Here is a 121,595-nt window from a genome sequence, read left to right as displayed (position 1 = left end):
GTAACAAGTGTGGCAGTGTGAGACACTTCAGGACATTGATGATTAATGCCAGCGCATCGCTTACCCTTTTCTACTCATATGTTACCATCCAAGCACCATGATTGAAAGTCCTCGCGCCCTCATACAATAAAGTATGTGCAATCTTATTGGGAAGTCCCTGTAGTCGCATTAGCTTGATGTAAACCACATGTTGCGCAATCAAATTTAGTGTATTTCATGCCATCAGTTTTTTGATTAAATCGAGATGAAATGGGAAGAGTTCAATCTCAACAGTGGATTGGTTAATAAGAGAAAAATTAGAGAAGAGGCTTCTCTGGTTACTATTCAGGGTATTATCCAACTTATAGATGAGTTGATTATGTATGCGAAAACCATATCTAATATATAGTTGAAATGATCTTTGAACAAGTTAATATGGCAATTAAGATCTTCTCTAATTATTTGACTGAGTTTGATGCTCATAGACACAACATGAAATGCTCCTGTGGAATCCACATTACCATAAAATATTATACGAACAAAATTAAATGTTGCAAGACATATATGATGTCTTTTTTTCTTTTCTGGGTAAGCTAATAATTTTATTAAAACTAAAAGGAAATACAAACTATAGGCGAGGGAATCCCCAACAAATAACCCAAACAAGTTAACATGGAGCAAGAAATAATAACAACCAAATAAAAATGAGTAGGAAGTCCTATAAAAACACTCTGTTACAGTCAACACATCGCATATATCACATATGAATGAGAGCAAAAGAAGACAATAGGGCCAAAACATTAGTCCGTACTCGTGTTCCTTGAATCCTTGGTTAGGTCGAGGAAATGATTGCCAAAAGATGGTTTTATCACGAAGGGATTGTAATACTGTGGTTGAAACTAGAATGGATAATGGAGCACATTAGCTAACTGTTTCAAAATGTCTGTCCTACAGATTTTCGGGCTAGGAAGTAAAAACCGGTATCTAGGGACATCAAACATTCAAGAACAAATCCCTGATATATTGATAGGACTGAATCAGTCCTGACACGAGAAGAATAACAAAAAACTTTCATCCATAGACAGGATTTCACCCACTCTTTTACCTCAATTATTGCACGAGAAAAGTAATAACCAGTGTCCAAAACAAAATGCCTAGATTTAGAAAAAAAATTTAACTGTGAGTCGTACTTTTCTAATCAGCTTCCGTTCATTCCATGACAACCTTGGCCCCAAGAGCTTTCATCTTCTCAATTATTTGTTCACCTTCTTCCTTTGATACTCCTCTTTTGAAAACTGAAGGGGTCTTCTCCACCAAGTCTTTGGCTTCCTTGAGACCCAAATCGGTGAAACTCCTAACCTCCTTGATTACCTTGATCTTTGCAGCAGCTTCATAGGACTCCAGTTTCAATTCAAAAACAGTCTTTTCTGGTTGCTTCTCCTCCTTGGCTGCGGTTGGTGCCTTCCCTGTAATTCCAGCCAACCCAGCAGCTCCGGGTTTCATGACCCCCACTGTTGGTGGTTCCTTCATTCCCATTTTTCTCATAATTATGGCTCCCAGCTGGCAAGCTTCAGCCAATGTGAGTCCTGAAACTTCATCTACAAGCCTAAAAACACGTTCAGTTGGAGGACTACGATGCTCTGTAGGATCGAAAGTAGCTGGGTCATAATCAGTAGGGAGCCTTCTCTGATCAATCTCCACTTCTTCCTCACTTTCCTCTTCAATTGCAGGTTGACTAAAGCTTCGGGTGAACCCATTGAAGTTAATGGTATTTAGTCCTACCACAGCTTTTCTGGACAACCCATTAGGCAGACTATGCCTTCTTAAAATGAAGCTCATTTTCAGGTTTATAATCTATTGATGGAAAATCAACCTTTTGGCTCTGAAATTTAACTAGACAACAATATGGTCTGGAATCCACAAAATGAACAGAAAGGATCAGAAGATTGTTAAATTATACATTCTCTTCAATCGAGTTTCATATAACAGGAAATATTTAAATATAAACTGGAAATGAAATTAAGCTTCAAAAGAAAAATAACAGGAAAAATATATTATAGATCTAAACCTGTAAGAGAAGATACAAAAACTTCAAAAAAAAGTATGGAAAAGCAGGGAGAAGAGTAACATGATAACAAGGATCCTTGAATTTTACAGAATTAAATATTTCAATGCATCAAAAGAAACATGATGATTAGGTTGGATATATTGTTTCATCTAAAGCTCAACAGAAATAGTTTCAACTCCTTTTCCTATGAAAAGCAATCCTCAATCCTGAAGCAATTGAAATTCAAAAGAGTGGCAAAGTCTACGAAGAAGGAAATGGGCATATTGCCTAAAGCACTAAACAGATAGTACAGAAGAATACAAGAAACAAGATTTTAGCTCCAGAGAAGACCCTTAATCCATTAAATGCATGATTATTTCTCCCGGTCCAGATCATACCTATAATGCAAAGTGGAAATATATTCCAGGAGGGACTACTGTCTTCCAAACCAACCTTTCCAACAACAAACTACAGCAGCCACCTTTGTGGATTTTTTTTTTTTCCCTCCCAAAACACCTTTTAATAATATCACTCAAAAGGATCACTTGATACTTCAAACAAAGCAGAATATTTTATATTGATCCTCATCTACCCACTGCCCATCAACGTTCCTAAAGCAAGTTAAGATGCATATAGTCACGTTCTACCACACAATGGCTAAAATTTATGGACCGATGAGTTGTGCCCGTCGCATAAATCTAATATAATAATGGTATAGGGCTAATATGTTCTCTCATTGCAGGTGTGTAACTTAACATTGAAAAGAAAGAATGGTGGCATATATCTTATCTATCCACAAATTACCAAACTATGGCAACTAGTATTTCCTAATGCAAATTTTCCCAACATATTCAAGTTCCCAAAACAAGCAGTTAGCTAGTACATCTGAGCTTCTCAGAACAAACACAACAATAAAAAACAAACTAGTAAAATCGAGCTGTCAACTTGGAAATTGATTTTCAAAAGAATTCCCACGTACTTATTAAGTCACACAACTTTTTCTGTCAACTTATTTAAAAAAGAGGAAAAAAAATCGTTTGCTTATATGAGACGAATGGAGGAAATGGGATTAAAAATTCATTTGCAACCTAAACGACTACAACTTTCAGCCACTTGAACCTCTTTTAATTACTTTTATCACATTTCTCGGCAGCCAAACAGACAAAGCACAAAGGAAAGCAATGAAAAATATAGCTTTTCAAGTTTCTGAAGGAGCCATTTTAGCATATGTGAATTAATCAAGAATAAGGGAAATTAGGGAAAAAAACACCGATTTCACATCATAGTTCAAAATGAGCGAAAGAGGAAGATAACCTTTGAGAGAAGAAGCCAAGCTCTAACAACCTAAACTGGCTAAAAGAACCAATGTTAAAAACTAAATCCGCGCAAACATGGTAAAGAGAATACCAAACACGTACAAATAATCTTACGCAGAAACTATAGAAATGCTAAAGAGAATACTTACCCGAAGGGAGCTGAATCCCTGACCCGGAATTACGAGAGAAGTAGAAAAAAACAGCTTGGCTTTTTTGGACAGATGGTTCGCCGGAGGGCTTTTTTGGCTGATCGGCGATAGTCCAACTTGAATGTGTGTGTGTGTCAGCGTGCGAGCAGATTGCCGAGCTCCAGTTAGGGGGGACTTTGATTCTTTTGTATTTCATAAACGACGTCGTCCTTCGGGCATGGCAACCAATACTCTCAAATTCTCAATGGAACCCGTTTATGTGCCCGACCCGAGTCAATGAATAGCGCGTGTATTGCTGGCGTCGCAGTTTCACAGTGAGAGCGAGAGAGAATGAAGAGCGATGGAAACGTGGTGGTGGAGAAGGTAGGAGGGAGATCGACAGTGACGAGGTGCTTCTCAAAGTATCCCCTTAAATTCATCATTCCCAATAAGGTTCAGTATTTCTCCTTCTATCTACCATACGTGGGCAATCGGTTTTCATCACGGACAATCTGAACTGAGGGTGTTCGCATGCTCCTCCTTTTGCTTTTCCCTTAGGTGGGTCCCTCCAAAACCGATGCTGTTTGGATTTACAGCCTCACCTATGGTGGTGGCATTGTCTCCGTATGTTGCATTTCTTCTTCTCTCTCTCTGTATTACAAATAATCGTTCTATTTGCTTGTGGATTGTAATACTCTAGAATGTTTCTATGTTATTGGGTTTAGGGTGATTCTATCTCGTGTGAATTAACCATTGGAGAAGGTTGCACCACTGTCCTAACAACCCAAGCTTCAACAAAGGTAGATTTCTTCAACCTCTGGCGATTTGATTTTCGATTGGTCAATATAAATTAATTTTCTGTGTCTTCTTTAATTTTCTTTTGGGTTAACGGGCTTTGAATTGTATGTAATTCTGGATTACACGTGCTTTTAATAATTTTGTACTCGGACCTCTGTGTACTTCTTTCGATTCTTGTTATATATGCACCTCTCGTCATGGTTTCGCTTTATGCTCCAATAGGTATACAAGAGTATGGGATCCAAGTGCTCTGAACAAGCGTTGGAGGTAAAAACCTTGCCTGAACAAAATTACATATAAAATTTTTATTGTCGCCGGCTACTACTTAATTAACTTACAAATATTATGTTAAAATACGAACTAGTATGTCCTTGAGGATGTTAATTGTATTTGGTCCCGTGGTTATAAGTTGACAACTTTTTGGAGTTCAAGGGATCTGAGGAATAAATGGTTGATCTTCTTCTTCTTCTTCTTCTTCTTCTTCTTCTTCTTTTCAATGTTCCTCTTTATTTATTTATTTATTTTTTTGTATATGTTTATTTTTTTGATAGAGAGCATAACTTTATTGATAACCTCTATAAAAGAGAATGAATACAAAGAGGAATTTCCGCCAAATTTATGAGAACATCAGTAATACCTAGAGGACCTGAGACCACCTAGAATCTTTGCCTTTACCATTTGATCCCAGCTCACCCAATGGATCCTAGTTTCTTGTGCTTGTTGACCCCAACAATAGTTCTTCACAATTTTATTGAGTTCTTAGGAAGTTTGAAGGTTTCCATGCAATAAGTAGGTATTGCTTGAATCACAGATTTTAGCAATACTTCCTTACCTGCTTGAGAGAGGAATTTTGTCTTCCAGTTACTCAACTTTGTCCTCAGTTTGTATATGTTTATGGTTTCATTAATCCATTTGCAAGGAGTTAGGTTATAGGAGATTTTCCTGTTGAAATCATGGGATGACTTCACTTAATGATACAAAGACTTGATGAAGATTTCCTTTTGATTATTTGTATGACAAATGATTTCAAAGTGATAATGGTGAATTAATGGCATGAAATAGGCAAGAATCGGGAGCGATGCTATTTTGGCCGTTGTTCCAGACCCAGTAACTTGTTTTTCCACGGCAAGATACTCTCAGAAACAGGTCTTTAGGGTGGTTTCAGACTCGAATTTGGTTATTGTTGATTGGATTACCAGTGGACGCCATGAAAGTGGAGAAAGATGGGATTTTGATCTTTATAAGAGCACCAACCGCATACTCTTAGAAGGTGATCTGCCTTTGTTTCTAGATACGGTAATGCTCAACTTTGTTTTATTATTAGTTGTTGCATTAATGTGCTGCTGCTTATTGAATGTACTGTTAGAAAGGAATTTATCTTTAATAAAGGGGTATTCTGGAAAGCTCTTGATTAATTTTTTGTTTTTCGGTTCTCTGTTCTGATGGCAGTGTTATGAAGAAGCCATGTCCTGTTTTAGGGATAGTAATGCAACCTAATCAACTTAGTTCTGCTATATTCATCACCATACACTATTTGTGATATTTTCCCTACAGCTTTTTGTACTGACTCTCCACAACTTTGCAGATTTATATTCGCTCATAAAAAAATGTCTTCCCAGTATTTCCTCCTCCTTTGAGTCTCCAACTTGCTCCAATATGTTACAAGCTGGTGCCATGTTTATGTCCTCTATTTTCATTTTTGCGCAACCCGAATTTTGATTCAAAACTTTGGTGATTTCATTTTATTCTTATTTCAGAAGAACTGAAAATTCATAGTTAATTTGTCGTCTTGTTATTCTTTTTAAGTCTTTTTTTATCAGTAAACTTTTTGCATAGCCCAAGTACTGTTATGTTTTTTAAGTCTTAGGACGTGATTTTTTGCATGATGCACCTGGAGGTTCTAGTTTCTTTTCCTATGACTTCATCTGACATGTTTGAGTGTTCTGGAACAGGTGCTTCTAGAGCGAGGAAGCATTGCCTCAATTGCAGAACGCATGCAGGACTACCAAGTCATTGCAATGGTTGTTCTCTTTGGGTGAGTACTTTGTGATTTATAGCTCATTTGCAGGTTAGTTATCCTATATATTATGGTATAATTCCGGTAATGATTTTCTAAACTTTAGTTATGGTTGTGTTTGAATAGTGAGGTGATATCAGATATTCTGTGAATAGTAAGAAAAAGTAGTGAAAAAGTAATGATAAAATAATGAATAGTAATGAAGGGTTCTCAGAACACTCAACTATCCAAATGGGGCCTTAAAAAGGAGGTGAAAGAAATTTGAATAAATAAATCAATGTTAGAACTTAGACCTTGCAATTGCTTCCTTGTAGGCCAAAGATGAAGCACATTCAGAACCAAGTTCAAGAAGATGTGAAGAAGATAATGTCTGAGCAGTTACGTGTTCCTTCCTCTTCCTTGGGCCACCAAATAATGAATAAATCTAAGCATTACTTGATGAAACCAAGCTTTATTGCTTCTGCCAGTGTCTTTGGTCCGAAGGTAATTTTATCAGTTGGTGCTACCAAGGCTGCCAATAATAAGTTTTTATGCTACACCTGCACATCCCATGTTTTCCTCAACCTTGAATGAGAACTTACAGCTTGCTTACAGAGCTAAGTAGTATGAAGTAATTATTTTCATAACCTAACTATACGAAACTTATATGCTTACTAGCCACTCAATAATCTTTAGAATTACATTCACTCTGTTTGCTACAGTTTGGGCCAACTTCAAAATTCTTGAAGTCAGACTAGTGTCTTAGTGACTTCTTGATTTATCTCAAAATTACATTAATTAATATATTAATCTTATTATATGCAAGTCAAATTTAGTGTATAAGATTCATTTTGTGAATGCTTCATGCATTTTTATGGAATTTTTCAGGTGAATGCAAATTTTCATGTGATGGATTTATGAAATTATTAACCACAACACAACATGTATAAAAATACAATTAGTATTTTCAGGAACCAAGTTAGTCAAGCTCTTCTCTTCATCCCACGACAAGGTTTCCTATTTTTACTTTAGTTTTTGTCACAATGATGCATAGATTGTTGTACTACTAGCCTGCATCAGTTGTGGGGGGTTGATATGACCTCTTGATATAAAAACAATTGCGCTTTCTGCAATGTATGAATCACAAAACAGGAGTCTTTTTGTTATGTAGCTCATTAATCAGGGTGAAACTATATGTTAACTAATATCTCTCTCTCTCTCTCTCTCTCTATAATTTGTAACACACACATCAAGGGATCTTGAACCCATGACTTCATCTTCCCCTCTATTTTTTGAAGGGGATGAGGTGCCATATGAGCTAGAGCTCAATAACTACATTAATCCAGCTCTCAAAGTATCACTTTACTCCCTTCATCCCTTCAAACTTTGGGTTATGCTTTTTTTTTTTTGATAGGTTGGCTATTTATTTGAAGATCCAATTTAGAGTTTACTTACATTTTCAGACATTCAACAGAAATATTATATAAGCTTCATATTGCTTGGCTATCTGAGTTCAATGCTAACCAGTGGTTGTGTGTATGAGAGTGTGCAGGGAATAGGTGTCGTTGTCCGTATAGCTGCAATGACAACTGAATCTGTTTATAAATTTCTACAACAACAATTGGCTAGCATGGAGCCATTGATTGGGGTGTCACCATATAGATAAACATGCAGGAGAATGTGTTTTGTAACAGAGGTAGTTGTCAGTGACTCAGTGGTGCTTAAGCTTTGCCTCTATTGCAAGTAAACCATATATTTCCATTCTTCTATGGATGTTTACTTTTTGCCAATTTTTTTGGTGGCTACAGTATGTATGATATCATAGATCCTGTTTCCCTATTCTTTCCTTCACAAATTGTAGATGTTTACGGCTCTGGTATGTGGAGAAAACAATGCAGGCCACCATCGTAAAGAGGCCGCGCTGAAAATGGGATAGACAATTAGATTAAGGCTCCTTTATTAAATTGCTAGGATGGTGGGTTACTACTGGAATAAATGAGAGACTTTTAATTACAATCTTTACAAATGTGCCATGCAAAAAGATGCTTCTTTCATTGGACTGTCGCCTCTCTTTCCAAGTCCCCCATTTTTCAGTTCAACTACTAGTTTCATGAAACACAATACCGATAACATAAATACAAACAACATGAAACTCCAAGAGTAAATTCTATAAAGAGTTTCTGTGTGTTTATTTAATTATCCATACCCTTGGAGAGAAGAAATAATTCATAAGTGCATAGGTGCATGACTTTTACAGACGTGAATGCTAATTCATCTTCCATTTCCATACGCCTGGTTTGTTTGTTTGTCTCTTTTTTCTTTTCTTTTTTTTTAAAAAAATTGTATTCAAAGTGATCCAACTACCATGAATAATATGTAACCGTTTAGTAATTTCAGCGTCTTATAGTCTGCGGGGAAAGAAAGAAAGAAAAGATAAACTATCTTGCTAAAGACATCTTGCCATTTTAGTCCCCTATTGAATTTGTTTTTTCCCTAAGATGAGCTTCAGGTTCAGAAAATGATAACTCGTTAATTACCTCATCATCACGTCGAACACAATCAATTGCCATGCCCAAACATTTACAAGCGCCTTGCTCATTCAACAAACATGATCTACGGACCGCCTAATATATACATCATCCACAGTTCAAATGCTCAAGCTTCTGAAATATCGAGTATACTCATTTCATGCAACAATTCACCATAAAAATGAAGCCCCAAAGACCATCATAACAATTTGAGATCAAAATTGAGCCTTGAATTCCCATTCAGGTTCAAAAAGGTTTTCAGTTGCAGATAAACAACCATAATGGTGAAAATAATTGAATATCAAGGGGCATCACAACTCAAGGACAAAATGCACAACATATATTTGACATAATCGAATCACTCCTGACATACTTCAGATATCCCAAAACCTGTAATCCATACAAACATTTCAACCACTCTTCTGTCTGAGACATGTATGAGATAGATTACCCTCATTCTAATTTCAGTTGAAGCAGAGCCGCAGAGATTGAGAACTCAAAACTAAAATGAAATCTCACAAGGCGCATGAAATGTTCTTCCGCGGCATATAGCTTCTAGGTTTTCTCCAGCATAAGAACATAGTGGTGATACCTCCACACCTGCGAACAACATAGTCCAACATAAAAATATGTGGTATGGCTACTACCTACCCCCCTCCTTTTTTTTTTCTTTTCCTTCTCTCTTAAGGAGTCAGAACTATGGCACCATCCTCTCTCTTTTACTTGTATATTCTCTTTGTTTTAGCATTTAATAACACTTGATATGATTCAATTGAACTACAGAAATGCCTACACAACAAAGCTTGAGATTACCAGTTGCATATAAGGGCACTGAATGTGTTAAGAAGCCACCCGCAGCAACTACCCAACGACTATGGAGCCGGAGAACAAGAAGCCTAGCACTATCCGGGGTGTCAAAATTTGACCCGTTGGCATTTTTTACAGGTGCAAACTCCTCTTCCCGTATTACCTGGATATTGGGCCAAACATTTTTCTAATTTTTAATAGGCAGAAGAAATATTAGTGCTGGGATTAACTTAACTGAAAAAACAAAAGTAACCTCAAAAAGTGCAGTTGAAGGAGCATAAGGAAATGCATCAAAAATAAACTGCTCTAGTTTTAATCCCATCGTATGCCCGTGGATAGAAGGAATTTTCTTCTCAGCAAGATGGTAACTGCCGTCACAAAGCATGTGAACATTAACATCATGTAACAGTTAGGAACTATAGATGGAGAGCTACAGATGTCAGAGGCTAATGACGTATTACAACATAAAACAAATTTCAGACTGAGAACTAGCATTCTGCTTTGTGGTGTCACAATATGAGTTAACAGTAATGTGGCATGCAACTATATTCTATTCAATTTTTTTTCCCGTGCTGACATATCCAACTTCTGGATAGATTCAAAATAGATGTTCCAAGACACAGAAGCTAGCTCATGTTCTTCCTCAACTTGTACGGCTTAAAGGCATCCAAGGACCCTCAGCCTTATATTATAAAACCAATAAATTTAATGTCAATCACTCTTCTTTATGCCAGGGATATGAAGAAGAGCACCGCACTGCATTACAGGGATGAGAGAGTAAAGGGTAATCTATATATAATGAATGGTTCAATCAGCATTGCTTGAAAGTTAAACACAGCTTATGTAAATATAGACCAAAACTCTGTTCTAATAGAAAAATAAGCATTTTATATTAGTAACAAGATAAATGCATTGCTAGATTAATGTTATAAACTACTCAGAGTCCCTGACACTAACTGATAATTTGATGGCTAGGCATCATGAAAATAAACTTTTGTAACTGTTTTGCATTGTCAGATTATGGAAATAAAAATTAATTCAGCCAACCTAGATTAAAATGAGAGAGAGAGAGAGAGAGAGAGAGAGAGAGAGAGAGAGAGAGAGAGAGAGAGAGAGAGAGAGAGAGAGAGAGAGAGAGAGAGAGAGAGAGCATTACTAACATGCTGTCTTTCTCAAGGCCATTTGCCACTTGGTTTAGAAAATCCAAGCTAAACATGTGTAAGCACACCTGAGAAGTGTAGAGTGATAACCATGAATGACAAAAACTATACAAGAACACAACAATTAACAATGCAACCTGTTTTTTTTTAAAAGTACAATTAACAATGCAACTATATCCATTAAAGCAAAAGGCAAGTCAAAACGCCCAGCAAACTATGGTGCTCCAAGGTACCAATAATAATTTTTATTAAAAACATTGAGAAGGAAGCCAAGCACGCTGGTATTAAACATAAATCAGCTTTTTTATGAGGAAAATTAACAAAACAGCTTACAAAATTCACAGGTTATAAGTATACTATTTGACCTTTTATATTCTTCTTTTTTTCTTTTTTGGGTTTGTAAGGTTGGATGGGAGGGAGGCAGATCTGAGAGTCTACCATATAGGGATGAGATTGTGTCAACCAAATATAGGGGCAATAAGTATTTCTGACATGGGAAAGAGAAGTTTTCAGAATATAAGAGGGCTAGCACGTGCCAACGGCCAATGGAAATGAAGGGGAGCATGGCATTGCCATAGTTGCATGAATCACGATTTTCATGAGAAATTCTAAGAGTTGAGGATTTCAAAGGTGTCATCTGCATGGAGTTGGGACTTGAGATATTAAAAAAAATGAAATTCCACATGCAAAATGTCGTGTTATAACCAAGCAATACTAGATCAGACAAGGTGGAAACAGGCTTACATTACTCCAACAAAATCGAAGACGTCCAGTCTGCTGATTGATTGCAGAAGCCAGTGATGAGTCTAACTCACTATATTCAACTACGGTAAGAGGACCGCCTTTACCACGCCTTACAAACACACCAACCTTTTCTTGGGGATATGCCTGTAACCGAATAACTCCAGGAATCAATATGTAATACTGCATCTAGAAGTTTATGGGGATAAAAAGAATGATTACGTACAAAAATCAGCAATTGCAGAGAAGTAGCATTGTTCAAGTAAATGATTTAATGCAGCCTAATCTATGCCTTATCAATTGATTGCTTCTTCCCATCATCAAAACTAGGATTAACATGACATATTAATCTACATTTTATCCTTTTCCATACTTTATGCGTATGTGACTTGAGCTCCTCTGCACTTTTAAAATTCTTTTGCATTGGTAATCAAAATGAGAAGTAGAGCTAAGGCAGATCCATTCCCACTTATGATCTGTTAAAAGTATGAACCTCCATGTATGACCACTTCTAAATTAATACTATCTTTTTTATAAGTAAGAAATTTGATTGATCCTCATAATTAGGCATAGCCCAAGTACACAGGTGGCATACAAGAGATAAATACCTAATTACAGCATCTAAATTATTACTATTTAGTGTTAATACGGTAATGTTAATATACAATTTATAATAAATAACACCGGCACAAACCAATTTGAATGCCCACTAAAAAATTTGGATTTTTGGATAAGAAGATAGTTAGAGCATGAACCCTCATATACATCTTTTATAAAAACAGTTACCTTACGAACAACTTTTGCAGCAGCAGCTACACCTTTATCAATGAAATAGCCCAAGAAAGTAGGATCAGCTACACGGACCTGCTTTCAAAAGTCTAATTATTATGTGATTCAATAATTTTAAAAAAAAAAAAAAAAAAAAAAAGGAAAAAAGAGAGAGAGAGGAAAGTTAAAGAAAATGAAATTGACCAGTGCATTGTCAACTCCATAGCAATCCAAGTATTTAATCCCTCTCGTGGCCATATCTTCTAACAATCTTGAAGATTTTAGAGCTGATCGACAATTTAGGTGTCCAATTGAACCAACAAGTGTTGTCCAAGCAATAGGGAGACAGAGAAGTCAAAATCAGTAGTTGAATAGCGTGTTAAGTATAGATTTTAAGAAAAGATACCTGAATATACTCCTCCATTCCCATCTGGAGCCTTAGACACCTGGCTTAAAAAATAAAACTCATGTAACAACCGCATAGGCAGAATGGATGAGTAACTTATTAAAATTACAAAAAATGGAAATAATTCTAATAACTGTCTACATATATTAAATAATTCAACAGATCACACTTATTTTTATCCAAAATTTAAAGGTGAAATTCTCTTCAGCTTTTTGGGGGCTCTTTTGGTTGTTAGACTCAACTAAGCTCAGTTCAGTCTAATTTTAAACTGAGTATAACATCCAAACACCACACTTTCAAATTATTGAACTCAACTCAAAACTTTTTTACACGTTGGACCCACAACCTTTTCCAACTCAACAGCTATTTATACGTGAGACCCATAACCTTTTTCAACTTCCCATAAATATCTCTAAACTCATCTTAACATCCAAACACATCTAAATTCATTTTAGATGGGCCCCACATAACTCACTCCACCAACTTAACTCACTACTATTTATAAAGAACTCAATTTAGCTTAATTCAGCTTAACATTCAAACGCAACCAATGAATTGTTGGATAGAGCAATTGGGTATGGTTCAATTCCATTCAATATCTAAGTTTGTGTTATTGCACTATAATAGACCGTCATGCAACATTATATAGCATCCTTAAAATCACGACACATTGTTGCAATGATTCTATCCTAATTCTATAATAAGTTGGAGATATAGCAATCAGTCTGCATATTAGAGTAATCTGTCAGACTGGTGGATCTACAAATCAAAGCCTGGACGACCTTTTCCCTCTGTCTATTTTTGACTGTTTCTTTTCTAATTGAACCTGTTGCATTCTGAATTACTAAGTTGTGCTGCAGTTATCAAGTTTAGAAAGACTGCCTATATTAGACCAGCTGTAACACATCTAAATCATGGAATGACATAACTTCATCCACAACCAAGTAAATTTAGCTTTACTGCATTCTTTTTCTTTTTAATAAGTAAAATTAGTTATTGCATTCTTCAGCTCTCTAAATTTGGTTTTTTTTTTTATGATAATGATGAAGAAGTCGTACTTTATATGGAGTCTCCATAATAAATCTACCATCTTTTGAAACACAAGGTATGGTGCCTTGCTGAAAGAAGGTGACCTGCATCAAAAGGTGTAGATTCAAGTTAAGCAGAGAAACCTACAACCCCTCCCACCTTGTCCAAGAAAAAAATAAAAATAATAGAAAAACAACCAAGTCTTACTTGGTCAGCTTCTAGACCAAAGAATTTATGACTTTCAAAAAATTTGCGTGTGGCATCATCGGTAAATGGACTGGTCATTATATACCAATGTATTTGCACTGATCCAGCAGAAGCTGCAAGTATTATCATGATAGAATGTCAATTGATGTGTTAACAGAACAGAAAATAGATAAATGAACATCGAACATACCCAGAAAGGCTATAGGGTGTTCTGTTGTTTAACTAAATCTTCAGGAGAGAGAGAGAGAGAGAGAGAGAGAGAGAGAGAGAGAGAGAGAGAGAGAGAGAGAGAGAGAGAGAGCCTTACCCTCACTTGTAGCTTGGGCAGCGAGTCTTTGAACACATAAAATCCGCTCAGCTTGAAGCTGAAACAGTGATTTGCCAGATGGAAGCCCAATGTCTAAAATCAAAGTAAAGGTAAAAGTAAAAAGTAAAAGGTTAAAAAATAAATTAACAGAACCATCTACCGTAAAACTAATTAAACCATCATATGGAAGTATCAAGATCTGGGAAAAAATATTGAGAATCACAAAATTCAGAAAAGATAAGAACTGCCCTAAAGCTCCTTACAGAAAACGACTATAAGGTTCACATACATCATGTTAAGAGAAGGAATATTATTTTAAAAGATATTAACATATATCATAATACAATTAAGGGAAAATAGAAAAGTTGAAAAGAATCATACAGATCGCATAAAAAATACTGACCACCCAAAATTCTTTATTAAACAACCATAAGGCTTATTCATCCTATATTGTGTTTCCACATCCATGATTCCTCATCATAAAAATAAAAATATATATATAAACACATAGGATGAACAAGCCTTACGGTTTAAAAAGCACAAAATGCTAGACAGTTAAGATATCGACCCGCCATAACAACTGTACTGAACCTAAAATTTTAGCCGGTAAGATTGAAGCTCAAAGTTATCTGACAATCAATTGTTGGGAAGTTAGAGGAATGCTTGGTCGATCAAGAAGTCATTTATTTCACATGAAAGCACTACGAGGATAAACTGAAGGTTAAAGACATAATTCAAGCCATCGACTAACGCAAAGGGCATATTAGGAAATTCAAACAATTTATTTTATCAACCATTCAAACTGTACAGCATTAGGAGAGATAACAGAACAGAATACAAGGCAAATCATATGTTATGGAGGGCGTATTACTTCCCTAATAGTTTGATCAACAAGAAGACCTTATATGTTAGCATGCACATCTAGCATACTCTAACCATTTTCAGTTTAACAACTCTTCAGGTTGGTAGCAGAGGACATGGAGATACGGGGTTGAACACCCCCATATTTCTTCTGTTTAAAGTTCCACACCACCCCTTTAGATCATACATGACAGCAAAAGAAACTTGCGTGACAGAAAATTGTCTACTCACTGAAACACCCTTTTGGATCTGAACTTCCAAGCCTAGTTCCCTGCATGTATATTTAAATCACAAGAAACCATGCGTATAATTAGACAGAGAGAAAGAGAGAGAGAGAGAGAGAGAGAGAGCAGAAGATATGGCACAAGTAAAACTATGGATGACACTAAATAATCTGCAGAGCAAACCACACCATGGAGGTAGTGTAACATGCATCGTGATAATGTCTAAAGGATTAAATACATCCATTTTCCAAAACTAAATTATATTGATGGACCAATCAACCCATCTGTGTAATCTTGAGCCAGCAACATGCTAACACGTGCCCATTATCAAGGAAAAAATATGAGGGAGGGTGACTACAAGATTTTAAGATCTTTTTCTTTTACAAGTAATCAAAGATTTAATTAAAAACCACAGAAGGAGAAAATACTTTAAGATATCTGCACTGACATACACTTAAACCTACCATTAAGGCCATTGTGATACATTCAATACCCATAAACCATCTTGCATGCAGTGTTTACTCACAAGCAATCAAAGTAACTTCTTATGGCAGTTCAAGAACACCATACACTGTAAGTCCTCAATAAGTCCTTCTAGTTCTTATGTAACACAGTTTCAATCAACCATTAAGAGGGGTAGAACTACAAGGACTCAATCCAGTTCCACGGCCCCTTTCATCAGGAAATTGGGTGGAGTTTCCTCAGTGTGTTTGCAATTTATTTTTATGGGCAACTATGTTTGCAATGATTTAATCCACATGTTCCTATTGTTTCAAGAAAAATTAATTTTGCAAAAATATTTATTGATAAAGCTAATTGAGGGTACATCATTAACCCTAACCAAAAAAATGAAAGGAAAAAAAGGTCTATGATCAGTTTTATGTTAAATAATCTGTGATTCTGTATGAACCCAGAAAGCCAAAAGGAAAATTAGTATTAGTATACAAATCAAAATGAGAAAGCCACTGTCCAATATTACTTGATGACTGAGGAAGGAGGAGATGATGGGGCACAAATGTGATCTTTCTATGTCTTAGAGATTAAAATCTTAAAGTCCCATAAAAACAAATTACATTCAATCATTTTTCTTTCCAGCTATATTTGTCTAAATAGTTATCTTATCTTGTAGTTTTAGTTATTGAAAATGGATAAAATACAAAAATAAATAAAACCTCCCAAACATTTGTTCGTAAACAAAGGCATGGAAAAACGATATAACATTCTCCAAAGTGTTCTATTATAATGTTGGGGCCTAAGTGCTTTTAGTATCAAATTTGATGATCTTGAAGAGGATACCCCTGAATTAATTTCCATTTTCCATAGTAGCTTCCAACTAAGAAGATTGTGGAATCCTATAAAGCAACTTTGTCACAAATAATGATTATTCACGAAAAAGCTACAATCACTGCTTACTAATGAGAAAGTTCATAAGCAGACGTTCGGAAAAGAATGTAATACTAGCCATAACGTGAGGAGAGAGAGAGAGAGAGAGAGAGACAGATTATCCACGGAAAGGTCGACACTTTTACATTATTAGTAAACATAGATGTCATTAAATTGTTTTGAGTGGATAAATTCCAAAAAGCAACATCATAAAAGAATTATGGTTAGAGAGAGACTCAGAGATTTCTCCACTTAAGCATAATTATTAAATAATCAATTCCTTTCACTATAAAGTTTGCACATGAACTTAAAGGCGATCTACAGTAAAATACGGCGCATCAAGTATGTCATGCGGTTTGACAAATTAAAACAGAGAGAGAGAGAGAGCGAGTAAAAACAGGAACACCTGGCCACCAGATAAAAGCAAGACGGCCAATTTTCCGTCCGAGATGGCCTTCAAACCCATCTTCCACCATCGCTCTCTCTGTTCAAGTGTTCGTTCCTCCACCGTCGAGACACTGCTCTCCGGCACGGGCTCTATCGCCGCTGCTGGTAGCCCTAAAACCTCAGATAAAAGCATGTAATTCACATATCAAAGGTATCAGAACAGCACTATAAGTGCATACCCACGCATGCATTTATATACGTATTACAACTATATCTAAAGAGAGATGAGAGACATTCTAACCTTGAGATTGAACCGAGCATCTAATGATCCGATCGATCCTTGGAAGATCCAAATTCTGAAGAAAGCATAATCAATTATAACAAATTCATATCTCAAAGGCACTGTTAAAAAAACTATTTTTTAATCACAAAATAAATTAACTCGTGACAAAAAATCAGCGATTCAGTTAATTCGCGGTGGATGACATCGATTTGATCACAAATCAATAGAATTCACCAAAAACTCATCACTAAGCCCCTGTTTGCCAATTCAGAAAATATAGACAAACAAAAATAAACGAAGAGTTCCGAATTACGAATGTCCCGTTGTTTGACGCCAGAGAAGCAAACTCTCAAAGCCGCCGTTAAGCTCGATCGTTTCAAGCCGTTAATATTCTTTACGTTGGTTCGTCATCCTTGTCATGAACCAAACATGAAAGGGCAGCAGAACAGAGAAGATAGCACAAACAAAACAACGAAGAGAGAGAGAGAGATCCAGAGGAGGAGGATGAAATGACCTCGATTTCCTTGACGAGAAGGTCGCGTTCCTCGGGGGAGAGCTCGTCCCAGAGGGCAAAAGCGTCCTCCTGGCCATAATCCTTGAGCCTCTCCAGCAGGGCCTGCGGTGGCGACGTTGCGTAGTTGTTGCTCTCAATCCCCACCGCACCCTGTGGTTCCCTCATTCTGTGTCTCTCGGTGAAGCCTACAGATCTCTCTCTCTCTCTCTCTCTTCACTCTGAGTCTGACACTTTTGCTTTGATAGCTTGCTTCGATTTGAATTGCTGTGGACGGTGGTTGAGTGAGAGAGCTTATAGAGAGCGGAAAGCCAGAGAGGAACTGTGGCGAGGAAGACAAGAATCAATCAGTCGGTGCGTTAACCGCCTACAGTCGGTGAGCCACGCTTCAAATCACGAAAATGGCCTCAGTCTGGTTTTTTAATTACTAGATCTTGCCACTTCGTACTTCCTTCCTTGTTCCGATTTCCGAAACCTTTCCCTGTTGAGTGTTGGCTGTTTCTACAACTTTCATTCGGCGCTGTAGCATCTTTACATTCACTATTCAGCGCATAAGACAAAAATGTAGCATGTACACCGTTTTTTCTTTTAAAAAAAAAAAGAAAAATAGTATTTGTAATCGTGATTGTGTAAACAGCGTGTAGTCATTTTAAAAAAATAAATTAATATAAAACTTACGTAAAAAAATTAACTTTTTAATCGTAGACTCTATTTTTTTTCAAAACGATTACGCGACTTTTGTAATTTCACGACTGTATATAACATTGCTCTTCAAAAAATTCTACCAGCTCTGCATCACATAACATATTTATTGAAAAATAAAATCTTTCTACTTGGTAGGTACGTGGTATAAAGCTATTAAATAAAATAACTTTTTTTAAATCTTAATCAAATATAATAATTATAAATAATAATAAAAATAATAAATATCGTAGAACTTTTTTTATGCATTTATTTTTGGTGAATTATCAAGAAAAAATATAATTACAAGCACAATTACGTATTAATATATATATATTAATCTAATATGATTGATCACAAAAAATAAATTTAATTAAAAATAATGTTAATTTAAATTTTAAATAAAAAAAATTCGTATTATACTTGAGGTCTGGTTTTGGTCTTATTTTATATTTGTATCCCTAGATCTCTTGTTGTAATTATGGTTTTTCTCTATTATAAATAAGGGTTTATTAATAAAATTAGGATGGATAATAATTAGACAAAAAAAAAAAAAAAGGCACGATCATGAGAACGGTTTCATCATGGCCGGTGCAGCTTTTACATTAGAGCAATGCTACATATAGTCACTTTTGCGTACTCCCTGTGCACTCCACTGATATGATTGGCTGGATTAATTTTTTTTTAATATCCAACTAATCATATCACTGGAATGCACAAAAGAGTGCACAAAAATGACTGCACATAGAATTTTTGATTATCAATGTCACTTCTTTTTATTTGATACGTTATATCGTGTTTGTGGATATATATATATAGAAATGATATTTACAGTCGTGGTTGTATAAGTGGCGTGCAGTCACTTTGAAAAAAATGAATTAATATGAGATCCACATGAAAAAAAACTAACTTTTTAATTGTGTACCCCACTCTTTTTCAAAGTGATTACGCGACGTTAGCAATTCCACGATTGTATGTAATATTGCCGATATATATATAATTACTATATGATTTGTCTACAGTACTTATAATTTGAATATACACATATAACTAAGGAAATAAATTAATAGTTATAGAGAAACAAATAAAAACACGTGCAGCTAGCGTACTGTATAGAGATTTAATGATACAATTTATATAAACCCAATATTAATGATCAGGGAAATGCATACTAATGGAGTAATGGGCCAAGTGCAAGTCTAAAGATGGTTTTATCATATATATTGTGGATAATAGATAAAGCTTTCGATTGATTAGAAATATAATTACTCAAATTAATACAAAAAATTTCTAAATAAATTTTAGAGGTTGATCGTCATTACCATTACCACACTTCTATAAATAACACCTAAAGGTAACACATCTAATATATTCATTCATATACTTGTATTGAGATGACTTCTTTAATTTAGGTATTAGAGTTTCACCCGGCATCCTATATTGTTTTCTCTTTTTATTACAGGTATCCGCGCAGTTAGTGGTGTAAATGTACTTAATAATATATGTATATATATATATATATATATTCAGAAATCATGCAAAAATATTATATAAAGATATGAATGTACTTAATTATTCCTTGGATTCGATATATAGATGCATGGCCTGGAAATAGCTAGGCTTATAATTAAATAAAACGTACACTTTATTCTTTTTTGGCATGTTCTTTTCTTTTGATGCAAGTAGGCTTTTCGATTAAGGATCCCTTTCATTCTTTAAATTCTTTCGATCCCTTTCTTAAGCATCGATCGCTATAAATCAGTACTTCATCTCATGGACGTTGAAATGTAGTTATCAGACCGCACGAACGAAGTCATTAATGGCCATCCTTTTTTCCAGCTTCCAATATTATTAATTATTAATATTGTTGCCTTATGGGAAAGTTAAAGTTCGGTAGTCATAATTAGAAGTAGTACTCGATACGACATGACATTGGCCAAGTAATTAATAATTGGGGTTGGACCTGAGTTGTCTTTTATCTTTTGGCAACTTGCACGGTCATGGCCGGAGAACTACTAATTTGTTGTGTGGGGATCGATGTAGCTAGCGAGCATACCATCGAATAAATACACAAGTTCCTTTATAAAATGAATAGTGAATTCATTGAATAAATTAAATCATGTACAGCTCGTTCGTCGGATAAGGCCGGTCCATAATGCATGCCTCCAACCTAGCAAATTTTGTATTCATGAGATGTAGATCCAAATTAATGCCTAGAGGATCTCAATCGATGGGCCCTATATATATATATATATATGAGTATTACTATATTCACAAATAAAATATATAAAATAATTCTATAAATTGATATGATTTCATATAATATATTAGATTAACTTTATAATAAAAGTAATTGTATCATCCGATAAATTACATCAAATCACGTTAATTTATAGGATTATTTTTGTATAATCTTTTGTAGATAGAGTATTTCTCTATATGTAACATCTATCAATAGTGCCTACTAATCAATTAGCAGGATCAAGTAGTAGTACTCATATATATAATATATATATATATATATATATATGATTCTATTCATGATCACCTAATCATAGTTAATTAATTAATAAGCATTCATGCATGTTAGTTTAACTGGCCTGATTAAGCAGCTGCATTAAGTTGTAACCACCATAACTACTATGGTACTCATTATATATTAATATATATATATATATATATCATGATCAGCAACGGCTAATTAATTAGCTAGCTAGGGTCCCATGCAGATCATTTCAAGTATTAGTTACTAGTACTGTGTGTGACATTATATTTTGAAACTTTGTAAATTAATGATAATATTGGTGATCACCACGGAAAATTATTTGGGGGATAATGGCATGCAGATTGTTACATGAAGGTCAATAGCTATTTATAATAACGTATGACCATATATATATATATATATATATATATATATATTCTTTCTGTATATTCTGATGATCATAAGCTTATTATAATGAACTTTTGCAAGATATGTACAATATCCGCATGCAAGTACTCATGCACGACTAGCAGCGCTAGCTAATTCTCGCGAAGAAATTTACCAAAAAAGAAAAGAAAAAACAGCTATATATATAGCTAGCTAGCTGGCATCTCGATCGTACGCTGCATGCATAGAGAATGGATATTAATCGTAATGTATATGTACGTACGGAATATTATGGCAATGGCAATATTGGCATATTTTGTTTTAAACAGCTAGCTTCATCATTTTACCTTTTCATTCCCGTACGTGTATGTGTATATTATACATGCTTGTGTTTGGAGTAAAGGTGAGATCGATAGAGAGAGTGCGTGGTCATATATTCTTTCCCCTGCGTGCAACTGAAGCAGCTTACATGTGAAGGCAATATGACAAACGACCTAAAAGAGAGAGAATCAGATCATTCTGAAGGCCATTAAAATGCAGCTTTCAAGTCCAGTACGTAGGTCCATATATCCATACGTAAGTCCAGTATACTGGGGTTTAAAGCACTCATACGTTGGTCCATCCACCATATAATATATATATACATTCTCCTAAAAAGAAGTAAGTTCGAAAGTCATTAAATAAAGGAAAATATTCTAGCCACAAAAAGATTATTACAATCTTAGAGAAGAAACTTCGAGAATCTAAAAAACTAAAAAAATTAATCTTATTCATTGAGAAAAAAGATTACATGCAATCTTATTTATGTAGACCAGTACCAAAGCAAAATGACTAAATGACTCATTGGCTAAAAACTAACTAACTAATGCCAACTAGGTAGTTGATCAGCTATATAATGAATATAAAATGTAATAGTACCCCTCAAGATGGAGTATAGATGTTCAAAATATCCATCTGGATAACAAAGCATAAAAAAAAGGAAAACTTAAAGGTTTAGTCAATAAATCTGCCACTTGATGATCCGATGAGACATGCAATGTGTGAATTGAACTAGCTTCTATCTTATCTTGAATCAAATGACAATTAAGATCAATGTGCTTAGTGCATTCGTGAAAAACAGGGTTGACAACAATGTGGAGGGTGGAGGGTTGCTTGGCTATCACAAAACAATAGTGCTGCTTGATCATGCTTCACTTGCAGATCCTGAAATAAGTATCCAATCCATGTGAGCTCGTAAACATCAAAGCCATAGACCTATATTCGGCTTCAGTAGAAGACCAAGAGATAGTTTGTTGTTTTTTGGACTTTCATGAGATCAAAGAATCACTAATGAAAACATAATAACCAGTAACTGATATCTTTGTATCAGGGCAACTTGCCCAATCAGAATCAACAAATGTCTTTAAATGTAAAGAAGATGAAGTTGGGAAAAATAAACCTCGTCTGGGTGTGCCTTTAAGATAACAATTAGATACAACAACTTACCAATCAACCTTCTATAAGAAGTAGGGTCAAATAAAAGAGTACCATTAGACTTGTTCAGCTTCAAATGAGAATCGATTGGAGTTGAAATAGGTTTGAAACCAAGAAAACCTATGTCAGATAATATTTCCAGTGCATACTTGCGTTGACTAATGGAAATACCCTGCTTAGAATAAGCTACTTCTATGCCCAAAAAATATTTCAATTGGCCTAAATCCTTAAGTTTGAACTAATGATGCAACTAAGCTTTCAATAGAGTAACAGATTCCAGATTATTACTAGCTATCGAATTATCATCCCATAAACTAGTAATGCAATCAAGGAGGTGCCTTGCATTCTAGTAAATAGAAAATAATCAAATTTTGACTGAGTAAAACCATGAGTGAGCAGAGTAGTCGTAAATTTATGACTCCACTGCTGAGAGGCTTGTTTCAACTCATATAGGGATTTCTACAACTTTCAAACATGAGTGTCCCCCTTTCTACCATAATCAAGAGGCAACTTCATATATATTTCTTTATTTAAATCTCCATGAAGAGAAATATTATTAACATCCAAGTGAACCAAATGCCTCTTAAACATGGCTGCCAAAGCAATAACACATCTCACAGTCACCATCTTTGCTACTGGAGAAAAAGTTTCAAAGTAATCTAACCCTTCATACTGTTTATACCTCTTAGCTACTAAACGTGCTTTATATCGTTCAATAGAGCCATTAGCGTTGTACTTGATCTTATATATCCACTTGCATCCCATGGCTGTTTTATTAGAAAGAAAATCAGTAAGAACCTAGGTGTTATTAGCTTCTAATGTAGCTAATTCATCAGCCATAGCATCTCGCAAATGAGAATGCTTAACAACTTGATGATAGAATTCTGGTTCAATATTTGAAGAAATAACCAAGCTAAAAGCATGATGAGTAGAAGACAAATTGGTATATGAAAGGAAAATAGAAATGTTGTATTGTTTACCTGATGTATAAATTTTAGAACTATTAGAACATGTAGAAGATGGTGAAACAACAAAAGAAAAAAGGAAACAATGGTATTTTTGAAAGTAGCCAGGAACCTTGTGACTTTTGTTGAATCTTCTAAGAGGAGGAAGTTGACTTGAATCATGTAAATCACGAATATTGGAAACAAAATTTGTATTTGAAGATGAAGCAGATGAACTAAGAGGAATAGAAATATCACTGACATATTTGGGCAGGACTAAAGTTATAGAATTTGAACAAAAAAATGGAATAGACTCTATACGAGAAGAATCAAAATGAAAAGGAAAAATAGACTCATAGAAGATAACACGTCTAGACACAAACAATGAATTTGTGACTAAATCAAACACTTTGTAACCTTTGGTACCGTAAGGGTAACCTAAGAAGTTACATTTACAAGCTTGAGAAGCAAATTTTGATCTATTATGAGTGCAGGTAAAAGCATAACATAAGCATCCAAAAACTCTACGATGAGTGTATGTGGGTGGACTATGATATAGAAGCTCACGAGGAGATTTATTGGACAATTGAGGTGAAAGAATTCTGTTTATGAGATAAGCAACTGTTAAGATGCAATCTCCCAAAAAATGAAGTGGAAGATTGGATTGAAATCTAAGAGCTTTCGCCACATTCAAAAGATACTGATGTTTTCTCTCAACAATAGAGTTTTTGTTGTGGTGTTTTGCACAAATAGTTTGATGTAGAATATCTTTAGAAGAAAGAAAGTCTGTCAAGACATATTTAGGACCATTATCTGATCTAATGTATTGAATTTTGGTATGAAATTGAGTTTCAACAGGAAAATAGACCATTATCTGATCTGATGGACTAAATTTTGGTATGAAATTTAGTTTCAACAAGATGATAGAAAGAGATTAGAAATTGTTTGACATCAGTAGATTTCATCAAATAAGCTCATGTACATCGTGTATAGTCATCAACAATTGTTAAGAAATATCAAGGATCATTTGTGGTAGTTATTGAGAAAGGACCCAAAATCTCACAATGAATCAAACTAAAAAGAGTATTAGAAATATGAGAACTATGTGGAAAAGGCAAATGCCTTTGTTTGGGTAATGGGCAAACTGCACAATGAGGAACTTCATTGGATTGAAGAGAAACATTAGGAATAGTATGTGCTACAAGCTATAAAATGGAATGACTGGGATGTCCCAAACGATTATGCCAAAGATTAAAGTTAGAATCAATTACAAAATTGACTCTAAACTTGTTATTTAAAGGCATAGAAACTACATACAAATTAGGAACTGTCTTCTGCAAAATGTAAAGTCCCTCAATTCTTCAACCCATTCAATCTTCCATATTGTTAAGTCTTGAATAAAACAAGATTCAGGTAGAAAAAAACAAAACAACAATGTACGGAAGTTGCGAGTTTAGTAATTGAGAGAAGATTAAATTGAAATGAGGGAGCACAAAGAACATTTGTCAAGGTTAAAGAATCAGAAATCTTGATAGTACCAACATGTGAGACAGATACAAAAGCACCATTTGGAAGTGTAATTGAAGTATTAAGAATAGATGTAATTGTGGTGAAATAATTAACAAAATGAATAATGTGATCAGTAGCACACATATATATGATCCAAGAATCTTTAGAAATTGAATAATGGGCAGATGCGTTAGATGAACACACAAAATGATTATGACATACATCAGAAACATCAGAAGAAAAAAGATTACTTGAAAAATCAATTAATGAAGATGATTGAGTAAGAATCATAGCAACATGATGAGAAGAACTATCATCAGAGGCAGAGGGCTTAATATTGAGCAATGCTAATAACTTCTGACATTGTTCTTGAACAATAGGCAATTGTATATTCATATATGAGGGAGTACTAGTGAGAAGTGTCAAAAAAGACACTTGATTAGCAAAATGCTTTTTTCCTCTCATCTTGTTCCTAGGTGGAACCATGAAGCTTATAACACTTATCCTCTGTATGATTTGCAAGTCTACAACATGTACAAATAGGCCTATTTTTGCGAAAAGGCTGTTTGTTCAAGTTAGAGTCGTCAACTTTCTTAGCAAGAAAAGTAGTAGTGTCAATGGTTAAAGAACGATCATATCCAATCTCAAATTGTTTTTCTTCTTGTAAAACAGAAGAAAAAACCTTATTGACCGATGGAATAGGATCCAGGAGTAGAATTTGTCCACGTACATGTAAAAAACCTTCATTTAACCCCATAAGAAAATGTATAACATGTTGGCGTTGCTGATATTCAAGTAAAACTCGTAAAGCACCACATGAACAGGAAGGAACAAGATTATATAGTGCATGAGCTCATCCCAAAGACCTTTAAATCGTGTATAATATGCAATACTAACTTAATGATTTTCTTGCGAAACAAATGAAAGATCCTTTTGAAGCTGATAAATTCGTGGTCTATTGCTCTGTGAAAAATGCTCATGAAGCTTATTCCACATCTCCTGCGTTGTAGTGGCATAACTGATACTAGATGCAATTTCTTTAGACACAGAGTTGAGGATTCAAGATAGAACCATGGTAGTGCAACAAAGCCAAGCATGGTAACGACGATTAGAAGTGTCTAGAGGTTGCGAAATCAAACTATTCACAAAACCAATATTGTTCTTGAGAATGAGTGCCATTTCCATAGAGTGAGGCCAGGTATGGTAATTATCTCCTAGCAATGGTTGCGTAATCAGATAAGATCTAGGAGAATCACCATTTTGGAGATGATATGGACTTGTAGAATCCTCTTCCATTTTGGAAGAATGAGAAACATAGGAAGACATTAAGAAAACCCTAAAATTCAACTGATACCATCTTACAATCTTAGAGAAGAAACTTTCAAAATCTGGAAAACTGAAAAAATTGATCTTATCTGGTTTGAGAAATAAAATTACACACAACCTTATTTATATAGACCAACAAAGCAAAATAACTAAATGACTCGTTGACTAAAAACTAAATAACTATTGCCAACTAGGTAGTTGAGCAATACAATGAATATAAAATGTAACAGAAATTATATAAAAGTAATTTTATAAATTGACGTAATTTCATATCATATATTAGATTGTAAAATTATTTTTATTGTAAAATAAATTTAACGGATTATATGAAAGCTGCCTATAATGAGTTAGCAAGATTATAACACTCCTCTTAATAAATGATCAGTTTGGAGTAGCTAGCGCGCAGCTAGCTAGGATATTGGGATTTGACCAATATTTCATTAGTATTGGTCAGCTGATCTAATTTCTTTCATTGAAATGTACTATATATATATATATAGATATTAATTATATATATGGCTGCTAATTATATGTTATTGAACTAATTAACGAACTTGTAATTCCCACAATAATCACATGATCAGTGAAAGATCGAAAGGAAATTTTATTCAATAAGTAACACGCGCGTACATATACATGCAACCCTATACAAAGGAGAGGTGATCATGGGTCACTATATATTGAGAATCATAAATTTAATCTTAAAATAATTTAACCTTATTTATAACATATATATATATATATATATATATATATATATTTGGTTAATTAAAAAGAATATTCTAAGCACTAAAGAATGGGTAAATCTCATATCTAATATTACAGCTTCCACCAATAACCCTCCCTCCCTCTTTGCCATCGCAGCAAGTAGGAAGTTCACCGATCGCATTCTCAAGACACTTGAAACAATTCATGCTCGAAAGGTCTCTTGTGCACTGCGCATATCCGTAGACTTTCGTCCATTCTCCGAGCTCAACCTCTCCAACTGCATACATTTTGGGAACCACAGACGCCTCCTTGGCTAGTTGGCTCAACAAATCCCTGGTTTTCTGGTTGAATACTTCAGGCTCACTAGCATTTCTCACATTAAACAAGAAGAACCTGACTTCATTATCGATTTGGCCGAAGAAATCTTTGTTCGAGTACTTCAAAAGACAATTATCGTACCAGATAATTGCACCTTCATTATACGGGCAGCGCTTGCGGATTTCATTGCTGGCCTCGTTCACACAAGTTTTGCATTCCGTGGAATTAGCATCACCGCGACAGAGAGCAAGACCGTGAGTTTGGAATTGAACAAACTTTCCAACTGAACCAAGGCCAAAACCCTGGGGAGGGGTTTTGTAGTGCAGATAACTCAAGAGCTTTTTGAGGTTTGATTCATAAGGGCCATTGCTTGTGAAATTCTGAGAGCTGGAACAGGCATGGTAGAGAGGGCTGGCTCCTAATATGGTTTGGAGGAGAAGAGCAAAAGTGAACAGGTAGATAGAGGAGGTGAACTGTGAGGAAGACATTTTTATCTTTTGGAAGGAAATTAAGCACAGAGCTAGCTAGGTAAGTCGATCGATCGATGATATGGGTTTTAAGTTTGGTCATATATTTATAGCAATCTCAGCATGAATATCTCCTCTGTGGAAAAGTTAATTAAAAGGGGAGCTGACTTTCCTCTTCCGAAGAAGTGTTCCAGTTCATCACAAGAATATGTCAAAAGTACTGGGCTGCGTCTTGGGAAGTCTCAGTCAAAAATGGGTATTCTGAAGCAGCACTCCTTCAACCTGCATGCCTAGCATTGGATTCTAATATAATATATATGCAAGATTAAGAATCGCTAGAAAGATTAAACGAGAGTTCTATAACATGCATGTACGTATTATATATTATTTCTTGAACGAGTAAATAATAGTCGTCGAAGAGAGAAGAGTAGTAATTTTGATCATTTCAAGGCAGAACTGCACGGTCCATGTTGTAGGCCGAGTACCGTGAGAAGTTCAAGAAAATCAAGTTAATGTTTTGCGGAAAAAGAAAATCGATATATATATATATATAAAGTACTATATAAAGCAAAGAGTTATTCTATACAACTACCTACTGTACACCCAGCCTCCACACTCCGCTACATGGATTTATTTTATTTTATTTTATTTTTTAAAGTGAAGACGTGCATTTTGGTACAAGAAGGTTGATTTCAAAATTTTCAATTCCCCTCCTGCGTTCTTCTTCACTTCTTCGTTCCCCTGCATTCTCTCTTCCACTCCCCCCGCACCGTGTGGTCCATCACTCCATAACCGTGTGGCTCTATCACTCCGACACCGTGTAAGAAAAGTTTTCCTCTGGGTTCACCATTTCCGTATGGCTTCTCTAGCTTCACCATTTCCGCACGACTTCAGCCCTCCGCTGGTATTGTAGCTGCCGAAACCCACCGTCTGTTGTCTTACAAGGGTAAGAAATTGTAGCATGCTTTTCTGTTGTGGTCGTCGTCTCTTCTTCAGTTACTGTTGCGGAGTTAATTTTAGAGTACTCGTTGGGGTTGTTTTGGATTCGAATCGTGTGTTGATTCTTTGTTGTTTTTTTTTATTTTGATTTTGCATCGTTCAGTTTGATCTCCCAGTTGTGTTCGTCAGCTCATGCATTTTCCAATCGGTTATTTGGGTATGTGGTATAGTTCTCTTTCTCTTTTGCTTCTCTGTTTTGGATCCGTGTATTGCAAAGTTTGCCTTGGATTTCTCTTTCGTTTGTTCCTCTATTTTCTAGGTTGTGTTTGGGTCTAGAGAAATTTGTAAATATTAGGGTTTTAAAACTCAAGATTTTTTCTTTATTCTTATCTCTCTGCAGCTGCCGTTCAGTGAGTCAATATTATTGCTATGCTTTCGACGAGGAAACTAATTGCTTAGTGGTGAGTTCCACACCCGCACATGCAAATTTTTAGTCTCGTTTGCAATAGGATTTAGTGTTTGGATTTTTGAATTGTGTCCATCTGTTGGTGCTTCTTCTGGATGGTTATTTTGGGTGTGGTACATTTCTCTTGCTCTTTGTTTCTCTAATTTGGGTTTGTGTATTGCAATGTTTGGCTTCAATAACTCTCTGTTTTGCTCCTCTATTTTGTCAATTGTGCTTATGTCTTAAGAAACTTGTAGATATTAGGATTTTAGGAGAATCATCTTTTTAGAAGTAAGAGTTTGAGGAGAAAATTTTAAAAACAAAAACTGCTTTTGCTGGATTAGTGTGTTAATGTGTTTTTTGGTTCAGCCGAGAATCCTAACATTGAACCGCTTTCTTGGGACATACGACTCAAAATAGCTATTGGAGCAGCTCGCGGCCTGGCTTTCCTACACACTTCAGAAAAGAAAGTCATATACGGAGATTTTAAGGCCTCAAATATACTGCTTGATGGGGTTTGTATTTCTATGATTCATGTCTTCTTTTCGAACTGTAGTGTTAGTATCCAATACTCTAATTGTTGCAAATAATATCAGAATTCTAAACCAGATAGGAAGGTAGCTGCTATTCTGAAATGAATGATAGCATCTTGTTATTCCAAAATTCATTTTTGTTTCCTTTTGATTGATTTGGCTACAAAATGTAGCATCCTCCTTTTTGATTGATGATTATGCAGAGTTGCTGAAGAAGATACATGAACATGTCATTTTAGTGGTAGTTTGTGGTTGGAGTATAATTGAAATTGCTGTTTACTCCATGAAACTTTTGAAGATCAAATGGAGCAATAGGTTTACTAAACCTGATACCTTTTTGCAATAGTTTGTTGTTGTAATATAATTGTCAATGCGTTTTAATCCATGAGACTTTTGAAGAATAAAATAGAGCACTACGATTACTAAACCTAAAAACTCGTTGAAGGTTATCACTTGAATATCACCCATGCGCACAATATGATCCAATCATGCCTGTTGCAAAATATTGGTGTGTTCCTATGTATTATAATGGTGGCTAGTGGTGTATGTTGCTTCCACCAAGTCAGTGGTTTGATAAAGAAATTTACACATCGCCTATATTAAATGGATTTTTTAAAATCATCAGATATAGGACAGTTATAATACATATTTATCTATATGTGTTTTTATATACATTTTTACTCTTACAGAACTACAATGCAAAAATCTCAGATTTTGGCTTGGCAAAACTGGGGCCTTCTGGTGGTGACTCCCATGTGACAACTAGGATTATGGGCACATATGGTTATGCTGCTCCAGAATATATAGCAACAGGTAATGATATCTCTAACAAATCTTGAAAATTTATGGAAACGGAGAATTATATAACCAAGTCTTGTAAATTCAATACACAAATGAATTTCCAATGTCCATTTAACTCGACAATTAAGCCATAATTTGAACATCAAGTGCAATCTTTTATTTTTTGGTCAAGGAAACATGCTAATACGCCTGCCATTGCCTATTATTCAACAGGTTATTTGTACGTGAAGAGTGATGTGTATGGCTTCAGTGTGGTGCTGCTTGAAATTCTAACAGGTTTACGGGCACTTGATACGAAAAGGCCTGGCGGGCAGCAAAATCTGGTTAAATGGCTTAAGCCATCTCTTTCTAATGAAAGAAAGTTGAAAACCATTATGGACATAGGGATGGAGGGCCAATATTCATCAAAGGCAGTGTTACAGGCAGCATAACCCACTCTAAAATGCGTAGCATCGGATCCAAAAGGCCGCCCTTCCATGAAAGAAGTGGCGGCAGCTTTGGAATGTATTGAAGCAATCAAGGGAAAGCCAAAGAAGTACAAAATCAACTCTAATGCTGCAGCTCAAGGCCAACACCACAGTCATCGTCATTCTCCCTTTCATGAGATGTATATATAATTATTGAGACTAGGGAGTGTATTAGCAACATGCTTGGAAAGATTAACATGAAAGAATCGTAAAAACTAGGTGTCGGCTATGCATGTATTTTCTTAGAGTTGTTGACTTGTATCCCCATACACAATGTCACAATGAATATCAGACTCGAACAAGTTGTGTGGAAGTAGTTTCAAACCATAATTACTTTCAATGTTACAAATTTCTTCAGACAATATAAACTTCTGACAAGGACTTCTAATAGAATTGATACTGACGTTCAAGAAAATTGCAAGCTCAGCAACTGAAATTTTTACAGCTGTGTAACATCGTTAGATTCACTTCTTCCTTAGCATGCAAATTTATTTACAACTGAAATATATCTTCTCCACTTCATATACAAATTTATTTGCAAACTTCTCAACTGGATTGTATCTATGGTAACTTCAAAATTCATCAAGTGGTTATACAAATTTCTTTACAAACAATCAAAATTCATCAAGTGCTTATACATTCCTCTCAACTTCTAATATATAACAATCTGGGTAATGACCAGTTCACAAAAGGCTAATGCCCACTTTGTATGCTCTACCATAACCTCCAACATCCACATCCAAAACTTAGACACATTCCAGATGGTTGATCAGGATCAAAACGCACCCATTGCCTCTGAAAAATAATTAAGAAGATAGTAAATGCAAACATAAACACGTCCAAATTCCTACACATAATAAAATTTCACAAATATAGAAAGCACAGTGGATGCAATGCAAGATTCTAAATCCTAAGAATAAAAGATCTATTTATAAATCCCAAACTTCCCCTCCGCGTGTACTCATACACAAGTAGTAGCTCTTTTTCCTCCCAACAGTATCGCAGTAGCTTGACCAGGTTGGGATGAGATAGTCTTCCTAAAAAATTTAATTTTGACTGCACAATCAGATCGAAACAGAATAAAAAAAAAAAAAAAAAGGTATTAGTGGTAGCAAAAATATTTATATTAGAAAGTCCTAAAAATATAGGGAACTGGTCAAACTAACCAGAGGCCCAAACTCTACCACTAATTTTGGGTAGTAAACCATATTCAGTAGGTCATTTCATATAGCATATTAAGTATAAAATATGTAACCATATAACCAACTGGTCAAACCACTCTTGGAAACCTTGCATACTTTCTGAGCTCAATTTCTTGATAGCAACCACCATGCCGGTGCCAACCTTACAGGGTGTGAGTGCCTTCTCATCCATCCAACCCTTGAAAACTTTCCCAAAGCCTCCCTCTCCCAACAAAGAATCTGTCTTGAAATTCATGGTCGGGGTCTTTAAATCCTTAAGGCTGAATTCTTTCAAGTTGGGCATTTCCAGGATTTTCCCATTAGGATATAAGTCGTCAATGCTTTTACGAAAACAAAATGTAATTTAGAAGGGATGTAACCTAATTTCTAAAGGGTTTTTTCTTTGGAGTATAAAAAGTATTAGGGATTGAGAAGGGCTTGCAGTTACCAGTTAACCTAATTTCTCTCTTTGTATACTAATTTCTCTTTAAACTAAATTCTTTGCACTTACCAGTAACTTTGTGGACTTTCCAGAATTTAATGTCAAGTAAACACGTGCGATTGAGAAGTGATAAAGTGTGGCTCCAAAAAAAAAAAACAGAAACTCTGAGAGATAGAGACATGAAATTGAAACGTAGACATTTAAAACGAACTGAAAAAAAAAAAAAAAAACATACCTTTGACGAATCGGTCCAATGGCTCGGGGCTGAAGCAGAGAAGGGGTGAGAGAGAAGAGAAGGAGTGAGAGATCCGGTTCGAGTTAGAGGTTCAAGAGGGACAAGAGGGAGAGTGCTGCGTCGAGACTAAAGGGGCTGAGTTTTTCTAGGGTTCGGGACTTAAAAAAAGCGTACCTTTGAGGACAAATCTTGCAGCGGCTCGGGGCTGAAGGAGAGAAGGGGTGAGAGAGCAAAAAAAATGCAGAAACTCCAAGATACACAGAATTGAAAAAAAAAAAAAAAAAAAAAACCTACCTTTGAGGACGAATCGGTCCAGTGGCTCGGTTAGACTTCAAGTTAGAGGTTTGAGGGAGAAGAGTGTCGAGATTGAAGGGGCTGATTTCTAGGGTTCAAGGCAGAATGGCGTTTTGGTGTCGGGGTGAGAAAGAAGCTCCGAGTGAGAGGGAGGAGGAGTTGAAATAATGAGAGGCATGGGAGAGAAGAATGAGAATGAAGGTACCCAGTCGAGAGTCTTCGAGTGAGAGGTATGAAGAGGGAGAGGTATGAAGAGGGAGGGAGACTGAAGCGGGAGAATGAAGCTCGGGTTTCAATTTCTCAATTTCAATAAACCGTGACGTGTGCCCCGAACCGGTTGGCCACGTCAGGAGTGTGGCGTGCGGAAAAGAAAACCGGAGGCTGGATAGACTTTTTCTAAAGGAAAACCGATCGTCGGCCGGGTAAATGTTTCTGGAAATCATTTAAGACCTTTCTTTAGGTTACTAGTACTGTGGGCTTGAAGGAACTTTCCTGTCATTCACCGTATTTCGTGGGCTTATTTTCCGGACCTTATGGATCACTGTTTTACCTCCCTTTTCATTTCTTTTTTATTTTCCTAGTCTCCGATTTTTATTAATAACTTTATATTTTATCGAAGAATACTTTTTACAAGTAAAAGAAGTGACTTAATTCTACTTTAATGGGTTTAATTTTGTAGGCCTTTCATCACCGGACATGCACCTTGCTATATAAATAATACGTACATTAGTAGTAGTTAGTACGTAACACACTAACTCTACCATTGGGACCTTAATATGGGTTGGTTTGGACACTTAGTAGTATCTCATAATTATGTAAATAAGAGTGAAATGGTCGATTTTGTGAATAGTATTAAAATTGTCTATTTATAAATGGTTTCGGTTAAAATATTTTATTGAGTTTTGGCAAATATGAGAGAAAAAATTAAATAAAAATATTATAAAATTAAAAAATTATTTGAATATAATATTTGAATATTATTTTTGTTTTAGAGTTTGAAAAAAATGTATTAATTTTTGTGTTTTTTTTTAAAGTTTATAAAAGTTGTAATGGTTAGATAAAGATAAGATGAAAAAATTAAAAATTAAAAATTAAAAAAATATAATTTTATGTTTTAGTGACGTTTAAAAATAAAATTGTAAAATTTTAATAAAAATATATTATCCGATCGATCAAGCTCGTTACGAAAACTCACTCAACCCAACATTTGTGGGCCTCTTACGAATATGTTAAAAATCTCTCTTATGCCCAAGAGTTATACGTTCGTCATGGTACTAAGATATAGTACTACTACTTCTGATATATGTAGAACGGAAGCTTTCTTTTTTAAGTCCCAGGCCACTAATTAAGCAAGACAAACTCAATTTCAAGAGAACAGTGCTACTTGTTTTCACATGATCTCATTGCTAGCTGTTAACAGCTTTTAACGGGAGAAATTATGATAACACGTACGTAGTACAATATAATTTTCCCTAAATAATGGTAGGAAATCTAATGGCAGCAATAATTAGTTGTCTTAATGCCTTAATTTATACTATACATGTTGATAAAATGATTGTGAACGTAACCCCGGCCAGTACTTACGTACACATTTACAATCACATTAATGAACGACAGAACTAAATTTTATTGATCTATGAATTAGACAGGCAAAACATGATGATAATATATATATATATATATATTTATATAACTTGTTTTATTTCACACTCTAGATCGAGATAGAGCATGCATTACAAAATGATCTAATGATTAAGCGCTATTAATTAATTAATGAACGAATGGGTAAATCTCGTATCTAACATTACAGCTTCCCCCAACTACCCTCCCTCCTTCTTTCCCATCACAACACCGAGGAAGTCCATCAATTGCACCCTCAAGACACTTGAAACAATTAGTTCTCGAAAGGTCCCTTGTGCATTGTGCCAAACCGTAGAGTTTGATCTTCTTCGATTGATCTCCCATGATCTCTACTTCTCCAACTGCATACATTTTTGGGTTGCCAGACGCTTCCTTGGAAAGTCGGCTCAACAAATCCCTGGTTTGTTGGTTAAATACTTGGGGATTAATATTACTTACATTTTTCACGTTCAACATGTAGAACTTGTTTTCGTTATCGATCTGGCCGAAGAAATATTTGTTCATGTACTTCAAAAGACAATTATCGTACCAGATAATTGCACCTTCATTATATGGGCAGCGTTTGTGAATTTCATTGCTGGCCTCGTTGACACAAGTCTTGCATTCGCTGGCATTAACATCACCTCGACAGAGAGCAAGACCGTGAGTTTGGTATTGATACTTACCCAAAGAACCAAGAGCAAAACCCTGAGGAGGAGTTTTGTAGTTCAGAACACTCAAGAGCTTTCTTAGGTTTGATTCGTATGGGTCACTGCTTGTAAAGTTCCGAGAGTTTGAGCAGAAATGGTAGAGAGGGCTGGCTCCAAAGACGGTTTGGAGAAGGAGAGCGAAAGTCATGAGGATCAGGTGGATGGAGGAGGTGAACTCAATATGTGAGGAAGACATGATGATTTTTGTAAGGTTCGTAATTATCAGATCTAGAAAGGATATTATATAATTTGTTGAAGTTCAACTCTGATCATAACGTTTATTTATAGGGTGATCATTTGAACATATCCTCAGGGGAAAAGAGAAAAGTTAAAAGGGCTGACTTCTCTTGATCCGCTTAGATAACTGTACAAGTTGACAAGAAAATGTCAAAACTAGCTGCAATATTGTTGGCAATAGTAAAATTGCATGGGCATGCTAAAACTTCGCTTCGTCAACCTCATATATAATATATAAATATATTATATATATGGACTGTAATAAAGTATAGAAGATGAAAAATCGGTTGACCATTTAAGATAGAAAGTTCTTGTTGAAGAGTTGATCAGTTCCCGCATGAGGGACGCTTGCTATTCTGACTATTATTCATAATGCATCACCACCTTACATTTTGGAGTAATGGTAAATTTTGTAAAACTATGGATCCAAACCTATCAATTAAGTTGTTTTTGGATTACTGGTAAACGTTCCTAGAAATCAATGAATATCAGTACTTAATAATTGTTTAATGTTAATTGAACTATATATGTATATATTACCACGTACGCGAGACTTTTAGGCTTCATGTGAGTCATTTAATTGGACCTTGCTTCTACCCATGACTTTTGTGGGCGTACGTCGAATATCTACGCCGCATTTGGTTCTAGTGATTGATCTGATATATATATATATATATATATATATATATGGGGAGATAAATACGTAGGAATACGAATTTGTCTGTCACTGAAAGTCTATGATGTTGGTGTGCGCGCCGTCATGTACTTGAAAATAGATATTCAACTAATAGAGAGAGGTGGTTTGGATTTTGAAAAGAGATGAGATAATTTTAGATAAAAGTTGAATAAAATATTATTTATTAATATTGTTATTATTTTAGAATTTGAAAAAATTGAATTATTTATTATATTTTAGGTAGAAATTTAAAAATGTTATAACGATGAAATGAGATAAAATGTTTTCTAATCCAAATGGGTCTAATGTCAACTGAGCAGTAGCTGCAGTTTCCAAATTGTATTAATTAATTGCAATGGATTATTATGCTTAAATATATATTAGCGATCGATCGGATAACTAGTTAGGCATATGTATTTAATCATATGATCATCGATCGATTCAAGTCAATGAAAGGTCGTCAAAAAAAGTTTGAGGCGAGCGCTAATTAGCCCTTTTGTTCATGATGATCAGTAGCTAGAAGAGTTGAAAAAAAAGTTGGTTTTTTTTCATTATCGACCCTTTGCGGCTAAGTTGACCAGCTTCAAGCTTCTAGATTAGAGTTGAAAAAAAAAAAAATTGCTTTCGATCGATCGAGCGTGTGATAATTGATCACGTGTCGGCGGTGAATATTGCTGCTAGCTGTACGTACGTCTAGAAGTGGAGACATGTCTACATAAAGCTTCTAGGCAGTCTTGACATGATTTTTATATACATAGCTGGGATCGATCACCATCCACCTTATTTAGTCACTTTAATTTCCATTTCATCATTCGTCTTCGATCCATGCATATAAATATATATATATATATATATATATATATATATATCTGTATACACCATGATCAGAATTAATTTATAAATGTTTGTTGGCTAGCTAGCCCTGATCTATATATATCTATCATCTTCCATGATCATGTCTGCAACTTTTTTTTTTGGGGGGGGGGGGGGGAGAAGGGGGGTGGCGCAGTTCGTCGGCCTCAAACATGTTTCATATATACATGTCAGCCTCTGCGTCATGATGATGTGCAATATAGTTGGGCATGCATGCGCACGCACAGATCATTGGCGGTGTAATTAAAAAATGTTGAACACAGCAACTAGTACTTTAAACAAATCATTGTGGAATTACTTTCGCATGAAACTGGGCCACTGGTTGAGTCAAAGCTAGCTAGCCAGCTAGCTAGGTGAGGTATTTTGAATGTCATCCCTAGGTTTAAAGTACCGATCGATCATTATGCTTTTGAAGCCTCAAGTGCCACTTGAAATCATAGTCAAAAGTTGAAAGCCTGTGATTTTTCATGCGTACCACTCCATTTTTTTCATAAGTATAATATTTAATGCCATAAATTTTTTCATCTTGATCTTATTTCAGTCAAAGATACGATATTCTATATATATATATATATATATAAATTGAAGAAAAACTTCAAAATATCTATACAAAAATTCTAACGTATAGCTAATTTTACATATTCTTTTACATATTTTACTGATGTGATTGGTTAAATATTAAAAAAATTGATGTAACTAATCACATCAGTGAAATATTTAAAGAGTATATAAAAATGACTGTATGTAACATTACTCATATCTATAATATGCTTGCATGCATGGTAATTTTCTTGTTGCATCCTCAAGAAGAATTTTTTGTAACCCAATAACAAAGTCTTTTTAGTGGGAGTAATTAAGATCTCAAAAATAGTATTTCAAACACGCTTCAAAGTAAAAATTATTTTTTCATATTAAGTTGTCTTCTCATTAATTTCCTGATCATAGGATCGAGAATTTGCAACCCGGCCCGTCCAAGACATGTCCAACCTGACCCTGCCTGACAACCAAACAGTAAGGAACTAGATCGACCGGACCCGTCACATTCGGGGTCAAATGGTCGGGATTTTCCATCTCTTCTGGAAGTCTTTTATGTAAAGAGTAATATTACATATAGTCGTGGTGTGTATAAATACCACGTAATTACTTTAAAAATGAATGAAATTTACGATTAAAAAAATTAGTTTTTATTTATGTGAGTTCCGTATTAATTTATTTTTTTAAAAAAAGCTACACGGTGCTTGCACAATCACGAGTGCAAATATCATTTCTCTTGTACAAAATGCGGATAGCAACAAAAAAATCAGCTATGAGCCTATGGGCGTAATCAGTTTCTGCTCGAAAGCCGTCTTACTCTCCTTGTGCTGATTGTGTTGGAACTTCTTTGTCGCCTGCTCCAGCTCATTTAACACCTCCCTTTCAGTGTACAGGTTCGCCGTAGCATTCACAAGCCTCTCCATCCTCCTTACCAGCCCCTCCATATCCTTTGCCAAAAACCCCAATTCCCTCACATCAATAACCCCACTCACGACGTCCCCATACACGTACCTAAAACCTTGCTAGGCTGGCTCGGTGCATTTCTTTCCCAGCCTAGACACCACGCTGGAGACGCAGTTCAAGTCGTCGAGCTTCTTTAACAAAGCGAGCTCCAGAAGGTGGACCTCGTCCGAGGACCCCAGGTTCAACACTCCTTCAAATTTTAAGACCTCGGTCTTGGGCTTGGAGATCTAAGAATCAGTCAGGAATTTGTAGAGAAGAACAATCTTTGACATAATGGTGGCTACCTTGAAGGAAAGGATGGCTATGCATGGTTTGCTTTGGGAGATGGTTGAATTCTTGGGGCTCTTCCTCTTTGAAGGTTCAAGAAGGAGCTTGTTTATGCGATTGGAACTTATATTACCTGACTACCTATAGTTCGGTCGGTTTAACACCCGACATATATACAATATAGCCTGATTCCCGGAAGCATCTTTTATTATATATAGGATAGGAATTAATTGGTAGGCTAAAAATGAATAATTAATTGCTAATTGTGTTAATTATATATTAGAAGCTGGAACTTGTAAGTAGTACATGCATTAGCTAAACTCTATTAATGATCAATGTACGTATTGTGTAACATGAGCAAATCATATATATGTAAGAAACGGAAATTCTATTCAACCATATTTTTGGACAGTTGAATTTACACACAAACGTACAGTAGAAGTGATACTCCATATATATATATCCTACTAGAGGGAGAGTATCGTAAACTTATTCATATATAGTACTGCAGGCACACTTTATTTTGCTCAAGAACCTGTAGAAGATTCAGAAACCCTAGACACACACACACGCACACACACACATATATATATAACCCTTATGATGGTTTATATATATCTTCTATGTGCTAACGAAGGGATAAATCTCGTATCGGAAGTTGCAACTCCCACTGACAACTCTTCCTCCTTCTTTCCCATCACAACAACGAGGAAGTTCATCGATAATACCATCAAGACACTTGAAACAGTCAGTATTAGAGAGATCCCTGGTGCATTGGGCCAAGCCATAGAGCTTCTTCGATTCACCAAGCTCTTGCTCGCCAACTGCATACAGTTTTGGGGTCCCGGAGGCTTCTTTTGCTAGTAGGCTCAACAGCCCCCGCGTCATTTGGTTAAACTTGGTGGGATTGCTAACATTTCTCAAGTTCCACATGTAGAACTTGTTTTGATTATCGATTTGGCCAAAGAAGTCCTGGTTTAGGTACTTCAAAAGACAATTATCGTACCAGATAATTGCACCTTTGTTATATGGGCAGCGTTTGTGGATTTCGTTGCTCGCCTCATTAACACAAGTCTTGCAGTCTGATGCTCCAACATCACCGCGACAAAGAGCAAGCCCATAAGTTTGGTATGGATGCTTACCCGCTGTACCAAAACCAAAGCCCTGGGGTGGGGTTTGGTAGTTAAGATTACCCAAGAGCTTTTTTAGGTTTGATTCGTAAGGGTCATTGGTGGTGAAGTTTTCAGAGCTTGAACAGAAATGGAAGAGAGGGCTGGCTCCAAAAATGGTTTGGAGAAGGAGAGCAAATGTTAGCAGGTAGACAGAGGAGGTGAACTCATGTGAGGAAGACATTTTTGGAAAGGAAATGATTGATGAAGATTGTGTGTTTAAGGTATGGACCATGCAGCACGTATTTATAGTAAATCTGACCAGCTAGCCCTAGGGCCGGAAGATGTAATTAATAGCCGCAGTGCCGCACTAATGGAATCGGTTCGATCTTTTCTCCATGTAACTTTTCGATCAAGTTGAATGAAATTGTCAAAATGGGCTGCGTTCATTGTTTGAACTTTGCAAAAGTCAAAATATGAGTAAGTTAAAACCACACTCATGAATATTCCATGATCAACAACTTATCCCACAAAATATATTTTTTTAAAAAAGGGAGGAATTGCACTTCGACTGTCATATGGAAGAATTACGAAGAGATCGATCGATCGGCTGCATATTAAAAGTGAAAGTTCCTCAAGATTATGGTGGTATTGATACAAATATAATACATAATTAAGAAATAACATTTGTAGTCTTAGGTTATACAAGCCTCGAGTAATACTTATTTTTAAAATAGTGGAGTTCACTTTTAAAAAATGAATGACTTATATATATATATATATATATAAATATATTATAACATTACTGATCATAATATATAATAAAAAATGAAATGAAGAAGAGAGGAGGGAGATCAAACACTTTGAGAGCTACATTTTTATTATTCTCAAGTGTTATTGAATACAATGTATACATCTCTATTCATATGAAAATTACATTGAGCTAAAATGAGGTAAGTATCTCATTATGAAAATTAGATCAAGATGATATCAAATCACTATTGTGAAAATCAAATCAAATTCTAGATTTAATATTAATATCTCCAACAAATATAAATAAGTGCGTACGTACCTATCTTATAGTGTATTAAGTATCATTTTATGACTTAGCCTACGGAAGAATTCTTGAGATTTCAATATTATATGTATGTAGAAGATATATATTAATGGATGCCGAGGGAAGCTTAATATATTTTTGGCGGATTACCCGGTCAATTAAAAATTAAGCACAAAAATTAGAAAACTATTCTTGACCGAGTTGGCATACATCCAATAAAAAATCGATATTGGATATCATGCATGTGTCCTGTATATATATTAAAAAGATTATCGAGTAAGATCCACCTAGTTATTTATAATTAGTATCGATCTCTTCATTCACTATATACATGCATGATCATCTAATTATAGTTGTAATATTCCAAACAGCTCCAAAGTCTTCATATTGACCAGCCAACCTCTTTGAAAGACACACATATCGTATTCGGCACGTTATTATTATTATATATATATATATATATATATATATCATGGTGCATATATTTTTGTATATGAGAGAGCGAGAGAGAGACGTTCTACAGTCACAGATCGACCGTATGTCCAATATCGATCCTCGCACGTAAGGTTGAAAAATATTATCATGTGCATATGTATATAGCTCTTAGGTGCATTGGATTTGTGTTAAAATTCACAAAAGACCAGGTTTCCATATATATGAAAGCAATCCATAATTTGGTCGTCAATAACCTTTGAATATCTCCACATAGAAATGGAACTCACGATCGAGCATGATCTGCATGTGAAACTATATATATATATATATATATTATATTAGATCCGACATATAAAAATGAAGTCATGAAATGGTCGAATGAGGTTCTAACATGTCACGTACGTATTTTAATTTATTGTGATATAGACATATATATATATATATACACAATTGTGTCTATCTTTTGCTCCTAGCTGGCTAGCTTTTCACTACAAGATCATCCATCTGAATATATATCTAGTACTTTATTTGTATATAATTAATTAGTTCATGATGGTTCAATTGAAGAGAGTAATCATTCTTTTGGTCCCATTTTGATTAGTACTTTTGGTCACGTCCATGCCGAATATTATATTGGATTGATTGTTGGGCAATGTCAAAATATACAAGCTTGTACATTTCGTTTATTTTTCTTAATGATCAAATTATATATAATCTTAATTTTAAAAAAATGGTGACTAAAAGTTCTCGTGGGCGAAACACGTACAATTGAAGAAATAGACCATTGAATATTTGATTAAGTACTTACTATTACAACAAACATGATATTCGATTATCAGTGGCTGGCCAATGGGTTTGTTGACATGGTTTATATTATATGGTCAATGTCCAAAAATTAATATCTTGACAAGGAAAATAATATCTCAAAGATACTCATGAAGCAGGTAAAAAAAAGAGATGGACACGTAAAAAAAATCCTAAGTGGCCGTTTGCATTGAAAAATCAATCATCTCATCTTATTATTATAATTTTTTTAAATTTTTATACAAAATATAATAAACAATTCAACATCTTAAATCTCAATTTAACTTTTTCAAATTCTAAAATAATAATAATATTAAAAAATAATATTCTAATAATATTTTTTTCAACTTTTAACTTTCTTCTAAAACTATCTCATCTCGTATCACTATCAAAATAAGTCCCAAGACTTTAATGCTACCTGAAAATTTCAAGCCCGCAGACATTAGCATTAAAATGGTAATTTAAGCTCCAGTACTCCTTCTTGTCATGTCCGTCAATCTCGCTTCATGAAATATTTAGATTTGAATAAAAATTAAGGTCTTTGTATTGAGTTAACTTCATTTTAATATATGTAATTAAATTGGTGATTAGTTATGAATAAGAAAAATGGTAAAGATTTAAACACATCAACTATTGCACAATCAAATAATAAAATATAACATTATAAAACTTTTATACTATTATTTTAATTTTGGTATGTTTGAATTTTAAGAAAAAAAATATATATATTATTAATTGTGTCCATACCGAGATAAGAGTATTCGTTTAAAAAATAAGATAAGATGATAATTCTATAAATAATAGTATATTGATTTGAGTTAAGATATTTTATTGAATTTTAAAAAATAATAGAAAAATATTAAATAAAAATATTATTAAGTTAGAATATAATTTTTTAACATAATTTTTATTTCGAAATTTGAAAAAATAGTATTTTTTTTAAATATTTTGTTAAGAAGTTTAAAAAAATTATAATGATTAAATAAAAAATAAAAATTTTAAAATTAAAAAATATTTATATTTAAATGATGTTTAAAAAAAAATTATAAAATATTTTAAGATAAAATGAAATCTTCCTACTTCCCGAACAAACAGTTGTTACGAATGCATGTGGTCTTGACAAAATAACCGTCAATGCATTGACTTGGTGGCGGGCCATAACTTCTAGATAAATCATTTTATTGGGTGGGGTTTTCGTCAACTTGTGTCACGATCTGCCTAAAAAGCAAGATAATAACATCATCATCACATGCATGTCAAGGTTTGACCACAAAAATATATTAAAAAAAGGCACAGTTGTTAATCAGTTTGAAGCATATTCATTAATTATTAAATCACTAGTATTTTACATTTTATTTAAGAAATAAAAAGGGAAAGATCACAGCCTTAATTTTTGCTTTGAAAAATTATGTATGCAGTCCCCGAACGAGAACTGCCCACGCCCGATTAAAACACATCGTTTTAGTAATTGTGAAATGAAAAATATGAATTCAAAACCCTCCACCTCCATTGTATATTAAAAAAAAAAACTGACATTTCATATTGAATTAGGAAAACTCATAGATGAAATGAAGCCCTTCGAGCTTGAGACCATAATCACTAAGATATTGTTTAGCTATCAAGATTTCTTATCTCGAACATAAAATTTTTATTTTATTATTATAATTTTTTCAAATTCTCATACAAAATATAATAAACAATTCAACTTTTTTTAATTTTTTTAAATCTTAAAATAATAATAATATTAAAATTTAATATTTTAAAATTTAATCTTAAAACTCAAAATTCTCATTTAAGAAATCTCACTGACCAAACAGAATCTAAATAGAGCGTTCCCTTCAAACTCGAGACCGCCAAAGCACTCTCCAGGGTACTACATAGTGCCCTCAGCAAAAGGGACCCCCACCTTTTCCATCACTAGACCCATTCTCATCTTCTCACCTATTTCTTATTTTTTTTTCTTTGATTTCTAAGCAGGAAGGGCTCCAACATTTTCATAATTTTATTTTAGTTTCTTATGTAACTCAAATTGCTTTTAAAAGAAACACACAAGGGAAGAAAAACACATCGTGTCCAACAAATTTCCTAAAATGATGTACCTGCAAAGGAATCGTTAGGGGACAATGAACGTATTGTTCCAACCTATCATGCCATTTCCATGTTCTGTTAGCTCTAGCTAGATGAAATCAACACTTCAGAGAAATTGGTAGGTAGAGTAAAAATGTGGATAGAGATGGAAGAATGGACAAAGATAGAGTGGAGAGAGAGAAAAGTTTGAAACTGAATCAAAAATGGACTCCGGGCCTAAACTGGAACATGACTTCAGATCAGCATTTATATAATTTAACCAAATTTTTAGAAGAAATCATCGAAAACTTCATTTCGTGCATTTGCAATGGGGATTGTACATAGACAAACTTGTCTATTGTCTAGCTGCATGAAAGGAAAATAGAAACAGGTTGAGGATTCTAAGGCAAGCATGCAGCGCGTGTCCTGTGCATTTTAGGGTTCGTTTGGTTGTTATTCAATCTAATTTTAAGTTGCATTTAACATTCGAACACTCAACTCTCAAATTAAAAACTCATCTCAACTCAAAACTTCTTTACATGTGAAATCTACAATCTTTTTCAACTCAACACTTCTTTATACACGGGACTCACAACTTTTTTCAACTTCCTATAAATAGTACTAAACTCAATTTAGGTAGATCCCACATAACTCACTCCATAAACTTAACTCACTACTATTCATAAAGAACTCAGTTCAACTCAGCATCCAAACTCAGCCTTAGAAGCTTTAATTTACTGCATGATCTAATTTCTTAATTAAGGCGCAAGAGTTTTTCAAAATATTTTTTTTCATGAAAACAACTTCAATTCAAATATGGGAGCTATTTTCTTTTAACCAATTAATTGTCTAAATTTACATAAAAGAATATACAAATTAAAACAGATAGGCAATAATGACTTGATCTGCTCATGTCCCTTAAGTTTAGAATTAGTTGCGTGTGCGAGGGATGCATATATGTGAGATAGGGGCACATGAATTTTTAAAAGAGTAATGTTTCATTTAGTTATTTTTGCATATTTTTTAATTATTTTACTGATATAATTGATTGGATCAATTTTTTTAATATATAATTAATTATATTAATAAAATATATAAAAAAATACGTAATGTAAATTTTAATTTTTTTATTGGGACATAAGTGGTGCGTCGCTCGATTACCATCGACTTCTTCCATTGCGATTATTTTTGCGAACATGTAGCCAGCGGAATTGATAATCAGGTTTTGGTTGGCGGAATTTGTCGGCCAAATTTGGTAACTTCGATCATGAGTACGTATTGGTACTTAGCTTGTGTGGTGGTGAGTGATTTCAAGTAGTACTGTACGTAATAAGTGGAGTTTATACACCACTACAACAAATTGAGGTTTTTCCCACGAGGGAATTTGGTGGAAATATGTGGGGGCTATGTGGGAAAAATTCTTTCCCCACCAATTCCGTTCGTGAGTCGTTGGTGGCATAAAATTCATGAGCAATAACCTTTTCGCATGATAGAACTAACTCGTGGGAAAAAACCATCTTTTGTTATGACAGGAATGAGTGGAAAAAACTGTTTCAGTCCGTGGCAAATTGACTTGCAACCTATCCTTTGTGGTGAGAATAACCTCAGTTGCCACCAGAGCTATAGTCCCAAAAAGTGATTTTGCCATGACTTCAACAGTCACTTGTTTAGTGGTGTAAAGGTTTTAGCCACTCCCTTGATCGTGAGTGAAGAGGTTTTGGGAGGAGATGATCTCGTGATAAATTTTTTTTAGTTACCAGCATACTTGTCAAAAAAACCCAGTGTTTACCACCACTGCCATTGCAAATATGTATTCCCCGTGAGAACAGTTCATTGCTAATAAGTATTTCCCTACAAGTATGACAGTGGCTAAAGTTCTACAAGCCATGCATCGCTGTCGTGACAAAAAGTACTAGCTAAGGTGGCTTACCTTTTTATTTCCATGAGGAACATAAGTTGGAAAAAGTGACACCCAGGTGGGAACAAACATTTTTCCACCAAAAATTTCGGTGACATGCTAGTGGCATATAATTCATGAGCAAAATTAGTTTACCACAAAACGTGCATTTGGTGGGTAAAATGTATGTTTTTGCCATGAAATGTTCTTGCGGGAATACATATTTAATATCCATATATTACTCCGTTTAGCACCATCTGGTTGCGGTGACAATAGACTCTATGGTCATATAATTTTGTGGTGGCTATTAGTGAATCCGATATACATTGTCTCGTGGATAAAATTCCTTTTGCCAGGAGTTGTTTGGTGGGAAAAAAGCAATATCCATTTGTCCAATAATTAAACTTTTGCCATGAACCCCTTCGCACATCCATTTGGTTGGTCTAATTTTTTCCCCACCATTCCATTTTGTGGGCAATACATTTTGTTCCACGACATCTAAAAATTATATACCTATTTTTTACAACAGCTGCATCCTTTATAGAATGTCACCTTACTTCACATTGTATAAACCAATTATCATTGGTTTATACAATATTTCACCCCATGACAAGTAGTTTATATTTATACCTGTTAAATCAGTAATAGATTCCAACTTTTAGTGCATCCAAATATCTGCTGAAATCCATAACCTCAAAAAAAAACCCCACCTAGATTTGATACCAATGCTCCATAATAACCTTTGTAGCAAAACAAATAACCATACCATCTGTTACATAAATCTACCAACATCCATTGAAATAGCATTTATACACCAACCATCAATAGTTATATATTAAACTGCTAGTTACATGCCCCTTAACGTTTTGAAGTGTACAACTCAATAGCAAGTACATATAGCAGGTTTGACTCTCTTTCCCTCTCGAAGGTGCATCTATGAGAACATGCATAACTTCCATATAGACAGCTTACTAAATGTTGGGCACACATGTTGCTGACAGCCCCCTCCAGACCAATCTGATTTCCTGATTAACACAAAGCAAGATGCTAAATGTTAACTTAACCTTAGCATCTGACAAACATTTAAAATAAGATTATACTTCACATATATATGACATGACATGGGGTGGGCATGTACACAACTAATCATTAAGAATACACTTGGTAAATTTTTAATTAGTCATACTCTAGCCCCTATTGCAGTTAGAGATTAATGCGGGAAATATTGGACCTAAGCTCAGCTTGTGTATGGAAAAAGCCTTTATTCATATACTGGCACACAATTTCCCCTCATTGAATTAATTGTATACACCTACCATTAGAACTTAGCTATTGTGTTCCTGCAGTTGCATTTACATCAAGATTTCATAGCTATAGCCTCAGCCTTTCAGGTTCAATAATTAATACATGCCATATATATCCCATGTACTGAACAGCTCAATTGCTATATGCATCTATCATCTGTTGGCAAAAATACAGTTTTCCAATATTTATACTAATAACACCATTTTCCATTCTACCAATGAAGATATGAGATTATAATGAAAAAAGATATACTCTCCTATCTTGTACAGAAAATCACATCATGACCCACAATCTGGATAACAAATTAATTAAACAAATCTTTTGAGGATTATCTCCCTTTGCTGAATATAGAACCAAATCTACTATATGCACCTCCGTCTCTTGACATACAAAAATCACAGACAGAAATGATTTTAAAATTTCAAACCAATATACTTATGCACTAATTTCAATAACATATTGACCAAACAGATTTTATATATAATATCCACTTTTTAAAACTGACCAAGTTTATTATGATAGTCCATTGAAGTGGGTATGCTTATAGCTCCAAATTAGTTGAAAAAGCCAGGGTTTCCTTATCTTCTAACTACTTAGGGCTAATATATATATAGAGCATATAAACTAACCCAATTCGTGTCTGAAAATAATCAGAGCTAATATGCTTTTAGGTTATTTGAACATCAATGTGTGAATCAGTAGCAATGCTTGTCATTTTATATAAATTTGGGCACATAGACAAATTACAGCTTTGAACTAATTACCTATTATACTGAAAATGTCGGATTTAATGGTCTGACCCCTGCATCTACTTTCTGTTAATCCATATGGCTGAAAGCTGGACAGTATTCTCCTAACCTGCAATTTTGAAAACAGTTAAATCAGCCTCTGCTTTTGGATTTTTCCTGCCAACTATTGAAACCAAATCTACATATCCCAATTAAAAATCACTTCATGTATCTGATGAAGTTACTTACCCTTTCAAAACAACAACATAACTGAATCTCAAAAAGTTAACCCTTCCACATTACTTTTCCAGCACTGGTTACTATATATGCACCCTAACTAAAATACTAAAGTACCAAAAAACTATGATAGGGACATTGGTAGTTAAACCATTGGGTTGTTACATATGTTATAAACATTCCACAAAAAATGTGGGCCACAAAATTGTCCCACCACAAAAAATTTATATCACTTCAAGTGAGATGCCTAAGCATCTCGCTAAGTCTCTCCATGAGACTCACTACCGTTGATATTCCCATCAGTGCTCCTATAGCTCATTAAGAGCTTCTCATGTTCTGAAAAATTCCTCCTCAACTCCGCAATGTCACCCATCATAGCGTGTAGCTTGTTTTTGTACATTTCTGCATCACTTTTGTGACGTTGATTCTCTTCCGCTAGTCGGATAAATGCCCTGCTGTTCTTCATTGAAGGAGTGGGTTCTGGAATCACCATGTGCCCCAGCCCGACTGAGTACCCAGATCTGTACCCCAAGACTTCTTTGAAGATTGTTTCAGCAGCTTCTTCGACATCATCCTCCGTATCCTTTTCAGCTAACCTCTCCATCATTACATTCTGAAAATGTTTGACAAAGGAAAAGCATGCTGTGGATAAACACCTTTTCAGCTTGTAAAAACATATAAAATTTAATTTAGGAACACTTACGTAATTGTGTTCGGTTGCTGCATTGATGAATTTACCCTTCCGTGTTGAAAAATGTGTTTCCTTATAAAATTCTACCATATTTTGCGCGCTCTCCCGCTGAAACAGACAATTAACAGTTAATTTATTCCCACCCTATACTCATAATCTGAATTATATTATACCATATGGTTATCACAAACCTTCTCTTCTAGTATCCGTATAAACGATTTTCTCCCACCGGTATGTTTCACTTTCAGTTTTTGCCTATTTGAACTATTCCTTCTTGACTTCTCCTGCATGAGTTTCCAATTTATTAATGCCCCGTAATAAATTATAAGTACAATGTATTATTTAAACTTATGCAATAACAAATAAAATATGAAACCTACTTTGATGGGAGGTGCCTAATACTTGCAAACAGTTATAATACTATACCATGGATTGCTTACATGGTTTATGTGGTAAATAAAAAATCTGAAACAATCATTTGGGCAAGGAAATACCTTGAATGTTGCACTTGCCCACCGTTCACATAGCTTTTCCCATACAGCTTTCTCCACCTTGTCCGTCCCACCACGTAGAGCCTCTTCATGTGAAGCATATTTTAAATACACCTTGTGTAATGCATAATGATATGCATTATACTTGTCGGCCAAATGTGTCTCAACCATCTCCCGATGGTTGTCTCTACTCCAATCGAGAACAAAATCTGCCTGCAATATAAAAATCCCACTTTGTTACATGAAGAAATGCCAAACATGTGCGCATATATAAGTTGGAGTAGTAAGCATTCGATGTATAATGTGCAACTAAATCCAGAGTCCTACCCTAACACGGTCAATCAGTTCTTGCTTTTCAGCCTCGGGTACAAAACTCCAACTAGCATGCCTCATGTCGGCATGTACTTTAATCATCTCCGTTAGTCGGCCAGTGAATATTGCAGCATTCTCGCAAGATGGCCCTCGATGCCCATCTTGTATAACCAGTGGTATTTTCCCCACTTTTCTCATTCTTTCAAATAGCGTGCCCTTCGCTGGCCCTCGACCTCTTTTCTTACTATGTGGATCTACATCAATACATGGTTTGATATATGTAAATTCATGTGGGAAATAAAATGAACCAAGATTATATTCTGCCTATGACCATTGTACATCAATTGAGTAGAACTCAGTAACTGTTACAGCTTTGAATTGTCAAATGACATACCTGTTGTGGATGGCTCCTCTCCAACCTGGTTACCACCCAAAACCTCTTGTGGGACCAAGGCTCCTACATCCTGAGTTGAATCATTTGACTCAGGCTCATCCCGCAACACGGTTCGTGGAGGCAACGCTGCTTGTACTGGACTGCTGTTCAACGCAACCCTACCATGTCTAACTCGACCCCCCCGAAACTTGATACTTCTCACCATCCTTGGCTTTGCTATTAGGATGAAATAGCAACTGTTTTTTCTGCATGCAACCAGGACATGATGTAAGTGCATAAACAATATAAGATGATCCAAAACATATATCGACATGTCGTAAATGATAAGGAAGCGTCAAACTGTTATCAAATAGGGTATTATATATTACTATTTCGCTTCATACTAACAGGATATTAAGTAGCGATTAAATATTTTGGCAGTTTATGCCTATACTTCAACCCCATTAGACAAATAATGACCTCTATTTTTTTGGTAAAAATAGAACAGAGCAGCTGGTACTGCTTTCAGTTAATATCTAAGGCTCTTCTAAGTGAGTGGGGTGGCAGACTTAGTACTATCAAGTGTTTATTTAATTTGTGCAGGGAATCATAACTCTTGGATTGTCATGTATGGGCTGTATATACTAACTATCCATGGGCTCAATATTTTCCCCAGCTGCTGGAATATATTTATGAGGAGCAAGATGTAAATACACTACAGAAATATTTTCAGTATTATACAATTTATAGCTAAAGTCAGGTACTGAAATACATTTGAGTTGTATTTCTGTAGTTATGCAATTGAGTTGCTTAAATCAATGCTGCATGGAGATTCTGTAAGAATAACATAGATTTTTCTGAGCTACTGCATGCCTTGGTTAGTCTTTACTTTCATCGTCAAAATAACGACGACATATAGTAATATTTATGTATAACAACGACAGTCAAGACCGGCATGACTCTACTTGTTAACATAGTAATATATATTCTTAAATATTACTAGGGAGCAGATTTGCATGCTTATTTTGGCTGGATGTATTCCACAAAAAGACCCCTCAAAGCTGGTCATTAAATAGACTATAAATCAGAGTATATATCATTTCCCACAAAAGATAGAGAGTGCATAACTTACAGAATAGTACGTAGAAGGAGGATAATATCACTTCTAACCCCTGGTTTGTCCAACCACTACAACATTATCTTAAAAAACACCCATTGTGTACTATTTCATCTTTTGTATGTGAAAAAAATAACATGCTTGAACGAGGACTTCAATAATGCTGGTGATGTATAGTGCTTGCATATTTTTTCCCTTAGCTTACCTTAATGTAATCATTATTTATGTACATAAATGTTACCTCCAACATTCTGCCTAAGCCTAAGAAGAAGAAAAAACCATGCTTTACAAGAATCCAGTGGGAAGAAAGTGATTTGCACAGCTAAACAAAGAACAAGTGCTCGATAACTCCCTAAAACTCTTCGGAAGGAGAACCACAAAAATAATTACTTTCTTTTTATTGTGTACCTGGTTTAAGGTTCTGGCTTGCCTGGCAGATGTAAAGATGATAGATAAGCAGCTTGTTGTGAAGCAATATAGAGGAAATGGCCAACAGCTAGACAGTAAGTTCAGGTGAACCCGTAGATGCAGGAAGTGCTCGATAAGCTCTCAACTTTTTTCCAACTGGAAAGATGCATGTTTAGAACTAAGGCCCGTAAGAGAGGTTTAATCTAATTCAAATTTCTCCAGCTTGTGATTCACTGCCACCAACTTCCCAGCTGTCAATCCCTTATCATTCCTACTTGCAGTTCAGCCTTGCTGTGGACCCCATCACTGGTGCCATTTCCCACCTAAAATCCATCACAAATTTCCTATCCCGCCCTTTAGTCTGTGATCTCCCGCTCAGTACTCTGTGTTAATTTATCTATGTCCACCAGTACTATCTTTGCAATTTGTTTTTTTAACTTATTAATCTGTGTGGATCCCACCATGGATCTGGTGGCACATTAATTTACGTGCAGTAGCATATATAGACTTTAATTAATTATACATGCAAGTATGATGGTTAATAGACTCACTGAATATGCGCTGAATTCATTGAAATGTCAAACACGTGATACTAGATTTTCCAATCTAGTTGTCCAGGTAGCTAGGTGATAAATTATTATGCTTTCAAAGACCCCAATTCTTTGTTATATTTAATTCTTTACTAGTTAAACCTAAGGATACTGCATGTCTGATTTTTTGTAGCAATCATGGGGGTTATTAATGCCATGCAAAAAACCCTCTCTGACTATGGAGTGTAACAAATGGAAATACACACTCTTGACGTCCTTGCATATATATGCTGACATTGTTATACAAATAACAATATAGGTATATACTTAATTCTTACGAATTCACCTAATTTCCCTCCTCACTAAATATACTTTAAATTAACATGTATATATATAGCTAGGTGATCAAAAATTACTCACTGATTACACCTATGCACTGTTATCATTATTTGTACTGGGGCACTTTGGTATTAAATAATATCCCCAGCTCTTGAGCTATGCTTTCAATGGGTATATCATATATGTCACTATTGATTTCTACTTGTATGCCATCAAAGTACTGGGGTACTTTGATTTCATCTTATATTACCAAATGTAGGTTGTGCATGCAATTTTACCATACTCAATCCACGTAGAAGTACAAACCTGAACTACAATAGCAATCCTATATCTTTCAGTTACACAAATTGACTTAATTGTTCAAAATGTTCTGAATTCTATATCAACTTCATTAAATAGACTTTTCTAAGTCAACTTTAGCCATTGTCGTGCAAATTGTTACATCCTGATTATCCCGTAGCCACTTTCACGGCAACAAACGCTTTCCATCGACATTTGATGTAGGTGGGCCAACCACAACATATCCTTGAAAGTGCATATGCTGAAATCTGCACAAAATATGGAACTCCCATCTATGAGTAACTCTTAACTTATATTTCTAAGTTAACAAATTAACCTATAATATTCATTAACCATAATTTGCCATAAGATGGTTAACCAATCTTCATACCCATGGAATTCGTATCATTCTATAGGCACATAGGTTAATTTGCCTATTAACCAAATGGTACTTAGTTTGGAAACAGTTTCCAAACTTGTGTTTACTAGGTACGACAACTATCCACAATGGAACTCATTGTGTGGCATCAAAGTACAAAACTTTAACACTTTGCATTATAATATCCATACCTACCCTTGGTCATTATACTAAGCTGAAAATACTATCACACCATGCCCATCCCATAATTATAATGACCATGCATTTGGACCTTCAACCTCAAGATATAGTTGTAATTTCCAAACAGCAACCTTTCACTTACTCCCTAAAGTTAATTATGGGAGTTAATGGCCATTGGAAACCAATGAGCAAGGGATAGTTCAATTACTCAATGTAATTGAACTAAGGCCATTGGAACATAGTTAGCAAACAACATTTTTAGGCTGTTTTCCAAAAACCATGTATCCCAACAAGTTTGGAAACCCAATTAGTAATTAACTATGTAAATGCATAGTGACGATCTAAATGGAAAATGTAGGGAGCACATGACATCCAAGAACATACCATATGCAATCGGATGCTTGATTCCCATTGATCTTCTATACTCCCATCGTCGATAAACATCATGCATTGTCTGCGCATAACACACATACATGTAGTCAGCTAGTATATTACCTTAACTACTCTACCTGTAGTTTGTTTACTACAGGTGAGCATGTGTTGTTTATGTTGCATATAGGTTCACTGCCACCAACTACTTGACATGCAATTACATGCTATATTAGGTTGTTACTCTCGGTAAACATACTCAACATGCAATATTAGACTTACGAGAAATTTGGTACTTGGCAACATCAATGAATAAACTCACTACAATCAAATCTTACTGCAATCATCATCATCCTCCCTAGTCAGAGGATGGTCAAACTCGTTCTCCGAGTTGTCAGTGGAACTTATGTCCTCCATCCCCATTTCATCGTCAAGTGGGTCAGCCTCATTAAAGACATCATCGTCAACTGCTTGGGACGGGTCTTGACGTTGTACCATTGTTGCATCAACTTGCAAATGCTGTTGATCGAGTCGGTTCAATGGATCGGGCATGGATTCATCCACATTCAGAATAGGGGGAACGTTGTCCAGATTATTGCGATCTTCATCTTCTGAGTCACCCCAATTTGACTCACCATCATCATACGCATCCCCAACAACATCCACTGCGCGAAGGTTGTAAACATTTCTACTTGTTACCTTATGGACGACCTGCCAACTTCCACCCAAAATTGGATCGGCCAAATAAAATACTTGACTTGCTTGGCACGCAAGGGCAAAAGGCTCATCTTTATACCATTGCCTAGCAGTATTGACCAAGGTTAGGTGGTCCCTAACCCATATCCCCTTTCTCGGGTCCCCAACGTCATACCAAGTGCATTGAAATATATAAACCTTATGCCAACCCATGTAGCGTATTTCTATAATATCATGCAACGCACCGTAGAAGTCAACTGGGGATCCCCGATGCTCGCCATGAACCACAACCCCACTGTTTTGAGTGCGGCGATGCCTTTCACGCTCTTTTGTATGGAATCGTACACCATTCATTATGCATCCGTTATAAGATGCGACCCAAGGATCTGGACCACATGCTAATGCATATATGTCATCGGTTACCTCTGTTGGCCTAACTGCACGCAGCTCTCGAATCTACCATGCAATATTAGAAAAAGTGGTTACTAATACTACATAAGGTAAAAATTACACATATATTATACTATATGTGACCGGAAGGTTTCGTATCTTACCCGTGCCCTGAACCATGATGGAAACTGACTCTGGTGCCTATGATCGATGTTATCAGGATTCTCTTCTTGCATCTTGTTATAGTGCTCCCTGTCAATACAAGTATTTTGTTAGCAGGTTTGACAACCATTACTGTTCATAACCTAAAGTATCGACCAGTACGATGATGGACTTACTCAATGTATTGCTCAACCTCCGTGCAATTATTAAGAACATACCATCGGGCCTTGACCATTAGTATGTCAGATAATTTGTGGGAGTGCCCTGTCCCCAATGGTCGAACTTTTTGTGAGAAAATTGATAAACTTGCCCTATTCCCCTCCTCAGCGGAACCAATAACTACATCACTATTGCGTTCCTCTCGATTATACTTAGTTTCTATATCATGGAGGTACATAGAGCAAAAGGTAAGGCACTCGAGATGCACATATGCCTCAGCAATTGATCCTTCAGGCCGGGCTCTGTTGCGGACGTACCGCTTGAACTTTCCTAGATACCTCTCAAAAGGATACATCCATCTGTATTGCACGGGTCCTGCAAGTAGAGCCTCCTCTGGCAGGTGAATAGAAAGGTGTACCATGATATCAAAAAAAGCTGGAGGGAATATCATTTCTAGTTTGCAGAGAATGATGGGAATATTAGCATGAAGACGATGCAACACTGGTAAGTTCAAACTTCGAGAACATAATTCTTTGAAGAACCAACTTAACTCTAGTAAGGCTTGACGCACATCGGCCCGTAAGAACCCACCAATCACGACCGGCAATAGTGCTTGCATAAATACGTGACAATCATGGCTCTTCATTCCACTGATCTTTCCTTTGGTAGCATTGACACACCGGGCAATATTGGATGCAAACCCATCAGGGAATTTAACTTTTGACAACCATGCACAAAAAGCCCTTCGCTCCTTCAAATTTAACATATAGCAACCAAGACCCATGGTTGTAGACTCGCCATCATGTTGTAAATGCAATTCTTTCCTTATTCCAAGATTTGCCAAATCTTTACGTGCAGTGGCAGAGTCCTTAGTTTTTCCTTCAATATTCAACAATGTTCCCAGGACGTTATCGCATATGTTTTTCTCAATGTGCATGACATCCAGATTATGTCTCAAACCTAAGGATAACCAGTAAGGAAGCTCAAAAAATATTGATTTTTTCGTCCAATTAAGATGATTGGGAGATCGTTTCCTTTTCGAAGAAGATTTACCAAACTGAACATGTGACAATTGACTTAATTGTTGTAGCAATTCCTCTCCCTCGACCCTTGATGGTTGGAGTTGGTGCTCTTTATGTCCATTAAAAGCATTCTTTTTCTGTCTCCAACTGTGATCTGGGGCCAACCATCGTCGATGACCCATATAGCAATGCTTGCGGCTATATACCAACCATTGTGAATTTGTGTCAGATGTGCAATGGGGGCATGCCATCTTGCCCTTTGTACTCCACCCAGAAAGATTGGCATATGCGGGGAAGTCATTGATTGTCCACAGTAGCGCTGCATGCAACATAAAGTGTTCCCCACGGTATGCATCATAGGTACGAATACCCTCTTCCCATAACTCCTTCAATTCATCGAGTAACGGACGCAAGAAGACATCAATGTCATTACCTGGTGACTTAGGGCCAGGTATTAACAACGACAGCATGGTGTATGGTTCTTTCATGCAGGCCCAGGGGGGCAAGTTGTACGGCACAAGCAGTACTGGCCAAATGCTGTACGGTCTACTCATGTTGTTGAATGGGTTAAACCCATCACTGGCCAAACCAAGTCTAACATTGCGAGGATCTTTGGAAAATCCCATATGTTTGTTATCAAAGTCCTTCCAAGCCTTCGAATCTGATGGGTGTCGCATGTACGTCGGATCGTCAACACGTCCATCTACATGCCATCTCATGTCTTGGGCTATCTTCTTTGACATATATAACCTCTGCAAGCGCGGCTTAAGGGGAAAATGTCGGAGCACTTTTTGTGGTATCCTTCGTTCCTGAATTGTGCTTTGCTCCCACCTAGATGCCTTACACTTGGGGCATTCATTGTACAATGCATTTTCCTTCCAAAACAACACACAATCATTTGGGCACACATGGATCTTTTCGTAACTAAAGCCCAATCCCCGCTCCAAGCGACGGGCATCATGATATGAGTCAGGGAATGAGGCATCAGGAAATGCCTCATGCAAGAGCTTTAAGACCATATCGAAGGACTTCACCGTCCACCCACCGATGCTCTTGATGTGAAGCAGCTTGACGATGAATGATAGCTTTGAGAACTTAGTATATGTAGGATAGAGTGGACGTCGTGCATCAGCTACCAAGTCCTCGAAATTAGAGTTGACAGGAGCATTAGAGGCGGAAGGTTGATCATGTGCATAAGACGATCCGTCATTTATGATATGATTTTCCATAGACGACCCATGACGGATGTCATCTAAAAGCTCATCGAGATCATCAATATAATCACTATGAGCCAACGTATCATCTTCGTCTTCGTCAGAAAAAGTGGCAGAAAGGAATGAGTCATCTTCTCCATGGAATATCCATGGTGTATAAGTTGGATCAATCCCTCTAAAGAACAAATGATCTTCAATTGTACGAATGGAGTGGAAAGCTCTATTCCGACATCTTCTACATGGACACCTAATCTGATCAGGATTAGCAGTGTGGGAAATGGCCATAGCGATAAATTGTCTAACCCCTTCAGCATACTCACTGGAATGCAATCTATCTTCAATATGCATCCAAGATTTATCCATCGTATGAAGCTGGCCAAATAGTAACAAACATCATATTAGGATATGGGAGTATGGCACTAACAATTGAATGGGCTATGAAACTAAATATAGATTTGAAATATAGCTCACATCAATATAGGTTTGACTCTCACCAACTATATCTGGATCACAATCAGTACATTCACTATCTAAAGCATGTTATAGTGTAATGTATAAGTTAACAACATCATCTCCTTACTTATACCTGACAACTGAAACCAGCTTGAAATCAATCCAATCAGTTGATCGATGTAAATTGTCTGTCACACACAGACTCTGCCTATATTAGACAGGAAAATCACTTCATGTATAGCAACACGGTGGGGACAACAGACAAATCATGTATTACAATTTTTATGGGCTGCTGAGGTTTCGTATTAAGTAATAGGGTCATCAATACCACTTAACTTAAAAGAAAGTTAAGTGGTCCTGCCAACTATCTGACCAAGGAAGTGTAAGGAGAAAAGTACTACTTCAAATCATTTTACTGGTACTGCTGCCCAAACTCTGGAATTAAATAGACTTTAATTCCATTTACAGAAATAGTAACTCAACTTGATAATTAGAGCTAATTCGTGGGTTAGCAACTGTTTAATCTACATAAATAGGGCTAGCCTGAAATTTATAGGATATTTAAATATAACTTTGTCCAATAAATACCATTTGCATATCAAAGGAGCAAAGCTGAAGCATTAACTATCAGGACCATTAAACGATGAAAAGCATTTATTCATTTTGGTTGGTAAGCTCTCAGCATCTATTTGGGCAAGGTTGTAATATGCAGGTCTAGTGTCCACTATCGGGGCTGTCAATTCAATACATCAGTTAATGTACCAGTTGACATTGTTAAAGAGCTATGCATACATATTATACATAAAGTACAATAAGATAAAAAAGTCTACAATTTATTAGAAAAGGGTACCAGCAACTATTGTAATCAACTATATCTGGAATGATGACTCACAGTGAGTAAAATCTTGTGTAGACCAAAAATATTGAGTTGTATATACCATATAGAACTCAATTACACACAATTATTAACCACATTCTGTTAATAATTATGTGGTTATAACAAACTCCAACTTCTCCAGCTATTTGATAGTGTCAACACAGGGTTGTCAGATGTGCACACATATATGGATCTACATATGAACTTCAAAGACTCATATTATGATAGTCAACGTCTTATAGTCTGTATCATCTTCACAGATAAAATATATAACTGACCAAAGCTGCAGTTGCCTATATAAGTTTGGGAATATTTAAGCACGAGGGAAAGCATAAAAGCGAATTTACCTAGTTAGGTCAATCTGCTTGTTTCCTAATTGTTTACCTACTGGAAACATTGATGTCAGACCTAACTAGGGGTCTGCTTTAGTGCTTATATCTTGCTGAATTAAGGTTTAGCATCAAGTATATATATAAGAATAAAATATGCGGTGACCTAACTGAAGTCCATTTATTAACAACGTCAAAAGTGTAAATAAACATAGCCATATCTCAAGAGTATAATGGTTGAGAACGACCAATAAGAAGAGCATGCCTCGATCAAGATAACCAACTACACTATATTAGGACATGACATGAGCAACTAATTTAAGAACATGAATTTAAGGACACAAATGATAAGTGAAAAATGCACAGTTTTTTTTCCTGCACAGATTATATGCATATTAATCCATATCTGTTTTTTATATGTTGTGGATAACTAACTTAATATCATGGCCAGTTCATATACAATAATATGTAGATAGATAGGGAGGGGAGATAGTGGTGGCCTGGTGCATGTGCTAGCTGGGACCATAACATCCTAGCTAGTGTGTTTGTGTGTGTGTTTTGCTTTGTTTTTGCTTGCTGTCTTTGTTGTGTGTTTTGGGAGCTGGCCTGGGATGACTCAAGAACTACATGCCCATTGGTCCGTAGTGGCGCGCGCACTAATGCCACCTGACCAAACATCGATCTCTCCTTGCTTAATATTATCCACAAATATCATCAAATTGTGCTACTGCCCAGTACCCGTATTTTAGAATCTCTCCTTGCAGCTTGTGGGCCTGTGGCTTGGTTGACTCTTCTTCATCTTCTTCTTCTTTTCACTTACTAAATTCACTAGTACAGCATCTTATGATGAATTCGTGCATGACATCTCAACTTTTCAGTAGTACTATTCTCGGTCGATCCCATTAACCACAGTATCTCCCATCAAGAAATATTATGGGTTCAATATCTAAACTAATTATATTTTTTCTCGGATCAAAGTTGTCCCTGTTGGGTTTAATTATGATGAGCTTGTTTGGATAATGAGATAGGATGAAATGTTTTTAGATAAAAATTAAATAAAATATTATTAGATTATTATTTTTAATATTATTATTATTTTAAAATTTGAAAAAGTTGAATTGAAATTTGAAAAAATGATCTTGTTTATTATATTTTATATAAAAATTTAAAAAAATTGTAATGATAAAATGATATAAGATAGATCTAGCATACTAGCTGCACTGGATTTAGAATCAGAACTAGCCAAATCCTTTTTTTTTTTTTTCTTTTTTCTTGTTTTCTTTTTTTGATATGGGGATTTGAAGTGAAAGTTGAAAAAGCCATGGTTTGATGTAATCTTCCATAGCAACATGACATCGGTTACTAATACACTAACAGTTCCTAGCTAGTGTATGAGCAGCCCCATTAGAATATATATTCTTAGCTGACTTAACATACCAAGTATCAAAAGAAGAGAGGTGTTGTTTTACATCAAAGCTAATTAACCCTGCACTAATCTAACACAATAGTTTAAAGCAAACCGGATCTAATATGTTGTGGATATTCTCGTGGATAAAGAATTCTGCCAGTGTCAGGACTTAACCCATTACCTAGTTAACAGCACCTTGAACACTTTCTGTTAAGGGTTGATGCAACCATACACAACTCCAGGGTCTAAAATTTATTATGACGATTCCCAATCTTTATGACCATGTTGGTAGTCCATGACAATAGGATATATATATGTAATTTCAGATATATATATATATATTATGTTATGAAAAAGGAAATCCTGTACTCAAAAAAATCACCTTTTGAGTACATTTTGACACTCCATTAAAGCAAATATTCTACCAATGGAGGCTTATATATCCACCTATACTCCTCTATTGAGATGAATCTTTGATGTAAGGTTGTTGGACTTACATATGTTAAAACTTGAGACCAAGTTTCTTCCGAGAAAAGGAAGAGCAATATTTGGCGCTTTCCGACAAAATAGTGCATCAGCTGCATTTGCACGTAGACTAAGCAATAAAGTGCGTAGCTGGGCATGTAATTATGCATGTCAGAATCACAATGATATATATGTCAATTCAGACCCAGTTGCGCGAAGAACCAAAAAGCAGCTAGCTTATCATGAGCCAGCTGGTTAGATACTGGTACATGTGTGCGTATGTGACACCCTAACTCAGTTTATGCTTCGGACCCTAGGTACTTTAAGCATAATTATAACAATGAGATTCTTTATACTTGGGAAACAAGAGCACTAACACAGTCAACGCAAAGATATAGGTTTGGGGCTGCTCACGAAACACCATCTTCGAACCTAGTGTTATTTGGACCTTCACTGATCTATCATCTCTCAGTTTTTTTCTCCATTACAAAAAATGAAAATTAAAAACGTCATTTCTCAGTTTTTTTTTCCATTACAAAAAATGAAAAATAAAAACTAAGTTTTATTCATTGAAGGCTAAAATGATGATTAATAATACTGACTTGTTCCACTAATCTGTTTATAAATTCTTTAGGAACTAATTAGCATACTAAATTTATGGCACTTTAAGGAACATAATTTCAATAATCATATGCTGAAATTGCCAAATCTTGTACAGGAGTTGTGTGCAACAGAGTTCTAGCATTTTCAACATAAATATATTGAAAAATGTGAGAAATCAGAGGTATCAAATCAATTCAGAACTCCTCTGTCTAAATATAGGGCATATGCAGAAAATCCCTCTCCAGATTTGGGGCATTCTATACATCAAAGAATTACACAAAATCTGGATAACAACCATATCATTTTCCCACAGATCTATAACAATCATATAATAGTCTAACAAATGGTACACAATCTAATACCAATAGGGAAAGAAGACAGAGGGAGAAGAGAGAGAGGCTTACCGTGTATCTCAATTGAGAGAGAGAGGGGACGCACCCAGTGATTTCCGCCTGCGGAGGAGCTTCTAGAGGCTAGGGCATGAAGACGGGTTTATGCTGGCTGCGGCGGTGAGGTTGCGAGGTGGGGTAGGTCCTATGCTCCCTGCGAATTCGCCGCCGTCTATAGGGAGAGGGCCATGGTGATTTTCGCGAGGTGGGGTTGGGGGATGGTTGGGGAAGAAAGGAAAGGGCCGGGAGGGGAAGAAAAGAAAGAAAGGGGGAGGGGTCTCGCGGGGATTAGGCCCGGGTTAAGTTTTTTAATCACCTTTATGCGGCCACTTCCAGTCGTGGGAAAAACCTCCAATCTCGTGGAGAATAATACACTACCGACCGATACGTAAGTGCTATGGTCATGCAATTTTGCAAGTAAGTGCATTTCATGGCAAATACATAAATTTTCGTCGTTAAAGGATATAATCCATGAGGACTAAGAATTAATTTTAGTTTTTTTTCCTACTAATATAAACTGGTGGCAAAAATACATAATTTGTGATAAAAATACTTTTTCCCACTAAATTATTCCAACCGAATTAATTTCATGATAAAAAGCCTGTTTTTTTGCCACGGATGATTTTGGAGACAATTAGTAGGTTTTTCCCACCAGATTGTGTCATGGAGAAAGAATTCGTGGGAAAAACCATAATTTGTTGGTTCCCTCCCTCGTGGCTCCATAAAACCTGAGTTGAATCTTTAGCCTACCATGCAATTTTTGTAGGTTCTTTTTGTAGAATGACTATCGAACAGGTTCGTTGAGCTTGAATTGCAGCATATTTGTAAGTTTTAACAATTCTCAAGTACTGTGCATCACTAGCTTTTGGTGTTCAAGGAGTTGCTGCATTTAAGAGCATCTAGTCATTTTCAAGTCTAAAATTTAACTAAAAGTTGAAGTTTTGGCTAAAGTTAAAATTAATAGAGATATTAATCCACATTAAATTATCTATCCCAAAGTCAAAATAATAACATAATATTATATATTTTAATAATAATTTTTAAAATTTTACAAATATACTCCATATAGTAATTAATAATTTAATTTTTACTTAAAATTATTCTTTTCTAACTATTTTTTTCTCAACCAAATTATCCAACAAACACTTGTAGAATATTTTTAGAATAAAATATTGTTTTAAAGATGAATAGTGGCTGACCAAATTTGAAGAAAGAAATGAAATTACTATAACTCAAAAGTGAAATCATGGAGTTTTAACCATTTCAATGTAGACAACTTTTGTTTAAGTTAGTCAAAATTTGACTAGACACTGACATTTAGCTAGCCTAATGCCAGTACTCTACTAGGGATGATATTATCGCTATGGTACTACTCATATATTAATTGAGCTTCTATTCCAGTCTTATGTTTTAAAAGAGTAGGTTATGTTTATATCTAAGAATAATGAGAATAATTAGTTGAATCATGTCCTAGGTGATCATGAGCTTGTAATTTTAGTATCTCCTTAAAGGGGAATGCGACATGATGATCATGTGTCTCCTCAAAGGAAAGTTAGTGGCCGTTTCTTGCGTTAGATATTTGTATCTGCATTATATATTAATGACGTGATTATTATAAATTTCGTATCTAACCTTTTGGGTTAACTTATTATAAAAGGGAAAGGAAGAAGAGGCATGGAAAAGAGAGTAAAAAACCAACCTGAGAGGAAAGAGGCCAGTAAGGAAAATATAGACTTGGAGGAATGACATTAACGATGACGTGCAACCAAATGATCACCTAGATGCAATATTATTATTGAAGAGACTTGGTTCAATATACACCAATTAAACGTTTGGCTAGAACCAGCTAATCTCTCTCTCTCTCTCTCTCTCTCTCTCTCTACGCGTGTGCGAAATATGTGAATTAAGGCATATGATTGGCCCTGGGCAAACCTGATCATGATACGCATGCAATACCTCTGAGCGTATGTCGGCCAGTATTAGGGGTGTAACCGATCAGGTTTGGTTCAGTTTTAGATAAAATTTAAAATTAAATTAGTATGTATCGGTTTTATATTTTTTAAAACCGATTACGCACCGGTTACCCTTCTAAACCGGTATTCCGATTTTACCAATTTTTGGTCCGGTTTTACCGGTTTTAATGTATTATAGTATATTTAGTATAGTACGTTATATATTATATAACATATATAATATAGTATATTATAATATATAATACTATAGTGATAATATATTGTAATATATTATAATATATATTATAATTGTATTGTAGACTATGATGATATATTATAATATAGAATATAATGATATATTATAGTATATTATAATATATAGTGATATAATATTAGTATAACTATTAATACAATAAATAAAATGATATAAAATTTTAAAATTTAATATTATATTAATTAGTACTTTATCATATAATACAAAACCATTTTATATATAGTTATATATTATATATAAATATTATATACAATATAAAAAAAATTAAAATATATATATAAATCGGTCCAGTTCAATTTTAAAAAAAGAAAAATTGAAACTAGATTGATTTTAACCAGTTTTAAGAAAAATAAAATCGATACCGGACCGAACCAAACTCGAGACCGGACCGATCCCACCAATTTGGTATGGTCCAGTCCGATTTATTGGTTTATCAATTTTTTTTTACACTCCTTGCCAGCATGCATATTCGTGCTAACTAGAATGTGCGAATCACATGCATGCAGCATGTAAACGTTTTCACGTTGGCATTAATTTCTAATTGGACGAGGATATGAAAATTGAGGGCAGGCATGCATACATGTGCGGTTTAAACTAGATAGGACGTACTGGTGATCATCATCAGTATCACTGCGGCATTTAGGATTGATATATATATATGACTCAATTAAAACTGATCCTCAAGCCAAAATTAATTTAAGCATTCGCATAAATTAATATCCAGGAATCGGTATATATAATTATATCTGGCGTATTAATTTCAAATTTTCAAGGCATGATTTGGTGCTCCGGCCTGTCCTTGGACAGAACATATCTTGGTTCTGTACGGACGTACTGTTGTGTTCGTGACTCATGAGGAAAAACCATACATTTCATCCATAAAGAGTAAAGTCAGTTCTCCTGCTAGTGTGGTCGGTTGATCTTTTTAATTTCATTATGAACTTTCTTATAAGGTTATGTTTGGATGTTAAGAGAATGTCAAATCGTCTATAAGGGTAGTGCTAGGCCTGCAACCTGTGAACCAAAGTCGGTTCTGTGCATGGTCCGATCCGACCCGGATACCCAAAATGCGCCAACTCGACCCGACACGTCCGTACATGCCGGTTTGTACGGACGGATCGGTTTTTTTTTTTTTCCTTTGGGTTTGGTTCTGTTTTGATGAAATTCTGCACCCACTCTATCTATTTGGTTTTTTTTTTCCCATACAAATCAATATCATTTCATTACTAAGAAGTGAGCAAAACACTAGTACAAAACTATCAAGAGAAAAACTGCAAAATAAACATATTTTTCTATGCAATTGCTGTTAAAACCATTAAAACCTATACAAAATAAACATAATTTGTAAGGCAGCAACAAAATTCCCCTGCATCCCATTTTAATCCACCATTTTGCAAGTGAATCTACAAATCCAATATCAAATGTTTAGAAACTAACATTAGGGAAAATCAAATCAGAATTTTTAATTCATGCAAATCATATATTGGCACCTCGAAAAGTAGTCAAATTAAGTTTCAGTTGTTCAGATTAGCAAATAAATAAACTAATTTATTTATTGGATTCATTAATTTATTACTTGTTTAAAGAAAAAGCAGTAGCAAATTAAAGCATCTTCATTTCTTGTTTAAACAAAAAAAAAAAAAGAACTCATAAAATATTAGCCCATTAGCCACGCCCAGTCCTCTGTATTCAAAGGTAGCAAAAATAAAAAATAAAAATAAAATAAAATAAAAACCAAAAGACAAGAATGGTTGAATATGATTGAGATACATGTTGGGTTTCTAGAGTTTGATTTGTTGTTGTAGCTGTTCTATTTGAGCACCCGAATTAACATGGTATCAGAATTACAGTCTTAAGAATGGACTATGACTGGAATTAGGATCTACTTAAAAGGATATTAAAGAACTAGCTATTTCTTTTCCTTTTCCTTTTTATCTCCCTTTTCTCTCAGAAATTAACAGTTAAATAAAAAAAAATCCAAAGGGTCTATTGATTAGAGGACAGCTGTTTCTTTTGAAAACTCAATAAATTTGGTTCTCATTATGACATTATCTCTCTTTACTCTATAAAGTAATATACATAAGTGAAAGTTGGGGAAGTGGAAATGTGGAATTTGGCTTCTCTAGAGATGGAAGATCTTGTTCGTTATTGGGTTGACACAAAGTACCAACTCCACCAACCCACAAACTAAACACACTTCCTTCTGTCACTCTTTTACCTCAGATTCCCACAAGTTGAGAGAAAAAGTTTCATAGATCAGAAATATCAGATTTCCAAAGGAGGAAAGGACAGATTAGAAAGGTTAAGAGGATCTAAAAGAGTCATTTCTCTCATAGGAGTTTTTTTTGAGCTGATAGAGGCAATGTAGATTACATTGGATCTTGAAGTGATGCAGAAAGTAGCAGTGGTTGCTAGGAGAATTTGGCTGAGAATGAGTTCATTTTCAATGCAAAATTTAAACATCCCAACAAAGTGGTGAGGTATTTGCAACAAATCCTAGAAAACCAAAAACCACAGGCCCAAGGAGTACTACAACAGTTAGTTAGGAACCACCACCTTTGAACACCTATCAATTAAATTAGGATGCTGTTGTCTTGTCTCAGTGCAAGATTGGCATAGGAGTTATTGCTCGAGATTGTGAAGGGAAGGTTATAGCTACTCTGAGAGTGAATAAAAGTTTATTCCCAGATCCTTTAGTGCTTGAATCGTATGGGACACTTCAAGCAACAATTTTTGCCCTAGAGTTGGGTCTCAGAAATTTGATTCTAGAGGACGATTCTCTTCAGATCATTAACGCCATTAAAAATGCAGAGAATTCTTGGAGCAGTGCAGGTATGTATGTGAGTGAAGCCAGGGAAAAACTAAGGAATTTTGCTAAGTGGGATGTTAACCAATGTTAAAAGGGGTACAAATGTTGTTGCCCATCTTTTGGCAAAAATTCTTAACCAATCCAAAGCAAAGCAAATTAAATTAAAGCAAAATAAAAAAAAGATCTCAAAAAAATATATTCAGATCTTTAAAAAAAAAAATCGTTCGTATCAGTTAGAAAAAAAAAATGCAGATCTAAACTAAGAAACTAAAGTACCTAAGCACTTATCCTTCCTAATCCACCATTAAAGAACTTCAAAACCAAAGCCAATTGCAGAACCCAACAAAGCACCATCGCCCACTTCAATAACTCCAACCAAAACCCAGCACAAAATCAAAACCCACTTCAACCAAACCCTCATCTTGAAGAGAAATACAAGCATCGTTCATCCTCTAAGCAAAACCCAGCACAAAATCACAAAAATAAATCACACGAAGCAAAACCAAGTAGAAAATCATATTTTCAGTTTTCAGTTTTGGGGGAAATATGTTAAATAGAAGGACTCACTCGCTTGGACGGCGACGACGAACGGTGAAGACGACGGCGACGACAAATGGTGAAGACGACGGTGACGACGAACTGCGATGCCCAATGGAGTGGTGCACTGGCTAGGGTTTGTGAAACAAAGGGAAGAAGAGGTCTGGCTTGGTTCAAAACGCACTAACGGTATCAGTTTCGACCGATATTAATTTGGTTCAACCTGTTAATGACGTGGATCCGAATAACCCGACTTTTGTCGGGTGGGCTCAAAACGGTTCTTGCGGACGGATCGGCCCACTGCATTTTATGCACAGGCCTAGGTAGTGCTACTATCAGTGGCGGAGCCAGAAATTTATTTTAGGGGAAGCCAAATAAAATTATAACAATATACATAAAATATTTTTTATTCTAATTTTATACAATTTTTTTACGCTATATAATAATCTGATAGGAAGATTTACAATAAAAACAAAATACGTTTAATATAATTTATGTATTAAAAAAATATTTGATGTGCCAAAAATAATATATCATTTAAATAATATAAAGACATTTATACAAATATATTAAACAAAAAAATTAGAGTGTCTATAATTATAACTTGCATTCTTTTAAACAAATAAAATCACCAAGTATTGAATCTAAATCAAAATTCTTAACTATTTCTCTTTCAATACAGACAATGAAAAGAGGTTAGAAATACTACTCATTATAATTAGAATTTTTTTTATTTATAATAAAAATTATGTATTTTATTTTATATGAGATGTGTTTTATTTATTTTATTTTTATATCAGATTAAATTTTATGGAAGGGCCAATACATGATAAATTAATATTATTTTATTAAATAAAAAAATTAACACATATATATAATTTTTTTTTTCAAATTGTAGAGCCCATGGCCCCCCCGCCCCAACGTGGCTTTGCCACTCGCTACTATACTTCCTCAATTTGCTGCTTGGTGTGGCATCTCATAGTGCAAATTACACTTTTTTTGTTTATTTCTAATATTTTTTAAACATTTTTAACAAATAAAAAATATAAATACACTAATATATAGTCACTTTTTAAATCAGTAAGCAAAAAAATTTCTTTAAAAAAAAATTAAATGCATGAGTAGTCAAAATGAGGAGGCAAAATAGGAGGGCATATTGGCACTATTTCATCTGTAAATAGTAGTAAAATAATTTCTAAATAATAGTGATTTCTTATATTATATATATGAAAGTATATATATATAATAGCTTCTCAATCGATCGATTCAAAAAATCAAAGTATATAATATTTATATACGTAGCTTTTTAATTACTTTTTAAAATTAAAACATGATATATAATATACATTAAAATTTAAATTTTATAAATATATATAATATATATATAATATCATGCATTATATGTGATGCATGATATATAAAAATCAAAATATATTATACATACACACACACCATGCAATATTCAGATCCCAATATGCAATTCCTGATACATCGGCCGTCCTATATAGCAAAGGTACGTAGTTGAATTATTTTAATTTGCCATCCATAGATAGTTGATATATAATTAGCCCCATTGGGTCGTTGCCTCAAGCGAGCTTTTAGCTCGTACTCATCATTTAGTAATGCCTCAAACACTTCTAAAGCATTAGAGAAAGTTAAGAGTTCAGAGATCGTGGAATTTAGGACAAAGTAATATGAGTTAGAGGCTTAAGTGGCCCAACGAGTTGACTTGGAGATACAAATGAAACAACAAGAGAGCAACAAATGAAATTTAGGAAAAAATGCAACTCCAAATACAAATGCTTATGCAACAATTCAACCCTCCAATCAATTAATTTAATTTATAGCTCATATTTTAAACTATCTTTTGTATTATAAAAACTACTTTTTTATTTAGTTAGTTTATACTTAATTATGAGACTACTTTTATGTTTATTTAACATGTACTAATATATTTTTAGATGTATTTATGTGTATTTTGTTTTCTATGAATGAGTTGAAGAACATATTACATTGTTAGAAAGAAGAAGAATAAGAAGAAGAAGAAAAAAAAACCCGTCCGAACAGTTAATAAGTGTCAACCATTCGAATGGTGTAAAAAGGCATTTGAACGTGATGCGTAAATGGCGTTTGAACAACCATTATGCAAATTGAACATTGCATAACTGTTCAAATAATACACTAAACGTTCGAACAAATTTGAATAGTAAAATGTTTGAATGAACAACAGTAAGTTCGAATGCAAATATCTTTAGATCAAACATTCAACTCTATATCATGTTCGAACTTAAATTGAGACTTTCAAACGGACTCTTGTTTGAACAAAATTTATTCAATCAAACAATATATAATCCAATCCATTGGAACATTTTTAGATATTCGAACGTGTAAATTTGATTGTTCGACTGAATTTCTAGGATGAAATAAAATCATCTTCAATTTCGTTCCAAAAAGCCTTCTACAACGGTGATGTTGGGATGAATTTGCGACGCTTTTTTTTCGTCCCACAAACTATTTTATGATGAAATAATAGTTTTTTGAGACAAAATTTTAATTATCCCAAAAGAGTCAAATTGTTGTAGTTCATCTCTAGCTACCTCTATGTGTGTGTGTGTGTGTGTGTGTATATATGATCTCCAATAGACATGCAACAATATTGCTTGGATGACATGACCACCAGTACCACCACCACAAGATAGAACAGTACCTATAATCTTGACTTGGCCCATATTTTTTTTTTTGAAAGTTAAATTCCATTCATTCATGAAATCAGACAGTTACAACTTTTAATTTGCAAACATTTTCTCGCTCTTTAGTCCACAAATTTCTTTGCGATTGACAGGGTCTTGTCCAAAGCCTCTAGACTAACCGTCTGAGAGACAGATTTCCAGACTAACAGTCTGAGAGACTAAACTCTGTCTTAGACTGACAGTCCACACAACTCTCCCTTCCAAGGAGTGGAGTACAAACTCTACGGACCCTCGGTCCTAGAGACTATGTTTCCTACTACTAACTAAAACAAAATAAAATAAAAAAACAACAAAAGACCACATAAATAACATCTTGGGCCCAGCCCAAACAAACACAGTCCATCCCAACCAAAATGTTGGGTTTCAGCCCAACAAAACCAGCCCAGCCCACGTACAAACCCATTTAGGGTTTCATCTCTAACATCTGCTGTTGCTCCCTCACCGTGCAGCGCCCCTCCCTCCAAACAGGTGCAAATCAACACCATGTGCAGGGAAAGCACTCCTCCAAGCTCACGGCTCCAAGCTTCTCCTCGCCATCTGAAAACTAGGGCTGCTCATGGCTCCAAGCTCCTCCACATAGTCTGAAAAAATTGGATGCATGCATACTCTCCAGCGGTCCTCCACAGGCCATAGAAAAGCTCTGCTCTCCGGTATCTCACCAGAGAATAAAACTACGGGGCCTTCAAACCATCTCCATGCATTTTTCCGGCGTTTTCACCTTCATTCTGACCAGCACCGACTTGAACGCCATAGGCCTCCTCGTCTTCAACCTTCTCCACCATCTTGATCACCGTGGGCTACGTCTAGAACAGAGCAAGGCCATCTCGAGTCTGGACCTCTCGAGACCGAGCAGACCATACCTCTAACCCTCGCTCTATGGCCTCGAGAAACAGGCAACGCTCCCTTAAAACATCTGGACCTGAACCCCCCAACGCCTTGCGCCAAAGCGCCATAGCCATGGAGATTAGATACCATCTCCCTATATCCATAACACCAGATCTAGGAACTGGACAGACAAAAGAGAAAACTAACAAAAATAAAAGAAAAACGAACAGGAGCGGGAGGGAGGGAGGGAGGAAGGAGCTGAAACTCTCACCTCCCTCTAAGGAGATTTTGGTTTTTGGTTCAAGAGAGATGAGAGAGTTTCTCTCTCTAAAAAACTAGTTGACTTGGCCCATATTGGAGACACACACAGAGAGATATATATTTATATACTCACGCACATCCGAACCACTAATTTCCATTCATCTTACTGTAGCAGCCACATGCATGTTTTGTTTTAATCCAAAGCACTGCCCAGCCATCATTCAACATGCTAGATCCATCCATCCATCCCTCGATTAGGAATATTATTGTCCCAATAGCCAATTGCATGCAGTACACTACTACAATTGATCTACTTGATCATGATGCAGCATGCAGATATATACATGTACCTACGTATGTAATTCCTTTCTATATGTCAGATGTACGTATGTAATTCCTAATTGTTGTCTATAATTGTATATTCAGCAAAAAAAAAAAAAAAAGCTCATTTAATATTCTCTTTAACTTTTTGATGACCGAATTAAATTATTACATGATGATCATCGAATTTAAAGCTAGATAAAATTATATAAATTTCCAAAAATAGCTATTGTTATATACGGTACAAAAGCTTTAACATGTCAACAGGGATTCCTTAAAAATTGTCCTCAAAAAATTAAGGCTAAGTTTGGATACGAAGATAATTTTAACTTATCTCAACTCATCACATCTCATCATTACAATTTTTCTAAACTTTTACACAAAATATAATAAATAATTCAATTTTTTTAAATCTCAAAACAGTAATAATATTAAAAAAAATAATATTATAATAATATTTTATTCAACTTTCATCTAAAACATTTCATCTCATCTGCGATCACCATCCAAACCTTACCTAAATTTAAAAACTATATGTTCTTGGCAACATGCTAATGGAACCGGCCAGGATCTTACTACAATGAAAAGTGATAGATTGTGATCCACTTAGGACTAGAACAATTAAACCACAAGTTTTATATGCAGAAACTTATTCCAGTACTATTAAAAATAACAATCATACTCCTATTCAAATCAGAATAACAATAACAATTCTAATTGTGTTATTAAAAAAAAACACAAATAAACAAACAATTCTAATTGACATTAAATAGTTTAAAGCAATAAAACACCCGAGAACCCTAATAACTCTTCCTAGAATAAAACACAACTTCACCTCACTTCGTGTTCTACTCTACTAGCTTTTAATTCACCTCATAGTAGACTTCCAAGTTCTGTTTCCATCGCATGCTAATTGGTTCTGAACCAAAACTCGAATAGCTGTTACTATTCCTCAAACCAAAAAACCATGCGTTTCCATGTTCGCCGCCACTTTGATCACTCTACACACACGTCTTTGTTTCTGTCCGTCAATCTTTTAATACCCAAGTGGCTCTAGCTCACCCCCTCATCATCGAGTAACCAAATGGACCGGCAGACTGGGCACATCACGTGTGAATGTAGCCATGTGTCGATGCAGTGAGGATGAAACACGTGCTTAGAAAACAGTATCTCCTTGACCGCCTCGTTCTCCTTGAACGCTCCCAGATATATGACACAATCATTTAGCTCGTACTTCTTCCCGCCGCCGTAAGAGTACATCGGCAGAGATTGTATCGTTTCCGACTACACTCTTGGTCGCTGGTTTGACCTAGTTGGAAGATCTAAGCGGGGAGAAAATGTCAAAGTTCTTTCCATGCAACGTTGGCGCTACCAGCGACCAAGAGGAAAAGAAGACTCGTAGGAGATATAGCTCACGCAGATTGAAAAGAATAAGAGGAAGAATACAATGATAACGACGAAGAGGGCTACAAGAGCCTGGGATGACTGATACTACTTCGGTAACGGCGTCTAGGACGACAACTAGTGTTGCCCTGGTACATGGTGGTGGTGATAATGGATCAGTTTTTGTAGAGGGTTGGAGAGAAGGGACTAAAAGGACGAGAAGTTTGCGGCAGTGGACTTCCATTCTTCACGTATGTAAAACATATAATTATTGGGAAAGCTGTGTATCTGAAGAGCTAGCTTAGTTTGCAGAGTGTTGCAGATGGAGATCGTTGAAGATGGGGTTTTGGTAATTTGGGGGAGCAGTGATTATCAATATAGGGTTTTTAGAGAATTAGGTGAGAGTGAGGATGAGGAAGAAGATTTGGGAGTAGATTTTACTTAAATAGACAGAAGATATATATATACATAAACCAACTCACTACTATTCATAAAAAAATTCAATTCAACTCAACATCCAAATGGGCTGAGGCTAATAGAATGATTGGACATGTCTAGATATTTAAAATATTTTAATATATTTGTAAATAATAGTGAAATAGTTTGAGTTAAGATATATAAATTTAATAAGTTTTGAAAAATAAGAGAGAAAAAGTTAATATGACACTTAGAATATGACAAATGATTGAGGATGACATGAATTTAGAAGAAGGGTAGAATTTCTAGTAACAGATTTTAAATGACTGTCATTTAAGTAGTTGATAGAAGAGGATACTCGTAATATGACACGTGGTTGAAGAGTATAACAAGTAGCATTCCATGAAGCCTTTATTTCTTCCGCAACAATTTATTTATTTATTTATTTATTTTTGTAATTTTGATTCACTATCTTCTGATATCGACAAAGAAGCTTCTCTACTATCTAGACTTTGAACGAAATTATAAGTACTTGACATTGAAATTCTTTGGATTTGCAATTTTGTATGCACAATGGTTTGAAATTTGAATATTATAGGCCAAGGCCTTATTCCGATCCATAACGCCACAAATCCATATATATATATATATATATATAAATATAAATATAACGACTAAAGAAGCAATGTGGATAATAAACCTTAAAGAAACAAATCCATAGGGTTGTGAAAGTAGAGGCAATTTGACTTAACCTAGCTAATCTGTAGCAAGAAATAAAATCTCAAATAAGGAAAGAAGATCGAGAAATTGAAGGAGATCTGTTTATCTTAAAAGATATTTGAAGATGCATGCATGATCTTCGTTCATGCCGTTTCGGGTTTTACAATTAAACCCACAAATGCATGCATGGGATATGGTGTTGTCGCTGCGAGTGGGTGCGAGTTGGAGTAAAGTTCAAGACTTGGTTGGGCCGATCGCACTTGGCCAACTAATTAGAGTAGACTGATCCAACTGTATTTGATTAAAGGTAAGCCATTCACAACTTGGATCAGTAAAACTAAATTCTATTCTCAAATTAGTATCTCTGCATATCATTCACATAATTTAAATAATAATAGTGGATTTGTAATATTTAGATTTTAAAATTTATTTTTCAAATCAAATTATGCAACTTGAGGATGAATGATGATTTTTAGATTAATGTTGAAAAATCAATATTTAAATTTTATAATATATCAATCAGTAGATAAACTCATGTACAATTGCACCATTAAATTAAAAAGCATGTTAATCAAAAATCTAGAATTGTGATTATATATATGTATATTATTATAGATGAAACATTAAACTATGTAAAAAAATAATTAATATAATATAACAATTAAAATCAAATTATTATAGAATTTGACAATGGTTTCATTCAAGCTGTGTTGGATTGGCTGGACAAAATCAAGATCATTATTTTTTAGGCTCTTATGCATAGGTATTCAGAGATAAGTTGATATATAAAAAGAAATTTCTTACTTTGATTCATGCGTTTTTCTTCCCCTTATATATGCGAGCAACTACTAATTCAGCCAAGAGTCATCTGTTAGAAATAGATTTATGCTATTGTAAGATACACAAAGATATTTGTACATTCTACAAAAGTTTTTTCAATATTTCAATAATATCTTTTACTTTCTCGAAGTTGTCTTTTAGGTTCTCAAAAGTGTCCTTTATTTTTTGAAAAGTAATTTTATGGTAATCAAGTACCATGAGTCTTATGTGCTTATATATAAGCTGATTCATTGTAATCTATTTTCAAGAGAGTGATAAACAAAATTTTCTTTACACAAAAATCTCTTTATCTCATTTCATAAACCAACATAGTTGTATCAACTGCAAAATTCGAATCAAAAAGTGGTTGGGTGTGAAGATTTGTAGTGAAAAAATACGCTTTAAAGAAGACAACAACAATGACAAGTATAAGGAATCAAAGTTTGGGAGCCCAACAACCATTATTTCTTCTTTTCAATTGAGAAAATTATAATTTTTGGTATGTAAAGATAAGAACTATTTCTCTTTTATATGATCTTTGAGAATATGTAGAAAATGGGTACGAGGAACTAGTAGATGCCACAATTTTGACGAATGCTCAAAACCAACAATTGAAGGAGCAGAAGAAAGTTGCAAAAGATTTAATCTTTATTTAACAAGGTATTTTCAAGACTATTTTCTTAAGGATTATCAATGTAATCAAGGTAAATGAAGTTTGGTAGATTCTTCAAAAATGAGTATAGAGGCACATTAAAGATCAGAACTATAAAACTTCAATATTTGAAAGGAGATTTTGTAAATATGAAGATGAAAGAAATTGAGTTATTGAAAAATTATTCGTCTCCATTTACGCATAGTATAAACTTCAAGTTTGTCAAAAAAAATAATAGAGAGGGTTAGATTGGGGAGTCGAAGAGCTCGATGCGGAGAAGTTATCAAACCCATGGTAGGCAACAATACTATTTTCACTTACATTTACTATGGGGGCAATGGTTCCTTTACTCGGGACTACTTTTGTGATGAATTATGCAGTTAGGGTGGGAGTGGTGAGAATTACCTTGTAAGGGTTTAATCCACAAAGTCGTCTTTGAGGTCGTTGGCTAGAGGATGACTTGCCATGAGAGTTACTTTGGGCTTAATCATATTTTTTGGTTTTACGACATTTTGATTGAATATAATTATTTTCTTTCTCAAGTTCTTTTATTGTTATATGTTTTCTTTCTTTAGTTTTTTAATATTGATGTTTGAATTATTTTTTTTTTCAAGTTTGGATACGAAGAAATTTGTGAATTGATAACAAAAATAAATTGTGATCTATTGTACATATTTGTAAAGAACAATGCAAACCATGTGAAAGGAAATGAAATTAAGTATCATTGTTTCAACTTCGTGTTTCATTTCTACTAATTTATTAGTAAATGAATTTGACAATGGTTTAGTTCAGGCTGTATTTGATTGGTTGGATGAAGTCTATAATATTCATTTTTGGACCGTTACACATAAGTATTAAGAGATAAGTTGATATATAAAAAGAAATTTCGTACTTTGATTCATATGCTTTTATTCGCTTTATGTACGTGGGCAACTACAAACTCAGTCAAGAGCCATCTATTAAAAATAGATTTATGTCATTGTGAGATGCATAAACACACTTGTGCATTCTACAAAGAAGTCTTTTTAGTTTTTCAATAATATCTTTTAGTTTCTCAAAATTGTCTTTTAGTTTCTCAAGAGTGTCTTTTCCTTTTTTAATGAGTAATTTTATTGTAATCAAGTACCATGAGTCTCATTTGCCTATATAGGGCTGATGCATTTTAATCTATTTTCAAGAGAGTAATAAACAAAATATTTCTTACACAAAAATCACTTTATCTCATTTCATATACAAACATAGTTGTATTAATAGCAAGGTTCGAATTAAAAATTGGCTGGTATGAAGATTTGAAGCGTTAAAACAAGCCACAAAGAAGACAATTACAATGGCAAGTACAAGCAATCAAAATATGGGAGATCAAAAACCATCATTTCCTCTTTTCAATTTAGAAAATTATGATTTTTTGTATGTGAATATGAGAACTATTTTTCTTTCATACGATCTTTGAGAATATATAGAAGATGGGTATGAAGAATTGGTAGATGCCACAATTTTGATAGAAGCTCAAAAGGAACAATTGAATGAGCATAGGATGAAAAATGCAAAAGCCTTAAACTTGATTCAACAAGGTTGTCGAGACAATCTTCTCAAGGATTATCAATGTAATCAAAGTAAATGCGGCTTGGCAGATTCTTCAAAAAGAATATAGAGACACATTGAAATTTGAAGGTAAGAACTATAAAACTTCAATATTTGATAATATATTTTGTAAATATGAAGATGAAATATATGGAGTTGTTGAAAGACTATTCGTCTCTATTTACTCACAATATAACCTTGAAATTGGTCAAATAAATAAAGAGTGTCAGACTAAGAAGCCAATGAGTTCAACGTGGAGAAGTTGCCAAACCCGTGGTAGGTAATAAGAGTGTTTGTGCTTGCATTTGCAGTGGGGCTGATGGTTCCTCTACTTAGGATTGCCTTTGTGAAGAATTATGGAGTCAAGGTAAGGGTGGTGAGCATTGTCTTGTTAGGATTTAATATAATAAGTCATTGGCCAGAGGATGGCTTGCCATAGGAGTTATTGTGGGCTTAATTAGATTTTTTTATTTTATGGCCTTTTGATTGAACATAATTATTTAATTTCTCAAATTCTTTTACTGTGATCTATTTTCTTTCTTTACTTTTTTAATATTGATATTTGAATTTTTTTTTTTTTCTATTTGGATACCAAGAAAATGGTGAATAGATAACAAACAGAAAGTATGATCTATTGTATATTTTTGTAAAAAGAAAAAAGACAAACCATGTGAAAGAAAATGAAATCTAAGTATTATGGTTTCAACTTCCTCAAACTATTTTTGTTTCATTTATACTAATTTATTAGCAAATGAATTTGACAATAGTTTCATTCAATCTGTGTTTGATTGGCTGGACGAAATCGAGAACATTCTATTTTGAGCTCTTATGCATAAATATTCAGTGATAGATTAATATATGAAAATAAATTTCGTTGTTTGATTCATATGCTTTTCTTCTCCTTATCTGCATGGACAACAACTAATTTAGTCAAGAGTCACCTGTTAGAAATAGATTAATGCTATTGTGAGATGCATAAAGACATTTGTACATTCAACAAAGAAGACTTTACAGTTTTTTAATAGTATCTTTTAGTTTCTCAAAGCTATCTTTTAATTTCTCAAGAGTGTTCTTTTATACTTTCAAGAGTAATTTTATGGTCAACAAGTACTATGAGTCTTATGTGCCTATATATAGGCTTATGCATTGTAATTCACTTTCAAGATAATCATAAACAAAATTTCCTTAATCAAAAGACTATCCATCTCATTTCATATGTCAACATAGTTGTATCAAGAGGAATGTTTGAATACACAAGAGCAAAAGACTTGACATCACATTTAAAATATGTTTATAGGAATTTTAAATTCCTATGTACATGTGGGAACAGATTACAGAACAATGCAGATTTTGTACAACATTTGGATCATTGCACAAGAAGGAAGAAGGAAAGAAAGAATAAAGATTCTTTTCATGATATAAATTATGAAGAAGTGCAAAAAAAACATGCGTAAGGTTGAAGTTGTAAGAGCTGCAGATTATTTTTTTCCTCTTTGTTGTCTATTGAGTTCGATGATGTCCTTCCAAATGTAATTCTTTAAAGTCCTGTTTCTCCTATCATATATATATATATATATATATATTATTGAGATTCTGGTTAGAAGCATTGGTCATGATGCTTCAAATATGACATTTGGATAGTGATATTCTATGCAATTGTATAAATGTGAATTTTTGTAAATTAATGTAAAGCAAAAATAAAATGGTTACCATTGGTTGGATGAGTCCAAATTTCAGATATGTTATTAATATGATTGATTTGTTGGAAAAATAAATAAATTGTTCAAATCAAAAACTGGCTAAGTGTGAAGATTTGTATAGAAAAAACAAGTCTCAAAGAAGACAACAATAATGACAAGTACTAGCAATCAAATTATGGGAGCCAAACAACCATAATTTCCTCTTTTCAATTTAGAAAATTATGATTTTTAGTCTGTGAATATGAAAATTATTTTTCTTTCATTCGATCTTTAAGAATATGTAGACGATGCATGTAAAACATTGGTAGACGCTACAATTTTGCCGATTGCTCAAAAGCAACATTTGAATGAGCATAAAACGAAAGATGCAAAAACCTTAACCTTGATTCAACAAAGTTGTCGAGATAATCATTTCAAGGATTATCAAGATAATCAAGGTAAAGGCGGCTCGACAGTCTCTTCAAAAGCTGTACAGTGGCACATTGAAGATAAGAACTATAAAATCTCAATATTTGAGAATAGATTTTGCAAATATGAAAATGTAAGAAATAGAGTTGTTGAAATATTATTCATCTCCATTTACATACAGTATAACCTCGAAATTGGTTAAATAAAAAGAGAGTCAGATTCGGGAGCCAAGGAGCTCGATGCGGAAAAGTTGCCAAACCCGTGGTAGGCAAAAAGAGTGTTTGTGATTGCGTTTGCGGTGGGGTGATGGCTCTTTTTCTCATAGTTGCCTTTGTGAATGATTATGAAGTTAGGGTAATGGTGGTGAGTATTGTCTTGTTATGGTTTAGTCTACTAGGTCGTCTTTGAGGTCGTTGGCTAGAGGATGGCTTGCCATTGGAGTTATTTTAATCTTAGCCATATTTTTTAGTTCTATGGCCTTTTAATTGAACAAAATCACTTTATTTTTCAAATTCGTATACGGTGATCTATTTTCTTTCTTTCTTTTTTTAATATTAATATTTGGATTAATTATTTTCCTCTTTGGATACTAAGAAAATTGTGAATAGACAACAAAAATGAAGTGTGATCTATTGTACATTTTTGTAAAGAAAAAGGCAAACCTTGTGAAAGGAAATGAAATCTAAGTATTTTGGTTTCAACTTCCTCAAATTATTTATATTTCTTTCCTACCAATTTCTTAGCAAATAAATTTGACAATAGATTCGTTCAGTCTTTATTTGATAGGCTGGACGAAACTAAGAACATTCTTTTTTTAGCTTTTATAAATGAGAATAACTTCTCACCAGATATTCCTGCAACGCCTATTTAACGGAGGCCAATAGGTGAAAGCCACGTGTCGGCTACACCTTCAAAATTTCTTGTCGCGACGCATGGGAGCTCACTCGCAGACCCCCCTTCCTCACCCCACTCTTGAAACCTCTCTCTTCAAGCAACGCGGAAACAAGTAACTCTCCCTTCTCTCTGCATCTCTTTCGAACCCAGAGAAGCAAAATATCGGAGAACCGAAACCCCTACCCATCCATTAAAAGCTCTCCTTTGAAACTCCTTCGAAACTCAAACCGCTACCCATGCTCGGATCTCTCTTTGGCAACTCTCCCTTCTCTCTGCGTCTCTTTTGAACCCAAAGAAGCAAAACATCAAAAGCTGCGGCTTGTGGCAGCAGTGGTAATAGTGATTAATGGGTATCATTTGCTTGACCTCTTCTCTTCTGAAATTAATGAGGTATTGTTTGGCTCTGTAGTGCCTGCTTTTACAGCAACATATAATGGATTTATAGTTTACCTTACTCGGGTTATGGGAGCAAAACTCAGTTTCGGTATGGTCTTTAATTTTAATCAAATTTGTTGGAAGGGATGTCCGTTTGGTGGCTAACGAGCTCTGGATACAGAAAGAAATTGAAAGAAACCTGGACTGCCGCGTTAGAAATTAGATAGATTTCCGAGAAAAAATGTGAACAATGACCACCGGTGCTCTCTTTCAAAAGGCACTCTCTCTCTCTCGCTGGCTGGACAGAAACAATGGGAATAAAAACTCAAATGGTAGCTGTTAATGGTAGCAGTTAATGGATTTGTATTGCTTGCTTGTGAGAGAGAGAGAGAGAGAGAGAGAGAGAGAGAGAGAGAGGGGCGGGGCGGGGCTGGGCTGGCTGGACAGAAACAGTGGGAAAAAAATTACCTGCAGCGCGGCGCACCCACCTAATTGAAGTGTGACTTATGTGTCACTACCTCAATCGTCTCCGTTTATCTCCATTTAGAGGATGCTCCTGTCCGAAGCGTTTCTGTTTATAAATAGGTATTCAGATATAGGTTGATATATGAAAATAAATTTCATACTCTGATTCATATACTTTTCTTCTCCTTACTTACATGGGTAACTACTAATTCAACCAAAAGCTATCTAATAGAAATATATTTATGACATTGTGAGATGCACGAAGACATTTATGCATTCAATAAAGAAGACTTTACAATTTTTTAATAATGTCTTTTAGTTTCATAAAGTTGTTTTTTAGTTTCTCAAGTGTGTTTTTTTATACTTTTAAGCATAATTTTTTGGTCATCAAGTACCATGAGTCTTATTTGCCTATATATAGACTCATGCATTCTAATTTACTTTCAAGAGAATCATAAACAATATTTTTCTTAGTAAAAAATCTCTCCATCTAACTTCATATGCTAACATAGTTGTATCAAGAGGAAGATTCGGATGCACAAGAGCAAAAGATTTGTCATAACATTCAAAATATATTTATAGGAATTTTACATTCTTATATGCATGTGGGAACATATTACACTAAAAGGCAGATCTTGTACAATATTTGGATCATTGCACAAGAATGAAGAAGGAAAGAAAGAATAAAGATTCTTCTCATGACATAGATTATGAAGAAGTTTGAAAAATACATGATTAAGATTGAAGTTGTAAAAACTGCACAGTATTTTTTTCATCTCTTTTGTCTATTGAGTTTGGTAATGTTTTTCTAAATATTAATCTTTGAAACCTTATTTCTTCTATCATATATATCTTTTACTGAGATTCTAGCTAGAACCATTGGTCATGATGTTTCAAATATGTCATTTAGATAGTGATATTCTAGGACTTGTTTAAATGTGACTTTTTGCAATTAAAGTAAAGCAAACAAAATATAGCTACGATTGGTAGGATGAGTCTAATTTTCAAATGTGTTATTAATATGATTGATTTGGGAAAAAAATCATTCGAATAAAAACTTGGCAGGGTGTGAAGATTTGTAGCGGAAAATCTCTCTATCTCATTTCATATGCCAACATAGTTGTATCAAGAGGAATGTTTGAATACACAAATGCAAAAGACTTGTCATCACATTTAAAATATGTTCATAGGAATTTTAAATTCTTATGTACATGTTGAAACATATTACAGAACAATGTAGATTTTGTACAACATTTGCATCATTGCACAACAACAAAGAAGAAAACAAAGAATAAAGATTATTTTCATAATTTAGATTATGAAGAGTGCAAACAAAGCATGATTAAGATTGAAGTTGTAAGAGCTGTAAAGTATTTTTTTCTCTCTCTTTTGTCTATTGAGTTTTGAAATGTATTTCCAAATATTATTCTTTGGAACCTTATTTCTCCTATCATATATATCTTTCACTGAGATTCTAGCTAGAAGCATTGGTCAAGGTGTTTCAAATATGTCATTTAGATAGTGATATTCTAGGGCTTATTTAAATGTGATTTTTTGCGATCAAAGTAAAGCAAACAAAATATAGCTACGGTTGGTTGGATGAGTCCAATTTTCAAATGTGTTATTAAAGTGATTAATTTGTGAAAAAAATAGAATAAAAAATTGACTACGTGTAAAGATTTGTAGTAGAAAATCTCTCTATCTCATTTCATATGCCAACATAGTTGTATCAAGAGGAATGTTTAAATACACAACTGTAAAAGACTTGTCATCACATTTACATATGTTCATTGGAACTTTAAAATCCTATGTACATGTTGCAACATATTACAGAACAATGTAGATTTTATACAACATTTGCATCATTGCACAACAACGAAGAAATAAACAAAGAATAAATATTCTTTTCATAATTTAGATTATGAAGAAGTGCAAACAAAGCATGTGTAAGATTGAAGTTGTAAGAGTTGCAGATTATTTTTTTCCTCGCTTTTGTCTATTGAGTTCGGTAATGTCCTTTCAAATCTAATTCTTTAAAGCCTTGTTTATCCTATCATATATATATATATATATATATATATATATATATATATATATATATATATATTAATGAGATTCTGGCTAGAAGCATTGGTCATGATGTTTCAAATATGACATTTGGATAGTCAGTGTTGCTTTCCTTTCTGACTGTATTGCCTTATCCTTATTATAGTAGATTGATTCGGCATTACCAGCCTTAGGAATCGATCTAGATGCAGCATTACTGGTCGAATAAGAAGTAATTCCTCTTTGCGTAGATGAAGAAAGGTTGGGCTACTTCCTCACAGATTGAATACTTGAATACCAAGAGATCTCCGACTTAAGCATACTATTTGACTTCCTCAATCAATGCCCGAGAGCATTCCATACATCTTCCTTTCTCTACCCCAGCCTCGGTCGGTCATGGGGCTTCCCTCTGCCAAGAATTGCTCTGGATATTCCGCTTTGACTACTGTCAGTACACAGATTCTTATTAGTTCAAATAGAACTAGACAGATTCACTCCGGAAGGAGGAAAGTCGGTCTTTTAGGCCTACCCCACATTTGTCTTCTACTAGGGACGAGGGAAAGGCGGATTAGGATTCTCTGGCCCAAGCGGAGGTGCTTTCTTCGTGAGGAAAACTAAACCTTTCTGAGGTGTGCATGGCTCAAGGCGCGCATGGATTGACTTTCTTTCTAAGAGTTGGGAGCGAAGGAACGGAACGCGGATCCGGATTTCATTCTTTTTGAGTGAACGAAGCCAGCGAAAGGTAGATTCATTCAATCCGAACCTCTTCTATCTCGATGCGAAACCTTAAGTGGGCTCAGCAAGGGCCTCTTCACTAGCTTCGTTTCTTTTTGTAGGGCCACTAGCTCGAACCAGAGGTTCTTGCTTCTTGTTCAGCTACGACTCTTTCTCAACGCCCATACCTTAGTCTGGTCACTAGTTTATTCGCACCTTTCGTCTGCTAACCTAACCTAATGCCCAAGCTATGGAAACTTCCTGGTCTTAGAAAGCTCTTTGGCTAGTTAAGAGGTACTGCTTGGTCTCAATCCCTTGCTATCAGTCCTCTCAGTCTGTCCAAGGGTAGCAGTCAAAGGGTAGGAATGCAGGTAGTCAGAGTGGCTTAGTCTGCTATTTCACCATTTTTTTTTATCTCTTGCCTGATCTAGTAAGAGTCTTTTTTCTGTTAATGAGGAAGGAGCCTGTCCATAGTCATGAGAGAAGTCCTAATTTGTTCTAAATGAGCTAGCTCGTGGCTTGGTCTTCAGTGACATGATCTTCCCTTGGGTGACTTTTCTACCTATTGACTGACTCCCCTGCATTGAAGTTGATTAGCTTTGATATTATAATACAATTGTATAAATGTGATTTTTTGCAATCAATGAAAAGCAAAAATAAAATGGTTACGATTAGTTGGATGAGTCCAAATTTCAGACATGTTATTAATGTGATTGATTTGTTGAAAAAAAAAATGTTCAAATCAAAAACTGACTAAGTGTGAAGATTTGTAGCTAGTGAAAAAACAAGCCCCAAAGAAAACAACAATAACGACAACTACAAGCAATCAAATTATGGAAACCTAACAACCATCATTTCCTTTTTTCAATTTAGAAAATTATGATTTTTAGTCTATGAAGATAAAAACTAATTTTCTTTTATACGATCTTTGAGAATATGTAGACGATGCATGTAAAACATTGGTAGATGCTACAATTTTGCCGATTATTCAAAAGCAACATTTGAATGAGCATAAAACGAAAGGTGCAAAAGTAACAAAGTTGTCAAGATAATCTTCTAAAGGATTATCAATATAATCAACGTAAAGGCGGCTTGACAATCTCTTCAAAAGGTGAATAGTGGCACATTGAAGATAAGAACTATAAAACCTCAATATTTGAAAAAAGATTTTGCAAAAATGAAAAATGAAAGAAATTGAGTTGTTGAAAAACTATTCGCCTCCGTTTATATACAGTATAACCTTGAAATTGGTCTAATAATTAGAGAGTCAGGTTGGGTAGCCGAGGAGTTAGATGCGGAGAAGTTGTCAAACCTGTGGTAGGCAACAAGAGTGTTTGTGCTAAAGTTTGCGGTAGGGGTGATGGGGTGAGGGTTCCTTTACTCAAAATTGTCTTTGTGAATGATTATGAAGTTAGGGTAAGGGTGGTGAACATTGTCTTGTTAGAGTTTAGTCTATTAGGTCGTCTTTGAGGTCATTGGCAAGAGGATGGCTTGCCATTGGAGTTACTTTAGGCTTAGCCATTTTTTTTTTTTTGTCCTATGGCCTTTTGATTGAACGAAATTATTTTCTTTCTCAAGTTCTTTTACTGTGATCTATTTTTTCTCTACTTTTTTAATATGAATGTTTGGATTAATTTTTTTTTCATGTCTGGATACCGAGAAAATTGTGAATAAATAACAAAAATGAAGTGTGATCTATTGTATATTTTTGTAATGAAAAAGGCAAATCATGTGAAATGAAATGAAATCTAAGTTTATGGTTCAACTTCCTTAAACTATTTATGTTTCTTTTCTACCAAGTTATTAGTAAACGAATTTGATAATTATTTCGTTTAGTCTGTGTTTGATTGACTGAACTGAATCAAGAACATTCTTTTTTTAACTCTTACGCATAGGTATTCAGAAATAGGTTGACATATGAAAATAAATTTCATACTTTGATTCATATGCTTTTCTTCTCCTTATGTACATGAATAACTACTAATTCAACTAATATCCATCTGTTAGAAATGGATTTATGTCATTGTAAGATGCACAAAGACATTTGTGCATTCAACAAAGAAGACTTTACAATTTTTTAATTATGTCTTTTAGTTTCATAAAGTTGTCTTTTAGTTTCTCAAAGGTTTTCTTTTATACTTTAAGCATAATTTTTTGGTCATCAAGTACCATGAGTCTTATTTGCCTATACATAGGCTTATGCATTCTAATTTACTTTTAAGAGAGTCATAAACAAAATGTTTCTTAGTAAAAAATCTCTCTATCTTATTTCATATGCTAACATAGTTATATCAAGAGGAAAGTTCAAATATACAAGAGCAAAAGACTTGTCATAACATTCAAAACATGTTAAATTCCTATGTGCATGTGGGAACATATTACACAAAAATATATATTTTGTGTAACATTCGGATCATTGCACAAGAAAGAAGAATGAAAGAAAGAATAAAGATTCTTCTCATGACATAGATTATAAAGAAATGCAGAAAAAATATGAACTGCAGAGTTTTTTTTTTTTTTTTCCTCTCTTTTGTCTCTCGAGTTCGGTAATATCTTTCCAAATATAATTATTTGAAGCCTTATTTCTTCTATCATATATATATTTTACTGAGATTCTAGATAGAAGCATTGGTCATGATGTTTCAAATATGCCATTTAGGTAGTGATATTTTAGTGCTTGTTTAAATGTGATTTTTTGCAATCAAAGTAAAGCAAAAAAAATATAGCTACCGTTGGTTGGATGAGTTCAATTTTCAAATATGTTATTAATGTGATTGATTTGTAAAAAAGAAAGAAAGAAGGTTCAAATAAAAAATTGGCTGAGTGTGAAGATTTGTGGTGAAAAAATAAGCTACAAAGATGATAATTACAATGGTAAGTACAAGCAATCAAAATATGGGAACCCAACAACCATCATTTCTTCTTTTCAATTTAGAAAATTATGATTTTTTGTATGTGAAGATGAGAGCTATTTTTCTTTCATATGATCTTAGAGAAGATATAGAAAATGGATATGAAAAACTGGTAGATGCCACAATTTTGATGAATACTCAAAAGCAATAATTGAATGAGCATAGGACGAAAGATGTAAGAGTCTTAACCTTCGTTCAACAAGGTTGTTGAGACAATCTTATCTAGGATTATCAATGTAATCAAGATAAAGGCGGCTTGGCAGATTCTTCAAAAAGAATATAGAGGCACATTAAAATTTGAAAGTAAGAACTATAAAACCTCAATATTTGAGAATAGATTTTGTAAATATGAATATGAAAGAAATGGAGTTGTTGAAAGACTATTTGTCTCCGTTTATTCACAATATAACCTTGAAATTGGTCAAATAAATAGTGTCAAACTAGGGAGCCAATGAGGTTGATGCGAAGAAGTTGCCAAACCCGTAATAGACAACAAGAGTGTTTGTGTGTTTGCGTTTGCGGTGGGGTTGATGGTTCATTTACTCATGGTTGCCTTTGTGAATGATTATGGAATTAGGGTAAGGGTGGTGAACATTGCCTTATTAGGTTTTAATCTACTAGGTCGTTGGAGAGGATGGCTTGCCATAGGAGTTACTTTGGGCTTAACCAAATTTTTTTATTTCATATCCTTTTGATTGAACAAAATTATTTTCTTTCTCAAGTTCTTTTACTGTGATCTGTTTTCTTTCTATTTTTTCTTGTTTGGATACCGAGTAAATGATGAATAGATAACAAAAATGAAATGTGATCTATTGTACATTTTGTAAAGAAGAAGTTAAATCATGTGAAAGAAAATGAAATCTAAATATTATGATTTCAACTTCCTCAAACTATTTCTGTTTCTTTTTTACTAATTTATTAACAAACGAATTCAACAATAATTTCGTTCACTCTGTGTTTGATTGACTGGTCAAAATCGAGAACATTCTTTTTTGCACTCTTATACATAGGTATTCAGAGATAGATTGATATATGAAAAGAAATTTTATATTTTGATTCATATGTTTTTCTTCACCTTATGTACGTGGGCAACTACTAATTTAGCCAAGAGTTATCTGTTAGAAATAGATTTATGCCATTGTGAGATGCACAAAGATATTTGTGCATTCAACAAAGAAAACTTTATAGTTTTTCAATAGTGTCTTTTAGTTCTTCAAACCTGTTTTTTAATTTCTCAAAAGTGTTCTTTTATACTTTCAAGAGTAATTTTATGGTCATAAAGTACCATGAGTCTTATGTGCCCATATATAGGATGAGTCTTATGTGCCTATATATAGGCTTATACATTATAATCTACTTTCAAGAGTCATATCAAAATTTTCTTTAGTAAAAAATCTCTTCATAGCTTTAGCATAGAAGACTTGGGCACTTGGATTTTCAAAACTTGAAGACACTCCAAAAAAAAGAATATGGTGTATGGGTTGCCAATTATACAAGAAGTGTAGGGAGTCTATGAAGGTTGTGCACTTGGTAAGCATCACCGAGAGTTATTTCTCAAGGAGAAAGCATTGAGAGCTAAAACACCATTGGAGGTTATCCGTATCGATGTGTGTGGGCCTATATCAACACCAACTCATGGAGGTAACAAATATTTTATAATTTTCATTTATGATTTTACAAGAATGACATGGGTGTATTTCTTGAAGTAAAAGTTGGATGTTTTCTCTATTTTCAAAAAATTCTAAAAGTTTGTTGAGAAACAAAGTTGACACTTTATAAAACTGTTGAGAAATGATAGAGGTAATGAGTACAACTCCTATGAATTTGAGAAGTTTTGTGAACATATTGGCATGGAGAGACAATTAATACTTGGATACACTCCACAAAATGGAGTGACAAAAAGAAAGAATAGAATCATTGTTGAGATGGCGAAGTCTATGCTTCATGAGAATGGTTTACCCAAGTCCTTTCAGGGTGAAGCGGTTTATACGACGGTTTATTTGTTGTCCAACAAAGGCGATAGAAAATAAAACTTCATTTGAGGCTTGGTGTGGAAGAAGACTATATTTTAATCAGTTTAAGGTACTTGATTGTATTTGTTTTGCTCCTGTTCCAAAAGTAGTAAGGCACAAGCTTGATGAAGCTAGTGAAAAATACATCTTTGTGGGTTATAGCTCAAAATTAAAGGGCTATCGACTCTTTGGTTTGAAGAAAAATAAGTTGATTGTTTGTAGAGATGTATTTTTTAATGAGAAAGCCTCTTGGGTTTGGGAAAAAAAAAGGTTCAAAATCAAGTTACTACCTTCAATAGAAAACTTGAGAATCAAGAAGATGAAGGTGAAGATGTTCTTAAAACTCCACAAGAGATATCTCTTATTGCTGGTTCACAATCATCTCCAACTTCTCCATCAAACTCAAATTTCTCATCTCCAAGTTCAACTCCAGAAAGAATGAGAAGACCAGTAATGTATATGCAAGTTGTAATTTTTGTGTTATTGAACCGGAGTGTTTTGAAGATTCAATTAAAGAACTGTATTATTGAACCAAAGTGTTTTGAAGATTCAACTAAAGAATAAGTAAGGAAGAAGATATTTATGTGACTGAGATGAACAAAACTTGAGAGTTGATAAAGAGGCCCAAAGACAAAGAATGGATTGGTGTGAAGTGGATTTTCAAAACAAAGTTTAACCCAGATGATTCCACTCAAAATAACAAAGCCAAACTTGTAGCAAAAAGGTATAGTCAACAACTTGTAATTGATTTTACAGAGATATTTGCACCAATGGCTCGGTTTAATATCATTAGAGCTCTTATTGCTTTAGCGGCTCAAAAATATTGGTTCTTACATCAACTTGATGTAAAATCAGCATTCTTAAATGAAGTTTTAAAAGAAGGAGTTTATGTAGAGCCAAGGATGGCTCAATACAAATTGAGGCTTAATGTGAAATTTAAGTTAGTCATTCGTAATTATAATAAAATAAAATATAAATTATTATACAAAATATTTTCAAAATTTTCAATTTAAAATCTTTAAATAAAATTTTTTTGACTTTATATTTAATACAACAACTTAAAATAAGGCCTCAATGTAAATTTTGTACCTCAATTTAGTAAGATCTTAAAAAATTATTTAAAATATAAATAATTCATTATATTAAATATTAAATTTAGTGTTATGAGGCCTTGTAGACATTGAAAATATAAAATTTATTAAAATTTTTATTTAATGAAAGGATTTTATTTTATTTTTACAAAAAAAAAAAAAAAACTAAAAAAATACCTCATTTTTAATTTTGGGGACTTTACATAGGGTGGGGGCCTTAGGCAATGGTCTTACCATTGAGCCAGACCTATGTAGAGCAACCATAAGGCTTTATAGTAAAAGGAGAAGAGAAGAAGTGTACAAGTTGAGGAATGATTTGTATGGCCTAAAACAAGCACCCCAAGCATGGTATAATGAGATTGATGTTTACTTCAATGAAAAAGGCTTTGAACGAAGCAAAAGTGAACCATCCTTGTAAGTTAAGACACATGGTACAACTGGTATTCTTATTGTCTCTTTTTATGTTGATGTTTACCGGTAGTGATGAAAAAATGATTAATGATTTTAAATTAGAACTGATGAAAAAAAGTGTTTTTATCAAAAAGAAAAACGTTTTTATATGCCAAAAAAAGTATACAAAAACTTTACTTGAAATTTTAAAATATTGAATTGCAAATCGGTTGCAACTCCTTTAGTTGTGAATCAAAAATTGATGAGAAAAGATGATAGTAAAGAAGTCGATGCACATATTTATAGAAACTTAGTTGGAAGCCTATTGTATTTGATGGCTACAAGACTAGATATTATGTATGCTACAAACTTATTATCTCAGTTCATACACAAGCCAAGCTAAATGCATCTTGGGGTAGCCGAGAGGGTGTTGAGATATATTCAAGGTATAATTGATTTTGGTATTTTTTATGAGAAGAATATTGATGCAAAGTTGATTGGGTTTTGTAATATGAGAAGTACTTTCGGATATGCATTTTCATTTTATTCCATTGTATTTTCATGGACATCTAAGAAGCAACAAAGTGTGGCACAATTATCCGCCGATGCCGAGTATATTTCAGTATCATTGGCAACTTCACAAGCAATATGGCTAACGAGAATTTTGGAAGACGTTGATGAAAAGCAATGAGAAGCTACTCTACTTTTGTGTGATAACAAATCCACTATTGTTATGACAAAGAATCATGTCTACCGTAATCTAACAAAACATATTACAATCAAATATCATTTTATTAGAGAGGCCGTGGAAGATGAAAAGATTCAACTCAAATATTACAAAACCGAAGACCAAGTTGTGGATATTTTCATTAAAGCTCTTCCAAAAGATAAGTTTCATTATTTAAGAGAAATATTGGGTGCCCCACAAGGCATTAAAGGGAATTGTTAAAAATAAATTAATGTCATTGTGAGATGCACAAAAGTCTTTGTGCATTCTACGAAGAAGTCTTTTCAATTTTTAAGGAGTGTCTTTTAGTTTTTCAAAGTTGACTTTTAGTTTCTCGAGAGTGTCCTTTTATTTTTTTTCAAAGGTAATTTTATAGTCATCAAGTACCATGAGTCTTATATGCCTATACATAGGCTAATGCATTGTAATCTATTTTTAAGAAAGTGACAAATAGAATTTTTCTTAGACAAAAATCTTTCTGTCTCATCTCATATGCCATCATAGTTGTATCAAAAGCAAAGTTTGAATCAAAAAGTGGCAGGGCATGAAGATTTATAGTGGAAAAACAAACTCCAAAGAAGACAACAACAATAGCAAGTACAAGCAATTAAAATATGAAAGCTCAACAACCATCATTTCCCTTTTTCAATTGAGGAAATTTTATTCATATGCTCTTTTTCCTCCTTATGGACATGGACAACTACTAATTCAACCAAGAGTCATCTTCTTCTATACATCCAAAAGAAGAATATGTAGATATTTGAAATTCTTGGTGCCCTAGTGATGGATGTGTGTTCAGATCATGACCTGACATCTTCAATGGTACAACATATTGTGGAGTCGTGGATGAATCAGCATATTGAAACAATTACCATCTTTATATACTTTTGGGTAGATTGAATGACATATTCGATGTTGCAGCATATTGTGTAATTGCAGATGAATCGGTTGAGTGACAGCCAACCATGGCTTTTTTGGAACGCATAAAGGAGGATTTGGGTATTCTATTGGGATTATGATCATCGGAATACATGCTGGAAGTTCTATTTTCTTGTTTTAGTAGCTGACATAACATACTATTTAATACAGGCCAAAATTGAAGGAACATAAGCATGAATACTGTGTTAATCACCCTGAAGAGGTAAGCAAGCTTGCAAAGGTCAAGGCTCAAGTTTCAGAAGTTAAAGGCGTAATGAAAGGTAGAGATTCTAGAGATGCATTATTTTATTTAGCTGCATCAGTCTATTTCACCAACAATTTCCAATGAGATTTAAATGGCACCTCCTCCCTGTTAGCGTGTGCTTGGAATGGCATTAAATAGGGTTTTGATACACCAAAATTAAGAGTATAATAGAACTAATATATCGCAATATCTACCATAGCTGTAAGCATATGGTTGTTTTTGCTATTCGTATTATCATACATATTATCATAATCATATTATTACCATGATTATTATTACATCATCATCCTTATCTTCATATCATCTTAAACGGCACTTGCTTTTCTTTCCTTTTGTTTTTGAGTTTCAAATGAGGATTGTCAATGCCCCCAACATCGCCACCTAAACACCTATGTACTTGGGTTGTGTCCTTTTGTGCTTTTAATGAAAAGGGTTAATTATCACAAAAGAAGTATTATTTTTGCCCTTCAATTATCTTGCTGAACTTGTGATTTTCAAAATGCCCTCCAATTTAATGTTCAAGGACATTCAATGGGTCAATCCTTACTTCCGTTTTGAGTTTTAATGTAGGTTTTAAATAGATCTTCTGGTGGATAAGATTGAGAACCTTCGTCAACAGGTCAGTAGTGCTCTCTCCTAGGCATGCATTTCATTTCCTTATGTGTAAAGTGGAGTGGTTAATAAGCCTTGGATGTGTTTATTAAAGAAATTCTTCTCAAAATGTTCATATATTTATTTCTATGCATCATTATTTTAGTTTAATTCAAAACACTTTGGTTTATGGTTATTGTTTAATTTGCACAATCTAGACATGAATCTAGTGATAATCCAGAAAGCTCACATTTTTCCATGTTTTATTTAAATTTAAAAAATATAGATTAATTGCTTAAATTAAATTGTGCATTTGTTCTTAAGAGAACGCATGCAATTATACAGTAAGTCAATCTCTTCATATTATGAATCCCATCGTCTTAGCAATATAATGGCGAAAAAAAACATACGATGTCTCATATCACAAAACCAGACCGTCCATTGAAGCCAGATGCCATTGTAGGTCTAAGATTAGCTCCGATGGGCTCAGATCATATATCTATATCGGGCCAAATTATGTAGACCGAAGCCCACACTACCTGGGCACATATTAACTAGTTGCGGTTTTGCAGAATCTAGCACCAGACGTTATTCTAACTTCGAACACTTTTATCTGCAACCAAAACTTGCTTTAAAAAATCGTCTTTAGTACCCATGACAGATGGTTTTCTGAATGATTAATATTAGATACAGATTTTGTAGAGGTTCTCTGTAAAACGTGGGTTCTACCAAAACATAATAGGTTTTATTTTACACCTTTTCAGGACAAAGCACATTTTTTGACAAAGCAACTGTGCAAGAATTTGTAGAAATCGTTACCCTTTTGAATACTATCCACCAGTACTTTTCCAAAAACATAATGATCTCAATGCACCTGCCCAATCTGATCTTCATCCAATATTATTACCCTGCGTTATACTTTTTAGAATGTAACGATATCACATATCTAATTCATGAGACTGATCTAGCTAGGAGCTTTTTACCTTAGGTGGTTAGCACGTATGGCCACTATCTATATATACATACATATATAGATAATGTAAATAATTAAATCAATCATCTTCTATTAATTTAAGTTGTAATTAAAATATTTTACCACATGGGCTGGTTTTGTAATTGAATCTACTCAATAATTATGTTTAATATAAATCATGCATGAAGTAATGTTTCATATTCTTGAAAGTTGTTCAATGACCGAATGTTAAAATTAAGGCCATTAAAATCTAGGGATATTGTTGATGAACAAGAAGCATATTATTATAAACATGTTATTGCCAAAAATAAAAACTAATTATTATATTAATATGTCTTTTTTTATTTTATAATTATTCCAAATCTTTCTAAGAGAATATTTTGGAAAGCTAATTCACGTGCAACTCCCTCTAACCGTGCACAAATAATTCTTTTACAAAGTCGGTGAACTTGCGAGCATTTTCATTGTAATCAAAATGATAAGATTTTGTTCGATGTAATTGTTTCTATATATTTTATTGATGTGATTGATTAAAATAATTATTTTTTATTAAAAAAGTGATACAGTCAATTATATTAATAAAATATACAAAAAATACGTAAAAGTTATTATTTTTTATAATTGGCCATCAAATCTTCAAATATATATAATAGTCTCCAAAATATGGATGTTTAAAGGAAGCCTGATCTATTTCAAAAAAAAAAACAAGACACCCGATCTTTGTCTCTCTTAGCGTTTTCCAAAACCAACTTGATTAACACAATAATCAAACATTTGAAATTTTCTTCCTGCTTTTTGCAAAAGTTATGGGATGTAACATTAGTTGCATTCAGCTTTATGAATACACACATCCTAACATCACGGACTAACAAATTCTATAAATATTTCATTTAATTCAAAATGTAAAAAATATTTACATTTAGAAAATTCACATCTATCTCTATTTGAAGAAAATGCTACATATTGTATGGTGTACAAGTCATGTATATTTATTTTTTTAAAAAAATTGATCTTTATTGAAAAAAAATGTACATCTTAAATTTATTATTATTAAAAAAATAAAAAAAATAAAAGTAAACAGAACTTGTATAACCAAGAGGCGCTTTCTTGTGCTTATAAAAGATGCAGGAGTAGGACCTGTTTTGAATGCTAAACCCTTGAATTAACGAAACGATGCTGTCCCATAAACAGGATCCTGAAAACTCAAAAGTGGCTCTTGGGTCATTCCAAATCGGGCACACCTTCCAAGATTATTAGCAGACAGCATGACTACAATTAGGTATTTTGATTCATCCAATACATACAATAATGCTTATTTTAGTAATTCGATGAATTTTTAATTGATTAAATAAAGAGCGGGCAAGTACATATCCTTTGCCTGAAGTAAATATAAAAGAACAACAATACTAAGAAAGTGGACAGACATGTATGCAAACATACAAATAAAAGGACCTTTGGTCATATGCCAAAGCTTTTTAACCGAGGTAGTGCTATTGTACCTGTATCTACAAGGCAAGAGACAAACCCAACAATTGTTCACAACGTTATTTTTCTGTTTTTTTTTTTTTAAGGGCTTTAAATTCTCAAAAAATCATAATTTGGGGGCACCCCTATCCTCCCAGTGTCAATAAAAGAGACTAATTATTTCCTTTGAAAAAAAGAGCCAATCAAATAAAGACAGTCAACGAATATGAATGGCATTCTGACTTCCATGCTCAATAATTTTCTTTGACAAGACATAAAAACCTCAGATGTTTTCTAATTTATTATTGAAATTGCGTAATTCAATTATAGAAATATAATAAATTTCATTATTCAGATAATTAGAAAGAAATTTTATTTAAAACTATCTTCCAGTTCAAAAAGTGCAAGTTTTACTAAAACTGAAGATACATGAACCTTTTTTTAACATCATTTTACAATAGAGCAGTGCTTGAGATCCTTATAGACAAGAATAAAGAATTTTCTTATTATTTATTATTTATTTTTTATACTTTTTAATATTTTTATAAAAAAAATTTACAACATCATTAAAAAAATATTTTCTTAATTATTAAGTAAAAAAAAAATGATCTAAACCCAAATGTCGATGGCTCTAGTATTTTTAATTTACAATATTTGAGTTTTGTCACGATGATAACTTAACCGTAAGAAATCAACAAATGAAGTTCACTTTATCTCCTAATCAATCAAATAAGATAAATATTTTAACCATGAAATTTCACAAATTTAGGCATTCCTTGAATTTATCAAATATTAATACCTAATTTGTAAAACTAAGTGTAACGCAATATAATAAATTTTACTAAAATTACTAGAAGCCAATTACAATGTTAATATGAATAACAAAGTTGAAATTTTATTACCATTAATTAATGATATAAAATGATTAAATAGGACACTCCACAAAGTCACAATTTCTATATTTATAATTTATAGAAAGAGGAGTTCATAATCCGAGGAATTATAAATATTGACAAATAGCCAACTGGTTTCCATAATACTTTTGTTGATGATTGGACCAAACTGGAGACAGAGGGGGTGAGGGGCATATTGGTCAAAAAGGGATAAGCTTGGATGCCACTCAGTCCTCTCAGAGAGAGAAAGGGTGCTCGAATCATTGCGCAGAAAAGTGAAATGGTAATATGCAGAGAAACGTACAGATTGGTGGGCAGTCTCCCCGCCATTAACACCATTCCCCATTCTCCACCACACCACACCTCACCTCACCTCACCTCAACACCCAATCCTCTTTTTCTCTCTTTCTTTCTCTGCATTGGGTTCTCTTGATTTTCTCTTGGAAAAAAAAAAGGGAAAAATAAAAAACGTTCAAAATACCCTGTCCTTTTCTCTCCTTTAGGTCTTGAAACGACAAGAAATCTGGAACTTCCTCGGCTATAAAAAATTGTTGTAGAAAAGAGTCTTTTAGAGTGTTGTAGGTTTTTACATACAGGGGCACTTGAGAGGAAACAAAACCAAAAAAAAAGGGTCATAAATATAGCGCAAGGCCACCACCCTCTCTGGGCTTTTACAAGGTTGAATTCAATTCTTGGGGACTTAAAAAAGAGCGAGAGAGAGAGAGGGGGGGGAGAGAGAGATGGTGAGAGATTCATACTCTTCAGGTATGGAAGTTGGGGTGAACAACATGAGCATGAAGCCTGCATGGCTAGAGGGTTTGATGGCTGAGACATTCTTTCGTGGCTGTGGGGTCCACGAGAATCGCAGGAAGAACGAGAAGAACGTTTTTTGCTTGCACTGTTGCGTTAGTATTTGCCCACACTGCCTCCCTTCTCACCGCTCCCATCCTCTTCTCCAGGTATGTATCCATTCACCCATCATGAATATTAGCTACTGCACCAAGATCTTCACTTCCTTACAAAATCTTTCAATTTCCACCCATGCGATTGTGTTTTAGGTCTTTCAGAACATTGTTTGTTCTACTCTTTACACTTTTTCTGCTCTTTTAAGTGCTTTTCAGCTCAGTCGACCTCAATTCTTTAGTGGGTACTTTGGAATTCTTTAATTTCACAGCACAAGTTTTGTTTCCCCTTCAGTTTTATTGCTATTCACTTCATTTGAAATGAAATTCAGGTGCAGTTTTCTACCGGGTATATGTCCTGAATCTGTTATGATTCTTTTGAATTTCTCAGAAAATCACTCTCCATAAGTTAATTTTGACTCCACATCCTTTGGTGTGGCTTTCTTACCTTAACTTTGTCCTGGGTATGTGGTGATTTTGTTCCGAGAATTGGCGGAGTTTTTCCGTATCTACTCACTTTTCACTCATTACACCAAGAATTCTTATGCTATCTCTTCTTCTCTTGCCTTTTCTCTTTTCTCTTAGTTCTCTATGGTTCTCTATTAGAAGTTCAAAATCAATTTCCAAAAAGTTTGCCAAACAATTTTCAGTTTTTGGATAGAAGCAGAAAAGGGGGAAAATCCACAATTTCATCAGATTTTCTGTTGTTGTAATGAACTTCAAATTTTATCCGTTTCCCAATTTTTGCTTAATTTATTATCACACAATTCTTGCACATTCTATTTTTTGAGATAAAGTAAAGAATAAGTCTTGCCTGTTTTATTTTTTATTTTTATCTTCTCAATTTGTTCTGAATACATCCAAACCAAGATTGTCTTATTTATGTCATTTTACTCAAGTTTTTGTATTTGTTATGTGGAAAGGTTCTGCGTAAATGGTTCGCCATGTCTTCCTTGATTCCCACTTTTTGTATTTGGTTTCTTTCCCATTTGTGGAAGATTTCTTATTTATTCCAATTTTCTGCAAAGGTTCCTCAGCTGTTGCTTTCAGTGAAAGCGAAAGTTTGACTCATTTCTTTACATTTTGTTTTGTTGTTTGTCATTTCCCTAAAGAACTCCCTTGGGTAGATATTAAATATCTCTACTCGATTCATTTATTTCCTTGGCTAAAGGTTAGTTGCCCAACTTTTCACCTGAAATTTAAATTACCAGCAAGATGCTGTAATTCTTATATCTATACATATAAAACAATACAAGACAATTTTGTACGTACCCTTTTCCTTATATAAGTTTTTCCTAATTCAGGAAAAATTATGCCTCACTCTCAGTAGTTGGGGACAAATTTAGCTGGTATAAGATTTTTTGATAAAAAAAATTTTTCTTAGCTGGTATAAGATGATCCTATTGTTGTTATTATCCCACGTGACAGGTGAGACGATATGTTTATCACGACGTGGTTCGATTGGGCGATCTTGAAAAGCTCATTGACTGCTCATACATTCAGGTTTTTTGTCTATGACTTGATGAGAGAGATTACTCTTATAATAATGTTCAAGAATTTGGTATCAGAATGGAAATCGTAGTAACTTTTATTTCTTGTTTTGTGGATAGAGTAATGATGTGATTCCTTGTTTGGCAGCCCTACACTATAAACAGCGCGAAAGTGATATTCTTGAATCAGAGGCCACAGTCAAGGTCTTGCAAGGGCTCTGCCAACATATGCTTGACTTGTGACAGGATTCTCCAAGAGCCATTCCACTTCTGTTCACTCTCATGCAAGGTCCATTTTGGTTTCCCCATTCCCTTACTTGTTTGCCCGTTTGAAGTGTTATAATATTTTGACTCAGTGCTTTCAAAAGACACAGTCAAGGACCCATATTTGCAATTGTAGCAAAAAGGAGTTTTTATATGCGTAATTTCTTTACTCCATTTTCAAAATCATGGGAGAATCGCATCTAGCGGTGGGCAAGAAAAACTCTCATACACCCTTGCTTTTGATAAAAATTTTATTTCATCTCATTTCATTTCATATAATGATTACAGTTTTTTTAAATTTTCACGCAAAATAAAATAAATAATTCAATTTTTTCATATCTCAATATTAAAATAATATATTTTAATAATATTTTATTCGACTTTCAACTTTAATCATCCAATCTCATTTATGAAAAAAAATGAAGCCTTAGTATCTAAACTTCTAGACTGTTATGGTATTTGATTGAATAATTTGAATCATAAAATTCATCTCTATCATTGAGCCTTGAGTTCAAATCTCGCTTCACTCTTTAACAGCCATTTATTGTGATTTAACATAATAATCTGTTCTTTTTGTTATGAAGTTGACTCACCTTGGAACTAGTGCACATGAAATGTAAGCTTTTCTTTAACTTATTCTCACTCCATAAACCTGAAAATGCAGGTTGATCACAAGGTGTACCAAGGAGAAGATCTATCTAGCATTCTGTATAGGTTTGATGAATCGGATTTTGCAATTTCCCAGTTCGAGGGATTACAGATGGACGGATCAGAGATCATTGATGATGACGGCCAAATTACCACAAGTTCCATCCTAGAGGAACCGTTGCAATACAGGAGCTCATCATGCTCCAACGAGGCCACGAGCAATTCTGTAATTTCACGCGAACCCGAAATGGTGAAGAAGAAGAAGAAAGGACACGGCTTGCTCCCCGGGATTGTTCTCTCTCTCAGCAGCAGGAGAAAGGGAGCTCCTCAGAGGGCTCCTCTTTCTTAGTATTTGGAAATTCCAGAAATATAGATCTGAATTTGGCTATTAGTATTATTTTATATGACTACATGCTATCAGGTAAAATTAAGGCTGGTCATGATGGTTGATATTTATCCTAATTAGTCTTTATTTTCATTGTGTTTTTTTCTCTTTGGATTTTTCATCTTTTTATCGGAAGGGGCACGGCGCAATGTTTTCATTACTGAACTCAGGTGGGTGAAGATGGACTGTGCATTAGGCTAGCCTCTCGACTCCACCAATTTTGTATCGATGTAATGGAACTTGCTGGTATATATATATATATATGCTATTTATCTTACGTAATGACTCTCTATGTAAATGATTTTGTGGTGATTGTAGTTTGTATGATGCGGTGAAATTACTTAGGATTGTTGTCATGTGGTTGTGAGGAGTTATTACGTGCGGGATTTAAATGTTATATATCGTTCCTTGGTGGACCTTCAAAGGGGTATTTTGAGAAGTGAACATAACAAAAGGAATCTTGATTTCGATAAATGTCGAAGATATCTGGATCAGGAAGAACCGTCTCCTGTAGTGCCAAAGCCCCGGATTTGTTCTCTTTTAAAAAAAGAGTTGTGGGTGCTTAGATTATATATGAGATTTGCTATGCACAAGTAAAGTCGTATACTAGTCTGCGTATCAATATTGATTTATTTATATTTAAAATTTAAATTAATACTGTTTTCAATAAAATTTACTTTTTGATCAATAATATTAGATTGGTACACATATTAATACACAGTTGTACTTACACTAATTCCTTTACTTGTACGTAGTAAAACTCATATATATATATATATAAATAAGTCTTGTATAAATTTTTTGAAAAATATTGAATCCATTTAAAAATGTTAATTTTTTTTATTTTTTATTTTCCTTTAAGATGGACTATCTGGTTTTTTTAAAAGTATTTATATAGGTTAATTTGCACCGTTAATCTTCTTTTCATTTTTGTTAGAATTCATTACCTTTTTACTCTTTTCAACCCTATATTTATCATCAACCCCAACCCTAAGAGCATTCCCAATGGCTTATCTAAATTTTCTTTTAAAATAACTAACCAAAACCCCCGTTTGCTAATTTAGCTAAAGAATTTTGCAATATACCATATATCAACTTATTTATAATTTTTCTATATCATTTTAATTATCTATTTTAACTACTGTTAAATTTGTAATATTCTAAGATATTTTAATATTTCTAATATATTAATATCAACGCACTTACCAAAATTACATTAATATCATAATAAAAATTTTAAAAAAATAAAGATGGAAAAAAACACATTCATCTTATTTATTGTGAACATTTTATCCTTTAATCATGTTTTGGAAATTTTTTGAGTATTTTCTCTTTTTATTAAAATAAATATTCTAATAATTTTGTAACCTTTAATGTTTTATATATAAAAATGTAAATGTGAGAAATATAAGAATGATTAAGAAAAAGAAATAAATAACAAAATACTGTTTATATAGATTTACAGTGCATGTTAAATGTAGAGAATCATTTTAGTTTAGGAAATTATATTTATAATCTTGGAGTGTGGAAATATTAAACAATTTTTTTTAGAAAAATTGAGTAAATACCAAACGGTCACATAAAAAAATTAATTTTATAAGTATTTTACATTAATTTTATGTAATCGAGTGGAAGCTTTATTTTGACATTATTAATCATTTTACCTATCCATCTCGATCGCTTTTATATGTTCACAGCTTTCACCTTTTTTATTTTATTTTCTTTGGATCCAAATGGGGTAACAAGAAATGATCAAAGTTGATTAAAGATTCTAAACGTGACAACAGCAACATTAATATCAAGTCAAGATCAGGGACCTCAAGATGAATTATTGTGAGTCATTCATCATGTTTAGGGTATAAAACAACAACAAATGCAGGTATACGTACGTACATTTCGGTTTAAGTTATCGGTATATAAAACATGAACAATTAATTGACATGATATCCTTGGGAGGGGACGAGGTGTTCACGGGAAAGCTAAAAAGCTATTAGCTAATTAGGGCAAGGAATTTCATTTTGTAATTGCCATCTTCGGAAATGCTTCGAAGTTCGATCCCCCCCCCATGTTAAAAACCTAGCTAGATCTGGCACCCAACACACTACTCTTTACACTATAAAGATTAGGCGGTGAGAAAGCTTAACATTTCTAATATTATATTACGGAGGCCAGCAGCGTGCACTGTGCAGTCCTGAACATGGTGAGATGCGTACGGCAGCGCAAAACCCTGCAGTAGCTGGTCGTAACCTTGTTGTACGCCAAACGCCAAAAATGTCTGTCGGACAAACAAGTGTAAGCGGACACTACACACCATTCTATACATACGTACGTACTTACGTATATAGATACATACACCATGGTCCGTACGTAGGTAACTACTCTCTTGTTGGAGTCTTTTTGCCCTTTTTAGATTTGCGAAGTTCTTATCTGCTTAATTATTTGACTGCCAATTTATAGAAGCAAGCTGTTGATGTATATATAGCAGCTGCGGTAGTGCAGTATATAGATAGCCGAAGGTATGACTATGACGATGATCAAGAAGATTCCGTACTTTTTGATGTTTCCGTTAAACACAGGTCATGGAAGGGTTTACAGATCGTCGAGTTTGATGATTCTGAACCATTGACCATGATGAACGAACTCGAAATTTATTAGTGTCCTAAACCGGGAGAGAGCAAACAGTCTGAGAACCCAGTTTTCATCGTAAGATTCGTTGTTTGTAGTAAACCAAGGTATTTGACCAAGGTATTTTTTTTTTATTAATAAGGCCAAAAACTAATTATTGTATATATGTAATTATTTTAAAGTATACAGCAAAACTATGACGTTCCCTTTTGCAAAAAGAAAATATTGGAAGTAGTTACTATTCATCACTGCATACTACACATCTTATAAAAAATATTTATATATCTTATGAAAAGTATCCTTATATTTTATAAAAACTTATAAATGTATTGTAACATGAATAGTGGCTGATGCATAATAAATCCCTTTTACAAATCGACATTTCCTCCAATTTATCAGTTTTATTTTTCTGCTGAAAATTTATAATGGAATTTCATTTTCTATTTTATCGAGTAACGTTATACTCCATACTTATGTTTTATTTTTATTTTATTATGTAATATGTGTTATATTTATCATTATTAAATAATAAAAAATTATCTAATAAAAAATTATCTAATAATAATAAATATGTCATATCTTATTATATATAAGATGTGAGTAAAATAGTGATGTAATATATTGAATTTTCCAAAATATATTATGTTGCAATAAAACTTGGCATTTTCATACTAGTTAATTGATTCAATTTTTTATATTACTCAAGACAATCTCATAGGCGGACAAACTTTTCAGGATATTCAATAATCAGAGACACTATTCAACAAAGCAAAACCGTAAAAATCATCCCAAGTCTTTCATTTTTTTCTCTCTGTTTCTGAAGTTCTTTAGGATATCCGATATCTACCCTAATTAGTAACAGTTTTCTGGCTGTATCATCCTGCAGTTAGTTCTTGAGGAAATATCTAAGACTGACTTCACGTCCTGATTGGTAAGGGCTAACGGCCGGAAGAACACCTGGTGGCCGGTAGGGTTACTAAAGAATCATGAGGCGCTAATTGCTGGAGTCAAAGGTACGTTTCAACTTTCAACAATATGATTCTATTACCGGGAAAAAGCAGCAGGAGTACCGGTGAAAACTAAAGGCAGGTAGGAAAATTAAAGGGTTAGAATATGAAGTCGTCTCCATTTTTTTTTTTTTTTCACAGAACTACAGTGTCCTGCGATGTGGTTAGCACTTAGGTGCACTAAATGACAGTGGTAAACCCGAGGCTTTGCTGTGTTTCGTACCTCATGCTGCTGCACTGCGATTTGCCTTTGGATTTTCGAATCTTGTAACGAAAAGAAAAACTTAATTTGTCACGCTAACGTATGCTTTTTAACCCCACCTGCATTATCGGTTTTTGCCAGTTTCTTTCTTTCTTTATTATTTTTTTGGTTTTCGCCGAGTCCCTCCTTTTTTTTTTTCTTTCTTGGTTAGTCATGCAGTGCACTAAATATATCCTATCTAGTAGCCAAGCCAATAACTAACGGTAGATTTTTTCTGCAAAATCTCTCTCTCTCTCTCTCTCTCTCTCTCTCTCTCTCTCTCTCTCTCTCTCTCTCTCTCTCTCTCTCCGTGTATACCCAGCTATCCGAAGTTTGCTCAGTCAGGATCTAAGCTAGCTAGTTGCAAATGTCTTACGCTTTCTACAGATCATAAAGGAGGTCTTAAATACAAAAGATGATGTCTATTGCTTAAAAAGAATATAACTAAATTATATAGGCTTTTAATTAATAATTGGGTTGTTACTTCTTTAAAGTTTAAACCAAATCGGAGTGAAAAATATAAAGCTACAATATATATATATATATTCATCAAATTATTCAGGGTGAAAATCAATCATGCACTCCAAGTTGATTTGACATCCTCCTTTTTAAACCCCCCCCCGCGGGTCTCTCTCTCTCTCTCGGTCCAAACAATGGATCTTACTGACTCACAATTTACTCCCAGCAGAAGGCTGAGGCTTGTAGATGTATCTATGCATCACTAGTAAAATCTTGGTATCTATGCATTACCCAATACTACTTTTAGCTAGCCTAGTTGATGTATCTATGCATTACCCATATCACCACAAAACCATACCCAGTACTACTTGAACCTTTTGTTTCCTAATTGAGAATGGTGCAAAAATACCAACCACAGGAGGCTAGTTACTAGTAACAAGAAAAACAGCAAACGTATGATATGATTAATATGATCCATTATTATTATTTTTATATATATTTATATGTAATGTCTGATCAAGACTCATTATAAGAAAAACGAATTTTTATAATCAAAATGACTATTTCTACAAAAACGAGTCATTTTAGTCATAAAATTTCAATCACAAAAATCTATTTCTCTTCTAGTGAATAGTACTAGTACTGTTAGGAACCTTAGTTCCCACTAATTGAATTAGAGAGATCGATATATGCATGATACATGCTGGTTTAATGGTGTCATAAATTACCGGCTGCTGCCGGACGGCCTCCAACATAGTTTTTTCATGGTTTTTAGAAATGCTAATAAATTAACAATTAGATTACAATACTGTAAGGTTGCTATCAAGTGTTTCGGTTGGGCATGTGTCAATTAATTTCGTAGGATCCTCAGCTTGATCTGATTCCATATTGCAGATATGAAAACTGTAACAAAGCAGTACTACAGGGTGAAGGGGTGCTTTCATCAATAAATACGCAGAGATACTTAAATTGGATCTTGGCAACAAGCAATATAAGAAATCAAAAATAATTGTACTCGAACGTCAATTCTATTAATGCGGGGTTCGTGTCTAGGAGCAACAGCAAGATACGTAGAAGTTGCAAAGAGCTACTTCCCAAAAAAGTAGTACTCTCTTGCTGTTGCCATATTTATTATATGAAAAATGAGTCCTATTTTACAACATTTTATAAAATATTAATATTTTTAAAAAGAGAGATTCTTTTTAAAATTAATATATTTTTATAAAAATAAAAATTATTTTATAATAAGCTGTGAAATATACGCATGTAGATATCATCTCTCTTGTTATATACTGTGGTAGGGAAGTGGCTCACAGCATGTGATCATTAGAGCCAACCTAGCTAGCTATTAGATACTAGATAGGCAGGCATGGAACTATCAGATCGATCATGGCCTCATAAGGGATATTGTCACAATATTTTATACATTCTGCAGCTAATGATTCCAATATGGGAACAAGAGCCTATTAACCTAGCTAGGTAGGCAAAACCCTCGTAGGAGGTGGGATGTTTGGGGAAGTTACACGTGGCAAAAAGCCAGCATGCAGACCATTTTGCTGACACCTAAGAGTACTATGCTCACCAGTCACCTAATCAAAGTTTGTATAAAGTTACAACTATAATTATGTATTACGTATATTAATTTAATGCCGTAGATTAAAAAATAAATTTTATTAAAAATAATAATAATTTAAATTTTAAATATAAAAAAATTCATATTAATACGTAAATTAATATGCGATTTTATTTTTAAGTAACAAAACTCTATGTAAAATTTAATTCAAAAATTTATTTTTATAAATTTAATTAATCACTTCTGATAATATAAAAAAATAAATTTTTATTATTTTATTAAAATATTAATTTTTTTATTCTTATTTATTTTAATTCTAATTCTAATTTAAATTTTTATTTATTATTCTGATAATGATCATATTCTTCAAATGAATATAATTTTTTAATTATTATTTTTACAATGATTGTATTCTTTCAAATAATATATTTTAATAATGGTCATATTCTTCCGTCATAAAACATAACATCTCCTAATTATTAATTATTGGATAAATTGATTAAGAACGCAATATAGAGAAAATATTTTATATAGAAGGATCTACTTGAAACACCTCCAAAAATCTTTTACTTTTGGTTTTTGTTTTGTTTTTTTCTTTTAATTTTAAAAAAAGCTAATTAATGGACTCTATTATAGAAAAACAACCAATCTTATTTTCAAGATAACTAACAAGATTCCGCATAAAACCATTTTGAAATGTAGTTATCTATTTATTAGAAGCAAAATCAGCCTATTGTTGTAACAGCCTATTTATTATAAGAAAAATCAGCAATTTTTTATATAAAGAAAATTATTTGACTAGTTGTTTGGGTTGGTCAAATTTGTCCAATAAAAGAAGAAAATGTCAAATTTACTGTAAATTTATTAAATTCGGTATGGGAGATTTTTAAGCAACCTAATTAACTATAACTGGGTCAAAATTTAACTTTGATTAGGCTATTACTAATCCTCTTAAGATTTTAAAAATACCTTATCCGTCGTGATCTGTGATATTCAATATGATAAGAATATGAATAGATGATGTATAAAATTTCATAATATTTAAAAATAAGATGTTCTTACATTTTATAAAATTTTAATCAAATTTTAATAAAATAATTGATTAGATATTTTAAAATATAAGTCATATAATTTAAACCTCCACTGAAAACGTTTCATGGTCAGTACATATACCAAAGTACCTTCCTTTTTTGTCTTAGTTATAAAACTTCGAAAAAAAAAAAGATAAATAGCGATTTATAATCTTGGCGTGTACAAATATGCACGAATAAAAGTATTTATATTGGCGCCACACGATCGAGTTATTCCAATCAACTTAATTGTTGCAGGTCTCGAATTAATTGTTGAGTTGTGACTTGTCTCCTTCAAGGTCATGACCTGATTCGGTACAACAAATCAAAATGAATCTCCAAGTGTAGCTGGGCTGCTGGAGAAGTTTTTTTTTTTTTTTCGTCATATTCTCCGTCACTGTCAATATTTTCATCTCCAAATTTTCTATTCATTGTTCATATTACACATTATATTTATTTTAATTTTTTAAAATTATTTTTTTATATTTTTTAAAATATATTCTTCTTAAATTAATTAATTAATTTATTTTTTTTATCTATACATTACATATTTGATAAGATAAAAAAAAAAAAATTATGTATAATATGTGATATGAGGATGATTAATAGAAGAGTAGAATTTTTCTTTCATCTTTTACTTTTCATTCCCACTTATCTCTATAACTTATTTATTTGAAAATAATATTATGATTACTGAATATGCTTATCAAATGTGCATACTCATATAAGCAAAACTCTCACATTAATTTATGTAAATTTGAGATTAATAATAAAATATTATCATTTTATTATTTTTTTTTTACTTATTTTTAAGAGTTTGCAATTTTCATGTATTGGGTTAATACATGTAATTAATACCTAAAGAAATTTCATTAGCATCTAATACATGTATTCAAAACCTGTGAGAGAGAGGTGTACGAGTTTGATATTTAAATATGTCAAATATTTTAGTAAAATATTTTTTGGGAGTGAATGAGTAATTAAAATATGTAAAGGTAAAATATGTAGAAAGAGAGTGGGAGGAGAGAGAAAGAATGAGTAAAATATGTTTTGAAGAGTGAATAGTAGATCTTCAAATATGTAAATATACTGTTCATAGCTATGCAAATATTTAAAGATGCATAATCCAATGTATATAGATTTAGGCTCATATTATGCAAATATGACTTTGCATATACATATATATAGTCCAATGTGGATTTTCTCAGGTTTTACTTCACCAGAATCCAAGCCATCCTCTCTCTCTCTCTCTCTCTCTCTCTCTCTCTATGTGGAAATGTGTAAATAATGAGAAGTTTATAGATGTTTCAGTTTAGTCAAGGTTAACACAATAACCCTATTTTAGCATCAGAGTAATTTGCTAAATGCTGCGTAAATGATAAAGTCCACAGATAGACTGCATTAATGTGATCAAAATGCGTTTTTTCTTTTCAGTAATGAAAGCAATCCCAAAGGCGCGCGAGAATTGCATGGGATTAAGAATCTAAGATCGACACCTAGTTTATCATTTCCCAGCTCCTTTGTTCTTTATTTATTTATTTTTTTTCGATTATGCATTATTTTGAGTGCGTGAACCGTTGGGTCGTGATCTGCACCCTTATATATTCTTTCGTACCTTATTGACACTACTGAACATACAAGCGGTATACATATTATTATCTAATGACCCGCGGCATAGACCACCAAACTCTATCATCCGGAAAGATAAAAACTAAATAACAAAAGAAACTCATGATGAGTACTTAAGATACGCATTAATCGAATAAAAAGAAGTTTTCGTTAATGAAGATAAACGGTTTAGTGACGAGGGACGAGTCAATTTCTACTTGGGCCGTGCAGCTCAAAGACTAGCTAGTAACAATAATAGTTAAAGGAAACTGAAAATCGGAGATCACGTACGTGTTAATATACGTACTCAGATACTAAGAACATTAGGTTATTAATTAGGATCTCATTATAATCTGATGTCGTTTGTCTTTCTCTTTCATGAAAGGTCTGTTCACGAATCTCCACACTTTTTAAGATTCCAACTCCTAATAAGAGAAAAATAGTAAACACAGAAGGTATATATACAACATTTTATACGATACCGAGAGTTCACAAAACAGATACAATTATGCATGCAACGTTTCGACTTTTGAACCAGAATGTCGACTTGTGCAATTTCCACAGTGAATGGCTAATCTAGCAGCCTCCAGAAACGGGATATTGTTTATATGGAGCACATTATATACACGTCCTTTCAGCGCCTAGCTCCTACGTACGTACGTAAATCGAGGATGGGATAATAAACCCTAATAAACAAAGCAGTAATTAAAGGAAACAAACTCCCACGGGCATGGGCCGGCCTATATTGATTATGGGCTACCATGCAGCACTTGCAGAAGGCATATTGGGGATGGTCTTTCGATGAGCATTCCAAGGTACCAAAAATTATATTAACAAAAAAATATATTACGTAAAAACAACCAAAGTTGTGAAGTTATTATCAACTTTCACAGAGAGAGAATGCGTGTGTGTTTTTTTTAAGAGTCTCAAGGTGGAATAAAGTTCGAGGAAATCTTAAAAATGGAGGGTCATAAAATGATTAACAATGCTATATATAATCGTGGAATTGTAAATACCGTGCAATCGCTTTGAAAAAGAGTGGGGTTCACGATTAAAAAGTTAATTTTTTTTTATGTGAGTCCTATATTAATTTATTTTTTTCAAAATGACTGCATATTACTTGTACAACTACGACTGTAAATATCATTTTTCTTCAACGATAGCAGTACTGTGGCTGGTGTGATTAGGGTTGTTGTTTGGTTATCTATGACCTTATGGTTTTGTCATCCACTTGAAATATTAAAAACCGACTAAACAGCAATGAGACTCGTGATCACCGTACCCAATCAAAGTAGGGCCCAGATTCTTGTTTTACCTTCTTTTTTTTTTCCGGCCTCCTCTGTTGCATATATGGGGGGCCCCGCTTTTGGAGTGCCATCTTTTACTTTGAAACTATCAACTGTCTTTTGATTAGTTGAAAGGGATCCACATTCATTAAAGGAGAGGTCTTTTCAATTGGTCACAGTTAATTTTTCCCAGATGGGCATACTGTCCCCAAACCTATCAAAATTGGACCCGATTAATAACTTTTCACCACCTGACATGAACACCGAATTTGTGGAGCGTAATTTACTGTCCTGCATGTCCTATTTTCCTTTGTTAGGTAAGAGTTTGGAATCTTCATGGCTAGCGTATTAAATCTGTTTGACTGTCAATACAGTGAAAATAATTAGATACTGAGATGAATGCAAATGTTCAGCCACATTTACCGTTTTCTAGTGCTACTGAAATTAAAGGAAAAAACCAAAACTTGGCTGTACGTAGTACTTTTGATACACACTGTTTGTGGATTTCAAAAGCATAAAAACCAACAGAATTCCAAACAGTGTGGATTTCTACACACTGTTTGGACCCAAACGATAATGCTACCAACTATACCAAGTAGCAGAGAGGATTTTGAATGAAAAAGAGATAACTAAAATAATGGGCAATATTCTGATCATAGAGCGCCAGCTCCCTCATCATATATATGATCATAACGCAGCTAACTAGCAGTTGGATCGAACATGTAGATCGAATTCAATACCTGACACCAGCTCTGCCGTAGTTTTTTCTTAAATAAATATTAATAAACTTACATATTATAAGAGTCCATAAATTAACGATTCATATTACGTACGTGATCACATGATTTTAATGACCAGACAAATTTCTGTTGGTTCTTCCATCGATCCTCTTCCACAAAAACGACCGAAACAAACACCTCCTAAAGTCCTTCCTACTCCAACTTCATGACTGGCCATGATAGCCTGCGTCATTTTATTACTACCATTAATGATTAAACTGACCTATGCATGGCCAAGATCGTTCCCTACAAAAAGATCAACAATAGCGTCTTTATGGATTATTTAGTACGTACGTACTTGTTGGGTGGTCATAGAACGACCGATCATGTGAATGGGAAATCCCAAACAGTATGGTTGGTTTTATCTATCAATCCATCCATCAGTAACATTTTACTAATTTCCAGCAAAACTTACCTAACAATGAGACCAATCGATCGATCGAGACTTGAATGGCCCTAAATTTTGCAAACTCCATAAATTAATGAGCTTGCCGGGAAATTGTTGTTTGGTGGTCCCTAAAGTACTGATCATGCTATTCTCCCAGCCGCAGTATTCATAGCTTTTACCATATATATTGGTCTATATATATGGACATGTAATTTTACTATATATGTGTGTGTGTATATATAGACATTTTTAGGCACGTTTTGATCACATATAAATGTTTGAATTGCATAAATCCCTCAAGGAGATTGAACTGATCTATAGTCTATACCGACATGGATTGTAACAGGAGGTAAAGGTGAATCGGGTGATCTTTTACCTTTCCCTTTCCGTACCAAATGAACCTGGTTTAACATGGGGCGAAAATACCATTGATCTTTGACCTTTTTTTTGTCCTCGATCGTTGGGTGAAAATACTTTATTTTGCCCTAGCAATTACTTCGTTCGGAGGAATTTGTTCATTACAGATGTCACTCTATTAATGGATCATCGTACAACGTCGATGTTATTCTTATTATCACAATAAAAGTTAATAATATCTGAAGTAATTTTGTCATGTATCCATAAAAAAAGATATGATCAGTACGTACAATGACTATTGAAAATTGAAAAAGGAAGCAATCGATTTAAAACCTTTTCTTTTTATATATATGTTTTAGTATCTTTTCATCTCCATAATTACTGTAACGGTCTAACTTCCACTATCTTTTCTTCTCCATATTTTTATATATTTTCACTGAAAAGATCGGTGTACAAATAAACATACATTGTACCTTTCAAAATAAAAATAAAAATAAACATACATAGTAAAGTACCAGAGAGGAAATTAAAAATGAATGCATGCAAGCTGAAAATTTTAATTGTAAATTGAGCCGACACTTGTAAATTCAACAGTATTCTAAATATTGGTAATATTTAAAGAGTAATGCTACATACAGTCATTTTTGCGCACTCCCTGCACACTCCACTGATATGATTGGCTGGATTAATTTTTTTTTTAATACACAACCAATCATATCACTGGAGTGCACAAAGGAGTCCGCAAAAATGACTGCACATAAAATTTTCCATATTTAAATTCTATAATTTTTTAAAGAGACAATTATTTTTCCCTTGCAACTATTTTTTTTTTTTTTCCTTAGGTTTTAACAAATGTTCTCTAATATTTTTAGGCATTACTAAGTACATATTCCTTCTCGGGTGAATGTTTCCTATGGTTCTGCTTGACCACTAAGATTTCTCAAATGAAAATTTAGAGTTTTAATATTAAATATTAAAATATTATATTTTAATATTATTATTATTTTGAGATTTGAAAAAGTTAAAAAAAAGTTGAATTGTTTATTATATTTTATATGGAGATTTTAAAAAGTTGTAATAATAAGATGAGAATTTTGTGTTTGAGATGAAAAATCTTGATGGCCAAAAGTACATATTCCTCTTCGGATGAATGTTTTCTAGGTTCTGCTTGGCCACTAAGATTTCTCATATGAGAATTTAGAGTTTTAATATTAAATATTAAAATATTATATTTTAATATTATTATTATTTTGAGATTTGAAAAAGTTAAGAAAAAGTTGAATTTTTTATTATATTTTATATGAAAATTTAAAAAAGTTGTAATGATAATATAAGAATTTTGTGTTTGAGATGAAAAATCTTGATGGCCAAACAGTACCTAATATTCTTTTTTTCCCCTCCTTAAATTGGTCTCGTTTAATTAATACTGGTGTGTTCCTCTTTGGATGAAGTTAGATAGGTACGTATAACTTAATTCACAGGGCGGAACGTCGTGATAATTGTGCTCGGTGAAGTTAGCTAGTTTGTCAATAAAAACATGATGCGTGAATATATATTTATTTTCATGAAACTGGGTAGCTAGGTGCATGGTATGAATTGGGTAACACTAAGTTTCCATGAATTTGTCAAACTGTCACGTCCCATTCTTCAAACCCCACACCAGCACTAGCATTAGACTCATCAAATTCATATTCAAAATTTAATGAAAAGTACAAATTTTTCATAAATCTAAAACTTTCATATCTATAATTCCACATTGAATTAGCCATTATATTCATCAAAATAATAATATAATATTATTTTTTTCATATTTTGTAATTATGCTAACCATATGGACATTAATAGTTTAATTTAGTACTTAAATAATTGATTCCCAAATAATTTAGAATAAAATAAAATAAAATCATTGCCTATTAAAATTAGAATAAAATATTAGTTTGAATGTAGAATAGTAGACCTTCAAATTTGAAGGAAGAACAACAATTACTATAGCTTAAAGCTTCCCAAATACCCTTTGATGAATCTAATGCAAGTTCATTTTAAATAAATTCATCAAAATTTAAAAATGTATTAATTTTTTATGAAGTCAATGCTGGTTCTCTAATTATAGAACTCAACAAATTCTACAACGGGTGGGGCTTGGCTTCATTTTGATGACTAAAAGATAATTACAGAGAAACAAAGGATTGTGTTTCGGTTAGGGACATGAGAATTAATGAGAAACCCAGGCAAAATGGGGGATAAAGTAGGGGTGCTACCCGCACCATACGGTGCGGGGTAGGCCCCCCCCGCCCCCGCATGGGGCGGATGGGGAAAATCCCCCCCGTCCCCCGCCTCCGGTGTGCGGGGGCGGGGTACCCCGTCCCTCATGACGGGGTACGGGGTGGGGGGGCAATCCGTCCGGCCCCCCGCACCCCCCTTCTGGGCCTCAATTTCTGAGTCGAAAATGGCTCAGAAATCTCAGCAATGGGCCAAAATGGCCCACAAGTATGTATTTTTGGCCCAAAAATATCTTATAGGCCATTTTCATTTTTCAGCCCATAAAATTATAAGTAAAAAAGAAAAAAAAATTAAAACCCAGATTAAAAGAAAAAAAAAGTGTTATGTCTAAGAGTCTAATACGTAATAAACTAATAATAATAACTAAGCTATTACAAAATTGAAAGGCTAAACAATTACAAAATTACAAACATAAAAGTGTCCAAAGGACATTGTATCAACATTACAAATTATTGAATACAAAATTTTTACAAATCATTAAAAATTGATCATTCTAAAGAGGCTTGTCAGCTGTGGCTTGTCTTTGAGTCAAGAAGTGTGACAGTTGGAGTGGCCCAGGCTTGAGCACATTTTTATGTTGCAGAAGTGCTAGACGTCTCATGTGTTACTACAAAAATTAATATTAAAATTAATAACGATGAAATGGAAATGAATATAAAAAAATTAAAATAAAAAAATAAAAAATAATTACCAGGTGGTCCAAATCCAGACTGATCACCACCCTCATCGGTCTCCTTAAAATCTAAAATATCCGGAACATGAATATCCTTTCCTATCGTCCAACTCTGTGTGCATATCAATGCCTCTACAGTTGTAGGAGACAATGAACTACGGAAAGGATCCAATATACGACCTCCGGTACTAAAGGCTGACTCTGAGGCAACGGTGCTAATAGGGATGGCCAAAATACAGCGGGCAATCTCAGAAATGATGAGATATTTATTTGAGGCATTCTTCCACCATCCTAATATATTGAAATGATCATCATCATCTTGGACCATATCCGCTAACAAATAGTTGTCTAACTCAGAAACGACCTCCGTAGATTGATGGACTAGTGTGGGATTCTGTGCGAGAGTCTTAGTCCACGGCATTCTGCGCTTCTTTGTAGGAGGCCCGGTCATGGTGTCTGTAGAAGGAGTTGGGGTCGGTGTATGTGTCTTCGATGTAGTACCACCCTTAATTGCCATAAACTCGTCAAACAATTTTTTCAGGATATCTCAGGCCAATTCACCAATAATGTCAGTCCATACCTGATCGTGAACAAGTCTCGACCCATATAACAAGCCTGAAACTTTCAGACGGGGATCAAGAATAACAGCCACATATAAGAAAATATTCATTCTAGTCAAATCTCCCCAATACTTGTCATATTTTAGCATCATGTCACTGTCATCCCCCTCATCCTTTCATTGGAACCCCTACGCATATCTTCTAATTCTTCTTTTACCCTACATATTTGTTGACAAAACCCATGGGATGTAGGGTACAAAGAACCAGATATATTCAACGTGACATCATAAAATAATCCAAGAAAATCAACGAAAGTAGAAACTACCACCCAATCATCATCATTAGGCTTTCGTGATCCCCCGTGCTCATCAAAGTAATTGACATATTGGATGTCTTCATCACCCAATAATTGAAATGCTACCTTATATTCCTGGGCCGCCTCCAACATCAAGAAGGTTGAGTTCCATCTGGTAGGAACATCAGTACAAAGACCCTTATTCGATGTTATGCCCGCAGCCTTTGCAGCAACTTTGAATTTCTCCAATCTAGAAGGAGAAGACCTCACCCATTTCACAGCCATTCTAACTCGTGCAACCGAGTCATCAACATCTTTCAACCCCTCAGTCACAATTAAATTCAAAATATGTGCAGCACATCTAACATGCAAGTATTCACCACCGAAGAATGTCTTATTTGCATATTTAAGATAATTCTTTAGATATCCCAATGCAACATCATTAGACGACGTATTATCAACTGACACAGACAAAACATTTTCCAACCCCCACTCCTTTATTGCGGCCTCCAATGCCTTCCCAATCGTCTCACCCTTATGATCAGTTATTTGACAAAATTTAATAATCTTTTTGTGCAGAACCCAATCAGCATCAACAAAATGCACAGTCAACGACATGTAATTCATATTTTGGATAGAAGTCCAAGTATCGGTAGTGAGGCAAACTACCAAACCCGCGAGTTGGCCCCTCAAAACATCTTTATCACGAAGGTACATCTTCTTAATATCTTTTGCCACAGTGTGACGAGAAGGAAGTACAAATCTGGGTTCCAACTCTTGGACAAATTCTTGGAACCCTTTACCCTCCACAAACTAAAAAGGCAGCTCGTCCATGATAATCATACAAGCTAACTTCCTTCTACACTCATCGGGGTTATACTTCGTATACCCCTTCAATGTTGGCCCCCCGGCCCCACTACTCCAATTAGCCATTTTAAAATCTAGTCTAGATTGGCCCTTCTCTACTAAGGATTTTAAAATTGGACTCTTCTTGCATTGTTCCTCTAGATGGACCTTCAGCTGGGATGTACCATGTTTCCTATAGTGACATCCATACATTTTCCCACAGTGATTACATTTAGCTTGTGGGTTGTTGGGGTCCCCACCCTCTAGTTTGGTAAAGTGTTGCCAAACTATAGATACAGGTTTCTTGCCTTGTGTGGGCTTCGGAGCAGGGCAAGGTGTACTCGTTATAGGGGTAGGAGTAAGGTTAGTTTCTGGGGTAGGGGTGTTGGCTGGAGAAGGTGAGCTATCACTGAAATCCGAAGACATTCCTGATTCTCCAACAAAAAAAAAAATTCAAAGTGCAATCCAACACAATCAGCAAAAACTACATACAAAACTATTATTGATGTATTAAGTACTTTTTTATATATAATGATGATAATATGAATGGCTACACTATAATAAGTTTTTACACCTTATATAAGCAATTTCAAATAATTTGATTAGAAAGAGTCAAAGAGAGATGCTTCATATTTTTAATAGGCATTATTTTAATAGGCCACTTTAATAGGCATTTTTTAATAGGCATTTTTTAATAGGCATTATATTCTTCTCTCTTTTCTCTTTTTTACCCTTTTTTAAGTTTTGGCAAGCGTATGGGTTAATTTCGTGTCATTTATATATAGGCCAAGGTAATTTAGGTTAATCATGTGTACGTTACATATATCATGTGGAGTCATGAGTATAAAACTTTACCACAGTACATATGATAATTTTATTCAATCATTTAAAAATACTCAGACTTTCTCAATTCGTAATTGGAAATGATATGTACTTAAATGATTGAATAAATGACATGTACTTAAATGATTGAATAAAAAAAATTATCATAATTTTAATCACCCAAAAATTATCATTGTCTTCATCACCTAATGATATCATTCAATTAAATGATATGTACTTAAATGATTGAATAAAAAAAGACATTCATGAAGGCCATATTTGATTTTATATAATTTTCAAATTGATTTTTTTTGAATTTTAATTATCTAATAGTTATAATTTTTTAAAACTTTTAAATAAAACAAAAAAAAATATAATATGCTTCATAGTTTTGTTCTCTCATTTTTACTTTTCATATATTTAATTTTATAAAATTATTTTCTTAATAGTTACTAACATTAATATTAGTATATTGGTATATTTTTTAATTTTTTAAAATCTTGAAAGATGTTTAAAAATGATTGAATATGTACTTAAATGATTGAATAAAAAAAATTATCATAATTTTAATCACCCAAAAATTATCATTGTCTTCATCACCCAATGATATCATTCAATTAAATGATATGTACTTAAATGATTGAATAAAAAAAGACATTCATGAAGGCCATATTTGATTTTATATAATTTTCAAATTGATTTTTTTTGAATTTTAATTATCTAATAGTTATAATTTTTTAAAACTTTTAAATAAAACAAAAAAAAAATGATAATATGCTTCATAGTTTTGTTCTCTCATTTTTACTTTTCATATATTTAATTTTATAAAATTATTTTCTTAATAGTTACTGACATTAATATTAGTATATTGGTATATTTTTTAATTTTTTAAAATCTTGAAAGATGTTTAAAAATGATTGAATATGTACTTAAATGATTGAATAAAAAAAATTATCATAATTTTAATCACCCAAAAATTATCATTATCTTCATCACCCAATGATATCATTCAATTAAATGATATGTACTTAAATGATTGAATAAAAAAAGACATTCATGAAGGCCATATTTGATTTTATATAATTTTCAAATTGATTTTTTTTTTTAATTTTAATTATCTAATAGTTATAATTTTTTAAAACTTTTAAATAAAACAAAAAAAATGATAATATGCTTCATAGTTTTGTTCTCTCATTTTTACTTTTCATATATTTAATTTTATAAAATTATTTTCTTAATAGTTACTGACGTTAATATTAGTATATTGGTATATTTTTTAATTTTTTAAAATCTTGAAAGATGTTTAAAAATGATTGAATATGTACTTAAATGATTGAATAAAAAAAATTATCATAATTTTAATCACCCAAAAATTATCATTGTCTTCATCACCCAATGATATCATTCAATTAAATGATATGTACTTAAATGAATGAATAAAGAAAGACATTCATGAAGGCCATATTTGATTTTATATAATTTTCAAATTGATTTTTTTTGAATTTTAATTATCTAATAGTTATAATTTTTTAAAACTTTTAAATAAAACAAAAAAAATGATAATATGCTTCATAGTTTTGTTCTCTCATTTTTACTTTTCATATAGTTAATTTTATAAAATTATTTTCTTAATAGTTACTGACATTAATATTAGTATATTGGTATATTTTTTAATTTTTTAAAATCTTGAAAGATGTTTAAAAAATATGAAAAATAAAAAAGATCAAAAAGTGCAAATTTGCCAAAAACTTAATTTCATACTTTCAAGAGCAAAAACCCTAGCCAAGAAAAGAAAGATGCCAAAAACCCTAATAAATCATACCGTGCGTCCATGATGATTATTATCTCAAACAAGTTTCACAACTCCATAAATTTATATATATGTATATAAATAATTTATATATGTATATAAATATATATATATATATATATATGTATATGATTATTATCTCAAACAAGTTTAGGGTTTTTTTTTAGGGGTTTCAATCCATGAAACCCCTAAATCAATTTAGGGTTTCGGATTGGAACCCTAATTTAATTTAGGGTCCCAATCCGAAACCCTAACCCCTAAATTGAAACCCCTAAATCAATTTAGGGGTTAAGATTTCAATGAAATTTACAACAAAAATGGACAATCCGAAACATCCAAAATGCTTGAAATCCGAAACAATCACACAATTTGACAAATCAACGAATCCACAGCACACAATTCACAAATCCCATCCTCCATCTCCGATTCAACCCCATCCTTCCTCCAATCTCCGATCAAAACTCAAAAAATATATATATATAATTTAACGGAGAAAAATTAAGAAAATCAATGACAATTTGACAAAATTATACATACCGTGCGTCCGATGTGTGTCCGGCGTGCGGCACGGCAACTTAGGCTCGGAGGGGAGGGGATTGGGAGTTTCGGAGGGGAGGGACTCGGGAGAAGGGTTTGAAGTTTCTGGGTATGGGTTTCGGATGCCAGGGGGTAAGGGGTATAACTTAAGTGAAACGGCACCGTTTTGTCATTGACAAAATGGCGCTGTTTCACTTAAGTTATACTTAAACTTATATATATATATATATATATAATATATTATATATATTATATATGATACGGGGTGGGACTGGGTTACACCTTACGGGTTGGGGGGCCCCGCCCCGGCCCTGACGATGCGGATGCCCCGCCCCGCCTTATGCAGGGTGGGGTGGGGTGGGGTGGGGCGGGGCTAAAGGGCCCACCCCTAGGATAAAGCGTGTTTTTAAGGTAGATTCAGCTGTTCAGCAACAATAAAAGGAAAAAGAAAAAGGGGAGACGAAAGATTATTCAATTTCCTACTTAATGATTAATGATATGTTGTGTAAAAGTGATGGTAAAAGGCAGTCACATGTATAGCCCTCAACGCCCTGCAATCTGAGTTGGATTGGAGACATAGATGGGACTTGGAACAGGAGCATGTCTGCAATCGAGAGAGAGAGAGAGAGAGAGAGAGAGGGAGCTAGTCTTCTTGCGTTAAAGATCAGAGACATCCATCCGTATCAGACTCCCAACCACTTCCTTCCAGCCTTTTCCAACTTGGAACGGCTGGATTGGCCTACCTCTCTCAACTGTCTGTCTCTCGGCGGCTAGTGTCACCTTCTTTCTGACCTTTGGAATCTCAATCTCTTTCTCTTTGTCACCATCATAATTTTTCTTTTGTCATGTTCTGTCACCATCACGATCATAGCTAGGATCGTTAGTTATTTGTAATACAAATTTCTCATTATCTAAATAATTAATTCATATTCTGCCCCTACCTTGTTTAAAAACAAAAAAAAAAAAAAAAAAAAAAAAACACTTTCCGAGCTACCAGCAAAAAATTCGTACTGATCGTGTTGTTGACGATCTTTGAACATACCACCCGGTTACTATACTGCCTTGAACCAGTGTCACTTATTTCCGATGTTGAATACAATTTGAACCTTTGGTTCTGATTATCAGAAGAATTAGCCAAAAGTTATATATTCAATGACAGAACTTGTAAAGCTCGATAACACGAGCTTGGAATTGGCAGAAGACATTTACATGCAGATATATAGTTCTGTTGTTCCCTTGCAGTAACTGGACAACATTCTTGTGCTATTACACTGTTGAACTCCACATTAACATTATTTTATTCAAATATGCGTCAGTGAGTAATGGAAGACATGAGGGGGCGCCATTATCAAACTGTGTCTTCTCCCCAACAGGCTGAAGGAGGAGGCGGAAATGGACCCAGTTTCAGATATTACAGATCCTATCATTGTCCCAATCCCTTGACCGAAAGGTCTTCGGCTTCTGTGCTTCTATCCTTCTCCTTTGACCCTATACGCCACTGCTACTCCTAGCAGGGCTATAGCCCTGTTGGCATCTTTTAACTCTCACATTTTGGCTGGAGAATATTGTGCCAACCAAGAACACCATTAATGATAGAACAAATTACAATGATATTGGGGGCAATATTGCAATTTATGCCCCCTATATTTTTTTCACTAGAAGATACTGATCATTTTATATATTTTAATATTATTTTTATTTTTATTAAATTAATTAAGTTATTTCTATTTATCAACCATACATCGCATATTTATTATGAAAAAAAATATATAATATGTGAAGATATAAGTGAAAGTATTCTTTTCACAATACAATCCCCCGAAGTACCATTAGATGGTATGCCAGAAAGTTCAAAGAAAGCCATTGGATGGTATGGTGGAAGTACAAAATTTCTTG

General features: G+C 34.0%; 8 protein-coding genes, 2 long non-coding RNA genes and 1 pseudogene across 13 annotated transcripts; 3 read left to right on the top strand and 8 right to left on the bottom strand.

Annotated features, from left to right (window-relative positions):
• Window positions 1-825: 825 nt before the first annotated feature.
• Window positions 826-3,631, bottom strand: LOC122276728 (50S ribosomal protein L7/L12-like). The gene is made up of 2 exons (XM_043086640.1): window positions 3,492-3,631; window positions 826-1,889 (listed from the first exon to the last, which is right to left on the bottom strand). The coding sequence occupies exon 2, from the start codon at window positions 1,816-1,818 to the stop codon at window positions 1,189-1,191; it is 630 nt and encodes a 209-aa protein (XP_042942574.1). The 5' UTR covers window positions 1,819-1,889; window positions 3,492-3,631; the 3' UTR covers window positions 826-1,188.
• A 149-nt stretch (window positions 3,632-3,780) lies between these two features.
• LOC122276727 (urease accessory protein D) lies at window positions 3,781-8,103 on the top strand. Of its 2 annotated transcripts, none has more exons than XM_043086639.1 (8): window positions 3,781-3,923; window positions 4,029-4,094; window positions 4,196-4,270; window positions 4,491-4,535; window positions 5,331-5,564; window positions 6,221-6,303; window positions 6,600-6,662; window positions 7,817-8,103. In XM_043086639.1, the coding sequence occupies exons 1-8, from the start codon at window positions 3,822-3,824 to the stop codon at window positions 7,821-7,823; spliced, it is 675 nt and encodes a 224-aa protein (XP_042942573.1). In that variant the 5' UTR covers window positions 3,781-3,821; the 3' UTR covers window positions 7,824-8,103. The 2 variants fall into 2 exon arrangements, with proteins under 2 accessions (XP_042942573.1, XP_042942572.1); XM_043086638.1 differs by having other exon boundaries at window positions 6,600-6,768.
• Window positions 8,104-9,000: 897 nt separating this feature from the next.
• LOC122276726 (UDP-N-acetylglucosamine diphosphorylase 1) lies at window positions 9,001-18,313 on the bottom strand. 3 transcript variants are annotated; one of them, XM_043086635.1, is made up of 15 exons: window positions 17,870-18,301; window positions 17,374-17,428; window positions 17,092-17,243; window positions 15,310-15,349; window positions 14,218-14,310; window positions 13,911-14,023; window positions 13,733-13,807; window positions 12,675-12,714; window positions 12,473-12,555; window positions 12,287-12,364; window positions 11,504-11,647; window positions 10,760-10,827; window positions 9,853-9,967; window positions 9,606-9,762; window positions 9,001-9,392 (listed from the first exon to the last, which is right to left on the bottom strand). In XM_043086635.1, exons 1-15 carry the CDS (start codon window positions 18,032-18,034, stop codon window positions 9,295-9,297), a joined length of 1,476 nt encoding a protein of 491 aa, XP_042942569.1. In that variant the 5' UTR covers window positions 18,035-18,301; the 3' UTR covers window positions 9,001-9,294. The 3 variants fall into 3 exon arrangements, with proteins under 3 accessions (XP_042942569.1, XP_042942570.1, XP_042942571.1); XM_043086636.1 differs by having other exon boundaries at window positions 17,092-17,263; window positions 17,870-18,011; XM_043086637.1 differs by lacking the exons at window positions 9,001-9,392; window positions 9,853-9,967 and having other exon boundaries at window positions 9,625-9,762; window positions 17,870-18,313.
• A 9,127-nt stretch (window positions 18,314-27,440) lies between these two features.
• On the bottom strand, window positions 27,441-28,224 carry LOC122277803 (cysteine-rich repeat secretory protein 38-like). Its single transcript, XM_043087967.1, has one exon. It carries the CDS (start codon window positions 28,183-28,185, stop codon window positions 27,454-27,456), a length of 732 nt encoding a protein of 243 aa, XP_042943901.1. The 5' UTR covers window positions 28,186-28,224; the 3' UTR covers window positions 27,441-27,453.
• A 63-nt stretch (window positions 28,225-28,287) lies between these two features.
• On the top strand, window positions 28,288-31,778 carry LOC122276037 (annotated as a pseudogene).
• Window positions 31,779-31,879: 101 nt separating this feature from the next.
• On the bottom strand, window positions 31,880-33,183 carry LOC122275610 (probable serine/threonine-protein kinase CST). The gene is made up of 3 exons (XM_043084732.1): window positions 32,626-33,183; window positions 32,317-32,409; window positions 31,880-32,144 (listed from the first exon to the last, which is right to left on the bottom strand). Exons 1-3 carry the CDS (start codon window positions 32,832-32,834, stop codon window positions 32,096-32,098), a joined length of 351 nt encoding a protein of 116 aa, XP_042940666.1. The 5' UTR covers window positions 32,835-33,183; the 3' UTR covers window positions 31,880-32,095.
• A 1,921-nt stretch (window positions 33,184-35,104) lies between these two features.
• On the bottom strand, window positions 35,105-36,085 carry LOC122277662 (cysteine-rich repeat secretory protein 38-like). Its single transcript, XM_043087747.1, has one exon. It carries the CDS (start codon window positions 36,025-36,027, stop codon window positions 35,272-35,274), a length of 756 nt encoding a protein of 251 aa, XP_042943681.1. The 5' UTR covers window positions 36,028-36,085; the 3' UTR covers window positions 35,105-35,271.
• Window positions 36,086-39,752: 3,667 nt separating this feature from the next.
• LOC122275580 (cysteine-rich repeat secretory protein 38-like) lies at window positions 39,753-40,781 on the bottom strand. Its single transcript, XM_043084698.1, has one exon. It carries the CDS (start codon window positions 40,732-40,734, stop codon window positions 40,003-40,005), a length of 732 nt encoding a protein of 243 aa, XP_042940632.1. The 5' UTR covers window positions 40,735-40,781; the 3' UTR covers window positions 39,753-40,002.
• Window positions 40,782-47,581: 6,800 nt separating this feature from the next.
• On the bottom strand, window positions 47,582-62,884 carry LOC122275647. Its single transcript, XR_006228616.1, has 3 exons — window positions 62,671-62,884; window positions 48,820-48,913; window positions 47,582-47,775 (listed from the first exon to the last, which is right to left on the bottom strand). It is a non-coding gene; the product is annotated as an uncharacterized LOC122275647 (long non-coding RNA).
• Window positions 62,885-66,081: 3,197 nt separating this feature from the next.
• On the bottom strand, window positions 66,082-68,546 carry LOC122277281. The gene is made up of 2 exons (XR_006228970.1): window positions 68,258-68,546; window positions 66,082-66,284 (listed from the first exon to the last, which is right to left on the bottom strand). It is a non-coding gene; the product is annotated as an uncharacterized LOC122277281 (long non-coding RNA).
• A 28,542-nt stretch (window positions 68,547-97,088) lies between these two features.
• Window positions 97,089-100,760, top strand: LOC122275315 (protein RGF1 INDUCIBLE TRANSCRIPTION FACTOR 1-like). The gene is made up of 4 exons (XM_043084323.1): window positions 97,089-97,753; window positions 99,125-99,199; window positions 99,335-99,475; window positions 100,115-100,760. Exons 1-4 carry the CDS (start codon window positions 97,535-97,537, stop codon window positions 100,445-100,447), a joined length of 768 nt encoding a protein of 255 aa, XP_042940257.1. The 5' UTR covers window positions 97,089-97,534; the 3' UTR covers window positions 100,448-100,760.
• Window positions 100,761-121,595: the final 20,835 nt, after the last annotated feature.

Source organism: Carya illinoinensis, chromosome 9 (genome assembly GCF_018687715.1).
Source record: "Carya illinoinensis cultivar Pawnee chromosome 9, C.illinoinensisPawnee_v1, whole genome shotgun sequence".
Classification (NCBI taxonomy): Eukaryota; Viridiplantae; Streptophyta; class Magnoliopsida; order Fagales; family Juglandaceae; genus Carya; species Carya illinoinensis.
This window is presented reverse-complemented; position numbering and strand designations above follow the sequence as displayed.

Bases quoted from the DNA above. Each gene is read 5' to 3' on its own strand.
- LOC122276728 (XM_043086640.1), bottom strand. From the start codon at position 1,818: ATGAGCTTCATTTTAAGAAGGCATAGTCTGCCTAATGGGTTGTCCAGA.
- LOC122276727 (XM_043086638.1), top strand. From the start codon at position 3,822: ATGAAGAGCGATGGAAACGTGGTGGTGGAGAAGGTAGGAGGGAGATCG. The intron at 3,924-4,028 runs GTTCAGTATTTC...CTTTTCCCTTAG, and splicing joins AATTCATCATTCCCAATAAG to GTGGGTCCCTCCAAAACCGA. The intron at 4,271-4,490 runs GTAGATTTCTTC...ATGCTCCAATAG, and splicing joins CAACCCAAGCTTCAACAAAG to GTATACAAGAGTATGGGATC.
- LOC122276726 (XM_043086635.1), bottom strand. From the start codon at position 18,034: ATGAGGGAACCACAGGGTGCGGTGGGGATTGAGAGCAACAACTACGCA. The intron at 15,350-17,091 runs GTGTTCCTGTTT...ATATACATGCAG, and splicing joins TGCTTTTATCTGGTGGCCAG to GGAACTAGGCTTGGAAGTTC. The intron at 14,311-15,309 runs GTGAGTAGACAA...CTTTGATTTTAG, and splicing joins AGATCCAAAAGGGTGTTTCA to ACATTGGGCTTCCATCTGGC.
- LOC122277803 (XM_043087967.1), bottom strand. From the start codon at position 28,185: ATGTCTTCCTCACAGTTCACCTCCTCTATCTACCTGTTCACTTTTGCT.
- LOC122275610 (XM_043084732.1), bottom strand. From the start codon at position 32,834: ATGCCCAACTTGAAAGAATTCAGCCTTAAGGATTTAAAGACCCCGACC. The intron at 32,410-32,625 runs GTTTGACCAGTT...CGATCTGATTGT, and splicing joins ATGCAAGGTTTCCAAGAGTG to GCAGTCAAAATTAAATTTTT. The intron at 32,145-32,316 runs GTATGAGTACAC...ATTATTTTTCAG, and splicing joins GAAAAAGAGCTACTACTTGT to AGGCAATGGGTGCGTTTTGA.
- LOC122277662 (XM_043087747.1), bottom strand. From the start codon at position 36,027: ATGTCTTCCTCACATATTGAGTTCACCTCCTCCATCCACCTGATCCTC.
- LOC122275580 (XM_043084698.1), bottom strand. From the start codon at position 40,734: ATGTCTTCCTCACATGAGTTCACCTCCTCTGTCTACCTGCTAACATTT.
- LOC122275315 (XM_043084323.1), top strand. From the start codon at position 97,535: ATGGTGAGAGATTCATACTCTTCAGGTATGGAAGTTGGGGTGAACAAC. The intron at 97,754-99,124 runs GTATGTATCCAT...CCCACGTGACAG, and splicing joins GCTCCCATCCTCTTCTCCAG to GTGAGACGATATGTTTATCA. The intron at 99,200-99,334 runs GTTTTTTGTCTA...CTTGTTTGGCAG, and splicing joins TTGACTGCTCATACATTCAG to CCCTACACTATAAACAGCGC.